General features: G+C 47.2%; 1 protein-coding gene across 1 annotated transcript; it reads right to left on the reverse strand.

The window, feature by feature from the left end:
* Positions 1-1,391: 1,391 nt before the first annotated feature.
* On the reverse strand, positions 1,392-81,675 carry LOC147662306 (uncharacterized; the record flags this gene model as incomplete). Its single annotated transcript, XM_086951078.1, has 2 exons — positions 80,729-81,675; positions 1,392-1,481 (listed from the first exon to the last, which is right to left on the reverse strand). Coding segments are annotated over exons 1-2 (832 nt in total), but the record flags the coding sequence as incomplete, so codon positions are not given.
* Positions 81,676-144,179: the final 62,504 nt, after the last annotated feature.

Genomic DNA, 144,179 nt, shown 5'->3' on the forward strand with positions numbered 1-144,179 from the left:
GAGTTCTGGCACTGGCTCGATATGTATGAGTGTGACCGCACCTGCCACCTCTAGCACTCGCTCTGTGTGTTTCTGACAGCGCCTAACAGTTCTGGCACTGGCTCTATGTGTGTGTGTGAGAGACAGCACCTGACACATCTGGCACTGGCTCTATGTGTGTGTGTGTGTGTTTGATAGCCCCTGACACCTCTGGAACTGTCTACAGGTCTGTAAGTCTGACAGCACCTGACACCTCTGGCACAGATCATACATGTGCATGACAGAGCCTGACACCTCTGGCACTGGCTCTACTTGTGTGTGTGTGTGACAGCCCCTCACACCTCCGGTACTGGCTCGAAATGTGTGTGTGTGATAGACCTACACCTCTGGCACTGGCTCTACATGTGTGAGTGTGACAGCACCTGACACCTCTGGCACTGGCTCTGTGTGTGTGTAACAGCACCATACACCTCTAGCACTGACTCTGTGTGTGTGTGTGTGTGTGTGAGAGAGACAGCACCTGTAAATGTAAATGTATTGCGATTTATATAGCGCACGTATCACCCGAAGGCATCAAGGCGCTTGCCTTGGGAACCCGTCCTGGTATTCCCCTGTGAGATAACCCCAGCAGTGTATCCACAAGGTGAAAGCCAGGCATCCCGCCGCGAGGGGCCGTAGTGGAGATTAAGCAAGCTATTGCCCAGAGTCGCAGAGTGTGAACCCATGAGTCGAGTAGGCACCGGAACGAGAATTATCAAGTCCGTGGAATTTTTGAGCCCAAGACCCGCCGAGACGGGGAATTGAACCCTGGTCCAGGACCGATCTCAGCTTCCAGGTCTGCCGCCTCTAACCCCTGAGCCACACTTCTCCACCTGCCACCTTCTGAACTGGCTCTATGTGTGTGACAGCCCCTGATACCTCTGGCAGTGGCTCTATATGTGTGTGACAGCATCTGACACCTCTAGCACTGGCTCTGTGTGAGTGTGACAGCACCTGACACCTCTGGAACTGGCTCTATAAGTGTGACAGGACCTGCCACCGCTAGCACGGGCGCTGTGTGTGTGTGACAGCACCTGACACATCTGGCACTGACTCTATGTGAAACAGCACCTGACACCTCTGCCATCTGCTCTACGTGTGTGTGTGTGTGTGTGTGACAGTACCTGATGCCTGTGACACTGACTCTACATGTGTGTGTGTGAGACAGCACATGATACCTCTAGCACTGGCCTCAACGTGTGTGCTGGATTGCACCTAACACCGCTGGCACTGACTCTACATGTGTGTGGCAGCACCTGACACCTCTGGCACTGGCTCTGTGTGTGTGTGTGTGTGTGACAGCACCTGACTCCTCTGACACTGGGCCTAAGTGCATTCTCTGACACAGTGCATTTTATGAGTAGGATACTTACCAGTCAGAGCACATATGGTCAGCACCAGCAGCAGTGAAAAGCCACAGGCAACACAGAGCAGCACCAGCAGCTTTCCGGAGGATAAAGTCACTATGAGAGAGGACACAGAACAAGAGATTAGCAAATTTAATCTTCACAAGGTGCAGTGATAGAAGCAGCATAGAGGGCAGGAATAGGGCTTAGTTTTATATATCCCTTTTTTTAGAGAGCATGAAAGGAATCCAGCCTGAGACCTGTAGTGTCTAAAATCACAGATGACTCAGAGTAGTCCAAGCTTTTTGCCTCCAGGGAGAAGGGCACCCCATATCCTCAGTAACACAAACACAGGTAGGAGAAGTTTACAGGAAGGGCGGGGGAAAGGGGAGAGACAGGAAGGGGAGCTCTACAGAAGAGTGGGGCATGTACAGGGTTAGCTGTGTATCCTCTACTCAGAAAGACGGAAACCTGCCTTAGAGCTGCTTGCATTACCTGATATCACTAAGCACACGCTGGACTCCTAGAGACTAGACACCTCAGCAAGGGCCATTACACCTTATGGCAAAATAAAGAGGTTTGGAAGATCCTATAGGGTCACAGGTCTTAAGTGAGACAAAAGTGACATGTAAATCTCCACTACAAACTGCCTTTTACACAGAGATCACTCATCTGACATCTGTCTTGTTTTTGCATCTTTGATTACCTTCTGGGGAGGTGGGCTGTGGTCCAGATGGGCTGATGGTTAAGACTTTGGAGAATTTTGGGAGAAGAAGGAAATGCTAGTTGCTTCCTATTGTCCTACTGTTTAAAATCATTCCCCTATTTTGGCCCTCCTTTCTCCCCCTTTTCTTTTCCCTCCTTGGTTTGTGTCTTTCCTTTCACTCTCACCATTTTTGCTCTTCATCTTTTCTCTATATTCCCTCCATGCATGTTTGTCAATTCACCAAAATGTCTGGGGTAGTGGAAGTAACATCACAAGCAGGTGGACCTTAATAACATCACAGGCATTTAAATCCTATGACCTATTACCCTAACTCTTCACAGCTAGTGATGTCACATGATATTTACTCTGAATGACATTATATTGCCAAAGTCTTATAGTAACAGCATGAATAATATACCACAGCAGATCAGTGTATGATTGAAATATCACTTCTATTAAGGTGCTGCATGACCTTTGAAAGTGAAGGTGATAATGCTTTCCCTGAATTGTAGTAAATGAGCGAAGCGAGGGAGCCAGACCTCTTATGGTGACTGCAGGGGATTTTATGGCAAGACAGGAGGCTAGCATTATGCATTAACTTTGATTTACTACTTCCAAGCAGCAAACTCTTCAAAGGTCTAGAACACACAGTCCATAAAACACAGCAACATTCCATCTTCTCCCTCTTTAGTTTGCTGCTTCTGAGCAGATAAGTATACTTATTTTCTATGTCTTGTATGAGCAGTGCTTAATTTGAGCCTGTTGTTTCCGGGGCTCAGCATCTGCACGTTAATGTCATCACCGGCGCTTGTGACAGTATGCCACAAGGTGGCGCTGTCTAGCTAATTTAGAGATGAACACAGCAACAGTTAATTATTTATTCAATATACATTAAAAATGACAATTGCATGCTGCCCAAGCCATCCTTATAGCTTTGAGTGCCTGTAATTGCCCGAATTGTCACACATGTAGGAGTGTGATGGTTAGTAGTTGCATTATTATTATCACTGGCCCAATGGCAGAGGCAATATGTGGTGCAAGTTGCAGTCGCCTCTTGGCAAGAGCCCTGGCCCTTATTTATTTTTTTACAAATTCAGCACTGCGTATGAGTGATATAGAATGTGGTTTGACGACAGTGTAATTACAAAATATGGATTCTATGGTTGTGCATGTTGTTTGTACTAATGAAGGGAATGGTATGAGGAATTAGTGACTTCCATTTTTTCAGTTTTTGATTGTTTTTTTTCTAGGTAGGGTGTTAAGATGAGTTTTCTTCATAAGAGTAAAACAGAGGAACATAGTCATTCAATATAAAAAGAAATCCATACCAGTAAGATCATGCAGTAAAGATCGCAGGTAAATGGATCAATTTTGAGGCAGTTTTTTTTAAACGCGTGTCGTACATTGCCTCAGATCGTATTTAAAATAAGGGCAATTGTTTTTCAAGTAGGCTTCAAATGGAAGCTGAAAGCGGGAAGCCATCTTTGAAAAGGGTTTGCACTGCATTAGCAGTATTTTCATGAGGAATTTGTACTTGTTACGCTCGTGCATTACAGGAAAGCACCTTAGATTGTGAAATCGCGATCAGGATGGCCATTACCCTCAATACCGAACATGCTTCAGTGCCTGTTCTGAATATGATGAGGAGGGCAAGAAAGTTGACAGTTTTTTATGTCAACAAAAATAGGAAATTTGAGCCAGTATAACTTAACCATTTTTGGGGCAATTGAATTTAGTCTGGATATCCAAGAAGTAGGGAAATTGTAAAGCAGAAAATTAGGGGACTCTGTGCTGGAAAAAATGAAATCTATATTTAAAATCAAGAACTGAAGAGTTATAGGGAATGAAGATTAAGTGCTTTAATCATTCTAGGAGAAGGATTTAATGAGTAAGGGTACGGAGGTATGTGTCTTAAGAAAAAGTGACACGTTAGTGGAGGAGGAGGCTGAAATTCAGAAATGTTAGGGAATGGAGGTATAAGCGATTTTTATAGAAAAAGGTGTCCTTAGTGGCACGGCAAGAAGGCAGGATATCCCTGTAAAATCCTGGAACATACCAATATTAATGGGAGATCAACAGAATGGGATGAATATATTTTTGATTTGGAAGCCAATAATATATCGGGAAATTAGTTTGGAGATTTAGATGATACTGCAATCGATTACGCCTATATTCTCTATGCAGGGATTCCAGCTTGCCACCTTCAACGGCTGCAGCTGGTGCAGAATCAGGCCGCCCGCCTGATCTTCCACCAGCCTAAGCACCAACATGTCACTCCCCTCCTTCGCAGCCTACATTGGCTCCCGGTATCCAAACGCTGCACCTTTAAACTGGCATGTACCACCTTTAAAGCCCTATCTGATGCAGCGCCCGTTTTCATTTCTTCGGCTCTGACCCGTCACATCCCTACGAGAGCCCTTCGCTCAGCCTCATCAAACCTCCTTGTGGTGCCCAGATTTAAAAGGAAAAAGCACGGTGGTCTGAGCTTCTCCGTCCTGGCCCCCTCCACTTGGTACTCCCTTTCCTTTTCCCTTCGTCTCTGTCCAAAGTTCGATTGTTTTCGCAGACTTTTAAAAACTCTGCTCTTCCAAGCTGCATTTGACTAAACCTCCTGCTTTCGGTCCACCCCATTTGTCTATCAGCGCCAAGAAACCAATGGTGATAGAGCGCGTTACAAATGTTTTTAATAATAATAATAATAATAATGCAATAGATTGAGGAATCTCAGTCAAGGACTCGTTAGGAGAAAAACTATTTGACCCCAAAAAGTTAGAAATCTGAGAAGTTCAGATTCGTGTCCAATGAAACATGTGGCAGATTATAAAAAGTGTAGAATAAGAAGGGGGTTTGAGGGGCAGCCGAGCATCGCAAGGTCTGCCCCCCAGGCAGATTGGGAGGGGTGGGGGCAAGATGGCAGCATCCATTTTGTGGTTTTGTGCTGCCTTGGGAGTAGTCCAAAGGCAGCCCAATTTAAAGTAGTAGCCGAAAGGTAGTTTAGGTGTTAGGTTCTGGTGACCTGGTGGCTGGGAGCGCAGTAGTGCAGGCTTTGTCAGGCTTTCTGTCACTTTTTGTAGGCTTTGGAGTGATGGCTGCAGAGAAATATAGAGTTTCGGAGGCCATCCGCCTGCTGAGTGAGGCAGGGCAGATGGACCTACTGGTGGGCCCCCAGGGGGGGCATGCCCCGTGAGGAGCACGTCAGCGGGGGTGGCGGCGGCTGTGTTGGCCTGCTCGCTGCCCAGGAAGAGTGCCCGGGTTCAGGTGAGGGGGCATAGCCACGCGGAGGCGAGGAGCACTGCCCTGGAAGTGGGGGATGACGTCTCGGGGAGGGTGGCATCGACGCGGGAGGAAGTCACGCCGGGGGAGTGCCTGGGGCGTCTCTCAACTGGCATCGCTCGTGGTAAATGACCGCCCGCACTTCAGAGGCGGTCACGAGGGTGCCGGCGTCAGGGCCTGGGGCCGGCGGGGAGCAGTTGTTGGTAGGCCGGGGGAGCGTGGGAGGCTCACGGCATGCGGGCGGAGGTATGCAGCAGGGAGGCGCGAGGAGTGCTTCCCCATCCTTTGTGCTGAGGGTGGTTGGGACACGTGGGGTGGAAGGCAGAAAGGCGGCCGGTATGCGCCGAGGGGGCGGGGAGTGGTGTCCCCCCCCTGAGCGCTCAGTGAGCAGGCAGGAGAGTGGGGTGTCGGTCTGGTGTCGGGCGGGGCATTTCGGGGGGGAGGGGGGAGCTGCCAGCAGTCCCTTGGGAGGGAAGGAAGCTGGGAAGAGGGGTAGAAGGGGGCAGAAGGAGAGCCCTTTCCCGCCAGGCAGGGTGGTAAGCAGGGTGTGTGGGCTGTGCGGGAGGAGACAGGTGGGACAGGCAGCTGGGTCCCAAGGCCATAGCTGGATGGGGGGGGCGTTTAAGGGGGTCTCCTTGCCTGAGGTGGCTGTGCAGGGGCGAGGGAATGGGGGAGATGGTACGGAAGGGGTGGGGGGTTGTGGCGGCTGGAGGATTTGGGAGACTGGTCTCCCCTGCTTCTTTCAGAAGGGAGTATCAGGGATTGGGATGGCCTGGACGTTTTTGACTCCTGGGCAGAAGAGGTCAGGGAGGCACAGGGGCTGCAGCAGGGGTGCGGGGGTTGGAGTTCCTGGAGACGGGGGGTAGGGGTGAGGAAAAGGGGGTCGCGCAGGGGGGTTTAAGTGTAGAGGGTTGGGGGATGGGGGCTACTTCTGACGAGGGTGGGGCGGGAGTCAGGGGTTGGCCTGGAGTGATGTCGAGGAGGAGGGGGAGATGGGGGGAGGACTTGGGGGCTGTTGGAAGAAGGTGGGTGCCAGAGGTGCAGGGGTCAGGGTGGCGGCAGGGGGGGCAGGTGGGGTACTGAATGAGGGACCCAGCACACCACACAGGGTTCCTGACTTAGCAGGGCTAGGGACGGCACCGCCAGCGCCAAGGCGAAGGGAAGGTAAAGCCTCCTGCGGAGAGCCCCGTACCAGCTGGGGATCCCATCGTGGCCGGCAGACGAAGGCCCGAGCCCCACACCCTCAAGGCTGCAGCGGCTTGAGGAGCAGTGTCGGAGGAGGAGCGATCCCGCGTTTTTTAATCCGTCTGGCAGGGGGCAGTCGGCGCGGCCAACAGGAAGGGGTTATAGGTCTAGTGATGTACAGTTAGTTTAAGATGACGACAGCTTGGAGGAAGGAGAGCAGAGGGATGGTGAGGGCGGAGGGGGCCGAATAAGGATGTTGGTAGTGTATTTCAGATGGCCAGCGGGAAACAACGGCACGTACATTGCATTGGGAGCCGAGAACAGCGCCCTTGGATCGGCGCAGGGAAGATTGGCGTGTGGCCTCCTTGATGTCAGTTAGGCGAGCAGCGGCGGTGCGTTTGGTATCAATGGGAGTGGGAGGGTAGGGGGGAGAAGGGGGCGAATGGCTGCGAAAGGGGAAGTATGTGTCCGACAAAGGGGTGTGGCCAGATGAGGCATTGGCAGGGCTTTTGGGGAAGGAGCAGGGGGACGATAAGACGACGGGCCTGCTGTCTGGGGTTGATGAAACTAAAGGGGGTGTGGCTGCCGGGACCGTGAGCGGGGCTGGCGTGGCAGGGGTGGGCACAACGGGGGAGGATGTGGTGAAGCCGGAAAGTAAGGAGCTAAAAATAAAGCGGCTGCCGTACATGGTGTGACAAAGCCATTGGGCACCCATTTGATGTTGGCTACGAAGGAGCACATTTGGAAGGAGGAGTATGTAGAGATACTGGCACTCCTTCACCGGGAGGTGCGGGAGAAGGAGGGTTCAAAAGAGGAGGAGTATGAACTCCAGAAGAGGCTGAAGGTGCCTCTTATGATAGAAAATTGGACGGCAGCATTTTTAATATTCGCTAGCGTCTATTGCGAAAAGTTCCTGGAGCGGCGGTGTCCTTGCTAAAATACATGAACGTCATTCAGAAGGCCCAGATCATGGGTGGTGCTTATGCCTGGGCTCAGTACAATGAAGAGTTCTGGGCACGAATGGCTTGGGACCCGGAGGTGAAATGGGGGAGCTGGACACTGATTTACTGCCTATAATATACCAGCCCTTTCAGGGCCGCCCCACCCGTGGAGGGGTGGGGGCAGGGGCCAAGACCCAGTCCAGCTCCTCAGTAGCATCTTGGGACTACAACAAAAGGGCGTGCACAGGGGATCGTTGCCGCTTCCGCCATGAGTGTTCTGGTTGCGGGAAATATGGACATCCCCAGTTCAAGTGCTGGGGAGCATCGGGTCAGCCAAAAGGGGGACAACAGGGCCAGGCAGGAGGAGTACGGATGGGGACACAGCAGCCAGCGGGGGTTGGTAGAGGTGATAAGGGACCTGGGCCCAAGGGCTCATACTCCAGTTAAGGTGGATCGTTTGGTGGCTGCTCTGCAGGACTACCCGGATGTGGGGGCCACCACACGGTTGCAGTCAGGGTTTCAGGAGGGGTTTCGGTTGGGTTACGAGGGCCTGAGGCTGCAGAGGTGGGCAGATAACTTGAAGTCTGCCACGGAGCACCCAGAGGTGTGCAAGGTCCGCATGGCAGGACCCTTTAATGATTGTCCTTTGTTGGATCTAATTGTGTCTCCCATTAGGGTCGTGCCAAAAAAGGAGAAGGAGCAGTTTCGACTCATTCAACATTTGTCGTGGCCCGAAGGTGGCTCTGTAATTGACAACATTGATGAGTGGGAGACCACAGTGTCTTATTCATCCGTTGATGCGGCCATGTCCTTGGTGGTGACGGCGGGCGCAACGGCACCGATGGCGAAGTGTGACATCAAGTTGGCTTTCCTGCTGCTCCCAGTCCATCCAGACGATTGGGGCCTACTGGGGATACAGTTTGACGGCCGCTGGTACATGGACAAATCTTTTCAGATGGGCTGCTCGATGTCTTGCGCACTTTTTGAGTGCTTCAGTATGTTCTTACAATGGTTGTTCACGGAACGGACGGGTCACCAAGGAGTAACGCACTACCTGGATGACTTCTTTTTAGTCGGCACCCCAGGCTCCACGGACTGCCAGGTGGCACTGGACAGGTTTCAGGAGCTCATGGGGGAGTTGGGAGTGCCATTGGCACCTGAGAAGACAGTGGGGCCGTGCAGGGCGTTGTCATTTTTGGGGATTGTGATGGATTCGGTGGTATTGGAGGCCCGTTTACCAGCGGAGAAGTAGCAGCACATGGTGGAGCTGCTGGAGGCGATGTTGGCACGACCCAAGGTTACGGTTTTGGAAAGTCAGGTGCTATTGGGCCACCTCAATTTTGCTTGCAGGGTAGTGCATGTGGGGAGGACTTTTTGTAGGAGGTTGGGCAGGGTCTTGGCATGGCGGCAGCCTCCGCATCATCACATACGGCTGGCCGCTGGGGTGCGGAAGGACTTGTGGATGTGACATTTCTTCTTGCAGAATTTCAACGGGATCCCCATGCAGAGAGGGGAGGACCTGGACTGGGAAGCCCAAATCTTTTCCGATCAGGCAGAAAGTGACTGGTTTGGGCTTTTCTGGCTGGGGAAGTGGTGTGCAGAGAAGTGGCCCCTGGAATGGGCGGGGGGTCGGAGCATAGCGTTCCTTGAGCTCTTCCCATTGGCGGTGGCAGTCTCGCTGTGAGCGGAAATGCTGGCCCATAGACGAGTAACTTTTCATGTGGACAACATGGCGGTGGTGGAGGTGGTTAATCAGCAGTCGGCCAGGGATGCGCAGGTGCTGAAGCTATTGGGTGTGTTTGTGCTGGGCTACTTGCGCTATGATATTGCTTTTTGTGTGGTGCATGTGCCTGGGGTCGACAATGACATAGCGTATGCTTTGTCTCGTTCGCAGTGGGGGAAATTCCATGGGTTAGCCAAGGACGCTGATCGGGACCCCGACCCGCATCCCGCCGCAGCCTTGGTACGTAGGCAACACATGATGTTGCAGCTGGTTTTAGGGTCCTTGGCAGATTTGACGAAGGTGACGTACGTGACAGCGTGGGAGGATTTCTTGGCACCCGGGGAGAGGGAGACAGGAGGACGTGATACAGTGTATCCTGCATTTAATTGACAAGAGGCCCACGTGGGTTACGATAATGGGGAAACTGGTGGGGATTGCTTTTATGGGTAAACTCCTGTGGGGTTAGGCGCCCTCTGCAGGGGAGCTCAGCTCTCATATGCTGGAGGGCTGGGCCCGAGAGTGTGGGGGAGGGTGCCGGGTCCGTCAGCCACTGACGCTGGAAGTGCTGGAACGGGTTATGGGGGCGTTGCCCGGGGTGTGCACCGATAGAGGGGAAGTTTGGCTGTTTGCCACATTGATGTCTTGGATGTTTGTGGGGGCTTTTTGGGTGTCTGAATTGTTGGGAGCCAGGGGCATGCTGGGGTCTTGTGGTCAGAGGTTTCTTTCATGGGGACCGAAGTGTGGCTGTGGCTGCAGAAGGCTAAAACGGATCAGAGGGGAGTGGGTCGTTGGGTCCCGTAAGGTAGGGGTTGAGGCTCAGGGCTGTGGCGCAGACAGGCGGGGCAGTTTTTAAGCATGCGGACGGGCGGCAGGCTCACAGCTGCTGGCGATATTGAGCAAGGCATTACATCGGCTGGGTTTGCACAGGAGTCGCTTTGGCACCCATTCATTCCAGATCGGCGCGGCATCAGAGGCGCACAGACGGGGTTTGGGGGCGAGGGGACATCATGCTCTTGTGTAGGTGGTCGTCTGATTGCTACCGGCGCTACGTGCATTGCGTCTCAAGCCAATGATCGCGTGCTTTGGGTGTGTTGCTCCATGTTCGGTGGCGGGTCCCCTCGCCAGAGATATGGCAGTAAGGATTGTGGGCCATTTATTTGTTAGGAGGGCCCAGGCGCAAGCACGGTCCAGTTATTTGGTGAAAATTTTTTCGGTTCATACCTACTGTTTTTAATGTATGTTGGAAAGGGAAACGGGGCATGCTTTGGCGAGAATTGATGGCAACTCTGAACGGAATGCTGGTGGCGGGCAGGTGTCCTGATGTTTTGGTACTTCATTTAGGGGAAAACGACATGTTGCGTGAGACGGGTTGGTATTGATGTGGGCCATGAAGCAGGACTTGGAGGAGATCAAGAGGCAGTGGTCTGGTTCCACGGTAGTCTGGACTGGGTTTCTGCCGCACCGAGAGTGGAGAGGTGCAGTAAATCCTAGGGCAATTGATAAGGCCAGAAAGAAGGTTAATGTCGAAATGGTTCGGTTTTGTAGGCATCTGGGCTTCTCGAGGATATGGCATAGGGACATACGGTATGATGCACCAGAGTTGTTTAGAGGCGATGGGGTCCACTTGTCGCACCTTGGCATGGATCTTTACTTGTTGAAGTTGCGGGAGGTGCTGTCCAGAATGTTGGGAGTTCATTAGAGAGTGAAGGGCGTTTGAGAATTTGAGGAGCAGTGAGTGGGGGCAGGAAAAGGAGGTATAGTCACCTACCCTCCCGCTTTTCCCGGGTGGCGAAGTTGTTTTGGAAGTTGGCCAAGTTTGGCTGGAGTTTGGTAGTTTAGCGTTAAGTTTGGGGAGTTGGTGAAGAGGAGCGGGGAAAGGTTAAGCATGTTGGATGTTTACATTGTAGTTCGTTAGTTACAGTTGCAGGAAGTCAGTTAGGATTGTAGGTTTTTGGGAGGTTAGGAATTTTAAATGTTATGTGATAAGATTGTGTATTATTTAATGTATTGAAATTTATGTATTGTATGTTGCAGGGTGAGGTTTTTTTATCATGTGGGGATCATAGGGGTGGGGGGAGAAAAAGGCAAGGGGACAGGTAACTCATTGTTTAGAGAGGTTTTAGTTTTGTATGGCCAGTTTAAATAAAATTGTGATGTGCACCTGTTTCAATAAAGCGTCCTTTTGCACACACAAATGGTTGTCGGTGTGGCTTGCCCCCTCATCCCTCCCAAGGAGGGTTTGGGGGGCAGCCGAGCATCGCAAGGTCTCCCCCCGGGCAGATTGGGAAGAGGTGGGGACGAGATGGCAGCAGCCATTTTGTGGTTTTGGGCTGCCTTGGGAGTAGCCCAAAGGTAGCCAAATTTAAAGTAATAGCCCAAAGGTAGTTTAGGTCCCACAGCGCTTGCCTTGCCACCATTTTAGGTTCTGGTGACCTGGTGGCTGGGAGCGCAGTAGAGCAGGCTTTTTTGTCCTTGCCCACTCTCCCTGGGCTGTGGGGTTTTTTTTGGAGATCGTTAGGGCAGGTGTTTGTTTTAGGCCTGGTTTGGAACAGGTGCATAGGGGCTAAATGATTGTAATTCTGTCGCTTGGAACAAGTGCTGGTGGAGTTGTTTTGGAAGTTGGCCAAGTTTGGCTGGAGTTTGGTAGTTTAGCGTTAAGTTTGGGGAGTTGGTGAACAGGAGCGGGGAAAGGTTAAGCAGGTTGGATGGTTACATTGGAGTACGTTAGTTACAGTTGCAGGAAGACAGTTAGGATTGTACGTTTTTGGGTGGTTAGGAATTTTAAATGTTGTGTGATAAGATTGTGTATTATTTAATGTATTGAAATGTATGTATTGTATATTGCAGTTTTTTTTAATATCATGTGGGCATTGTAGGGGTGGAGGGAGGAAAAGGCAAGGGGTTAGGTAACTCAATGTTTAGAGAGGTTTTATTTTTGTAAGGCAAAGTGCAAGTTTAAATAAAATTGTGAGGTGCACCTGTTTCGATAAAGCAGCCTTTTACGCACACAAATGGTTGTCGGTGTGGCTTACCCCCTCATCCCTCCCAAGGTGTCTGGAGAGAGAGGAGAGAAATGCAATGAGGGTAGAATGTGCAAGACCTGTAATTGGAGAAATGAGATCACAACTCCAAATCTAGACCCATCATTAATAACATATATGTTTAAACTTGGGAGGGATCCACAAAAAGGCTTGGAATGGGCATTAAAGCAACACAAGGATAGATCATTGGTAGGAAACTGGAGGGAAATAGAGAGGGGGAGATGGAACATATACATTCTTTGGAGATGACTTCAGGTCTTTTTGTTCCACACAGTTTCAACAACAGGTTGCAGAAAAGTTCCATCTTAATTTAAATGGTAAATGTGACAGCAGTGACTTACATATACAAGTTGGGAGGAAGCAGATCATCGAAACTGTCAGAGATAGCGAAGGAGCAATGAGAGTTTTGTCAGGAGAACAAAATTATTGTGTTAGCCCATTACTTACAGCGGAAAGAGAATTTAATGGTGGATTGGAATTCTCGCAATTTGTGAGATTGGATGTTGAAGAGAGATACTTTTCAAAGAATAGAGTTGTGTCTAAGACCAATAGAAGTGGATTTATTTGATTCCTGTTTAATATTTCAAAAGGAGAAATATTTCAGCTAGTGTCCAGATTCAGGGGCAATGGAAGTTGATGCAATCACGCAGAGTTGGGTGGATCTGAAAGGTTATTCTTTCCCAGGGGTTGCCATGATACAGTGTTATTCCTTTTATTCGCTTTTGGCGGACATCTTTGGTTGGGGAAGAGGGTGCACGCGCTAGTCCTCTCTCTAGGAGGCGACTAGGGCTTAAAAGCTGCCATGTTCACGCGCAGCGGAGACGCGCAGCGGGGATGCCGGAATATCGCCGGAGTTTCGCCAGAGTCAAGCCCGTCTGTGCCCGTCCGGGCCCAGACGGGCCCCGGGCACACCACTCTGCTCAATCCATCTAGACATCTGGCCCCTCCTCTCAGGTATTCACGAGACTCTCTGCTCTCGCTTCGCGCGACTAAACTTCCTAGTTGCCATTATAATTGGGTTGAGGGTACTGCCTTTAAACACTGTCTCGGGTGTCCTGTGTCTAATAACTGTGTGGCTTTAAACACACTCACTATGGCTCTGCTGAATTGCAGATCATTGCCCTGTCACGCAATAGAAATACACTCCCTCCTTTTGGACCACTGTCTGGATGTGTTATTCCTAACGGAAACGTGGTTGACCGCCTGTTCAGGTCCCGATATTGTCCATGCTCTCCCACCGGGTTACCTCATTTTCCATCTGGATAGGCCGGATGGGAGAGGAGGTGGAGTGGCCATCGTTTATAGAGACACTTTCGTGTGCAAAGCTGCAGACTGCGGTATTACCAACACTGAAAGTTGTCATTTCTCCCTTGGCATATCTTCCTCCGTTTCCATCTCCGGCCTCCTTTTATATCGCCCTCCTGCTGCGCTGGGGAATTTTGTGGACTCTATTATTGAGGCCATCATTCCATTAGCCGCTGCCTCATGCAACTTTGTACTTCTGGGGGACTTTAATCTTCACTTTGATGACCCCAATGACGTGGTGGCAAGAGATTTATTGAGCTCATTTGATGCTCTCGATCTTCACCTCGCTCATCTGGGAGCCACTCATAACAGAGGTCATCAGCTTGACGCTGTTTTTGCTAATACTGCCAACCTGCAAGCCCTCCAGATGTTGGCCCTTCCCTGGACGATCACCACCTTATTCCTTTCAGCTGGTTGTTGAAGAACCGGGGAGATCCCGTGCCTAGACAATACACTATGGAACGTCTCTGGTCGAAGCTGCCGGTTGAAAGTTGGGTTGAAGAGCTAGCGATAACTCGCCCTGACCCGGTAGATGACCCCAATATTGCTGATCAACATCTAGCTAATTGGCTCACTAACTCTCTGGATCGACTGATTCCTAAAAAAAGGAGGCTTATCAGGGAGAGAAGAACTGCTTCTGCCCCCTGGTATACTCCGGAACTCAGGAGTTGCAGAACTTCTTGCAAAAGGCTTGAACGTGCCTGGAGGAGAGAGCAGACGGAAGAAAGCCGGGCTAATTATAAAAGAGAGATGAGAAAATACAAAAGTGCACTGAAAGATGTCAAAAAGATTTTCTTTAGTGATAAGATTGAGAGGGCAAGTAACTCTCCAAGAGAATCCTTTAAAATTTTTAAAGAACTCCTCAAAGCCCCAGTCCCGCCAGTCGTGCACGTCAATCCTAAAGATAAATGTGAAGAACTGGCTAGTTTCTTCCATTCTAAAATAGAGACAATCCTATCCTCTCTGCCCGCTATGCCTCAAATCTCTGAGCCGGCTACTGGTCCTATAAGCTGCCCGACCGAACTTGTCTCTTTTGGCCCCTTCTCGGAGGAGGAGGTTACAAAGGTCTTGGTGGAGATGAAGAGTGGATCTCCGAGTGACCCAGTGCCTATGAAACATCTTAAACTTGTGGCTAATACTCTGTCAGCTCCTCTTACTGACCTTGTCAACATCTCTCTCTCTCATGGTATAGTCCCTCAGAGATGGAAAAAGGCAGTAGTAAAAGCCCTATTAAAAAAACCAGGCTTGGATCCCGCCAATCTGACCAACTTCAGGCCTATCTCGCTTCTGCCAGGGTTTTCTAAAATCGCAGAGAAGCTGGTTAACCGTCAGCTCTCTCACTATCTTGAGTCCAACCACCTGTTGGGAGACTCCCAGACTGGTTTCCGTCCCGGCCAAGGAACGGACACAGCCCTGCTGGCGGTAGTGGAGGAAGCAAGGAGCACTCTTGATGCTGGAGGATCAGTGGCAGTGATCCTCCTGGACTTGAGTGCTGCCTTTGACACCGTGAGTCATCAGGTGCTCCTCCAACGCCTGTCAGAGGTAGGTGTCTCAGGGACGGCCCTGAAATGGTTGGGATCTTTTCTCTCCAACCGTTTCTACCAAGTCTGGGAAGGGGCAGAACAGTCTTCCCTATTCCCTCTTCAATGTGGAGTCCCTCAGGGCTCATCGTTGAGCCCTACTTTGTTCAATGCATACATGACTCCACTTGAAAGAGTGGTAGCCCCCTCGGGGCTGAAGATCATCAGCTATGCTGATGATACTCAGCTGGTGGTGGGCCTCACTCAGCTGGCGGAACAACCCAACTTGTTGCATGACTGCCTGGCTAATGTCTATCAATGGATGTCCAACTCAGCTCTGAAGCTCAATGGAGGAAAAACTGAGCTGATGCTCTTGGGCAACACCAGTCCCTCCATCATTACCAGCTGTTGGCCCCGGTCTCTTGGCGACCCTCCATCTCCCAAGAAGGAGATCAAGTCCTTGGGAGTATGGTTGGAGGAAGATCTGTCCTTTAGGACCCACGCCAGAAAGACCGCGGGGGTTTGCTTCGGTCTACTGAAGTCAGCCCGAAAGGTTCTCCCACTGCTTCCGGATCCAGCTAAGAAGCTTTTGATGCGTGGCTTAATCCTTTCTAGGCTTGACTTTGGTAATGCCCTGTTTCTTGGTGCCCCTGAAGCCACCTTTAAAACCCTCCAACAGGTGCAAAATGCAGCTTCCAGAGTTTTGATGGAGATCCCTAGAAGGCAGTCTGCTGCCCCGGCCCTGAAAGCACTTCACTGGCTCCCTGTTAAGGAGCGGGTGAAATTCAAGGCGTTGTGTACGGCCCATAAAATTCTCCATGGCAAAGGCCCCCCCATCCTTTTTAATATGGCCCGTCCTTATAAACCTCCCCGCCTTTTGCGCTCAGACCAGCAACATCTTTTGCAATCTGCGAGAGTCAGGAGAGCTCGGACTGGGGGCAGGCGCTTCTCGGTACAGGTGGCATCTCTGTGGAACTCTCTGCCCCTTAAGATTCGCTCAGAGCACAAGATCCTAGTATTTAGGAAACTTCTTAAAACCTACTTGTTTCCACAGTAGTGAGTTATCGAGTTCCTCCTTCTTTGGTCTGTTGCGCCGGGATGCCCCCGGGTAAGCTGAGCGCATTACAAATTTCCTATAATAATAATAATAATTCCAGGTGAGGAGACAAAAGTATCAGTGACACCCTTTTAGGTAATACATGTTTAGTTCCCGTCAGTGATGGAGATAGTTGTAGAAGTCCCCCTTTTGATTCAGTCATGCGAAGGAATGTCGATAGGCTTTGAAAGAGAAGATAATCCTCTGGTAATTTTATTTTATTTTTATTTGATAGAGGTTTATATAGCGTGAACTTGACCAGAGTTGGGTATCAGAGCGCATTACATAACACCAGTTGCATTACATGAGGACACGTTCATTTTTGTTAGGCATGGGGAGATTAAGTGATTTGCCCAGAATCACAGGATGTTCAGTGTCATTGCCGAGACTCAAACGTAGTTTCCCAGATTCAAAGGCGACAGTCCTATCTGTTAGGCCAACTCCTCTTCCCAATTCCTCTCTGTTAAAATCAAGTTTGCTCAACCTTCTACTATAGGAGATATCAGGAGTGCAAGACGATTTGAAGGCCTTGAAGAAATTCTTAATGAGTCATGGGCAACAGTAACTAAGAAGATATATAAGAGAGTATGGAATGTCTGGGTTCATTGGTGCATGGAAAGGGATTTGGATCCCATGGAGGCTGATGAGGTAGAAGTTGCACATTTTTTGGCAGGGTTACTTTCAAAGGGTTTGTTGTACAGGACTGTTATCCGTTACAGGTCAGCTGTGGCAGCAGGTCATTCGCTGGTGCATGACTTGTAATTGGGAAAAGTCCTTTGATTTGCCCTGTAGTAAAAATAATTCATCTAAAAAATCCACCTAGGTTTCATTATGAGAGTGTTGGGGATTTTAATCTGGTTTTAAGGATGTTTGGGTCATTGAATTGATATTTAGCTTTAAGGGAACTAATGTGGAAATTAGCAACTTTGCGTTTCGAAAAATATATATTTATTTTCATTTTATTAATCAATAGAGCAGGATATACACGTCAGCCAATAATTTGCGTATGAAGTATCCAGCACATACAATGAGAATAATCAGACAAAAAGCATTACCATCTATCTTGTAACAACTTGTGCAAGAAATTATTAGTAACCCCTAGTCCCCCTTACTCCACCTCACCTGAGCTTCTATGGTAGGTACCTTATCGTTAATTCCTCATTGTTCCTGATAACTGAGTCTTTTGGGTCATGGTAGAATACAATAGCACAGCATCTGACAAGCAGCAACAATCTCCTATAGCACCCTATGACATTCGTACACTTTCCCAACACTGCAGTGGTGTATCTTTCCCTTGTGTATGTGCATTTGAGAACAGGCCTGAGTCATCTCTGCCCAGGCTGTCAGGGCCTTCAGTGCTTTGATATCTCTTCTCATTCTCCTGATACGTACTTCTTGCACCTCAGCCCATTCTAACATATCTTCCTCCCAAGCTTCCCTTGTTTGCAACTTCACTTTATTTAGTTTCTTTTAGGATAGTGGCTGATGCCTGTTCCACCTCCCACTGCGAGGCCTTGGCATCCTTTTTTCTAGAGAAAGTCCAGACTATCTATCAGGCTTTCCCTAGTATTGGACCATCTCCAGGAGCCCCAGATTGCACTCAAGGCCATACCATTCTGCACTCTCTTCCCCCATTACTTCCTGAGGGGTTCAACAAACTGGCCCAGCAAATCAAGTCCGGCTCTCCTTCGGATCCGTTAAGACCTGCCCTTCTCAGAGACCAGTCTTTTCTGGGACGCTCTACGATGTGCTCCCTGATCAACCTTTCACTGACCTCGGGCACAGTTCCAGCCAAATGGAAGCAGGCGGTGGTTTCTCCAATCCTGAAGAAGCCTTCGTTGGACCCATTAAAACCGGAGAACTACCGTCCTATTTCATTGCTCCCCTGGCCGGCGAAAGTCGCGGAGGCACACGTCAATCTGGCCCTTTCAGACCATCTTACTCGGGCCAATGTCCTGGACCCCACGCAGAACGGTTTCCGTGCAGGTCACAGCACGGAGACAGCCCTTCTCGACATGGTGGAGCATTTGCGTGCGGTGTTGGATGCAGGTAAGACGGCGGCGCTTATACTATTAGATCTTAGCGCCGCCTTTGACACGGTCTCTCACCGTATTCTTCTGCATCGCCTGGAGGAGATTGGCATCGGTGGGCTCGCTCTGCAGTGGTTCCGCTCCTTTCTCGACAATCGCTCTTTTTGCGTGGCCATTCCTCCTCACCAGTCCAAATTCCATCCTCTGGCCATGGGGGTTCCGCAGGGATCCTCACTGAGTCCCACGTTATTCAATCTTTACATGAGACCTCTGGCTGATGTTGTCAAGCAGTGGGGCATGACTATGGTCTCATATGCTGACGACACTCAGCTAGCAGTTACTATCAGCGGGGATGCGGAGCAGGATGCCCCTAGGTTTCAGAGTGGGCTGAGGGCGGTGGCGGATTGGATGAATGCCAACTGTCTCCAACTTAATGCAAAAAAGACTGAAATCATGATTGTCAGTAAGAAAGCGGAACTCTGGGGGGACAAGTGGTGGCCTCCGGAACTTGGGCCGTCCCCGTCTCCGGTCACGGAATTAAGAAACCTTGGAGTTTGGCTGGACCCCACCTTCAGCTTTGTTGGCCATACAAAGAGAACTGCGGCCTGCTGTTTTGGTGTTCTTCGGGGCTTAAGACCGGTCCTCAAATTTTTTGATGCCTTGACCAGGCAGTTGGTGATTCAGGCGACGGTGATCTCCCGGCTTGATTACGCCAGCTCTCTTCTGATGGGGGCCAACTAGGCAGAAATCACTCGCCTGCAGCGTGTTCAAAACGCTACAGCCAGAGCGGTAGTTGGCCTGCCCAGGATTTGCTCCGTTTCTAACACTCTACGATCCTTGCACTGGCTGCCGGTCAAAATGAGAATTCATTTTAAGGTCTTCTGTCTGGCCTTTAAAATCTTGAAAGGTTCTGCTCCCCAGATCCTTACCAATCTCTTGTCCCTCTACACTCCGACCCGCTCTCTTAGATCCTTTGGCCAAGCTCTCGCTGTGGTCCCCCGGTTTAAGCTTAGCCGAGCTGGGGGCCGATCTTTTCGAGTGAGAGCGGCGGCTATTTGGAACTCTCTCCCTGTAGAGATCCGTCTGTTGGAGGATCTCTTGTTGTTCCGTAATACCATTACAACTTTCTTATTTTAATGTTGTCCTGTAGCTGTGCCCCTTTCTCAATTCTCTGCATTAGTGGTGCTGTGTTCTACCTTGTCGTGCGCCGGGACGCTTCTTTGCTGGAGCATCTGTGCGCATTATAAATGTCCATAGAATAGCATAGCATGTTCAAGCTTTGGATACCACAAGTAGGTTTTATCAGCCAACTGAACTGTGGTGGTGAATGAAGAATATTTCAGAATCAATATTCTTTCCAAGATTTAAGAGTCAACTTAAAATATTATGTGATGGATTGTTTGAAAGAGTATGCGTTTTGAGTACAAGTATTCAGGAGCAATGTGTAAATTAATTATTACTATCATATGTTAAACCTTTTAGGGAAGTGCCTGTATCTACTATTGTAAGACGTGGGAAAGAGGTCACAAAGGAGTCTGGTGTGAACATTTATCTGTTTAAGTCACATTCTATGAGAAAGTCAATGGCTTCTAGAGTTTTTACAGCAGAAGCATGCTTGGAGGCTGTGTTCAAAATGGCTTATTGGTCAAATGCTGAAGTCTAATGAAAATTGTATTTTTTCAGATTATATATTTTTGAACTTTAAACATGCATAATGCTACCTTCCTAGCTTGCGATAAAATGTCGATTCCCATAGCTTTAGTGGATGGAAAATTGTGATTTTATTAAAGAAAAGCCACATAGCATTATCCCAACTTCCCTACCCAGAAATAGAAATAATGAGGAAAAGTTTGAAAGGAAGTGGATGATATTGGTAAACAAGGTAAAACTGTTGTGATTTAACCCCTTAAGTGCTGCCTCGGTGCATTGGCCGACGGCAGCACTACCTCCCCAGTGCTGCGCACGACCATTGGACGTCCATTCAGCACTAGTTCCAATGGACAGCGCAGCACTGGGGAGGAATGTTTAATAGCATCTATGAGGTTAAGTTGAGATTAAGTTTTAATATTGTAAACATGTAAATATCTTAAACCGATGGTGATGTTGTATTAGGAAGATACATATTTATGTTTATAGAAGTAAGATATGTTACTGAATTTGTTTTGTTTCAGATGCATAAGGAACAATTTTGGAAGCTGAGGAAAACTGGGTAACTGAGGACAGCGCCAAAAGAGGGAGAACATGGAATGTTGCTGGGGTTTATGGACTGTGTGTTCTAGTCTTATTCTGAGTCAAGTAATGTTCTACTTTGGATCTTTGAAGAGTTTGCTTCTTGGAAGTAGTAAATAAAAGTTAATGAATAATACACGCCAACTCACAATTCTCCAACCACTACAGTTAAGAGAATTGACATTCTCCTAGTTACATTTTGAAACCAAATTGGGTCACCTTTTTCTCATTAGTGCCAGGACAAGCAATTAGGCATGGGTGGCATTCATATGCCATGGGTGACTGATGCCAAAAATTGCAGATAAAATGCAATTGCGAGAATTTGCCACTAACACACTCTATTTTCCATGGTTAACTCAGAGAATAATTACCTTGAGTATGTTATGTTTGCCTCCCTTCCATTTGCCACAGCTGTCCTCCCTTATAACAAGAACTACTTCCAATGAACTACCAACATTTTCCATGGGTGCTCCATATGCCAAGAATGACCTCTAATTTGCCAGAACCTGTATTTTGGCATGGGTGCCTATTATGCCATGAATTACCTTCAGTATGCTAATACCGGTATTTTGTCACAGGGGTGTACCATGCTCAGAGGTGCCTCCAGTAAGCCAGAGCCAGTATTTTTCCGCTAGTGTCTCTAGAGCCAAGAATTACCTTCCGTGTCCCAGGGCCACTGGCAGACTCAGAAGCAAAACAACACATTCTGTCATTCACTTAAATTCATTCACTCACACTCCCTTAGTAATTTGCATTCACTCATTCACTCCACTCACTCTTTAGCACACACCTTTAGTCATTCTTACTCTCACTTACACTTTCTCAATCCCTCACACCTACTTGTACTAACTCTCACTCATTTTTACTCCATAAATGCCAATATTTTCAAACTGAGAAGTGGGAGATTTTAAAAAAAGTAAAAAAGTAATTGGATGAATCTTTCTTTGCCATTGGCTTGTATTGAAGCAGAATCAATTTTAGGCACAATACAGCTAAAATCAAGCCAGTTGTTGCTTCAAAAATCTCGACTCTCCTGACTGAATCAGGTCTATTGGCTGTAATGTCAGCCATTCACTTTCACTCCTGCTCACCGGAGATTGGTTTTTTGTATCACTTTTCAACTAACTGCATAATTCACTTGGGGTATCATGAGATGGTAATTGCTCTTGAGAATATTTAGATATTGTGTTTTAATTGTAATTCATGAATATTTGTGATATGTTAATTTTGTTTTATCTCAGTGTTAGAAAGTGCCCTTTTTGTTATGGTAACCCCCTACATGTTTCTGTAGATGTTGTCTTTTTGGTCTACAAGAACTCTGGTACCAGTGCTTTCGACCTTCAAACTGTAACTGTGAATTGTTACACCCATTTGGCAATCACTAATCACTCCTTACTAGTCCCCCGTTCTACTCTCATACCTTTTACACATTGTATGTTTACATTGATGTCACTCAGTTATGTAAACACGTTTGAACCAAAGTTAAAGAGAGCTTCTAAGTTTATCCATGGAAATGGAATGGAAATGGAGGTAAATTAATAGAGCGCGAATTGCTACCCGGGGGCGTCCAAGCGCTAGGAACCAACAGAGGTGGCCTGGTAGAGTAGTTAAATAGAGAATTACTGAGGAGGGTTGAATAGGAATGTCTTTAACTGCTTGCGGAGTGAAGAAAGGTTGGGGTTGGCTCTAAGATGAAGGGGGAGAGTGTTCCAGGTCTTGGAGGCATTGTAGCTGAACGTCCTGCCGCCAGACCCAGTCTTTTTTATTCTTGGGGACGTGGCCATAAAGGCCTGGCTTGAGCGGAGGTTTCTGCTGGGTTGGTAGTGGGTGACTAAGTCACGGGTCATCATAGGACCTGTGTCCCCGAAGGCCTGATGGGCGATGCACATGGCCTTGAAGAGGATTCTCTGACGCACTGGCAACCAATGAAGGCTGACCAGGCCAGCCTTTACTGATTGCCTGCGAGGAAACTGGAGCAGTGTGCGAGCCGCACAGTTCTGCACTGTCTGAAGTCTGCGTAAGGTGTAATCTGGTAAGACAGATGGTGCAGACGTTTGGTCAAGAGCATGTCCAATGGAAAAACTTGCTGCTTACTGATACTTGAAAAGTTGTTGTATTCGCTATCATCTGTGATGAAATGATTACCCCTCATGCACGTCCTCCTCATCACAGTAATAACAGTATAAGGATGTACCAAGTATATAAATAAAAAAAATGCACAGACAAGATGTTGTTGAAAAACTTTTATTACAATCAACAATTACGTCATTGCTGATTGCAAAAATATTATTATTATTATTTAAAATTTTATATAGCGCGCAGTTACCCTTGGGCATCCCAGCGCTTATCCAGACACTATCAGATAATAAAAACGGCCAGTTTGATGCACTCAAGCAGGAAACAGAAAGGTTTTAAGACATTTGCAAAACCGCAATGTACAGGTCTGAGCGCGTAATTTTAAAGGGAGCGAGTTCCACAACTTCCCCGTGTTAAAAGAGAATTTTCTCCCGCCCGTGCTGGCCCTTTTAACTCTGGGGACTAAAAGAAGATGTTTGTGGTCAGAGCGCAGCGTTCTGCTCGCTTTGTATGGGACCGCTAAATTCTTTGGAATAGGGGGACCTTTCTCCAGAAGAATTTTATGGGCTGTACAGAGTGCCTTAAATATAACTCTCTCCCGCACTGGGAGCCAGTGCAGCGCCTTTAAAGCAGGTCTCGCTGATTGTGTCTGGGAATGTCCATAAGCAGCCTTGCCGCCGCATTTTGGACCTGCTGGAGTTTCTTAAAAGTGGATTCAGGGGCGCCCAGAAAAATGGCATTGCTGTAATCCAATTGGGATGTTATCAGGCCCTGAATCAGCAGCTTCCTAGATGTTACAGGTAAAAGAGGGAAAATGTTACAGGCAGACCGTAGTAGGGCGAAACACACTCCTGCAGTTTTCTTCGCTTGGGTCCGAAATGACAAGTCTTGCTCTAACCAGACTCCCAAGCTCTTAATCACCTCTTTGGGGTCTGGGAGGTCTCGCATACAGCTCGGCCAGCTGGTCACAGGGAGAAAAGGAGTTTTACTCCCTAGCAGCATTATTTCCGTCTTCGAGCCGTTCAGCTTAAGGGCTGATTCTTCCATCCATTAAAACCATTAAATTAAAATCCATTTTACCTGAACTGGGCAGCTCAAGTATTATTAGCTGATACAAAGGAAATTGATAGAGAACTACAGGACCTAAACTCCATCGCGTGGACCATGGGTATAGACTAATCCTTCTCACTCCAATGAAGATGGAAAATTCGGGTCAGAGGCTGAGAGGACGTGAATATCTGGGGGCAGGCATACATTTATACCTTTTGTGCTTGGTGTGCATCACAAAATTGATGCAAACCTTCACAAACGTTTTGTTGGTTTTGATTATCAGCGCAAAACTTATTTTGCTCTAGAAAGTTGCCCAAAAGTAACCCAAAGTGGCACAAAACACTGGTTTTCTGTACTCTGAGTAAGAGGGGTGTTATATGGGTGGTACATAAGGTGCACAGTCTAAATATGGAGTTTGAAATATTGACCTACAAAAGTATTGTGTTGGAAATATCAAAGGTACATATTATCGAGGTCAAGAATATCGACCCTAAGGTAAGTAATATGGATTTTTTTTATATTGATGTAAGTGTGGTAAATATTTGATTTACCGTCTTAATTTCTATGCAGGTAAGTACTTAATTCAATAATAACTCAATCGGAAAGAAAAAAGGCAGAGTCCGTGGTGTTAGAGTTCTTAGGGGTTTTATTCCTTAAAAAGGAATCGTTCTAGAACTGGATATCATGTTCCTGCAACCACGAGGGTTCAGGAAGGGATAGAGCAGCATTTTATTGACAATACATAGCTTATATACTTAAGTTACATTATAGAAACCAATACAGTAGGCGTAACAGCTGGGAGAAACAAGATAACAGCATCCACGTGTTAGTAATACGTAATCAGAAGGCGTGAACTAGGCGTGAACTAGAGGTGTGTGCTAGAAACGTCACAGATAGGTGTCATAAGTGGGTGGCAACAAAGCAGAATCTTGTAATGTCAGCAGAAATCTGAGGCCTGGATGCGCGCGCAGCTGCATGACGTGTGATTGACGTGGAAACTGGAGGGTGCAGGGGACTTGACATTTACACTGGCGGAAAGAGACAGAAGTCTGGCATGTCAGATCAACTCGTACTTCTATCATATCTGATATCTGATGTTTGGGAACCATATTATCTGAACGGAAAAGGTCTCTGGGGCAGAAGCTATTCTATACTGACTGTGAGTGCGTGTATAAGCGCCTAAGTGTCTGCATGAGAAGCGTGGGGGCATGGGCCTTCCATGGGAGCATGGTAACAGAGGCTATGAATTACTTGCACGGAGACAGTGAGGCCGGGCCCTTCTGCTCTGCAGCTGGGGGGATGTTTACTTAAACTAGTAGGCAGGAATGTATTTTCGCGGAGCGGAACAGATAATTCGAAGGTTGAAGTCAGTCTTGGCAGGCAGCAGGCTGAGCTAAGCGCGGTGGGCCGCGCTGGAAGTAAGTCAGAGGTCACGAGTACAGAGAAAGCCTGGGCTGAGGCTTTCAGAGTCAGAAGCCAGGAAAAAGGCTCGATGGCAGAATTCAGGGCCTACTTTGCCAGAGCTGAAAAACGTGTAAAGTACACCACAAAAAGACGTTGGCATAGCATACTTAGGAACGGACTATTCAACCCATTCAGGGTGGGTCTGAAAGAGGACATGTTAACGTTGGACGCAAATGTATTTGCGTCTTCATAGCTGGCACAGGAGGGAAGTTACATGCACTTTAAGCTGGTACATGGAGACGGTGGGGTACACGATAGGGAACACAACTTGACCAAAAATTTATATTTCCTCATAAGTAATATCGAAGTTACTAATATCGATATTTGTACTATTGTTATGTATTTTATTACGTATGTGTAGTATTTTACTTGTTTTAAATTATATGTGTATTATTTTTATATATTAATAATGTTTTTTTTAAGTAAATTTTATGTTTTAATACCGGAACGGGTTGTGGGTTTATAGGGGAATAATATACTAAATTAATTATTACTTTTTAGGAATTATAAATTAATTGTAATGATTTTTTGTGTTTATTTCTGTTGCGAGTTGTGGGTTTATAGGGGAATTGTTCGGGAAGTAATTTAATTGTAATTAATTAATGATTTATTTGTATTTATTGGAAAGGATAAATATTTTATTTTCAGTTAATTATTAATTGGCAATTAATTATTTTAATTGATAATAATTTTTTTTAATTGGTAATTATTGTTTTCAATTGGCAAATACTTGTTTTAATTGGTAATTCATTTTTTATTTGGTAATTCATTTTGTTAATTGGCAATTAATATTTTTAATTGGTAATTATTTTTTAATAATTGGAAATAATTTTTAATTAATTGGAAATAATTTTTAATTAGTTGGTAATCAATGTTTCATAAAAAGTATTATTTGGTATGAAAAATATTTTTATTGTTTAATATTTTTTAATTGTGAATACATTTTAAATAATTAAAAAAATTGTAATGAAAAATATGATTGTGTTCAATATTTATTATTTGGTGACTAATATTTTTTAATTATTATTTATTGGTATTTATTGTTAATTTATTGTTAATTAATTATTCAATTGTAAATATGTTTGTAATAATTATTAATGGGAATTTGAAAATGATGTAGAGGTATTAAAAATGTAATTGTTTATTATTTTAAATACAATTTTTTTTCATAAGTATGTTATATTTAATTTGTACGCTATCCAACGTTTTCCCTACTGTTTCACTCTCTAGAGTTGGAATAGTAATTCTAACCCTTACGCTATCCAAAGCTTTCCCTACTGTAGCACCATTTGGAGTTGTAATAGTAATTTTTAACCCCACGCAATCCAACGCTATCCCTACTGTAGCACCCTCTGGAGTTGGAACAGTCATTTTTACCCCTACGCTATCCAACGCTTTCCCTACTGTTGGCCCATCTGTAGTTGTAATAGTAATTTTTACCTATTTGCTATCCAACGCTTTCCCTACTGTTGCATTTTCTGAAGTTGGAATTTTAAGTGTTACGCTATTCAATGTTATCAGTACTGTAGTTTTTTGGGGACTTTGAATAGTAGTTTTATTTATTTCGCTATTTAATACTTGTGTCATTATTTTTGATAATGTAGTATATTATTATTTTTAAAAATATTGACAGTATATTTCATTTTTGTAATTTATTAAATTTATTAAATGTAATTATTTACTTTTTATTCATGTTCTTGTTTTATGTGTGTAGATGTATTTGTAATTTATGATTCTTTTTAATAATGTATAATTTATAAAAATAAATATTATAATTATTATTAGGTAAGTATATATTATATATTTTATGTCTATGTTTAATTAATGTTATATTATTGTATATGTATTATTCATTAATGTTAAAAATTATTAAATATTTTTAACTAGGTTTATTTGTTTTATAAGTATTATTGACTTTATTTTACACTTTTTTTATTTTAAAAAAACTGAATTTTGAATTACGATATTTTTGCTTCGATATTTTTGCTTCGATATTTTTGTATTTCTCATGTTGTAGATAGGCTGTCGATATTCTTGCTTCCGATATTCCAACGTTAATTTTTCTGTAGGTCTGAGGAGCTACGTCAGCAAGCAAGATGGCTGCTTACGCTCCCGGCTTCGCCGACCTCCGTAACCCGCCACGATATCCTGTACATTATCCTGACTTTACGCCTGCCTAGTCTCTGTGTGCATGGACTGTTCCGCACTCCGATGGTGAAATCCGGAAACTTTTATCGGCTTGTTTGACGAAGTTCCATCGAGTTGAAGTTTGCGGCCTACTCCAGCGGTGAAGCCGGGGCCTGGAGTACTTTCACAGCCAGGCTGTAGTGCAACAACATCGGCCAGGGAATTGGGATGGGTCCGGTCGACCGGAGGGGAGGCTTTAATTCAGCCTGAAATTGGCAGCGATCGTTTTCATTGCTCAGCATCGACCGAGGGGTGAGTCAGCTTGCTGCCGTCTGCGGGTGGGGGCCCCCGTCCCGCGGACCCGGTTAGCACCCGCCGGGGCTCGGTGGTTCGGGGTCTCTGGCCTACGGCCTTAAGTGGGTTGTCCGTGGCTGCGGACAAAGACTGGTCACCCTTCGTATTTGCACGTTCGTGGTCCTGTCTGTCCCCCCCCCGAGGATGCCAGATTCACCCGGGGAGGAGATTGTGACTGATATCGGGCATGAGAATATGGATCGAACAGTGCATGAGCCATCGCTGAGGTCAATTCTGGCGGAACTTTGGCCATTTCGCTCACATGTGGATACTCCGTTGAGCAAATTGGACACGCACCTATCTGAGATGCTCCTGGTGGAACCGGGCCCAGCCTTATTGTTGGAACAGGAATCTACAGCCATTCATACCGCGGCCATTTTGACTCCGTGCGAGAACCCCGTGAGGAACCAGGTATTGGAACCATCGGATGGTGGCCTGGAAGACGGTGTTCCTGAGGATGTCATGGTGTTGCTGAACCTTCCATCACCACCGGCTTTGGAGATAACGTCAGGCGTTCCCCTCCCGGAGACTTTTGTTTGTGACTTTCCATTCATTTTATGGTCATTTGCTCCTTTTCTGGTGACGCTACGACTCCTGTGCAAGACACATTGGGACTGTTCAACTAGGAGGGAGAGTTCGTCTGCGTCTACAGTTCCTGTGGATTCACTGCCTGCCGGTAGCCATGGGCTGCTTTCTGATGACTTTCTTCTTCTTTATTGCTTCTTTGTGTGCCTTTGGGTCTCGCTGGGGGGGGGGTTCGTGTTCTTGTTTGGAAGGGCCAAGGTTAAGATCCACTGGGTCGGGAAGGGTTGGCGTGGCTTTCATAAGTGTTGGACCTGCAACTGTTTGCTCTAAGAGGCTGGGCGGTGTCCCACGGTACCCTCCAATTTTTCTATATTGTTGTCTTAAACTTGTCTTTTAGTGATAGGGGGGTGGCTGTTTCTGGCGGGGGGTCTAAAGGGGCTGGGAACCCACATGGATATGCCCTCCTCCGTTCTTTCTCCTACCTTTGGGGTTTTAGTTATTATGGGCGACAGACACGCTGCTAGTGGGGTCAGGCTGTAGCCATTTGCAGGGGTGCAGGGTGGGGTCTGGAGTTTTTTTTTTTATTTTGCCTTTTTTATTTTCTATGGCCTTTCTTTCTTTCTCTATTTTTCTTAAAGGATCAGAATAGCTACAAATCATTTGTATTCCTATTGTGTGCTTGAATTTCATGTTTATGCTCTTATGATATCCTTATTTCTGGGCGGGCAGGCTCTGAGTATTGGCTCAACATGGAATGTATATAGTGTGTACTTCTGTACCGATCTATATGCTCTGGCGCCAATTCTCCATTATAGTGGTTATTACATGCATATCCTGTTTCTTGCCCTGACCCCTGCATTCTGTTTGATTGTATGGCACCTGATCCTCTCTTATAAAATATCAAATGAAACCTCTGTCTCATCCTGGAACCCAGTTATGCATTCTAATACAAGTTTTTATCCTGAATCGCTGCCGGACCTCTGGGTTGTCGGCTGATGAGCTGTGTCATTCTGTGATATTGGAGATTTTACTTTGTCTAGCGGATGGCCCCCGCGGTTGTAGGCCCATACTTGTATTTTTACTAAATGCCACAATAAAGGTTTTTCAAAAAATAATAATAATAATAATAATTTTCTGTAGGTCGATATTTTTCCCGGCGATATTGTGTCAGTGATACGGTACATAAACCTTTCCCATGTAACCACTCATGCTTTTTGATGCAAAACCAGATCTAATAACAATAGTAAATAGGGTTTAGCAATAAAAAATACCACAAATTGAAGCAGTCAATAAAAGGAGAAATAGTTTTATTTCTCCTTTCTTTTCTGACTTTGCATGTGTGCTGCACAATACAGACTACATGCAAAGTAGGAAACGTTTTACAGTTTGTCTAGTCATAGTTTGTATTGAAACAGGGGAATGTAGAGGAGGTTTCTTTTTTCTGAACCGCCTAAAGAGATCAACCAAGAATGGAGTAATCTTAGTGCAGTCTTAATCAGCCTTTAGGGCTTAAATATTTGCTCATTAAGCGGCTAGTGTGGCTGGAGCCAACTCTTTTTGGAAGCCTTCCTGCAAATCTCAAAAATTTGGAACTGGTCAACTGACAAAGTAGAAAGCCCTTTTGACATGCACCACTCATGAAAGATAGTCAGTACTTTTTTATAGGAAGCTATTGTTGTGGGTTTTTCTTGAATATTGTATTTTCATTGTAACCATCTTGTAACTATTGATCTCTTCAAGTCATACCCAGTGAGCAACACGGCCATCAACCTGAGCTGTTGAAGTTGTCTGATTTGTAATTGAGAGAACTGAAGAGGAGTAGACAGTAAGGGGAGAGATTAATGAAATTTCCTTAGGAAGTAAGAAGGGAAAACATTGAGGAGATGGGTCTGATGAACAAAATATTAGGAGCATTGTGTTGAGTGTTGTCGCACACATGTCCATCCAAGGGATCCCAAAGATTACATATATGCAGTTGAATTACTTGATTGACGGATGGAAATTCACAGAAGATGGGAGGTTAGGAATGAGCTGTCCAACCGTTAATTCAAGTGCCCTTGGATATAGACTGCTTCCAATGATAGATGATGAGTTTCTGCCCAAGTGAGGAACTAACCCGCTAGCAGATTCTATGCTTTGTTCCTTGTACCGCCTTGGCGATTGAGATAGCACTTGGTAAACTTGCTGTATGTTTTCACCAAAACATTCTGCCCCTCTAACTGAGTGGCAAAGGAGTGAAACACTTTCTCTACCTCAGCCATCTCTCCAACTGAGACAAGAACCCATCTTTTCTAATCCCCCAGAGGGGTTCTCCAGACCCTCATACAGGCTTTTGTTGTTAGTCAGTGGGGAGCAGGATACCGAAAAATAATTCCCTTTCATGAGTTGTTCAATCAAGGCTTCATAGTTTCTTGTGATTGGGGACCAACAATTGAGAATGTGATTCACTAAGGGGTTGAGGTAAAATCAAGCCCATGGAACCACAGCGCTCATATATGCCATCAGTCACTGCACTCTCAACTAAGTATGTGCTGTTGCCATAGGCTGAGACAGGAGTCTAATGAATGTCTGTTGAATGGACATAATCCTTTGAGGAGGAAGGAACATGACCTAAATGACTTGTGAAGTAGACTCTTAAGAAATGTTTTTCCATGATTGTTGAAGATCATACTTCTAAAAATTCACATAGAATTCCAGATCTCGAAGGACCTTCAGTACCAGCTGCACATCTTCTTGAGCCTTTAAGAAGAGGAATCAGACAACAAGCTGTAATCATGATATGGAAAAATATAGATGCCAAAAAGTCTCAAAGAAGCAGCAACTGGGGCAAGTACCTTGGTGAAAAGCTTGGGAAAAGTTGCAAGAGCAAGCAGAAGGGCTTGAAACTGGACGTGTTGGTCCTCCAGCACAAAATGAATGTACCAATGGCCTATAGTATGCGATTCTTTTTACTGTGTTCAATGATACAATGAATATTTACCGAATTGGCTTCAAAATAATTTAAATGTTGCAAAAGGTGGCACAATCAAGGATAAAAAGATTTGGGAACAAATAGTTAAGTGCGAGATGGATTACAAAACACTCATGTGACACACACTGAGTCATCAAAGTGATGGCGTTCATGTTTCAGGGAATTCATTGGCTGACAAAGTCGCAACTGGGTCTGTACAACCGGCTTCCGTAGCAGTAATCACTTGTTCAAAAATGAGAATAGACAGCAAGATACTATTGGCTATCAATGCTTTAAGCAAAGGCAGCCGTGCAGCGTAACCTAAGAAATTTCCACTCAAATACTCGTATGTAATTGATCGCTCGAATCCCTGGAGTGGGGGATAGTGTAATGTACAACATGGAACGTAGAGAAGCTTTGATTTATGAAGCACAACTGGGAGAGGGTTTCTCACATCAGATGATCTCTAAAACAATATTAACATTAAAAGAGAGGTACTGGTGGCCCGGAATGAATACACTGATTCACATCTTTATCAATAACTGCATAGACTGCAATGGAGATCCCAGTACAGAACGCCACCAGAGACCTGATTACGACATAGCCAGCCCAGTACAGACACCATTCTTAGACAGCATTAAACTATCTACGCGTAGGCGTCCTTTTGGACAAATCCAATCCCATAAACACTAAGTCAAGGTTCCTGTGGATGTGGCCTCTTCACTGAGTTGACGCTCAAACGGTTATAAAAAATGTGAGAGTCTTTATTGGCACATACGCAATAGGCACACTACACTCTGACCAGGGCCCTGCTGTTAGCTCTCAAGCTTACAAAGAAGCCATTGCCAGTTTGGGCGTTGCATTGCGGTACTCTTCTCCATTCCAGCCTGAGGGAAATTCGGTTGTGGAAAGGAAAAACCGGGACATAAAGCAGTCTATAACAGCTAGAGTATTAGGTTCAAGTGGGTCAAACATCTTTATGGGGTCCAGCGCCCATTAAACAATTTACCAATATGTTCTCTAGGGGCTGCCACCCCATATGAGGTCTTGTTTGGGACAAGAATGTGGGTCCCAGATCTCAAATGTAAAGACAGAGATCGTTTGGCTGTTTTACAGGACTTAAATTACCTAAGATCGAAACAAAGCAATGTGTTCCTAAAGCCAACCACCACTTTGGAAAATTCAGCCGTCCACGCAAGGCCTGTCTGGATCCCAAAGCTTGGGGATCACGTCACAGAAAAGATCGCGGACAAGAAGGAATTTGGGCCTCCTTATAGACAACCAGTACCTGCCCTAGCCATCCACAGATCAAGAACAGTACTTCAGCCGCCCCTTGCTGGGAAAAAGGAGAAAAGATTTGTGTCCATCGACCTCATCAAACCACACTATGTGGCCAATACCAAGCAGTAGGCCATGTGGACTCCGACCAAGTAGCAGACGCTCTCCTCTAACTGCTATCCAAGAGGTTAAAACTGAAAGATTCATCACCATTGAGAATTAAACAGTGAGAAATGAAGGACTAAGCAACAATGCTATGGAACTTATTCCTCTTGAAACCCAAATATCAGTTTGTCCTGATACAACGGTCTACACCAATGTAACAGATGATCAACTGGAGCCAGCGATTTCAATGAATCCTGATGCAATTCCAACCATTGACAGAACTGCCTCTGGCTATTTCATTAACTTTGATTTGTTTTCTGAGGATCCAAGCAAACATGAAACTATACCAGCAAAAAGAACTTTCAAAGAACAAGCACAAGACTTTTTTCATCGAATGAAAAAAACTTATCTGGTTTCACCATGGATTGAACTATGGATTGTTTCTGGAATCTTGTTCTTGCTAATTTGGCTAACTTTAGTAATGATCTGAGCATGCTGAAAAAAGGAAAATATATTCACTTGGACACTGCAAGTAAAAATGTGAACTTACTTTTGAAACCACACAAATCCTCCCATTGTGAAGCAAGTCTTGTCAGCAGTGAACATCACAGCCGTCCTTATACAAGATGGTATAGTTTGGGACAGAACTAAATATGATATATTCGGCCCGTCAGAACTTTTGAAGATACCACGCTCATTTAAAATAGGTACCTCCAGTACCTATTCTGATGATTGGGACTTTGAGACTGTTATTAACATGATGTCTGATCTCAAAATGTCTGCAGCATTCTCGAAAATTGAATACTTAGAGAGTTCAACAGACTATGAACAGCTTTATTGCTACAGCCACTATGGTCATCCTTTCTTGCATAAATCTGCAACACCTAGATCTGTATTTATGTATAACCAATAGGAACATTGTTCTATACCACCAAGGGTAGCTCAAAAACGTTTGCAATTAAGTTTCCATATTTTTCAGGGTACAGTACAACCAGTTCAAAAACATTTTACATAAAAAATTTGACCAAAACAGGAACAAAATATATGTTACCCAATACAAAAGAGATTTATTCTGACGCCTTTATTGCCCAACTGTCAAGACGGTGTTTTGACTTTTGGAAAGACACAATTGACAAAAAATCTGTCCGGGGTACAAAAGATTGGCAAGTGCTGGGGATAGAAGCTTTGTTTAGAGCATGTATCATCCCACAGGAAATAATGTTTTTGAATGACACTGTCCAACAAATGTCTTGCCTTGGATTAGCCAAGATCAAAGACATTAACACTTCATCCAAACCTACACCTGGAAATGATACTACTACACTTAGAAAGGTCGACGTGCATACAATATTACAAAACAATAGATCAGATTCCAAATGGGAAAAATGGTTGTTCTAGCCCTCAGACACAAACATCTGTCAAGAAAGATTCCTGAACAGAATACAGGGTTTTACAATCAATAGGCCAGACTCACGTTAAGTTCAAAGACAGCTTCTAGGGGTAGTAAAAACATACAGTGTAGGAAGATTATGCCTTGATTGGCTACAGAAATCTACACTAGAGGATGTGAAACAACACTTATCTTTACTTAAAGAAGGCGCAGACTTAAGGGATTTCTTGCTAGGCCCAAGAACACCGTGCCAAAAACGTTTGATTAATTCGGATATCTATGCTGCTTATAATGAAATATGGAAGGTTACCCAAGAAGACGTCGCAGAAAGAAAACGAGAAATTGATCATATTAATTTAGAGAAATCTCTTGCTGTGGGTGACAATGGGTTAACGACTCTGTCATCCAGGATATATTCATTGGGCAACATTGTATCCTCTGTCATAGACATTATGGAACACGATTTGGTCATGCTGCGACAAGGCCAGTCTCAATTACGTTCTATTCTGTTATTAGGCTGGACACTACAAAACTTGCGTGCAAGTTATGTGCCTTGGTGTTTCATCAACACGTCGTCTCTGTTTTCAGAATACAATCGCACTGATAAACAGATCAATTTGGCACAAAGGGGAGCAAAATATACAGTGCTGAGCATTGAAAAACTGGAAAAACTGCCATTTACGGTAGCAGAAAAAACAGCTACATCCATGGCAAAATAACTCTGCAGGCAAATATGAAAGGTTGGGTAAAGAATACATTAATACATCCTGGGATTTACCTTACACACACTGATGTTGGAGTGGGGGCCTGAAGTGTTTCTTAGGGGTACCAACTGTAAAAATGCACTGAGCAGTTCTCTCTTATGTCAGGGTATTTTTTTTTGTCCTCATTAACCACCATGGTTTCAAAGGTCGACAACCAAATTAGAAAGAACGTCATGCTGCCTCAGTTGCAAAACTGGCAGGGCTCCTATTTACGAGTTAATCCGACACCCAACAGCAACAACACTTTTTATGGGGGTCAACACCTGGGAAACTTAGACAAGGAGTAAGACCGAATATGCCCGTTACTTCCATTACATGCCACAATTCCAACAGGAAAAAGGCTTACCAGGAAAAATTAAACCATGATTGCATAATCATTGGAGCAGGGGGAAAAAAAAAACCCCGGTACCGTCAATGGACCCAGTTTAGCAAACGCCAAAAAGATCTCTTGTCTTGGTTTCCGGCCCTAGCAAGGTCTAAACTTGATATTTGCAGAACTGAGGCTTACCAATTATTAAGAGAAGGAGGAGTAGAATCCTTCCATCTTCTGCAAATTTCCCTTCTTGCCAATAAGATGGAATAAAACAAGAGGGTATTGGCTGTACTCCGGCATGATCTAAAACACCAAAAATGATAAGGCGAAGGTCGACTGATACTTGAAAGCCGAGTGAGGACGTTAGTGTATTGCCTATTGAGTCCCAGAATGGAGCCAGATGAGGACAGTCGAAGAACATATGCACATCTGGAGCTGCTTCTAGGCCACACCGGGCGCATGTCATAGGGCCCGCCGAGGAGAATTTTGACAGCCTTTGTGGGGAATAGTATGCCCTATGTATGGTGAAGAGGTGATTTCGGCGAAGCCAAGCCGGTTTAACAATGTCCCACAGATCCTTGCAGGATGTCAACCAAAGATCTTGCACATTTTGGCAAAGAAATGCAGTGCCCCACAGGGACTCAGGTAGTTGGAAATCACTGTCAATTTCTTCAAGGATTAGATTGTACCATAGAGGGATCTCCTTCTTAGCAGCGGGTTTATCCAAAATCAGGGACTCAAGTTGGCTCTACCCCCTAATGGTGAACTACTTCCCCGGGGAGGACTGAGAGGCGTGTGATTGAGCCCAACTAACTATTTGTATGTACCTAAATCTTGAAAGGTTAGGCCCAACTTTGTTTATTAAACATTCCCACGGGAGCAAGCACCTTTCCACAAACAGATCTCCCCAAACCTCAATACCTGCGTCCCTCAATGGAACTGCTAGACTGTCACCCAGCCAACCTGGGCTCTCGGGAAGACCCCAAAGGGGAGACCTGCTAGAAAAGTAACCCAGCTTTATTGATGTCCTCAACCTGGCCCAAGTTTTTGCCATACCCTGCAGCACCTTCAACTTGATCTTTTTAAAGAACTTGGGGTCACCAAATTTAAATAAGAAGCCTGATTGACAAACGTCTTCCCCTTTTAACAAAGCTAAAAACATGCTACCGATGCCCACATCTGTGGGCATCTTTAATAGCATTCGGGCACGGGAAAGTTGGAACGCCCATGCATGGATCTGCAGATGCGGAGTTGATAAGCCGCCTTTTTCCCTACGACGCCCAAGATTCTTCATGCGATCCTTGTACCTCGTTTATTCCAAATAAAAGAAGAGATATCTCCCTGTAATTTAGTTAATAGAGAAGCATCAAAATGAAGAGGTATTGTATTAAACAAAAACAAAATCTTGGGCAAAATAATCATTTTCACCAAATTGACTCTACCTAAGAGAGATAATGGGAGATGTGACCAACATCGCATTAATTTACGGCAATCTTTAGCCACAGCAGCAAAGTTAGTTGCAACAATCTGATTTATATCTTTGAGAATACTGAGACCTAGATATCGGAGACTTTGACTGGGCTTCAAATTTATCTTGCTAGCATCATCATTCCAAACCATCATTTCAGTCTTCGAGGCATTCACCTCGTATCCTGAAATTCCACCGAACTCCAAAGCCAGCTTAATAACTGCTGGAAACGCAGTGCGGATTTCAGATGAAAAAATCAGAATATCGTCCGCATATAGGGCCACCCTCGTTTCCCAACCCCTATAGATGAAGGACTTGATGTTGATATCCTCTCTTAATTTTTGAGCAAAGGGTTCTATATAGATATCGAATAGGAGAGGGGAAAGAGGGCAGCCCTGTTTTGTCCACCTTGTGATCATAAAAGGGTCCAACAAATCTCCATTCACCAGAGCACAAGCAGTGGGGCGCTGATATAGGAGACTGACTGCACTGCAAAAGCCATCCCCAATATAAAATGTTGCCAACGCCTCCGACAGGTATAACCAGTTTACCCTGTCGAAGGCTTTGGTGGCATCCAACATAAGGACAGCTAGAGATATGGAATCAGTGGTTGCCATGTCAATTGCCACTATCAAGTCATATGTCAACTCATAAAGTTGTCGACCCTTAACAAACCCTTTCTGGTTCAGAAGTAAAATGTCGGGCGCAACCAGACCCAACCTCTTTGCTAAAATAGCAGCAAAGATTTTATAGTCTGCATTTACTATCCAGATTGGCCTATATGACCCAGAATTAGGAGCCGGCTTCCCAGGCTTCAAAATAACAGTGATTGATGCATTATCCCAAGTATCCGGAGGTGATAACCCTTCTTGTAGTATTTGGTTGAATAAAATAGTAAGAAAAGGAGTTATTTCTTTTTCCAGGGCTTTGTATATTTCAGCTGGTTAGCCATCTGGACCTGCTGCCTTACCCCCTTTACTGCCCTGAATGCAACCCTAACCTCCTCCTCGGAGATAGCACTATCGAGAAAGGTATGTTGTTCTGGGGAAAGAAGAGGTAAAGAGATCTCACTCAGCCAACTCTTGATACGCTCTGGAGCAATCTTTTTGTCTTCCTAATATATAGACTCGAAATTTTCCCTAAATGCTGTTCTGATTTCTATGTCAGAAGAAAAAGTCCCAGCGCTTGTCATAACAGACTCAACGTTGTTACAGCCTGATCGGTTTTAGACTTCCAGGCCAATAATTTACCAGCCCCTTCGCCATACTGGAAATGAGCTATTTTGCTAAACTCCCATTTCTGTACAATTCTCTGATTTAAGACAGAACCAAGCTGTCCTTTTAAAGAAAGTAACTTATTATGTAATGATGATAAAATAGATTCGGAAGCAGCGATATTCAGCATTCATATCAGCTTGGGTTTTGAGTATATCAGCTTCTATGGAGGCAAGTTCCTGTTTATACTGCTTCCTTCTGAAAGTGACCTTATTTGTGATAAGACCTCTCAAACAGGCCTTAAAGGCATCCCATACTACACCGAGGTAGCTGACCCCATATTGACTTGCATATAGTACTGGGCTTCATTTTTAATGAAGGAGATATCCTCAGATGATGAGAGTAGAGAACGATCAAAGGACCAAGATCTGGAAGAGGTTTTAGTGACTCAGGTAAGTTCCAAAAATACTGATGAATGATCTGAGAGATGAGAAAGAAAGTAACAAACACTCTTAACGGAGTCCACTAACTTGTGACTGATTAAAAAAAATCTATTCTTGATTGGTGGTGATCCTCATCAAGCAAAAAAGATTTAGATTATGGAGGAGTCAGAGGCCCCGTTTTTGGTTTCGACCCATTCTTCTCTCGGGGGGGGGGGGGGGGGAGCGGTTTAACTTGTTTTCCGGGGCCCCCTTTTGTCCATATCTAAGCACATGATTGTCGGGGGAGCTAGTCATTATGACTACTCTGTTCAAGACTCTGCTTGAAATCAATGTTGTCTTTGCATAATTATTGGACCCCCTATCGGTTGCCGAATTGTATGTTTTCCAAGTACTCCAAAACTTGTTTTTCTTGCTCTGCCTCCCTTGTTTATCCAGTTTATATACCCTTAAACTTGAGAAGGATATTTTCTTGGCCCTTGGACATTGTGATATTATGCAGGGTATTTCTGGCCCCAAATATAATTAAGTCAATGCTTACCGCGATGTGTTGTTTTTAGTACCTCAGAAAGAGTCTTACCGATCTGATCCCAGTAATCCTCCAACATCACGCACTCTTTGAACATATGTAAGTCATCCACTTTCTCTGTTCCACACTTCGGACACTTCTTTACTGTACTGTTTTTAAATTTTGACAGCTTTTTTGGGGTCCAATACGCTCTGTGTATTGTGAACAAGTGTTTTTTTTTTAAGTGGAGCAGATTTTACAACTCTGCTAGCAATGATGTTCGAGGATTCCCAAAAGTTTGCAATGTCGGGGTCTGGCATTGATTTTTCCCAGATTTCTTGAGGTACTTTGTAATCTTCCTCGCCTGATCTTATCAGAGCCCAATACCAGTAAGATATCTCTTTTTTAAATGGTTCTGTGTTCAAGAGCTTTTGTTCGATGATTTCATCTCCTTGTCTCCTTCTTTTACTCCTTTAAGCCAACTGCTTAATTGATAGTATTTAAATCTAGATAGTTTCCCCTGGGTTTCTCTATCTAAGATCCCCCAGTCAATGATCTTGTTGCCTTTTATCAATTGGCCCCTTAGGTTTATGTTGGCTTCCTCTAGAGGGTTTATTAAGCTGTCTTTTAAATATTCCGGTGTGCCTGGGGATTCCAAGATTGGGGAAGATTTAGTATAATAAGGTATTGCCAGGGTATTTCTTATATCGTACCAGGTTCTTGCTGCTGATCTTATCATTTTTAGTTTGATTTTTTTAAAGTATTTGGGATGACCAAATTTGTATAGGTAGTGATCTTTTCCAGATCCGATTAAAACTCTCCAGTGCATAGGCCACTTTTCACTTTTGTCTAGCAGGATCCTTATATCTTTGAACTGGAAGGCTTTATAGTACTCCAATATGTCAGGGCTGGCTATGCCACCTTGCATCTTACTTCTTCTCAATTTTTTCCAGCTAATCCTTACTCCTTTTGAGGTCCATATAAAACCAGATATCTCCCCTTGCAACTTCTTGATCTCTACCTCTAGGGGGAGTGAGTTAAACAGATAAGTACATTTCGCAAATACTGTCATTTTTATTAGGTTGGACTTACCTAGGAAAGAGAGATTAAGGCCCAACCAAGCCTTTAGGAGAATGTTTATGTCCTTGTGTATTCTCTTGAAGTTTAAACTAGCTATTCCTTCAATGTTTTTGATATACTCAATTCCCAGATACTTTATTTTGTTCTTTACAAGAGGGTTCCCAGACTCGCCATTCCACTCCATTATTTCAGATTTTAATTGATTTACCTGGTAGCCAGAGACCGCCCCATATTTACTTATGATATTTTCTATCTTTGGGAGGGAGGTGGTTAGGTTTCCTGGAAATATCATTAGGTCATCTGCAAATAATGCAACTCTCTTCTCCCATCCTTGATATGTGAAAGGGATAATCTCTTCATTACTTCTTAAGAGACAAGCTAGGGGTTCTATGTAAAAATTAAATAATAGGGGGGACAAGGGACAACCCTGTCTGGTTCCTCTTTTTATTTGGAAGCTTTCTGTAAGTGCCTCATTTACCAATATTCTAGCTGATGGATTTTTATAGAAGTTCTTCACCGCATTTTCAAAGTTATTCCCTATATCAAACTTAGCCAGAGTGGCACTCAGGAATGGTCAACTGACCCGGTCAAAAGCTTTGGCAGCATCAAATGTTATGACTGCCAAAGGAATATTATGTTGGGTCGCGATGTCTATAGTAGCTATAAATTCATGAGATAGTTCAGATATTTGTCTGCCCTTGATAAATCCCTTTTGGTTTGAATGGATTAGGGACCCTGCCACTGCCCCTAGTCTTTTTGCCAAAATCTGTTTATAGATCTTGTAGTTACAGTTCAGGAGTGAAATGGGTCTATATGACTCACATTTGGTTGGGTCTTTTCCTGGTTTTAATAGAATGCTGACTGTAGCTTCATTCCATGATTTAGGGAGATCTTCATTTTTGACAAAAATTTCGTTAATGAGATCTGTGAGTGGAGTCAAGACACTATCTTGGAGAGTCAGATGAAATTCATTTGGCATGGAGTCATGGCCTGCGTCCTTCCCCCTTTTCAAGGATTTTATTGCATCTAGGACCTCCTTCTCAGTTATTCTTTGGTTCAGACCTGTCTTGTGTTCCTGGGAGGTTTTAGGAGTCTCTATTTTATCAAGCAGGCACAGTGCTTGTGCGTCGGAACAGGTGGATTCTTCCGTATACAGCTTTGAAAAAAATTCTGCGAATACTTTCTTTACTTCATGGTTTTCTGAGACTTGTCCCTGATGGCCTTCCTTTTGTATTTTGTTTACCCGGATTCTGGTTCGCTCCGTTTTTGCCTTCCAAGCGAGAATCTTTCCACATCTTTCGCCGTATTCATAGTGCGAGAATTTGCTGGCCTCCCATCTTTCTCTAAATATGTTTCCAGGTAATCATTCATTTCCATCTTCTTGGTTTTTATTTTTTCTCCTATTTCTTCGCTCTCTTGAGTAGTCCTGGCCATTTTCATTTCTACATTGAGCCTTTTCAGATCATTTTCAATATTTTTTAAGAAAGTTTTTCTCTCCTTATTTTTATGGGCCATTATACTCGTAATTGTCCCCCTTATATATGCTTTATATGCGTCCCACATCATTTGTTTTGTAGTCCCTTCTTTGTTTAGAACGAAGAACTGCTGAGTTTCTTCCGTTAGGTTAGCCACAAAGGATTCATCTAGTAGAATATTCTTATCCACTGTCTACCTTTGTGGAGTGGGTAATTCATGTAAAATCAGATTTAATTTTACCGTGGAGTGATCTGAGATATGTTCAGGAATGTGTTCCACATTTATTGTAAGTTCAACAATGCCACTGCTTATTAGAAAAAAGTCGATTCTGGAGTCGTGTCCAAGCCTTTTGTTTTTAAACATGAATTTGTGCTGTTTATTCCCTTTTTCTTTCCAGATATCTACAATCCCAAGGTCCCTCATACAGATTCCGATCCACTCCCTCATTTTTGGAGCTGATGGTAGTTTTCCTATCGGGTGTCTATCTTCTTTTGGGTTTAATAAGATATTGAAATCGCCTCCCATTATTATGGGTGAATCAACTAACAGTAGATGGGAATACAGGTTTTGAAGCAGTTCAGGGTCGTCCAGATTAGGCCCATAGTAGCCCATCACCGTGTATGAGTTGTTATGGATTTTTCCCCTTACGAATACCCATCTTCCCTTCTTATCTACTTCTGATCTCTCAATCACTGCTTTGAGGGATTTCTTGAATATGATCGCCATAATTTTTTTTTCGAATTTTCTTGGTGAGAAGATCTGTGGTGTCCCCCCCCCCCCCCTGGAGAAGCCTCCCTCTTCTTTCTTCCTCTGGCCATGATAGCCCAATTTTGAGCTCCCTGTCTTGTAATGTTAGTTTAGTGCTCCTTGTATTTCCACCTTTATAAAACTGCTGAAGGTTATCAGCCCTTTATTTTTTGCATGTGAGCTTTGTTATAGATGAGGGTGTGTATGGGCACGGTCTTCCTGCTGGGTCTTGATTTGCTCCAGGAGTTTTTCCACTTCCTTTGGGTCTCTTATATTAAACATTTTATTGCTCCACATGATCCTTAGAGAGGCTGGGAAACGCATTTGGACACTTGTGCCTAGTGACCTTAGCTGTGGCATAAATTGACCCAACTCCCACTGCCTATCCTGGGTAGTTCTAGAAATATCTGATCTAATCTTGCAGGTCCACCCATCTTTGGATTCAGTATTTTTCTGGGATTTTTCCTTTCGTTGCCTTTCCTGAATGGGTCACGATGTATCCTTTGGATATCTTTGGCAAGATTTGATGATTTGGTCCAGGGGATTAGTTCTCCCAGGAGCTGGATTGTAAATCCCTTTATATCCTCCCCTTCCAAGCCTTCCGGAATATTTAAAATTGTAAGATTATTTCTTCTAGCGTGGTTCTCCAGGGACTCCATTCTCTCACTGATCTCTGCCTCTCTGGTTTTGAGTTTGTTTATTTCTTTCAGATTCGCCTCTGTTTTTCTATTCAGGGCTACTATCTTTAATCTCTATGTGGGTGACCCTTTTTAATCAGCGTGTTAATTTTTTTTATCTAACATTTCACACGTCTCCTGGCTCTTGGTCTGGTTCCTTTCAGATGTCACAAATTTGTCTCTTAGTTCTTTCATCATCTCTCCCATCTCTCCCAAGATTTTCTCTGCTTGAGATCCTCCTGTGTCATCGGTATAAGACCTGTTTATGTGAATTGACTCTGGTCCTAGTACTGCTTTAGAGGACGATGCTAGACCTTGAGATGCTAGACCGTGAGACACTCTTGGGTGGTTTGCCACTTCCGAGGGTTCACCACCACCCTCTGTAACTTGGGATTCTAGAGTTTCGAGAGCTTGATATTGGTTACTCATTGGTATTCCATAACCTCCTTTTTTTAATTTCCCTGCCATATTTGAACCCTTTTGTAGAACAGCTGATATTTCAGGTTCTCTAGTTCTCTCTTCGCTGGTGCTCTTCTTCTCCTGTACCTTGAAAAAAGAAAGGAGTGATGGGGTGATATTTTGAGCACTTGTACTTCCTGGCTTTGTTAGACTAAGCCTGGTGGCCCGTGATAGGGGTGCGGCACACTTCTTGCTTCTCTTTTTGAACTCTCTCGGGTGGCGTAGGTCTTGCCTTTTCCTGTATCTTTGTCTTGGTCTTGTTCCTTATCTTTATCCTTTTCACCGTCTCTGGCTAGGTTTGCAAGAGTATTTATAACTTGTGTGCTTTTTAATCCCCTGGTTTCCTTGGGTTCCTGATGGCTGTTTTTCAGACTTCTCAAACTGTACCCCCCCAGTGGGTCTCCCTTCTCTCAGACACTTCTTTTCTGTGAGAGGCACTTTGGATCTATCCAATTTTACCAGGATAGGCGCTTCCTTCCCCACTCCGTCACCTTCAGTACTCCCTGCTGCAGTCCTTAGATCACCCACAGAGCACCCAGCTTCCCGACTTGAAGTATAAGTATAAGTATACGAGCAAATAGAGGTAGCAGTTACCGGGGGTCTCAGTGGATTTCCCGCTTTACTCCGCCTTTTCTCCCCTTCAATGCTCCTAGTTCTTGCCAGCACAATGCTTTGATTATTGGGAAAGCGGGCTCTCTTTTCTGTTTTTAAGTCCGGTGTTATTCCCCCTCTGGATGCAACACGATGGGCAGCTTTTGTGTTTTTTCTGTGGGCTCGAGCTGCTTCTGCCCATACCACCAGCGAGCTCCTCTTTGCTCCAAGGGGCTCCGCTGGATTCTGGCGCTCTGGTGTCTTCAGCGCACCTCCCGCGCGCTCCTCCTCCCACTGTGGCGCTGTGGAGCATTCCCTCTGTAGCTCCGCTCTACCCGCCACCCCCACCTCTATCCTTCGTCAGACTTGAGCAGCAGCGGCAACACCAGCCTCCTGGGCTTCTCCCGCCGCCTCCTCCACCTTTGTTCCGGGCAGCAAGGGACAACAGCGAGCACTCAAGCACGGAACCTCAAACCCGCGAGTAATGACACCCTCTCGAGGATGGCCGCCTCCTAGACCTCCAGGGGCTCTTCTCTACTCCCGGCCAGCCGACCTGCCAAGTTTTACTATGACTCGTCCTCCAGTGCAGGGAGTGCCGATTCTCCGATGCTCTCTCCTCAGTCCCGGAATCCCGCAGTCCACTAGGACAGCTCTTCTATGATCCTCAGCTCAACACCCTCAGTAAGATTAAATTATGCTACATATTCTTTTACATATTCTTTTACTTTGCCTGCATTATGGTGGGAAGTTTCCATATTCAAGGCTCCATGACAGGGAGCTCGCGACTGAGCGTCTTAGTCTTAGTCAGCCGCCATCTTCTTCCCTCCTGGTGGTGATACTTGTAATTATGAAAAGAAACTCCTCGTTGTTGTCCTGACCTGATACTCCAGATATCTACATAACCATATTGCTTCAAGCGATTCAACAAGAAAGCTCTAGATTTTGAAAGGGCCCACCGTCTACTGCTAGGGGTCTTGTCTAACAAGGGGTCCAATACTATATTAAAATCCCCCGCCAAAATTGTTGGTTCCAGAAAAGACAGAAGTTGTGAGAATAGAGCTTCCAGGACCGTAGGATCGTCCTGGTTAGGCCCATAATACCCAACCAATATAATTTAGGCCCCGCAATATCTACTGTGGTGATGACCCATCTGCCACCTGGGTCAACCATCTGCGAAACTACTCTAGTTCTAACTGATTTTTTAAGAATGATAGTCACTCCCTTAATATTCATCCTTTGTGAACTAGATATTGACACATCCATCCACCTATTTTTCTTCACCAGTGCAAGTATCTCTGTCTCGATTAAATGTGTCTCCTGAAGTATAATGACCTGCGCATCTGAATCACGCAGATATTGCATGATCTTATTCGCTCTGGGTCTAGTGCGCAGGCCATTAACATTCCAGGAGAGAATCTTGAGACTACTCATAAGGTACCATACCACCTGATTTCATTGAATTCAAAAAGAAAAGGTTAACAATGATCCTCAATTTCTGCAAGACTAGCACTTTTTGACAATATAAAATTGCTATTAAAACTAAATGAAACCAAACGGAAAATGAGGAAAGTTTTAATTTTTCTACCCACACCCCCCCTAGTGCCCTAGTGCCCTGGGTTACCCCCCCCCCCCCCCCCCCCATGAGAAACCCTTGATCTATCTAACCGGAACAAGTCCAGTAGATAGTAACCCAACCCGAGCTCCTACATAGTGACCACATCTGATTTATAAAAAAAAAAAAAAAAAGTGGGGGCGTGGCTAGCGGCCGAACATGGCGGCAGCATAGAGGACTAGCTCCGACAGAGAAGCGGCCTCTCAGACTATCCGTACCATAATCCGTGAATGAATCAGACCTCAGACGGGGGCTCCGGACGCCCAGGACCGGGCGGGGCTGGCGGCAAGTACCCGGACGAAAATCGGAGGCCGGACAGTGGAGTTACCATCGAGTGTCGGAGTGACCGAAACACAGGCCTGAATCCGGGGAAACCAGTGGCGAGTGAAGCCGACCGGAAGTGCGACCTGACCGGCGACGACGGACCGGAAGTGGTCGGAACTGGAGAGGAAGCCCGCGAAGCAAACAACGAATTGGAACTCTCATCCTTGGAAGCGGCGTTGGCTCGAACAGAAGGCTGTACGCTGCTGGAGAGGCGGAGGGACTATCCGAGACTGATGTCGCAGCAGTGACCCTGAGACACCGGGACGATATTGGGCGACCGGAAAGGACGGATCGCCCGACAAGGCAAGAATACTGTGGCTGCAACTCTGTTACCATCGGGGGTGCGCTGGATGCGACCCCCATCTACAGTAGATTGCTTTCCTTGATCGGACTACAGGCCGCATCGTATCCTTGGCCGCTCGCTTTCCTCCCGATCCCCTCTTCCCGAAGGCCTGAGCTCCATCATGGCGGGAAAGGGCTCTAAAGGCGGCACGACCCAAACACGTATCGAACGATACACTAATGATAAAACGGCGTCCCCTCCCGCAGACGGACGGCACGCCTCCACGAAAACGGTGGACAACGTGGGGACAAGAAAGGCGACCCTAGATGATGTGATGAGAGCACTCACGCAGGTCCAGACAACGGTGGGCTCCATCTCGACCGAAATAACTCTCATTCGAGCAGATCTCCACAAAATGGCCGAAAAAGTGGAGTCACTGGAGCTGGTCACAAAATCGCTGGTAGAGGACGTGTCGGAACTCCAGATGGCAATGGAGGCAGTCATCGCAGAGAATAAACTATTAAAGGACAAGCTGGATGACCAGGAAGGGCGCTCCAGGAGAAATAATATACGAATTCTTGGAGTTCCGGAGTCAGAAGGCACTAGAGCAACTGATCTCTATGTGGAGGACCTCATCAAATCGCACCTCCAACCCAAAGGACTATCGGCGTTCTTCTCAGTCGAAAGGGCGCACAGAGTCCTGGGAGGACAGCCTAAACCGGGGGCATCCCCTGGACCGATCCTGGCGAAACTGTTCAACTTTTGTGATAGGGATGCCCTCCTCCAAGCAGCGCGGGTTTCCCCACCCGTAAAGATTCAGAACTCCACATTGGCATTCTTCCCGGACTATACAGCAGAGGTGGCCAGGAAGCGAAAAACGTTTCTGGAAATAAAGAAGGAACTCAGTGGAGAGAGATCCAATACTCCATGATATTCCCGGCTAAACTACGGGTGGTAGTGGAAAACCGGACATGGTTTTTTGATAATCCAGAGACTGCCCGGGACTGGCTGGATGGCTGGCTCCCTGCCTCTCAATCCCGCCGCCCGGGACGAACTAAAAATGGCCAACAACTGAAGGATTACGACAACGTCGGAGAGGCGGACCTAGACAACGACAGGAGCTCGCCGATGAGAGACAATGCTGATGCAGACCAGGAGGTGGATATTTAACGGCCCGGCAGGTACGAGAAATTCTTGATATGGGACTGCCGCCGGGACTGCCATGGACACTGGGATGAAGGCCTCTGCAGAGGGTATGAGGAGCCGCTGTTTCCGGAGTATTCCTCACCCCCAACGAGCAAGTAACCTTGTGTTTCTTTCTGGGTGGGTTCAAGCACTCTGCTAAATTGGGGTGGTGGGCAGTTTTGAGTCCGTGTGGCAGGGAAGCAGGGAGGGCGGGAGTTCGGGGCATGAGGGGGTTAATAAGGTTTGAGGGTTTACATTGTTTGACTCTACTGTTTACACTGACAATCACTATAGTCACATTATGCCGGATTTCACACACCGGGCAGACCGGTACTGATCTGAGGACACTAGACCCGTTACAGCATACGAATGTGGGCGCCCATGGGGATGGGTTTCTACCGGACAGATTACTGCCTCGTCCTATGGGGTCTGTGTTTAGGTTTACAATTTTATGATGGCAGGATCGCCACAGCCCAGTAACGTGATGGATGGTCCAGATGTGGGGCCTGTGCCGCCGTTACAAATAATGTCGTGGAATGTCAGGGGTCTGGGAGACAAGGTAAAGAGAGGGTTAGTTCTCCAGTGTATTAGAAGATTAAATTGCGACCTGGTCCTTCTTCAAGAGACACATTTAGTGGGTGCAGCTAGCAAGGCTTTAGATAGGCGAGGATACCGCATGGTAACACATTCAGACTTCACTTCGGGGTCCCGGGGGACAGGCATCTTAGTGAAGAAGGCATCACGATTCATTCAACAGACTACTAAGATTGATGGTCATGGCCGCTTTGCTGCAGTCTGTGGGCAGTGGGAGGGGATATCCGTTAATGTGGTATCTGTGCACATCCCACCAGCACTACATGCATCGGCACTTCCGGAAATGGGAAAGTTCCTTCTGGAGCTCCTGGACGGAGACCTAGTGGTGGGAGGAAACTTCAACGCAATGGCTCATGTCACACAAGATAGGTTCCCAACCCGGGCGAATTCACCAGGCCCGACCAGATTCAGTGAGTTCATGGAGGCACAGGAATTGGTTGACATATGGTGGCACTTACACCCCGAGGATCGGCAATACTCTTATTATTCGGCCACACACGATTACCTGTCCCGTATTGATTATTTTCTTACACTGGGGGGTGGCCGACTCACGATCACTGATGTACAGATAAGACCCCGGGGTATATCAGATCATTCCCCCTTGACCATGACCATGTCCTGTACAGGTATAGCACGTAGGAGAATCTACCCAATCTACCCTGTATATCTCAAAATTCCTCACGTCCGTAAAGACTTAAAAAAGGCGACTAAACACTACTTTAATGAAAATGCGGGCTCAGTGTCCTCCCCAACGACCCTGTGGGAAGCATATAAGACAGTGCTGAGAGGGCAGGCGATTGCGACGATCACGAGACATAAACGGACACAGAAACAAGACCTGCTAGCACTAGAACTAAAATTGGAACAAGCTAATGCGGCCCATATGGCACTCCCATCGGAGGACACACGCCACTCACTCTACCTCTGTCAACAGCAACATGACGATCTTCTCAGACGACGAACAATAGAAAATATTGAGACGACTGCGCATAGGGTTTATGATATAGGCGACAAAGCCAACAAGCTATTGGCCTGGCTAGATAAAAAAAGTGAAGGCAACAGACACATTTTACAACTGCAGGATCTGGAAGGGACATATCATACACGCCTCTCTGAGATCATAGACATTTTAGCTGACCACTTCCAAGCAGTCTGTACTCCAGGAGAGGTGGTCACGGCTGAGGCGGCAGTGTCGGCGCTTCAAGATATGCAGATCGAAACTCTATCACCGGAGGCAGTGCCCGAACTGGAGGCAGACCTAACGGAGGAGGAGCTCCGAACGGCAATTGGTGCGCTGCACACGGGTAAGGCGCTGGGCCCTAACGGGATTCCGATTGAGTGGTTCCAAACAGTATCGGACACCCTGAGCTCACCACTGTTAGCCATGTTCGCAGAGTGTCGAGAAATGGGGGTTCTGCCCTTGAATCAACGAATGGCGACTATAGTGGCCATCCCAAAACCAGGTAAATCGCCCACAGACTGTGCGTCGTATCGCCCAATCTCGCTGCTCAACGCAGAAGCAAAAATTCTGGCAAAACTGATTGCGAATAGACTGACCCCGCACTTAAAACACCTGATCCACCCGGACCAGTCAGGCTTCATGCCACATCAAAGCACAGCATTAAACCTCCGGCGTGTGCATGGGGCACTGGCACGAGCCCATTTGCTACGGGAGCCGGCAGCCATTCTGTCACTAGATGCCAGAATGGCTTTTGATATGGTGGAGTGGCAATATTTATTCGCAGTCCTGGCCCATATGGGTTTTGGCCCCAAATTTCTCTCCTGGATTAAACTCTTATACGCAAACCCGGTTGCACATATAGCAGCCAATGGCCACATCTCCCGAGCAATCCCTCTGGCCAGAGGGACGCGTCAGGGCTGTCCATTATCCCCTCTACTGTTTGCACTGGTGTTAGAACCGCTCGCTACTGTTATTAGGACTACACCACTGTTGAAAGGACTAACGTGGGGTGACACCTGGGAAGATAGAATATCCTTATATGCTGTTGAGATGCTCATTTATTTATCTAACCCAGAGGGGGGCATCCCGATACTGTTGGCAATCTGTGATAGGCATGGTCTGACCTCCGGATACACTATCAACTGGACAAAGTCAGACCTCTACGTGCTGAAAGGTCCGGTGCCGCTCCTCCCCGACAATTGCCCGTTGGTGATAGCCGATACATCATTTAAATATCTGGGCATACACGTAACTGGTGACGCGGGTGTGTTTTACGATCAGAAATTGGCACCCCCGCGCACACGACTGAAGGCGGATGTACGTCACTGGAATGCCCTGCCCCTCACTCTGCTGGGGCGCGCGGCATTGTTTAAGATGATGGCACTCCCGCGCCTCTTCTATGTGCTAGAGAACAACCCGGATCTGATCTCGCCTTCCTATTTCCGAAAAGTGACGGCAGTAATGACCGATCTATTATGGGGAGAACGTCTGCCCAGAATAGCGCATATTAAACTCAATCGTGGGTGGTATGACGGAGGGATAGCTTTGCCGAACATGCAGCTTTACTATTGGGCGTCACAGCTCAAAGTCATTATTCAATGGATCCACGCCCCACATGATGACCCGGCATATCTAGCAGATAGAGCGCAATTGGGAACACATAGTTTACTGGCCCCACTGTATAATCCAAGCCTACTGAAGCGATTGCTCGGTCCCACCAAACACACAGTAACAATATGGTATAGGGCGCTGACACGGCTTAAATGGAGGGGAGTCATAACCAAGCTTACTCCACTATGGGACACTAAACAGCTAGGCTGTCTTAGATCCAGTAAAGGTTTTACCCAATGGGATACTATTGGAATCTCGACTGTGGGGGACCTATGGACCACTACTAGGATGATCCCTTTCCCACACCTGCAGCAACAATATGCATTAGGCCCCACTGAAACTTATAGATACATACAAATTAGACACGCACTAATGGCAGTAATTGAGCCAGGGTCCACTGTTCCAGAGTCCTCACCTTTGGAAGACCGACTTCTCACAGACTTTATGCAAACACGAGCTACCTCGCTTACATACCGCAAGTTACTGAACAATCTCCCGGATCCCTTACAATGGTTGAAAGAGAAGTGGGAAGCTGAGCTAGGTGCAATGGACGAGACAGATTGGAATGCCGCGCTAGCATCACCAAGGGAGGCGGGGGTTTCAGCCCGGTTTAGGCTCATACAACTTAAAATACTGCATAGAGTATATTACACCAGGACCTCTCTGCACAAAATGCACAGGTGGAAACCCCGTATTGTCTCAGGTGGTGTGGGGAGGAAGGGGCACTACTGCACACGCTTTGGGAATGTCCGCCCATCTCGAGTTATTGGCAGCAGGTCATGCGCACCATTTCCCAGACTCTTGACACTTCCTTGACACCGGAACCACGTATGTGCTTGCTGAATGTGTGGGAGGGGACTGACCTGACACACCGGCAACAACAATGGGTTACTATTGGGACTATGGTGGCCAAACGCGACACTGCACAGAGATGGGGAGTGGCAGAAACACCTACTCTAGCACTGTGGTGTAGGACGATGGATAGATTTATGCTAACCGAATGCACAGTGTATAAAATGAGAGCCAACCCCCACAGGTGGAACAAGGTTTGGGAAGCATGGAACAGATATAGGGGGGATTTGTGTGAGCCACTGCCGGAAGAAGAGGACGACAGCTCAGAAGATGATGATGAGTTGGATGAATGAGACAGGGAGAAATGTGTAGATGAGTGCAGTAGGATGGGAATCGACTGATGGGGGCTTCACTTAGTTTGGTGCTCAGAGAGGGAGAGGTAGTAGCCTGGGAACCTGGAACCGGCAAACAACACTGAACTCAACTGTAATGATTCACCGTGACTATACATTATGCAGGAGTCTATTATTTTTGTTCTTGTTAAATTTAAAACAAAAAATAACATAAAAGTAAGATGACATGTATTCTATCACTATATCCTTATTGCATTTTGCACTATACCAAACATTTGCTGCCGGACCGGAAGGTTGTCGGCTGAATAGCTGTGTAACAGTACAGAAATGTGATTGAATGTGAAACGATTTCCTGTGATGCGATGTACTGACATTGTAATGATGGCAAACTTCAATAAAATCTTACACCAAAAAAAAAAAAGTGATAAGAGAAGGGTAGTATAGAGGCAGTAGAGGGCGAAGAAGGAAGAGTAAGGAAGAGCAAGAGACTCCCCCATAGTAATCTTTGAAAGCGCCTTCTATTCTGACTATACTCCGACTATACTCCACCTACCCCTACTATCCACCCTAACAAATAAAGAATAATAACTAATATTTTCACCCTTTTTTTCTTTTTTTTTCCATTCTTCTTATTTATTGTTTTCCGTTTTGTTTTACTTTATGATAGACTTTCCAATCTAACTTCATGAATTGCAAAAGGAAAAGAGCTTATGCGCTTATAAGCCTATGTTTATTTTAACCAGAGGGTCCTTTATCCTTCCCCAGGGTCAGCAATAGCTCATCTGCCACCTGAACGTAACGAATATTTAAAATCTTATTTTTGTACATTATTTTCAGCATGGCAGGAAAACCTAGTTGAACTGTTGCACCCAAATTCCTAAATGCATCCATCCTCCTGCCGAACTCCCACTGCTTCTCCAAAGTGGCCCTTGATCGATCAGACCTTATTTGGAAACTAAACACTTTCCCCGGATGGATGTGTTCCTTAAGAGAGTATGTATAAAAATTCAAGAGAATTTTTCTTGGTTTAGACGTTTGAGGGTTCCGCCTAAAAGGGACTCTGTGGATCCGCTGAATATCCGCAGACAACTCTTCCATAGATTGGTCCAAGCACATTGCCTCTTTTGAGAGGGAAATTACAAAATGTTTAATGTCTGAGCCCTCACTGCCCTCTGGGACATTACGGATGCGTATATTACTGCGCCTGGCGTTATTCTCCAGCGTCTCCATCCTCTCAGCCAGAGTAAGGGCTTCCTTTTTAAGCTTTATTATGTCTTCTTTGGCGTGATCCAAGTATATAGATAACTCAGACACTGTATCCTCCAGGGCTTCTGTTCTTGAGGTTAAACCGTCGATCTTATTATCCAGTGATTCGCAAAAGTTTCTGATCTCTCTCTGATTGGCCGTAGACTCCTCAAATCCTTTTTTATTTCCGAAGAGAGAGTGGCAAACATCAATTGCAAGGAAGCTACCGTAACACAGGTGAAGGCAATATCACTGCCCTCTACGCCGGTAATAGGGGAGATGATGATAGCCCCTTGCTCAGTTTCAACGTGCGCCTCCTGTGCCCCTTGCAACGCTTGTACCTCTTGCACTACTTCCTTCTGATCATTGAACTCTACCTCAGCATCAGCAACAGCGTCAGCATAAGCGTCACCCCTAGTAGAAACACCCACCTCATTGCCACTGGGCTCACCAGATGGAGAAGTGGATAATGTAGGTAATGAAGACTGAGGGGTTGCCCGTGAAGCTAGGTGCTGGTGGGTCTTATCCAAGGTGGGAGTTAAGGATGCTTCTCTTCATTCCGCCACAGCGGGGTCTACCCGTACTGCTTCCATAGATTGAGTTACTGGCAAGCTAGAAGGTAGCGAGAGGGGGATATCTAGTTGAGCAAGTGCGATGGGAGAATTCATGTGGCCCAATATGGGAGGGGTGCGCTCTTCAGTAAGATTCAATACCTGTGGCACAACCTTGAAGTATGAGAATAGCGAGGGCGTAATTTTTTAACCTGGGTTAAGCACTGATTTAAGCTTTTTCACAGCCTTGTTACTTTAATTAATTAATTAATTGCGTGTTTGTATAGCGCTAGAATCACTCCCGGGGGAGTATCTCCGCGCTTCGACCGCTGCGAAACCCTTCCTGGCTTCCCTGAGAGATGGTCCCTTAACGGGTATCTCCAGGGTGAGACCAGGCATCCCCGGCGGTCTGGTGGGGCCGTTAGTGAAGATGAGGCAAGCTAGTGCCCAAAGTTGCCGAGTGTGATCGCTGATCAGAGTGGGCACCGAGGCGAGAGAATTATCGAGTCCGCTGACCCTGGTCCAGAAACCTGCCACGCCGGGAATCGAACCCTGGTCCCGGGCCGTCCTCTGCTCTCGGGTCTGCCGCCTCTAACCAGTGAGCCACACTACTTCACTATTTCCCTTTGCCCGTTTTGTTTTAACCTCTGTGGATAAAAATGACGAGGGTTTTGGCAGGTTTTTTCCTTTATTTAAGGAAGCCTCCGGGATCACAATACTGTGGAGATAGGGGCAGTAACCCCAACTGAGGCTTTTTTCCTTTATTTAAGGAAGCCTCCGGGATCACAATACTGTGGAGATAGGGGCAGTAACCCCAACTGAGGCTATGTTCAAGTTGTGTGGTTTCACTGCACCTCTTACTTCTTTCTTTTTGTTTCCGCGCTTACCTTTGCGTTGAGATGCCTGGCCAGACGTGAATGCAGTACTCGGTATAGATAGGTCTGACAGCAATGCTGGGGTCGCACTCACCGCACTCTCCCCCACTACACATGCACCTGTGCCTCACCAGCACTTACCGCTATCTTACCCCCCTTCCCCGATGCCACTGCCACAGCAGTCGCTGCCACGGCCTCCGACGCCTCCGTAGCAGCTGACTCACCCACACCGTCCCGGCGAGCAGAGGAACCAGCACAGGAGACCCACGAAAGACTCCGGAGCTTTCTGTCGCGCCGGAGCTCCAGGGCGGCCAAGGACTACAGCCACAGAACCAGCGGGGCTGATGGCGATGTCGGGGGACTGGCTGCCGAGCGCAGACGTTGCACCTCGACCAAAGGAAAACACATGAAGAGTGAGAGTGGAGAAAGACGGCCGTCCTGATGTGAAAAGGTCGACAGACCGCTGAACGCGAAGCCAAATTACAGGTTTTCTTTCTTCTAAAAATTTTTCATAATGTTCATAGTTCTGGTGAACCTTCCTTCCTTACTCTGATCACAGAAAAACGTTTTCTAAAGCATTTTCTGCACAATGATGCGGCCTCTAGCAGGAGCTCGGAACGGAGCACCATGACACCCTAACCTGCTGCCGCCATGTTTCTCCCCGAGTTATTAATTTACACAGGGCCTGTAATGGTTCTACTGCAAATTTGTCCTGCCACCAGCAAGGTTTAACGGCCGCTGTGATTAATCCAACATTTGGCCTACTTTCGAATGGAAGTTACCTCAAGTTGAATAAGCACAGCTGTTGTGGCATGTTGCCAGGCATCCCATATCTACTAACTGTTACTTCCAGGGTCACTTGCTGTATGTAAGGTTTGTTTCCCCAAATAGACACAGTCAGGGAGTCTCCTTTATGGCCTTCACTGAACATCTCTTCTATACGAATTGATATTTTAAGCAGAATGACAAATAAAAAAGAGGATAGAAATAAGTAACAGTAAAATTTGTGTTTAGGCAGTGCCTCCCCCCTAACTCAGAGTACAGATCAGTCTCTTGAGGGAGATGACCTTAATCCTGAAGAAGGAACTGTCCCAAATCAGGTTGAGGTCTTGGCGACAGGGGGCCCTTCCAGGGCAGAGCTGAGCCAGAAGCCGCTGAGCGGCCCTTCTCATGAACCGCTCAGACAGCAAGCTGCTGCTGAGGCTGCTGGGAATGCTAGTGGTACCCATAGGATCTATTGGGATGATCGACTCCTGTATTCAGAGAGTAGAGACCCAAAGCCTGGTGCAGCCAGGAGGTTGGTTAGACCACTGAGGTTTAGGGGCTTCCTATTAACACTAACCTATGATATTCCCTTAGCAGGTCACCGGGCCAAAACAAGACTTGGGACAGGATTGTCCCTCACTTTCATTGGCCCCACATGTCTGAAGGCACCAAGGAGTTTTGTTGCTACTGTGTCACCTGTCAGGCCAGTGGTAAGGCAGGTGTTAGTACAAAGGCCCCCCTGATACCACTACCTGTGGTGGGAGTTTCCTTTGAAAGAGTGGGTATTGATATAGTTGGTCCCATGAATACTCAGACAGCATTTGGGCACAGGTTTATACTCGTGGTGGTGGACCATGCCACCAGGGACTCAGAAGCCATTCCATTTAGGACCACCACAGCTCCTGTGGTGGCAGGGGCCCTGTTGGAAGTGTTCCCAAGTGTGGGCATTCCTAAGGAGGTAGTTTCAGACAGAGGAATTAACTTCATGTCTAGTTACTTGACTGCAAGGTGGAAGGAGGCTGGAGTCTAAGCATGGGCGGAAAATCCGTTACGCTCGCGGATTTTCGGGAAATCCGCAATCCGCGAGATTTGCGAATTTCCCGCAAAATCCGCAAATTCGCACGCAGCGGATTTTTTTGGCGGCGCGCGGCGTTGGTGATACAATTTTTGCGGCGCGCGGCGTTTATCATCGTTTGCCGAGTTGTTTTTTTCGATAGTTTGCGAGTGCTGCGCCATTTTGGATCTTGCTGTGTGATCCCGCGGGAATTGGCGAGCGCGATTACGTCATCGCGGCTTGCCAGCGATAGTTTGTCAACGCGAGTACGGCGAGATCACGTCTCGCGGTACTTCGCAATTGCGAGATTTGAGATGCGGCGAGCGAAAATATAAATTTGCAATTCTGCACAAGAAATCCACCAGCAAGCAGCATAAACCTTCTAGAAATGATGATTTTTATCTGAATACCTCCTTAGTTTGACATTTGCCTGCACTTTTTTAGCGAGGAGTCCATTTTGGGGAGGGGGGCAGGGGGGTGGGAGGAAGGAAGTGCCCCACAGTCTTCAACTTCCTGTTCCTGTTCAGCAGGCTCCTCCCAGTGCTTTGTCCATCTCCTGGTCACTTTTCATTTGGGTCTGGAGCTGGAAGCATTACTTTTTGTGGATGCTGCTGGATATTTGGATTTGAGGCCTTTTTGACTTTCTTTGGATCACTGTTGGATTAGAAATTTTACAAGTAAGTTTGTTTGGGGCATTACAGTTGCTGCAATTAAAATTTTGGAATTTTTGATTTTTGGGCTGTTTTGGGGCCTTTTGCCCAGGGGTACTCAGTGGTGGGTGGACTAAGTCTTTCTGTGGGGTGTCTTGAATTTAAACATCATGGAGGGGCTGGATGGCTTGGGATTGTGCTTATTTTTCAGTGATTTTCGTTTTTTTGGGCTGTACTTGTGGCCTTTTCACCAGGGGTAGTGAGTGTTGCATGGGCCTAGTCTTTCTGTGGGGTGTCTTGAATTTAAACATCATGGAGGGCATGGATGGAATGGGATTGTGCTGATTTTTCTGTGTTTTTCGATTTTTGACCTGTTGTTGGGGCCTTGACCAGGGGTAGTGAGTGGTGCATGGGCCTAGTCTTTCTGTGGGCTGTCTTGAACTTTAACATCATGGAGGGCATGGATGGAATGGGATTGTGCTGATTTTGCAGTGTTTTTCGATTTTTGGGGGTGTTCATGGGGAGGGACATGCCATGTGGCTGGTGGCCATTTTGAGTGCAGCTACAGGCACTGGCCATGTGCTAGCAGGCAAGTGGCCATTTTGAATGCAGGCTTTGTTGTTAGGCCTCCAACCATTTTGCCTACTTTTCAACCTTTATTTATGCCCAGGGGTAGGGAGTCTTGCATGGGCCTAGTCTTTCTGTGGGTTGTCTTGAATTTAAACATCATGGAGGCCATGGATGGAATGGGATTGTGCTGATTTTGCAGTGTTTTTCGATTTTTGGGGGTGTTCATGGGGAGGGACATGCCATGTGGCTGGTGGCCATTTTGAGTGCAGCTACAGGCACGGGCCATGTGCTGGCACTGGCAGGCAAGTGGCCATTTTGAATGCAGGCTTTGTTGTTAGGCCTCCAACCATTTTGCCTACTTTTCAACCTTTATTTATGCCCAGGGGTAGTGAGTCTTGCATGGGCCTAGTCTTTCTGTGGGTTGTCTTGAATTTAAACATCATGGAGGCCATGGATGGAATGGGATTGTGCAGATTTTTCAGTGATTTTCGTTTTTTGGGCCTGTACTTGTGGCCTTTTCACCAGGGGTATTTGAGTCTAGCATGGGCCTAGTCTTTCTGTGGGCTGTCTTGAACTTAAACATCATGGAGGGCATGGATGGAATGGGATTGTGCTGATTTTTCTGTGTTTTTCGATTTTTGACCTGTTGTTGGGGCATTGACCAGGGGTAGTGAGTGGTGCATGGGCCTAGTCTTTCTGTGGGGTGTCTTGAATTTAAACATCATGGAGGGCATGGATGGAATGGGATTGTGCTGATTTTGCAGTGTTTTTCGATTTTTGGGGGTGTTCATGGGGACAGGCCATGTGGGTGGGGGCCATTTTGAGTGCTGGTACAGGCAGGCCCTGGCCATGTGCTAGGAGGCAAGTGGCCATTTTGAATGCAGGCTTTGTTGTTAGGCCTCCAACCATTTTGCCTACTTTTCAACCTTTATTTATGCCCAGGGGTAGTGAGTCTTGCATGGGCCTAGTCTTTCTGTGGGTTGTCTTGAATTTAAACATTATGGAGGGCATGGATGGATTGGGATTGTGCTGATTTTGCAGTGTTTTTCGATTTTTTTGTGCTCTATAACTGAACTGATGTTCCTCTGTCTTCCATTTTTTTTAGGTGCACAAGACTCAAGAGAACCACCAGTGCCAGGAAGAAGTCCTGCAGCGGTGTGTGTGTGCAGCATAACGTCACGCGACGTCACGTCTGGCCTCAGACAACTCTACAATTCGTGCAACTGCGGCCTGCTGTCTGACCTGCTCTGAAGAAGATGGCCCCGCCCCCAAAGAAAGTTCTCCGTAGCTCCTCTAGCAAGAAAGTTGCTAGTAAGGAGCAGAAGAAGCAAGTTACCAAGGAGGCTGGTGTGCCACCCGCCACGTTTTTTGGGAGCAAAAAAAAAAGTACGCCTGCAGCAGCAGGATCTGCTGGGGACCAAGCTGGGAGCAGCACCCCTGCTCCATTGGGTTCAGTGCCTCCACCACCACGCCAACTTAAGTCAAAGCCCTTGAGTGCTTCAGAGGCAGTCAGTGTACTTCTCCAATCACCATCGACCAGTGATGTTGGCTCATCGCAAGAAAGTAGCAGCAATGTCCCTGAATCAACACAGGTTGTTGTAACTCATCTGACAAGTGTTGAACAACCACAGCCGCAACAACAACACCATGTGCAAGTACACGCCCAAGTACATGTGGAAGGAGAGGCAGCAAAAGGAGATGCGCAAGCAAAGGTGCATGGAGGTTCACAAGTGCCCACAATAGTTGTTCCTCCCGAAGTAGGGGCACATCAGGAAATCGACAATGAAGCCGAGGTATCATTGGAAGCCACTCCTCCTGATGATCATTCATTGTCTTCCACATCCCTAGCAAGGAAAAGATCAAGGGGGGTGTCTACATCTTCTTCAAGCCCACCTCGTTCTGATGCAAGTGATCTGTCTTGGGAACCACAACTGCGGTCTGACAGTGAGGCACACCATGATCTGACACCGGTACCTAAGCGTAAAAGGAAGGTCGTCCAAAAACTCAAACCTATGGAGTGTGATGAGGCTCAACAAGAAGTGACAGATACTGCTGGTGATGAAGCCTCTCACGATGACGACGAGCCAGTCATCACAAAGGTCACTGCAGCCCCACCGGGCATGCAGCAAAGAGACATTTTGACCCTATCCCGAGAAGCTGCTGAGCGTTATGATGATGTCGGCGAGGAGGCAATGGAAATGGAATCATTAGATTTGGAGTTAAGTAGTACACCAAAACCTACCGCTTCCATATTTCTTCCTCGCAAGAAGGTACCCACCTCGTCCTCGACCTCAATTCGTGGTGGTGAAAGTGCAAAACGTACTGAAGTTCGGCAATCCACATCCTCCACTTCATCTGGCATTAGCAGCAGGACCACCACCACCAGTATCGCTGCCTCCTCCGGCCCCCGAAGACATTTCAAGTCTCCAGTTTGGGACTTCTTAAGTGTTTGCCCAAAAAAGGAAAACGTAGCCATTTGTAGCCTTTGTAAGCTTCGATTTAGTCGTGGTAAGCTTGGTTCTAACTATGGTACCGGAGGCCAGAGAGGTCATCTTGAGAGAGCGCACCCTGTCCAATGGTTTCCGCACCTAGAGGCGGTCAAGAAAGCCGGAATTGCACGTAATGAAAACGTTGATTTTTCATCTGCTGATGACGAGGAGGTAGAAGACGATTCAAACACTTCACTTACACCCAGTTCCCATGTCAGCAGCACACCCCATGGGAGCCACACTAAGAGTGTGGGAGAGAGTGAGACATCAATGCGGAAAAGTTCATCAGCGAGCGTAACTGGGTCGAAGAGATCATCATCATCCCGTAAATCCTTGGTCCAGGGCAACATTAAAAAGATGTTGTTTACAGAAGCGCAATATGAACGCAACCACCCAATGACCCGTCTGTATAACACTAAGCTGGCTAAAATGCTAGCTCTGGACCTTCTCCCTTTTTCTTTTGTAGAAGGGGTTGGTTTTCTAGAATTAGTGACAGCGCTCTGCCCTAAATGGAAGGTTCCTAGCCGGTTCTATTTTGCCCGAGTTGCGGTTCCAGCACTACATGAAGATGTTCTGAAGGTGATTGGGGCAGCTTTGCAGAAGAGTGCTGTTCACACTATACATCTGACAACAGACATGTGGACCAGTGGCGCAGGCGCTGATTACATGTGCATCACTGCACACTGGGTCTCTTTTTCAGGGGCTAAAGCAAAGCTAAACGCAGGTGTTGACACGAACATTGTTTTTAAAGGTGCTCGGAAACATGCAACACTAGCCATGTTTGGTTTGGAGAAACGTCACACAGCAGAAAACATTTTGGATGTCTTTAACACAAAGGTCCTTAACTGGCTGTCCCCACTAAAACTCAAGGTTGGTTATGTTTCCACGGACAATGGCGCCAATATAGTTAAGGCCATGAGGGACGGTTACTATTTCAGAGTGCCGTGTTTGGCGCACTGTATAAAGTAACCTGGTTGTCCAAAAATTCTTGGGTAATGAAGGCAGTGCAGCGTACAGTGTATTGGACACCTGCCGAAAAATGTGCAAGCATTTCAGCCATTCTTTTAAGGCCCGGAAGCAGCTGAGGAGCCTGCTATATCAACATCAAATGCCAGTGAAAGCACTCATCCAGGAGGTGGTAACACGTTGGAACTCAACCTTCTACATGCTTGAGCGTCTGTATGAGCAGTATACGGAACTCGATCAATATTTCCTTAAAGAGGGTGCAGAGGAGCTGAGGATGGGTGGGCCGCAATGGAACATAGTTGAAAGCCTGACACGCATGCTTCGTCCTTTTGAGTTCTTCACGCATGCAGTCATCAAGGAGGACTCTAATTTGGGAAAAGCTATCCCATTGTTGTACATGCTGGAGGACCAACTGAAGGAGGTGTGTTCTGTGTTTGGAAAAGATAAAAACCAAGACTCTTTGCTTCTGGCTGAGCAATTATTAGAGCTCCTACAAGGTGATGAACGTCTTAAAAAGATCCACTCGGAACAGCATTACATTTGTGCTACTATTCTGGATCCACGCTACAAAAAGGCGCTGGCAGGCCAAGCATTCTTTCCTTTTGATGATGAACATGTTCCAAAGTACAAACGTTGGCTAGCCTTGTCAGCCAAGAAGTTTGAAACAGAACGGCTGGAAATTGAAGGAAATGGCAGTACATCAGCAGGCCATCCCCAGTCAAAACAATCCACTTCTGCACCTGTGGCTGTGGCACAAGTGACCTCTCAGCCGTTAAAGACACCGGCAACCGGATCATCTGCACGAAAGACAACAGAAACATTGGAGGCTGAAGAGGATTGGCTAGCTCTGCGTGGGTTTGGTTCTCAAAATGTCAGAGGCACAGTAAGAGCTAAGCAAAGTGGAGGAACCTTGGATGAGGACCTTGAGTCGATGGTGAAGGACTATCTGAATGACTCAACTGAGGTCTATGTTAATTCTGACCCATTGGCGTATTGGCATGGGAAAAAAGAATTGTGGCCACAGCTCACCAACCTGGCTTTAAACTACTTGTCTTGCCCACTCGCAAGTGTGTCTTCTGAACGGGTTTTCAGTGCGGCTGGTGGGATTGTAACTCCCAAACGGAGCCGCCTCTCGCCCAAAAATGTGGAGAGGTTAACAATGATCAAGATGAATCAGCACCTCATACCACCAGATTTCAGAGTACGAGAGAGCGTGCCGGATGAAGAGGAGGTGGGCAGCAACATAGATGAGGGAATTTCTACTCTGTCAGGTGACACTGAGCTCACCCTGCCTGAATTCGCAGAGTATGAGGACGAAGCCTTATTCTTATTCCTGGACCGTGATACCGAGCCCTGAAAATGAGACAACGAATCAATAACTTTCTTTTTCATCCTTATTCACTTTTATTCCTTTGTGTCTGTCTTTCTTTGTTGTGCACAGTTAATATAATTCAAACTTTAATCAGATAATCACAAAAACAAGCCCATCAGCAGAACTGTCTTCACTTGTTTGCTAATTGATTTGAAGGTGCCGCAGTCTGCATTCCTCAGGTTCACAAGTTCAGAAGAACATGCTCCTCTATCCTCCTCCTCCAGACTCCTATTTCCATCAAAGCAGAGGGCTGGTTTACGCCCAATGAAGAAAGACTCAGCACTTGTGGGGGTGTTGTTCTACCTCTTTGCAGGTGAGTTGACGGGTCTGGGGCCATTGCTGGGAAGCACTAAAAGTGGTTTGGACCAAATCCGAGGCGGAAAATTTTTTGTGTTTTTGATGACTTGCTTGCCTTTGAGGTGCTCTTAGGGGGGGTTCCGTCTGTTTGTGGGTGAGTTTCGTGGTCTGGGAGCATTGCTGGGACACTCTAATCTTGATTGCATTTGCTTTTCAGGAAATCCGTCGTGCCAACCCCGACTTATGGCCTAGCTACGCAGCGCGTTTGGACCGAAGGCCCAGAAATATTGCAAGTATGAGATTTTGCTTTTGGCCTGTTTGGGGGTGTTATGCTTCTTGGCGGGTGGGTTGCCGGGTCTTGGGGCATTCCTGGGAAGGTCTAATACCGGGTAGAAGTGGTTGGGACAAAATCCAGGCCGATTTTTTTTTGGGCTATTTCTGACATTTTGCTCTATGTAGCGTTTTCGGGGGCCTGTTTGGGGGGCTTCCTGGTGTTTGTGGGTGAGTTTCGTGGTCTGGGAGCACTGCTGGGACACTCTAATCTTGATTGCATTTGCTTTTTAGGAAATCCGTCGTGGCAACCCCGACTTATGGCCTAGCTACGCAGCGCGTTTGGACCGAAGGCCCAGAAATATTGCAAGTATGAGATTTTGCTTTTGGCCTGTTTGGGGGTGTTATGCTTCTTGGCGGGTGGGTTGCCGGGTCTTGGGGCATTCCTGGGAAGGTCTAATACCGGGTAGAAGTGGTTGGGACAAAATCCAGGCCGATTTTTTTTTTGGCTATTTCTGACATTTTGCTCTATGTAGCGTTTTCGGGGGCCTGTTTGGGGGGGCTTCCTGGTGTTTGTGGGTGAGTTTCGTGGTCAAGGAGCACTGCTGGCTATATATACTTTACTTTGCAAGAGGTTTGAAGCAAATCCATGGTGGCAGAGGGGACTTAGGGCCTAGCTGCAGAGCGCGCGCGGAGTGATTTGGGAAATTTGTGAAAAATTGACTAAGTCCCCATTTTTGTACTTTTGCTCTTTGGCTGTTTGGGGGTCTTCTACTCGTTTTCTCCTGGGTTGACGGCTCTGGGGCCATTGCTGGGAAGCTCTAATACCGGATAAAAGTGTTTTGGACCAAATCCCAGGCGGAATTTTTTTTGTGTTTTTGATGACTTGCTTGCCTTTGAGGTGCTCTTAGGGGGGGTTCCGTCTGTTTGTGGGTGAGTTTCGTGGTCTGGGAGCATTGCTGGGACACTCTAATCTTGATTGCATTTGCTTTTCAGGAAATCCGTCGTGCCAACCCCGACTTATGGCCTAGCTACGCAGCGCGTTTGGACCGAAGGCCCAGAAATATTGCAAGTATGAGATTTTGCTTTTGGCCTGTTTGGGGGTGTTATGCTTCTTGGCGGGTGGGTTGCCGGGTCTTGGGGCATTCCTGGGAAGGTCTAATACCGGGTAGAAGTGGTTGGGACAAAATCCAGGCCGATTTTTTTTTTGGCTATTTCTGACATTTTGCTCTATGTAGCGTTTTCGGGGGCCTGTTTGGGGGGCTTCCTGGTGTTTGTGGGTGAGTTTCGTGGTCTGGGAGCACTGCTGGCTATATATACTTTACTTTGCAAGAGGTTTGAAGCAAATCCATGGTGGCAGAGGGGACTTAGGGCCTAGCTGCAGAGCGCGCGCTTAGTGATTTGGGAAGTTTGTGAAAAATTGACTAAGTCCCCATTTTTGTACTTTTGCTCTTTGGCTGTTTGGGGGTCTTCTACTCGTTTTCTCCTGGGTTGACGGCTCTGGGGCCATTGCTGGGAAGCTCTAATACCGGATAAAAGTGTTTTGGACCAAATCCCAGGCGGAATTTTTTTTGTGTTTTTGATGACTTGCTTGCCTTTGAGGTGCTCTTAGGGGGGGTTCCGTCTGTTTGTGGGTGAGTTTCGTGGTCTGGGAGCATTGCTGGGACACTCTAATCTTGATTGCATTTGCTTTTCAGGAAATCCGTCGTGCCAACCCCGACTTATGGCCTAGCTACGCAGCGCGTTTGGACCGAAGGCCCAGAAATATTGCAAGTATGAGATTTTGCTTTTGGCCTGTTTGGGGGTGTTATGCTTCTTGGCGGGTGGGTTGCCGGGTCTTGGGGCATTCCTGGGAAGGTCTAATACCAGGTAGAAGTGGTTGGGACAAAATCCGCGCGGAAAAGCCTTTAGTTTTGGCACTTTTTGTAACTTAGGGTTCGTTAGGGTTAGCCCTAGCAGCAGGATTGCATGTGTTTCGGGGTGTTCTAGATTTTTCCAACTGAGTTCTGGGGTCTTAGAGCACTCGTGAGAATGTGTAATTTTGGTTGCAAGTCATTTGAAGAAAGTCCATGGTGGGAAAGGGGGGATTTGGCATAGTTAAAGAAAGCCTTTGCCACTATTCTTAACTTAGGGTTCGTTAGGGTTAGCAGTATTTCTATTGCATGTGTTTGAGTGGGGGGGATTTCGAGTCTTGGAGCGATGCTGGCTATGGCTACTTTTGCTTGGTTGCTTGCAAGTGGTTTGAATGCAATCCACGGTGGGTAATGGGTAATTAGGAAGGGGGTACTTCGGCCTACTTTTACTTTCAAAGTAAGTTTTGTCACCAGTTTTCTGCTAGGCCTCGTTTTTTGAGATTTGATTGGGGGTCTTCTACATTTTTGCGACTGGCTTTAGTAAGGGTCTGGGTGGGAGCACTGCTAGGAAGATCTGATTTTGTTCTAAAACACAGTTTACAGTACACCTAGCTTGAGGGGCAAGATCAGCTACATTAATTTGCCCATACTTATTTATCCTTCAAAAGGTGACTCAGAGTACGCACTTTAAAAAATATTGTACTGTCTACTAGGAAAATCAAATTGTGACATTTTGCACTCCACAGCCTACATACCTTATATTTATTTATCAGTGGTGTTGTAATATTATATCACTTCCTGTTTTTCGTTGAATAATTACAGGCCGGGTTTCAGTCTCTGCAATGGGGAAAAAAGGATGGAGTCAGGCTTCACAGTAGCGAGCCACAATTCAGCATCAGGCAGGCAGTGGACAGGGTGTCTTCTGGTGACCAACATCGATGGACGAAGCGTCGGCTGCAATGGAGGAGTGCCGCTAATAGGAGGATTTTTTTTCTGCAGGCAACTTACTTACCACTTCCAACAGGACCACTACCACCACATAGATACAGTATCCCTTGCCTTTTTCTCTGACTGTGACTGCATTTCTTGGCTCTCTCTCGGCTTCTAAATTGATCCCTTAACACACCACTTAGTCCACTCCACTATCACATCTGCACCACACATAGTCATTTGTAAGTGCTCCTACGTAATTCGCAAGTCGCAGCACGCCCCAGGCCGTAGAGGACTGGGATGGCCCCAATGATGAAGCATGTCACCAAGGGGCAACCCTGGTGAGTGAGGGGACACCTAGAAAAAAAGCAATTTCTCCTTTTCTATCTACTATACCTTCCAGACCAACCCCACTGAGTGTTGTTGTGAATGGATTTATAGTGACCAGCAAGGCTCTCGGGTATCTGGCTACAGAGACCTTATGTTGAATATCGTTATCAATAATTTACACATAGGCCCTTTACTGTTGCATTCTTTCTTCCACAGTTGTCGAATGTACTACTTACTTTTCACTGACATGCATGCAGTAGTGCATGCACTTTCAAAGATTGATGGATAGGTTTGTACCCAAAGAATTGTTTATGTTCAATTGTTTGTCTATGCTGTGTTTTTTTTTACAGGGTGTCTTCTGGTGACCAACATCGATGGACGAAGCGTCGGCTGCAATGGAGGAGTGCCGCTAATAGGAGGATTTTTTTTCTGCAGGCAACTTACTTACCACTTCCAACAGGACCACTACAACCACATAGATACAGTATCCCTTGCCTTTTTCTCTGACTGTGACTGCATTTCTTGTCTCTCTCTCGGCTTCTAAATTGATCCCTTAACACATCACTTAGTCCACTCCACTATCACATCTGCACCACACATAGTCATTTGTAAGTGCTCCTACGTAATTCGCAAGTCGCAGCACGCCCCAGGCCGTAGAGGACTGGGATGGCCCCAATGATGAAGCATGTCACCAAGGGGCAACCCTGGTGAGTGAGGGGACACCTAGAAAAAAAGCAATTTCTCCTTTTATATCTACTATACCTTCTGTCAGGTTACGCAGCCCCTAAGCGCCTACCGTACTATGAAACTACATTTCCCATGAGTAGGCGGGAGACTTGCAGGAAGTTTATCTGGGGAACAGACGCGCTTCCTGTTGCGCGTTATTCTGGTTTCTGTTCTGCACCGGCATGAGAGCGGACGCTCTGCATGCTTTTCTATTGTGTCTCCTGTAGACTATCACCTTCCCCCCCCCCCCCCGAGGCTCAGTGGGGAGCGCTTCCGTGTTCTGTCCTTGGCGGTAGACGGACTTCACGCGTCTTCAGGTAAAGCCGCTCTAAACTCTTCGGCCGCCCGTGCGGTCAGCTGATTACTGCCTGAACGGATTGTTAAGGGAGGTTCTGTGACTGTTTTCTAACAGAATTCTACCTTTGCTGAATTCCTGTTTGGTTGAATTGTGTGTGGCGGAGCACAGTGGCGGTCTATACCACGTGTTACCGTTCACATCGGGGATCGTTTTTGTACTATTAAAACGGAGCGCGGTAGTAAGGACAACTACGCGTCTCCGTTGTATAACTGTGTATTTCAAAGGACCTCCATAACTGGGCATGTAGTGAGGTAACTACAGGCTACCCCAGTTCTCTTTGTGTAGTGCACCGTGGGGTGTGTTGTTGGCAGAATTCAGTGGTGGTCGCAACTACGTTTTTCTGTTTGACCTTCACCAAAGATTCTCTACTGGGTCATTACTTAGAGAGCGCAGTGTTGTAGTTCTTGCTTCCTACACACTACCGTTTCCCTCTTCCTTTTTGTTGGACCATACATCTTTGCTTTGACTATTTGGAACCCCCTTTGTACATTGAGTCCTCTACCATGTTTGTGGTATGTTGTGAGTAGTGGGTTTGATGTCTTAGTATAACGCGAGTGTGTTTGGTGCGACAGGAGTGTGTTCGTTAACTATATGTTTATGTGTTTCTTAGACCTTCCTCACAGATTGTGGCAGAAGGGCTATAGTATTTCCTATCCAAGGCCATGTTTTCTTGGTGCTCAGGTACTTGTCTACTTCCTTGGTTATTTAGTGAGACTATATGAGAGTAGCCTTGTATGTTAGGACAGCACTTCACTGATGCCTGTCTTGTCTTCTGTTACAGGTATCCTTTCCCTGCTGACCCTACCTTTACCCATCCCACATTTTTTATTTTAGTTTGTTATTTTTCTCCCCCGCCTAATGGCTCGAACACCCTGTGTTTACACTTCTGGGTGTTGGTGACATTTGGAGGTGGAACCATATTTGCATCGACTGGATCACGGGGAGTAAACCTGACACCTTCCAGACCAACCCCATTGAGTGTTGTTGTGAATGGATTTATAGTGACCAGCAAGGCTCTCGGGTATCTGGCTACAGAGACCTTATGTTGAATATCGTTATCAATAATTCCACACAGGCCCTGTACTGTCGCATTCTTTCTTTCCACAGTTGTCGAATGTACTACTTACTTTTCACTGACATGCATGCAGTAGTGCATGCACTTTCAAAGATTGATGGATAGGTTTGTACCCAAAGATTTGTTTATGTTCACAATTGTTTGTCTATGCTGTGCTATTTTTTCTTGTCTCCCAAAACCTTTCCCAAAAACCCCCGTACCCATCCATTTTTCAAACCCTAACCCTCTTCCCCCGGGCTGTGTGGTTTTGATTGATGTGTGACTAAATTATTATTACAGCAATAAATCCACACACTTGCTGGGGAGGATAAGGTGATAGCAACAGGCTGGTGAAGAAATCCGAGGATATATTCTTACTCTGCTTGACAAAGAACCATTGCTAATGTGAAAGAACTTCAACCGAATTAGTAGTTATACTTTACCATTTGTTAGGCTACAATGTGGCACTGTTCTACTGTACTTCTGTCACCTGCTATATTCTCAGTTGTACCGTTGAATTGCTCAGGAGGACAAACCAGATTTAATTTTCTTTTTTTTCATAGGCATGCAACTCACTGTGTCACACCGCTAGTACCACCGCTATGAGGAAATTTTATCCGACCAAGATTGCCAACCTTATTCGGTGTTTCCCGTGGAGCCAGCCCTGGGTCTAGCCCTACTTTCAATCACAAATTACAGGTAAGATAAGCGTTTGGTGGTTTGGGGGTATAATGGAGTATTAGTACGAGAGACGAGAGACTGAAGGTAGTACTACTAAAGTCCTAGGACTCTTGGATTCACTTCACTTAGTCTGTGAGAGGCACTTAGTGTTGAAAACATTTGGGCATTTACACTTAAAGGAAGAAAATGGAACTAAACTTTCAGGAAAACAGTCAACGTTAAACCCCCACCCACCAGGCAAGCAGTAAAAAACAGGTATGCTCAGATAAAGTTTGAAAAAGTATATTTATATCCCTAACAAAATAATCTCCCGCAAGACCCTCCCTAACCCCAACGATTGTCCTTCAAAAGTCCCCAAAAACCCAACTCCCAATTCCCACCCCCCAAAAGTCTCTAAAAAAGGGGCAAGGGACACTATGGGTGGATGCTGTTAACTTTTTGGGCCAGGGCATCATGCTCCTCGCGGAGCAAGGCGAGCTCCTGCTGAAGGCGGGACACCATCAGGGTAGTGCGGCGCAGGCGTGCCTTCACTGCCTTGCAGGTGCAATGCCTGTGAGAGGCAGCTGTTGGCCTTGCTGCTCGGCGGTGGCGTTTGCCTTTGGCAGCCCGGCTCAGTCTGGGTGGGCCACTGTGCTGGGTGGCAGCCCGTGGGGCTACGGAGGCCGATGCAGACGACGTTGTTGTTGTTGTCGACTGCACACTTTCCTCGTCCTCCAGGGCCACCAGCCGCCGATATTCCGCAACAGTGGCCTCGATCCTCCGTTGCCGGGCCGCTCTAGCCAGCTCCTTCCTCCTTGTTCGTTTGGAAGGAGCATCTATATGAAGAAAGAAAGACATAGTCTGTAACCAATGCTCTTTAAGATTAACTCAATCATTCAGCAGAAATTTGTGTTGCAGTACAACTAGCAACTTGCAAGCGCATTACATAACTTTTGAGGCCAGTATCTATCTAACCTCACACTTCTTCATCCTTGCTCTAACATTAGTGGGAGTTTAAGGAACAAATTCTACGAGCACTGTGGACTTCCATTGGAGTCGACTATGAAAGTACACCAGTCTTATTCTTCTTCTTATCTCTTGTTTTGGAAAATTGGTACGTTATTTTCTGCAAGCCGGCATAATGCCAGCGCAGTAAACTTGCACCCGAGAAAAAGAGACGCACGCCATGAGGAGTGACCTAGACTTGCGTTGCGTTACTGTACCCGTCCAGTACATGCAGGTGGTGAAGCTCTTACTTTTCTATTACGGGTGGCACTCAGAATACTCTGTTACAACTCAAGGGCTACTGCTTAATTAATTTAACTTTCACCCTACAGTGGAAATGAGTACTAGAAATGGAAAATTGAAGAAGATAAATAATCTGATTATCTATCACTTCACATGGGATGTTTTTGCTTATATATGGGATGACTTTAGGTGCTTTGCTTTTTATTGAGTGACCAGTGATACATCCACACATGAATGACTGAGTACTACTAAACTTATTAAGAGAGGTAGGGAGTGGCCACCGTAATAACCGGATCTATGCAGTGCTTGCAATACAAACTACTGCTACTATTTATGGTAGTATTTGGACAAAATTAAAAGTTCTTTTCCTTGCCTTTCCTACACTGGAACGGACGTGCGGGTGCAGTGTTACATGCTCTTCAAAGTTACACTTAGTTCATCCACTGACCGTCTACTCTCTCTAGATCATGGGTACTCACAAACTTTCTCTCAGGGGCTACATTTACAGTGTAGTTTGGGGCCGAGGGCCGCACTGGTGGGGGCGGAGTCAGAGGGGGCGGGGCTAAAGCAAAACGATAACTTGTGACCATGAGGTTGCACACAGGTCCCTGCAGCAGATGCCCTCATCCACTGAGCCACCAGACCCAGCATTTACATACATCTCTCTCCCTCCTGCTCTCCCTCCTGCCCTCCCTCCATCTCTCTCTCCCTCCTGCCCTCCCTCTCCCTCCACCTCTGTCATCTCACTGTGTGTGTGTCTATCTGTGTCAGCCTTCAGCCCGGGTTGAGACCGCTTCCTCAACGCGCACACACAGACAACAACACCAAAGTACTTAACAGGTCTTTAAAAGACCATTAACATATTATTGAGGCTTTGTTTGTTATAGCGCCCCTGCTTCTCCACCCTGACAATCACTGCTTGCCCGGCCCCACAGAGCAGAGGCTTTGTTCTATTTCACCTCTTTGTGGCCTTGCATCTCCACTCTGCTCTGTGGGGGCCGGGGGAGCAGTGATTGTCAGAGTGGAGATGCAGGGGCGCTAACAGGTGAAATACAAAAAAGCCTCTGCTCTGTGGGGGCCGGGGGAGAAGTGATTGTCTGCAAGGTCTGCGCACCGCCAAGGAAGGCTTGCCGGGCCACCACCGGCCCGCGGGCCGTACTATGAGTACCCCTGCTCTAGATACACATATGCTATCTAAGAGTCAGATAGTAGCATGATCCAGGTATATGGACACATACAGTTTCTGTGTCACCCACCCAGGCTGTTGTCCTTCCACCCATCATTGCTTCATCATTCACCCAGCCATGCATCTCATATTCTTGCCTTCCCAGCTAGTCTTCAATCTCAATAAGTAAGGAATATATAAGAGCTTACCTCTGGCCGCCACCACCACCGTCTCAACTCTCACAGCCGCCGCCTCCTCCCCTGAAGAATCGCCCTCCGCCTCTGTGTCGAGCACCACCACCTCCACACTGGCCCCGCCACCAGATGTTCCACCTACAAAGTACATTTAAGAATGTTAGAATAAAGCACTCACTAGTCTTTGGTCTAGGAATGAAGACATGTGAAAACAATGTAATTTGTGACTGTCTACGTTAAAGTTAAAAAAAATGTCCCTTTTTCCAGGGAAGGTTGTCTTGCTGCACTTTTTGGCACAACTGATGAAGGCTGTTTTTTTAACACGCACCATTTTTCTCCACACAGACAGAAGATGGACTTCTAACAACAAGATCAAGTTGAAACCAGGTGAGAGCTCGGCTCGACCACAAGAAATGTCTTCAATTAATCGTCAGCACTAACCACTTTTCCATTATCAGTTAAACGTTTAGTTTTATTATGACTTCATTTTAATAAATGTGTTTACTTTTAATAAAGCTTTTAAACTTAAATACAATCTGTGTTTTTTGGTCTAGACTAGAGTGACTGAGCGAAAGGTTTTGCAATTTTTGCAAGCATGAGTCCAGATAGAACACTTCAAAAGACATTATGGACAATCCCAGAGGACTGCACTAAGTTGATAGAGCTATTGCTGACTAGAATCATGGGAGTTTCGCCAACCGTGCAATCTTAGTTAGCTACACAGACAGACTAATAAGAATAATCTAGTAATACCACAGGGAGTCATAGTAAAGGCAGGATAAGAATTTAGATACAGTCTACAAGAAGAGCAAAGACAATTTTGAAAAAAGTCAAATGAGGAACGCTAGGAAAAATAGGTACTAGTCTAAAATGAAAACTTACTGGGGCCAGCAGAGGAGCCCTCGCCTGCCCGATCCTGGCCCTGTTGAACAGCATCCGCCGCCTGCTGCTCCTGTGTCCTCCTCTCGCCCCTGGGGGGAGCTGACGTACAACATGAAAGAAAGAACAGAAAACATGGATGATTGTTGCTTGTCAATGTCAACCAAATCAAACATTTCAAAAGAACAATAACAAAATATTTCCGCGAAATTATATTGATTATGGTTAGTTTTCATTTATTTGCGGACCTGTGACTTCGAAAGTCACGTAACTCACTAAACAAAGTACTGAAACGTTCACCTAGGACTGGCAGGCAGCAGTCCGCAGGCAAGACGCAAAGTGACAGACAAACTCCATTGTGATTTCAGTCAGATCAGTGACAACACTAACAGTTGCCTGCTACATTACCAGTCATTTAAATAGTCAAACTATCAATCCACCGCCACTATTTTTCTTATTGTCAGGGGTACAAAGGAAGGGGCAGATTTAAGCCCTTGCGGCTCTTTTGCGCCGTTCTTGCGTGACTTTTGTGACGCAGCAGCTAAACAAAAAAGGGCGCCATGGTGCGGCGTATAATATTATAACAACGTGACGCATTTGGGAGATGCATCCCGTTATAAAGCCCTGCGCCATCAGGGGGCGTTCCGGCGCAAGGGAGGGCATTCCTGCGCTGGAACACATCCTAATAGTGGCTGAGGGAAATCTACAAAATTTCAATCAGTCACCTTTAGGACAATGATGCGTCACACAAACCCTGCACCTGCTTGAAGCAGACGTACGGCTTGACCCAGCATTGGGGAGATAGGGTACCCCAGAGCATTGATGGAGCTGCGCCATCGTTGCGACGCAACTCCAGCAGTAAATCTTCGGTGACGTTTTGGGCCCATGGTGCGCCGCATTGCAAATACGGCGCACCATGTTTGGTGGTGGTAGCGGGCCGCACAATTAATGGCGCATCCCTGCTACTTTGCAGGGATGCGACGGTAATTGCAATTCTGCCCCTTAGGGGCATACTTACTTACGCGTTCTGGCGCATCTCCAGAGATGCGCCAGATCAAATGCGTCACGCAAAACTACCCTTGCAACACGGCAGATGTGCCTCATTTACAATGCGGCGCGCCCTGGCGCAAGGGTAGGCACTTGCGTGACGCATCTCGTCACGTAAGAGCGGCGCATCGCTGGAGTCACGTCTCCAATGCAATGCAACTCCAGTAATGCTCAGGGCCACCCAATACTTAACATGCTGTGTCAGTCCTTTCGCCTGCTTCGAGCAGACATAAGGAATTGAATTGACGTAGCAGAAGTGCCTGCGTTAAATCTTGTAGATTTCACGCAGGCAATTTTGCGAGGCGCACAGCCGCTGGACCGCCCACCCTGCGTACTAGGAACGCACCCATTGTGGTGCAGACCCATGGCTTTATAACGTGACGCATCTCCCTAGATGCATCATGCTGTAAATGACTCGCAGGGATGCGGCACGTTTACGCCGCTGTTGCGTCACGCAAGGCAACGTAAACGTGGCGCAAGGGGCTTGTAAATGTAATCTGCCCCCTAGTGTCTAGCATTACGCAGTTCTGTAAAGTACACTCATACATAATAGTTACTCAGGCCAATGAGACCACGAAATAGAAAACAAATAAGCATAGTAGCAACGCCACTGAGAAGGAGAGCAGTGCACCTGAAATGCACAGAAGATTTTGAAATATAATTTAACTACAATGTAATCGTCATCAGCGGCATTATTGGCTTGCTCCATGTAAAAAACAAATATTTGCAATACAACAACACAGAGCAGGAGAAAACATCATAGTAGTGAGTGATTAAATGGCTACTACTACTCACCAAGCCCGGGGATCTCCAAGCCGAGCTGGTCCAGCAGGTCGCGCTCGCGGTCCAGGAGGTCCGTCCAGCGATGGGTTACCTGGCTGTAGGTGCGCTGGACCCCGTAGAGGTGGGATATGGCCCAGCACACCTTCTCCCACCGCTTCCGGCGCTCCCGCATGTTGTAGCCGCCGGCCGCGATCCTGCCGCCTTCCGCGATGGTCCTGGGCAGGCGGCGCTGGACGAAGTAGACCAGCGCGCCCACTTCCTCCGGGCTGAATATCTCCCGTTGCGTCACCTGCTCCCCCCTCAATCTCCCGCATGCTGTCCTGGCACTGGGTCCAGCACTACTCCCCGCCGCCGCTGCGGCCCTCAAGTGCCTGGGCAGCTTCACGGCGCCTGGCTTGACCATGGTCTGGGCAGGTAAGGTAGGAAGAAGTAGAAAATTAAGAAAGAATAGGATAGGGAAGAAGAAAAGAAAAGAGTTTAAAAAAGTAGTTTAAAAGTAAAGAAAAATAGCAGAAAAGACAAAAATATACAGCTAGGAAAAGAGAGGGATAGATAAGAAGCAAAATCGTAAAAAAAAAACTGAAAACAAGCAAAGGATGGCAAAGATACCAAGAGGATTAAACACCATGCCCAGACACAGGAAATGAATGAAAAACAAGATGGCCGGCGCCCGTTCACGAGCGCGAAAGTAAGTTCGCGCGAGATTTTCCTCGCGATCTCGTGCGAACCTCTAGATTTCCCGCGCGATCTTGTGCGAACCTCTACTCGCAATGCGCTTACTGCGCGAGATTATACATAGCGGGCGGAAACGGAAATACGTCACGCAAACAAAATGGCCGCGCCCGTACTCGACCTTGGGGTAAATTCGCGTGTTGCGCTGCAAGCGGCTCGCGAATACTGCAAAAAAACTCGCGAAACAACAAGCCGCAAAAAAATAAAATGCTCATTCGCACGAATTGGCGGCTTCCGCGGTCGGTTTCGCACGACGCCGCGCCCCGCGAATAGCGCGAAAAAAACCGAAAAACGATTTCAGCAAAAGCAAAAGCAATGAGCAGGTGCAAAAGGTCAACCTCATGATTTGTAACGATTCTTTGTAGTGCTTCCTGAGGGGGCCCTCCAGAATTCGGTTGCCTGCTTGCAACTATTGTGTGACCCTGCTCTGACCTTAACTGTATGCCACAAAGGTCCTGATTTACAGCTAAAGGAGCAGACAAGCAGGTGCCAGGCTGGAACTTGAAATTCTTTCAGTGACACATTAATTAGACCCTAATTCATTATTGTCAGTTGGGGCAGGGCAGGTGTTGTTAATAAACTAACCCCTAATTAATTCATGTCAGTTCAAGCAGGGCAGGTGGGCTTGCTTTTCCCCCCCATCTTCTACAGTGATGATGAACCAGAGGGTGGCATTGATGTAACAGAGGGTGGCATGGGTCAAAGAGAGGGTGCCAGTGGTAAAACAGAGGGTGCTGGGAGGCTGTGATGATGAACCAGACGTAGAAACAACATAGTCGCGACCGTTGCGAGCCGACAAGTAAGTTCGCAATTGCGAACTAGTACCAAATCCTCGCGAACTGGCAGAAACAATTGCGAACACACAAAAAAAAAAATCCGCAAATTCGCGGGAATTCGCGGATTTTGCGGATTGCGAGTTCGCAAATCCGCAAAATTCGCGAACGCGAGATCCGCAAAATTCGCCCATACTTACTGGAGTCAATTACAAACTCACCACACCCTATCACCCACAATGCAACAGTTTAGTTGAGAAATTTAACAAAACCTTAAAGGGCATGATTAAAGGTCTCCCAGAAAAGCTTAGGCGCAAATGGTACATACTTTTGCCCTGCCTTTTATTTGCCAACAGGGAGTTTCCTCAAAAGGGGGTTGGTTACAGCCCTTTTGAACTTTTGTTTGGACATCCTGTTAGGGGTCCATTGTGTCTGGTGAAGGAGGGATGGGAGTTACCTCTCAACCCCCCCTAAACAGGACATAGTGGACTATGTACCTGGTCTCTGCTCCAGGATGGCAGAGTATATGAAAAAGGCAACTAAAAACCTTAAGGTTAACCAGGAATTGTAAAAAGCCTGGCATGACCAAAAGTCTGAGCTGACTGTTTTCCATCCAGGGCAGAAAGTGTGGGTGTTGGAGCCAGTGGCCCCTGCACCCCTCCAGGACAAGTAGTGCGGCCCCTATACAATTGTTGAACAGAAGGGAGAGGTTACCTAATTGGTAGACCTGGGAACTCCCAGGAGCCCCCATAGGGTGCTTCATGACAACAAACTGAAACCATATGTTGACAGGGCAGACATGGGCTTACTCATGGCTACTGATAGGGACAGGAGGAAGAGAGTGATCCACTCCCTAACCTGCTCTCACAGAACCCTGATGATGAGCCAGTGGATGGTGTAGCCTTGGCAAGCAGCCTCACTGCCCAGCAGCAAGCTGATTGAAGACAAGTGCTCAATCAGTACAGACATATGTTCACTCTGACTCCAAGTCAGACTACCTGGTGCACTCATGAAGTGGACACTGGGGACAGTCTGCCTGTTAAAAATAAGACTTACAGGCAACCTGATCATGTCTGGGACTGTATCAGGACTGAAGTCCAGAAGATGTTGGATTTGGGAGTTATTGAACCCTCAGATAGCCCTTGGGCTAGTCCAGTGGCCTTTTACCTAAACCTCATACCCAGGGTGGTAAGAGAGAGATGAGGTTTTTTGCAGACTAAAGGGGTCTCAATGCAGTCACTTTGGCCTCAGCCAAGTTTCTGAGCACATTTGATCTGACAGCTGGCTACTGGCAGATCAGACTAGCTGATGATGCAAAGCCAAAGACAACATCTTCTACCCCTAGTGGGCACTATCAATTTGTGGTGATCGCGTTTTGTTTGAAGAATGCATCTGCCACTTTTCAAAGGTTGGTGAACAAAGTCCTGACAGGACTGGAAGACTGTAGTGCAGCATATCTAGATGATATTGCTGTCTTTAGCTCCTCCTGGGAGGATCACCTGAGAAATATTTTGGAGGCCCTGCAGAAAGCAGGCCTAACTAACAGGGCTACTAAGTGCCAGATTGGGCAGAGTTAGGTGTTGTACCTGGGCCACCTTGTGAGTGGAGGTCAGGTTCAACCATTACAGAGCAAAATCCAGACCATAGTGGACTGGGTTGCTCCAACCACCCAGACTCAGGCCAGAGCTTTCTTGGGCCTGACTGGGTATTACAGAAGATTTGTCAAGGGATATGATCCATTTTGACACCCCATAATGACTTAACCTTTTCGCGGCGCGCGAATTCCGCCACGTTGCGGGTGGGGCTAGGGGGTGGGCGTGGCGCTCCCTTACTTATGACGGCTCCACGCTGTCATGAGTCACTTGTGACGTGTGCTCATAACGGCATGGAGACGCATGATCCCGCCCACTCACTAACTTGCCCGCACAGGCGGGTAATTAGTGCCGCGAGGGCAGAGCGGTAGTTGCATGATGTCTCCACGCCATCATGAGCACATGCCTCCCGTGGCTCATGACGGCGTGGAGCCGTCATCAGCACGGAAGTGGTTAACTTAAAAAAGATTGCCTAATGAAGTTCAGTGGACATTCAGATGTCAAAAGGCATTTGATGACCTGAAGCAGGCCATGTGCACTGCTCCCAATCTGCAAAGTCCTAACTACTCCAGAGAGTTAATTGTCCAAACAGATGCATCTGAGTTGGGGGTAGAGGATGTGCTGTCACATTTAAATGATGAAGATCGGGACCAGCCAGTAGCTTTTCTTAGCAGATGGCTGACCCCTAGAGAGAAACGTTGGTCAACTATTGAGAGGGAGGCCTCTGCTGTGGTTTGGGCTCTGACGAACCTGAGGCCATACTTGTTTGGCACTCACTTCACTGTTCAGACTGACATAAGCACCTCTTACGGCTAAAACAGATGAAGGGTGAAAACCCCAACATTTTTCAGCTGGTCCATTTTCCTACAGGGGTTGGACTATACAGTGGAACATAAACCTGGGAGTAACCATGCCAATGCAGATGTTTCCACTTACAACATGAAGACTCAACTGATCAAGGTTAGTTTAATGTTCCTGCGTTTGGGGGTTGGGGGTTGTGTAGGACAGAAAGATCTGCTTGTATGGTTACCCCCACTTTCTGCTGATGTTTCACTGTTTTTCGACTTTAGTAAGGCTGGGGCCCTGCTATCCAGGACCCCAGCCTAGCTTCTTCCTTTGTAAATTGATTCAATGTCCTATAGGTACAATCCAGGTTGGTTACTGGGGTACCCCTGTGAGTCCCTAGTATATTGTACACTAGGTACTAAGGGCATAGGCACCCCAAAGACCTACCAGGGGCTGCAGCATGTATTGTGCCACCCCTGGGAAGCCTTCCAAAATGACACCACAGGACTGCTAGTGCAGCCTGGGCAAGGCGGTGCATGCACCCCTTACTTAGATATAGGTTACCTATATCTACCTTAAATCACTACACATATAAATCAGTCACCCCTATGGCAGGCCATATCAATCTTAATGCAGGGTGCTGGGTTTTGTGTGAGAGAGTGTCCTTGCATGAGCAGGGCCCCTCTGCAGCCTTCGGAATCTATTCTCTGGGGTTGTTCTGTGATGCAGCCAAACCATATACTCTTAAGTGTATTATATCCTCGCAGTAAATGCTAACTTTGGAATGGTTGCACAGAAACATGTTGTATTTAGTGTCAAACACTTTGGAATCATACCCCTTGCAAGTCCTGGCGGCGGGGGTATGATTCCACCCTTCTAGAGGGAGAGACATGTATACACCGGTATCGCGGTAACAGTTTTAAAGAGCCCTGGCATCACAAAATGGATGCTGCAGCCACAGACACGAGTCTGGCCTCCTGCTGCAGGACAATTGGTTTCCTGTCAAAGGCAGATGTGACCATCCCCCAGACAGGCTTTAGTGTATTGGGGCTGGGTGTGTGCACTCCAAGAGTGCTTTGAAGTCTGCACTGCGGGCACATTTGGTGTCCCTGTGCATAGTCCAGTACAAACCGGTTGTAGGTGCTACCAGACCCTGCTCTGGCGTGAAACTGGACATTGGAAATGGGTGTAGCCACACCTCTTTCCAGGCCCTCCCATAGGGGGTCCCCAGATTATGTCCAACCCCTTCCTTGGGTATGAGAAAGGAACCCCTGGCAACAGGTCTTTAGATTATACCTGGATGAAACTCTGCTACAGAAATCCTGGAACTTCGACGTTCTATGAGACTAGATGACTGAAGAATCTCCCTTGGAGTGAAAGAGGTACTCCCATGCTTGGCAGGCACCAATGAAGCCTTTGCTGGTCTGCATCTCCGAAGCACCCGCCGATCTCCGAAGTAATTTCAACCCAGGAGGTGGATTTCCAGACTTCTCCAAGACCGACCTAAGTTCCCAGCAAATCTGAGACCTGCACCCCTCATGAGTACCGTGCAACGGGAACTCCCGGAAAGCTTGCACATTTGTACATTTGCAAGTGCACAAGCTTCTCGCCATTCCTTGAGGCTGTGCTTTGGGTTACTTGTAGTCCAACCACTATATAATAGGGGGTCCCCAGAGTTGATAGAGGATGAGCAATCGGGGAAAGTCAAGGTAGTCAATGGAATCATTTTAAAGAGGAAGCAGATAGGCTGGGGACCTGATTGGAAGTTTCCTAGCCAAACCATTTCAAAAACCATCAAAACAACAGGAAAAAAGTAGGGGCAACCATGTTTTCAGATTCCAGCTTCCTGCACTCAGCACCAGAAAAGCATCACTCAACGTCACAACAGCATCACTCAGCCCCACTTCAGCGTTACTCAGCATAACAGCATCTCTCCGCAGCACCACAAGATCACTCAGTGCCAACACAGGATCACTCAGCGCCAACAAAGACCCACTCAGCGCAACCACAGCCTTAATCAGTGTCACCACAGCATCACTCAGCACACCACAGCATCACTCATCACCACAGCATCATTGAGTGCAACCACAGCATCACTCTGCGCCATCACAGCATCACTGAGTGCCACCACAGCTTCACTAAGCACCATCACAGCATCACTCAGCACCTATACAGCATCACTCAGGGTCACCACTGCATCACTGGGTGTCACCACAGTATCAGTCGGCGCCACCTCAGCATCACTATGCAACACAACAGCATCACTCAGGGCCACCTCAATGCCGGAAAGCATCACTCATGGGCACCACAGCATCACCCAGAGTTACCACAGCATCACTCAGAGCCACGTCAATGCCAGAAAGCATCACTCAGTGATACTACAGCATGCCTTTGCACCACCACAGCATCACTGAGCGCAACCACAGCATCACTCAGGAACACCACAGCATCACTCTGCAGCACCACAGCATCACTCAGTGCCACCTCAATGCCAGAAAGCATAACTCACTTCCACCTTAGCACCACCTCTGCACCCCCTGAGCACCAGTGCAGCACCACCACTTTGGCATCCCTCTGCACCACATTAGTATCACTCAGCATCGCCTTTACAGTAGTACATCACCACCTCAGCATCGCTCAGAAAGACCTGAGTATTATTCAGTATCACCTGAGCATCACCTCTGCACCAGTCAGCACCACCACCAACACCACCAGTACCACCTCAGCATCACTCAGCTCCACCTCAGCCCACTCTCGGAATCTGGCATCTGTTGATTCTCTCTTAGCGTCTGGCCGCTGCTAGTGTTATAACAGGTACTAGTTCCAACCTTCACCCTCAAATTGTTTATGCCCCCTCACAAAAAGCTATAACCAACAACCATTGGAAAAGGCTGAAACAAGTTGCTAGCGTTGCAAGGACAAAAGAAACTGAGGACATTTTTTTTTTGTTGCAAATACTGTTTCTAATATGGTCGTTCAGTTGTACATAAAGCCTTTTTGGTCATATATAAGGTAGCAAAAATGCTTCTAAAACTTTTTTATTATAACTTTTCAGCCTGATGCACAGCCAGTCACACTTCTCTACAGCACAACTTAAAGACATTGGCAAAATAATGAGCCCTGGCTAAACACTTATAAGGCCCCAAAGGCGAGACCTACTGGCTATGCCAAGGCCAGGCAGGAAAAATAGTGGTCGAGAGGCAAGCCCAACCCTACCACTGCCTGAAAGTTCTGCCACCGGCCCTCAGCCTTGAAAGTGAGAAACTGCCATTCCGCCTTTCACTGCCGCGCTCCACCTCACCCCCCTTAGGTGTCATTGCACCTTCTTACCTGTAGGTGGCAGGCGTTTCCTCTTCCAGCTCTCCTCCTCTCCGGGGGGTGTCTGTGTGGACCCCTCGGGTCCTCTCCTCCGTACCAGGCTCGTCTGCTCTGTCCCAGCCCCCTCCCTCAGGGCCTCTCTCTTGCCCTGGCTCTCCCTCCCCAGCAGCATCCCACCCCCTGACTCCGCATCTTCTCCTCCTCTGTCTGTGTCTGTGTGAAGCCCCCTTGAGCCCCTCCTGTATCCATAACCCGGCAGGAGCCCCTCCCCACTCTCAGCCTCAGCCCCCTCTGTCGGGTCCTCTCTCTTGCCCTGGCTCTTCCTCCCTCGCAGCATCTCACCTCCTGACTCCGCATCTTCTCCTCGCTCTGAGTTTTGACAAAGCCCCAGCCCCGAGTCTCTCCTGTCTCCCTGACCCAGCAGGACCCCCTCCCCTCTCTGCCCCTCTGAGCCAGGCCCATCCACAGCCCCCGGCCTCGGTCCTGAGCTCTCCTGACCCCCAGAGTCTGGCAGGGAATTTGTTGAAGAGGAGCTGCTGCCATCGTCAGAAACCCCCGAGTCCGTGCACTTAGTCACCTCTAAAGGACCCTCTGTTCTGAGGCTGGAGTATTTGTAAGGGGGGGTCCCTGTCTCCAATTCTGTATCACACACAGGACGGGTGAACCCTCCCCCCTGACACTGCGGCTTCTCTCCGGCAGGCCTGGGGCCCTGGGGTGCCCCCTTCTCCAGGTCCGGCTCCGTCCCTCGACTCATCGCTGTTTTCGCACCCGTGAACCTCTCGGCCTCGGCCAGGGTCCGGAGCTCATGGTCTCTGGGAGAAGGGAAAGCGCCTGATCTCTGTGCTGCTGAGAAACGCCTCTGTCCTAACACCGGAGCTGTGTGCAGAACAAGCAACCCCTGCCCTCAGGTACGAGGAGCCGCACCTGCACCTGTCAGTCTACTGACACCGGAGGTGTGTGCAAAAGAACCACTCTCTGATCTTCACGGCCCTCAGGTTTGAAGAACCGCACCCGCACCTGTCAAGAACCGCCCCTGTACCCTCAGGGCCCTCAGGTACTAGGAGCCACACCCGTACCTGTCAGTCTACTGTCACCAGAGGTGTGTGCAAAAGAACCAACACTCTCTGATCTTCACGGCCCTCAGGTTTGAGGAACCGCCCCCGCACCTGTCAAGAACCGCCCCTGTGTCAGGGCCCTCCAGGCCCGGTTCTAGAGGGTGGGCCGGGCCCACCCATAACCCTTGGCCTTGGCAGTGACGTAAGCAAGGCCAGCAGAATATGGCCACTGCAAGTTAAAACGTTCTTCGAACGTTATCTTTCTTTAGGAGTTGCGTGATTGGGCCTGGGCTTGCACCCCCAATCACGCATCTCCTATTAGGCAGGTGGGTTGTGTCCCCGCCGACTCGTGCAGGTACATTAGGGGCACTGCGAAGGGGACAAAGCCTTTCGTTGGAACTGGATTTGCGGATAATTAATTCTTTTCTGCTGGTAAAGATGTGTTTGTTATGCCGTTTCGTTTTCCTGACCTTCCTGACCCCTTGTGCTGTTCGTTTACCCGATCCGGCTGTGACAGAGTTCATAAGGAGCAGGTAAGAGAATGTGTGGCTATTGTGTTTTTTTTTTTTATCTGTGAGAAAGACATACTTAGAACGCCGTGTTTATTTCATTTTCATTTACATCGTGTGTTTAAATCGTTGGTATCATTCATGAGTGTTTCTTCAAGGATGCACGACAACTAAATGTCCAAATAACCTTGGGGATTGTTGATCTTGCTGGAGAGCGTTCTTTTTTTTGGTTTGTAGTATTTAAATGCAATAGAACTGTAGTTAACGTGGATAACTCAGAGGGTTACTGCCTTTGTCACAGAGATCCTTTGATACATAGGACAGTGTGATCAAAGACGTGTATACAAACCAGAATGGTATAATTAGATTTTTTTTGTATTGCTAGTTATTTCGAATTTTCCCAGTATTTCATTATTCTAATGTTGCAATACAGAGTTTGGGCAGATATAATTTCTAATCAGTACAGCCAACCACTGGGGTATGCTTTAAATCCTGTGTTTGTGGTTCTCCAGACCCAACCCTCTTAATACACATTGCCACCAGCAGCATGGATGAGATGTGATTCCTACACATGGTAATCTTCATTAGCTTATGTGACATTCCCTATAGGCTGATTTGGATACTTTTATGAATCATTGTGTCTGCATAATGTGTGTGTGATGTACAGTACTGTGATACCCTACACTACGAGTAGCGCTATACAAGAAATAAAATGCATATGAGAGAGGGGCTATGGAGTGATGATGGGCTCTGTTGGAGGGAGGTAATGAGGGAATCCGAGGGGGCATCATGAGGGGTGGAGATACGGAGAGATGGAAGGCACTGGTGGAGGTTGTTTGTGAGGGAGTCTGATGAGGAGGTCATGGGGGAGGGGCTTTGGAGTGATGAGAGGCACTGGTGGAGGGTGGTAGGAAGGGAGTCTGAGGAGGAGATCATGAGGGGGTGTTGCTTGGAGTGATGATGGGCACTGGTGGAGGGTGGTAGGGAGGGAGTCTGAGGAGGAGGGCATGAGGGGCAATGGTGGAGGGTGGTAGGGAGGGAGTCTGAGAAGGCGGTCATGAGGGGATTGCTTTGGAGTGATGGGCACTGGAGGAGTGTGGTAGGTAGGGAGTCTGAGGAGGAGGTCATGAGGCAGAGGGGCTTTGGAGTGATGAGGGGCACTGGTGAAGGGTGGTAGGGAGGGAGTCTGAGGAGGAGGTAATGGGGAGGGGCTATGGAGTGCTGAGGGGCACTGGTGGAGGGTAGTAGGGAGGGAGTCTGAGGAGGAGGTCATGAGGGGAAGAGGCTACGGAGAGATGAAGGCCAGTGTTGGAGGATGGCAATGAGGGAATCCGAGGAGGGGGAGGTCATGGGGAGGAGCTACGGAGAGATGAGGGGCACTGGTGGAGGGTGGTAGTGGGGGAGTCTGGGAGGAGGTCATGAGGGGCACTGGTGGAGGGTGGTAGTGGGGGAGTCTGAGGAGGTGGTCATGAGGGGGGTTGCTTTGGAGTGATGGGCACTGGTGGAGGGTGGTAGGGAGGGAGTCTGAGGAGGAGGTCATGAGGCAGAGGGGCTTTGGAGTGATGAGGGGCACTGGTGAAGGGTGGTAGGGAGGAAGTCTGAGGAGGAGGTAATGGGGAGGGGCTATGGAGCGCTGAGGGGCACTGGTGGAGGGTGGTAGGGAGGGAGTCTGAGGAGGAAGTCATGAGGGGAAGAAGCTACGGAGAGATGAAGGCCAGTGTTGGAGGATGGCAATGAGGGAATCCGAGGAGGGGGAGGTCATGGGGAAGAGCTAGGGAGTGATGAGGGGCACTGGTGGAGGGTGGTAGTGGGGGAGTCTGGGAGGAGGGTGGCAATGAGGGAATCCGATGAGGTCATGGGGGAGGTGCTTTGGAGCGATGAGGGACACTGGTGGAGGGTGGCAGTGAGGGACTCAAGAGGAGGTCATTGGGGGGAGGGGTTATGGAGCGATGAGGGGCACTGGTGGAGGGTATTTGTGTGGGAGTCTGAGGAGGTGGTCATGGGGAGGGGCTTTGGAGTGATGAGGGACACTGGTGGGGGGCAGGTAGGGAGGGAGTCTGATGAGGAGGTCATGACTGAAAGGGGCTAAGGAGAGATGAAGTGCACTGTTGGAGGGTGGTAGTAAAGTTGTCTATCGAGTAAGAGGTCAGTGGTGGGACACCAATAAATACTTTTGCACCGGCGCTATAATAGACCCTGTAATGTTTTTGCTTATTTAATTAGCAGTTGGGTCATTAGGGCCACTGTGTAACATAGTTTAAAGTGTGTGCTAATTATATTTACTCTTATATTCAGGGTTTTCAGTTTGAAGGTGATTTTACAAATCTTTTTAGTGGGATTAAGAATGAAACCAGGTGGTGCCTGATATGGGGCTGGGGACCAAGGTTAGCTGTGAGTTAAGGTGCACGGTAGAGAGATTGTAGAAAATTGATGATCAGGCCTGGAAGGGAGTGTACTGCAGAGTCTGGGGTCAGATGGAGGTAATAATGAAGAGAGATTCTCTCTGAAGGCTGGCAACGAGGCAGGCTGAGTAGTGTTACTTGCCTGATACTCCCACCTCAGAAACCTCCTCTGCCCATCAAAAGGACCTTACGTGGGATCAAAACACTTTTTGAGAGTGTTAACGATTAAAAAGAGATTTGGAAAATAATGGAGGGCCCTGAATCTCCTGTTATCCCCTTCTATCACCCGCAGGAGTACAGTTTTTTTTATTTGTAGGCTACCTCCAAAAGCGACACATTGAGCCCGCAGTGGCCCACCCAAATGCGCCCTTGGCCCACCCAAACAAAAATTCCTGAAGCCGGGCCTGGGGCCCTCAGGTACGAGGAGCCGCACCCGCACCTGTCAGTCTAATGACACCGGAGGCGTGTGCAGAAGAACCGCCCCCTGTCCCTCAGGTATAGAAGGAGCACACTAGCTCACTTCATTATCTCACTTGTTCCTCTCATTGATAGCAAGAAACAGTAACACGAGCTATGAGGGAGTGAAGGGAGCTGTGAGGACATGACGAAAAGTGTGTGTGTGTGTCTGTGGGAGTGATGGGAACCCTGCTTTTTAGGTCTAATCCTACCAGACATGCAACTGCCTGTTTGCTAAAGTCATCTTTGGAACATTCTGGAATCTTCCCTGAAATGCATTCTTCCCATCACTTACCACAGATTTTATAGTTTGCAGCTCGCATGTGCTTGCTTTCTGTTTGCTGGCTTTATTTGTTTGAGGCTGTCCAGCATGTCTTTGTCCCTCCTTTGGTGCACAGTTTTTTTTCCCTAATGTGCAGCACAGCCTGTTCACTAATTCTCCTTGTATTCTTCCACAAGTGCTCACTTTCTGTAAGCAAGACTTTGAATGTTGTCTTTTATTGTCACATTTCTTGAGCGTTCCAAGACAGAGGACACATGTCAGGCTCTGTCTTCCAGGATGCAAAAACAATTGATGGACAGAATGCAGAACAATGTCATACATTCACCCCAGTTCAGAGATCCGGGCCTTAATCCATCGTTTTGTTGCTCACCATGCCATTCCAGTTTGGGCCCAGCCATATGCAAATCAGTCTTGACCCTGGGCCCAATGGGAACAGTCCAGCCCGAACGGACAGGCCAGGTCCTCCCTGGACTGGAAACAAACATCCTAGGACCGGTTTTGTGCTTTCAGCCCTCGTCTGACCCTCGCTCGGGGTGACAAATGCAAAAAGAACAACCGATAGACACAATGCAGAAGAATGTCATACATTCACCTCAGTACAACGAGCTGGGCCTAAATCCATCTTTTTTTTTTCTCACCATGCCATTCCAGTTTGGACCCAGCCATATGCAAATCAGTCTTGACCCTTTGCCTCATGGAACAGTCCACCCTGAACTGCCAAGCCAGGTCCTCCCTGGACTGGAAACAAGCATCCTAGGACCGGTTTCTGGCTTTCAGCCCTCATCACCAGGATAGCTTGATTCCAGTGGCATGGAGAGCACAGGACATACGTCTAGGCAATACCATCCCATTCGGGGTGACAAATGCAAAAAGAACAATTGATGGACAGAAAGCAAAACAATTTCATACATTCAGTGCTTTAAATGGGCCGATACTCACCGTTACTGAGTACCGGCACTTCTTCATTTTCTCCCCTTGAGTACCGGCACTTTTTTCTAGAAGAAAGAGAATACCAGTACTCATGGGGATCTGGCTTTAACCGAGGCACCGCGCTCCCTTTATCCCTCAGGTTATACTACGGCAGCACCTTTCAAGCACTGCACGGAATCAATCAATGGAGCTTGTCACCAGGACCCAGCGTGAGCTGCTTTGTAAATCAGAGCAGGGGTGTGTCTGCGGAGTCATTTGCTTATCCAAAGATCTTTCACAGTGGGCACAAAGAGGGGGCTGTACATTCTAATGAGTGGCGGTGGGAGGCACTATTCAGGACATAACAAAAGAACGTATGGGAAGGCTTTCACAGTCGCCACGCATCTGAATTGCTTTCTTGCACACTTCCACTTCTACACTCGCTGATTCCTATTTCATCGACCTTGGACAGACCTTAAGACCAATCAAAAATGTAGACATTTGCACCTGGTTCCCCAGTACAGACGTTGTCAGCTCTGGCCCTAACTCCGGTTTACAAATGTTCCAGGAGTTTTTATAAAGCGCAGACTTTACCTGAAGGTGTCAGAGCGCTTCACAATAGGAACAGTAATGATACATGAGGAGAAAATTACAAGTGAACAAATTACAAAAGCAAACGTTAAGTTACATCATGAGGCAAAAGTGAGCAAACAGAATACAAGAGGTAGCAAACGATACATTAAAGGAGGAAAAAGTGATGTGTGCAGGTTACAAAAGCATACAAAGTACAAGTAGAGGTATAATACTGCAATAAATGGCAGACACTCGAGCACAAGAACAAACGTTACTTGAGGCAATGGTGCCACTTGCGCAAGTATATAAAGCAAACAAAATGTAAGAGGTAGCAAACAGTATGTTACAAGAGAAAAGTGACGTGTGCATGTTACAAAAGAGTACCAGTACTGGACAGATGGCTCAGTGGGCTGTAGGCCGCCGGTTCGATTTAAGGCAGGCTGAAGCAGCATGTAATCCTTAGGCGGTTGATAAAATGCATGCAGATTTTGTGCATACAACCTTGGCACGGTCAAAAAGCGAACACCGCCCCTTGTTCCCCCTTAGCCCCGCCCTAAACTCCGCCCACTGCTCCTTTTGGTGAATACCTGCACTTATTTTTTTCCATTGAAAGCACTGCATACATTCACCCCAGTACAGAGATCTGGGCCTACATCCATCATTTATTTTGCTCACCATGCCGTTCCAGTTTGCACCCAGCCATATGCAAATCAGTCTTGACCCTGTGCCCAATGGTAGTTTGGTCAAGACTGATTTGCATATGGTTAGGTCTAAACTGGGGAGGTGTGGTGAACAAAAGCATGATGGATTAAACCCAGATCCTTGTGACTCACCTCAACTCTATGCCACTCCCCTCTACAACTCTGTACTCCACTTTACAACCCTGCACTCACTCTACCCCACTCCTGGCACAGCTTGTATGCCACTCATCGTCTGTTGCCTGCCACTCACCTCCTGCCACTGTCTACTACCCGTTCAACCAGCCCTTCCAGCAGATGCTAGTGTGGTGGTCCAAGGCTAGGCACCTCCGTACCCACCTTCTCTCTGCCAGGCATTTACATTGCTTGGCCCATCATCCTGTTCTGCACTTTGTTCCTGCTGCAGCAGGCTCCCAAGTTCTGGCAGGAATGGGCACTAAGAGGACAATCCAGCTGAGTTGCATCTGTGGAGTGGTGTGGCAGCTGTGCTACTGCTGCGGCCGCAGTGCGGCAAAGATGGTCAGACTAAGTTCTGGTGCGGCTCTCTCGATGAGTTACTCCACCCCATCACATACCACCTCCCCATCTCTTACATCAGTGTTCGTCTGACAACTCACGTTTGCTGCTGAGGGGCCCTGTGGCTGTTTGCTTTTTGTCCTTCAAAATATTCATCTGCTTAACCACCTGCAGCTTGAGTGTACTAGTCTCGCAACAGCAGCATGCCTAGAAAGAAACTACATAGTTTCTGCAAGACTGTAGCTGAGGGGCCAGCAGAGGGGAAGGACTCTCCCACATTTACAATCAATGCGGATGGCGAGGGCTGCAGGAAACAACAAATGGCCTCTCTCCACCTCTGCAAGCATGCCCAGTGCCCCAACGCCCCTCACGACAACCCTACTGGACTTCTCACCCATTACTTTCAAGCTTCACATGCAGCATCATGTGAAAAAGGGCAGGGATACAACATAGCAGCTTGAACAACCCCCTGGCCTCGGACTCCTATGGAATGGCTACTGAGAGCCGCAGGACTCGGTCCTGCCCAAAGCAGAATGGGGGCCTGGTTTGCGTTGACCACCCAATCCAGTCCCCCCTTAGACCCACGGCGGCACCAAGAATTGAGAAGGGCCAGGCAATGTACAAAATGAAATGGCAAATATCTTACCCTAAGATTCACAACACAGACGCACCAGCAGGTATGAAAATGTAACAAGCCCAAATACATCCTAATCGTCTCACCTCAGATCGTTCAATCCGATCCAGACAGCCTAAACCCAAACTGTGCAACAGAGTCCAATTATGATCTTGGTAATCTCTCAGAAACATTCTACCACAACAGAGAATCACAAATTGAAAAAATGTTGACACTCAACCCAAGCATTCAACACAACAAGGCATGAACTCCCTGAGCCTCCCCAATCCGCTGACCTGCTATTGTCCTCTATTACTTCCGCCACACATTTTTTCTAGATTATTGTTGTGTATGTGTGGGTGTGTGTATAGTCCTAAGTAGGGCTGACACTTTTGTCTGGTTGCGCCGAGTTGAAAAACACTTTGAACCCCCCATAATCAGCACTACTGACAGATTAGAGAGTCTGTTTATGGACAGTAGGGCATTAGAGACAATAAACATCTAAATATATAAATAGTATCGGATGTTGTCCGCAATTCTACGATCTGAGAATTTGAGCGGAAGAGGATTTCATGTCCGTTAGATAATTACTAACTATAGTCCTGGGTACTGGGAACTCTTTTTGGATTAGCTCTATTAGTGCCCCCCAATATGCAATGGCCAGCACACTGTTATGGCAGTCATCCAAAATGGAGCTTCAAATCGACCTTTTACAGTCACTGGCCCTCCGCCTGGTAATTTTCAGTCCCAAGCTGGATTCCATTGATGCCAAAATGCAAATTGGGGTGGAAGGAGGCCTGTGCCCGTGTGCCCCCATCATTGGCAAACTGGGCTCACTCCTGGTGATTCTTTCGGGGCTGGTCGCCACCATTAGCAGTATGACCTGAACATCTACACCCAATATGAACACCACAGAAAACCCTGAATGCATGGAAGAGAAACACTGATGAGGGTAGGGGGAACCTAACCAGAAGGCCCTCATAAAGGAACAATCTCCTAACATTGACAGCAGTACACATAACATCGCTCTGCAAGTTGAAGGTTGAATCCCCTCCAACCCAGTTCACCCAGCCACTGTCCAAGAGAGCAAAGGAAAACATTTAGGGAACAGCTAAACAAAAGCACCTCACCGAAAAAAGTAGCCCTAATTCAAAATGCCTGCAAACCTCCTAAATATTTCTCAGAAATCAAAGCTGTCCATCTGAATCCAATATTTGGCCCCAAGGAAGGGCTGGGCGAACAACTGTGGAGCCATCCCACAAAGATTAATCCATAAGGTAACCATCTATTCTTTGTTAACCAAGGTAAGCGTGGACACAAGCACACAAGTCAAATTAAACAAAGAGCCATGCACACAAACTCCTGGGTTCAAAGGAAGCGATACCAGTAAGATGCTTTCATATTCAAACAGTGTTGGAGCTGGCTCTTTCTGGTTGGCTAACGCGATGTCCCCAGTCAGGCAGATCCTACCAATTCCATCAAGGGCGCGTGATTGCACTCACTGTATAACGTGTGCTCACCCATGGGTAGCTTGGCACTGAGCAGTCAGGTTTACTACAGAGGCAATGTGTAAAGCAAAGTCATAGCAGTCGATCGCGAGAAATACACTAGGCATCACAAGAGACTTCACACAGTATGTATGTAAAAACATTTGTATTCAACACACATCAATCATTATAACATGAACATCATGTACTTTGGGCATAAAACACATTTGGAAATATTGCTAGTAGTACTTGGCCCACTCGTATAGTTATGATATCAATAGCATGAACATTAAGAACAATTCCTAATCTAAGTGCCCCCCCAAAAGAGAGAGCACACTTATGCGGTGTGACACACTGTCCACCCCATGCCCACCATAGAAATTCTGATAATACAATCCCACACAGTTATAGGGTACACTCCGGGTCCCCGATATCAAAGTTATGTACAGACACGAAACTAGAACACTTTTTAGCAGCATCAAGGGCCAGAGCCACATGAGTAATCCCACTGTCAAATTGATTCTGCTTTTGGCATGGAATCAATGTATAAATCGGGACCGAGGGCCAGTCACATGAGTCACAGGTGGTCCACAGACTATGACTCCCACTCTCAAGCACTCTGCACCGCAACACAGTGCGACCGGTGTCAGTCCAGTCTGTACAGAATGCTCTTGCAGACATACGCACTCAGCACCCTAAGGTGGTGCTACTGGTACTCAGCAGATCAATGGATAACACCTTGCTTCCCTCCACGTTCTAGTTCACACCGATTGTCCTATACCCCCGGATGGAAGATAATCAGCCCCTCTTCCCAGATACTAGGCCGCAGGAGGCCAAAGTTCCACTTAGTCTGGTTCATCTGGAAGCAGGCAGAGATATGTAGCATGTTTTAATTAGGCGGTAGATGTAAACAAAGGAAGTTTAGCAGCCACTCAGGAAGTTCACCACTGGTCTCAAAGCACAATGGATGCATGCAGTCTCTTGACCTGCTTCTAAACTGTCTCGAAGCGACCATTCAACCTAGTCAATCTCTCTCGTTACTACATGGTGCCAAGATGTCTTTGGGAGGGACCAGGTGTAGAGAGGACAGTAGGTCCAGCACAATATTCCTGCTTCTCTTAACAAGGGTCTTATTTGCTGCTTTCTCTAGGCAGATAATTATGGTCTTTGATGATACATTTCCATTTTCTTCCTTAAAAAAAAGACAAAAACACCAAAAAGATAAAAGTTACATACTGCTCAATAATTGATAACAGTGATTCATCAGTATATTTTCTAAACCTTTAAACTTTTTTCACCCATTGTCACATATTTACCTGTAATGAACCAGTAACTGATTATTCCTTTATCCTGAAAAATTCCCCACCCTCACCCAGTGCAATATTTTATCACAAATAGAACATCCGACCTCATAATACTTTATAAAGTAACACAATCCTCTTGAGACACCTTTGCTAGCACTCACCATACCTTTTCACTGAATAAAAAGCATTATCACCACTCAAACATTTAATAGGGCTAAAGTATATGTACAAAAGGTTCATAATACCAGTATAACTTGTATTTTTACATTCTTTGTTTTGTAATTTTAGAAACACTGCTTCCTTTACTTACAAATACACAGAGTTTGTACATCTATTTTTTTTAACTGAATCTGCAAACCTTGCTTACATCTCTCTACATTCTAAACTGTATCCATCAAAACCTATATTAACCCCTTCCACGCTGATGACGAGCCGGGCTCGTCATGGCGTAGCCGCCTCGCACGCTGATGACGAGCCCAACTCGTCACGTAAAGTGCGTTTTTAAAAATCTCAGCTTGCGAGCGGAATTCCGCTAGCTCGCATGAGGTTAAAACATCTACACCTTCCCAAACAATGTTTCACTTTGTAAACATAGTTTAGAATAAGTGTACCTGCAGGAAGTATATCTGCATGAATCCTTAAGCATATAATAATAAATAAAGAAGTCCAGATGTGTAGATGAAGTTGAGGCTCTATTGCAGAAGAAGTGTACTCTTCAAGTGCCAGTTACAGAATGACACAAACCGGTAATCCACATCTCTGTAATATCCCCTACATTTTCCAATACAAACATTCCTTCCCATGAGAACAGGCCATCATGGAGATATTGTCAGATGACCATGAGCGCGACCCGCATGTCACGTGCAGGCTCACGAGAACACGCAAGCTGAATAAAGCTCATGTGCACTCAACACACCTTACACCTTTAAACAAAACATTTTTTTATAAAAAAAATTATTTTAAAAAACCAAGAAGAAGTACAAGTAAACTGACTACTAATATACAATCTAAGACATGACTTAATCTTGGACTCACACAGGAGAACGACCAGAGCGAATACACTTTGGAGGATCACCAATCTCTCAAATGGAACATGTGTCTAAAGCATTGGTGCAGTCTTGTTCTTTAAAGTCAAGAAACACATTGCTCCCATGATCATTATTAATGATCCTTCCTCCCTTAAACAAAGAAATCCTGTTGAGATTCCAAACACTTCCTCCATCCACTCTCACAGCATTTTTATAAACTTCAATAACTTTTTTGGGGAGATGACCATATTGGATAACCTGTGCCAACACTATTTTTACTTTTGATTCGCACTAAGGATCCAATCTCAACAACCTGTTTGCTAGCCCGACCTTGCTTCTTAGTCATATTTAGTTTAATCTTTTCTTTATATTCCTCAACTCTGCACCGGACCTTTTTATAGTCAATGTCAGGAATGTTACTTAATTTACTTTGCTTTGCCTTCAACCACAAAGGAACAGGCTTGGTACTGGGCTTCCGCTCCCTCAACAACTCAAAGGGACTGACTAATGTCACTGAATTAGGAAAAGTTCTGTATGCTAATAGCATGGATTGTAAAGCATTCCTCCAATTTAATCAACCTTTTACTGATAACTGAATAGCCTGCTTTATGACACGGTTAAATCCTTTAACTTGACCATTTGCTTCTGGGTGGAAAACTACAATTTTCCTATGCATAATTCCACATTTCTGAGAAAAAAACATCTTTTTACAAACAAACTGAGGACCATTATCAGTGACAATTTCTTGGGGAATACCTTCCCTATGAAAGACTTCATCCAAAAATGCAATCACTTTTTCTGAAGTGACATCTTTTACCATCTTGACCTTAGGCCACTTAGAAAAATGATCAATCAAAACAATTCTAAAAGCTTCTTGTCTAGGCAAAACAGAAAACGGTCCTATATCTAAACCCAATATATGCCAGAGACCATCTGGAAATTCTACAGGATGTGGCTCAGGACGTAGAGCAACTGCTGACTTGTCACTGGAAGCACATTCGGAACAATTTCTCACCAGATGTTCTACAGATAAATCAATGGCCACCAAAAAGTTTCTCTGACACGTCTCCTTGTACATGATATTCCCAAGTGAACTTCATGTTATAAAACAACAATGTTTTTCCTCAAATTGCAAGGATGGTCAAATGTGTCACCTCTTAAAACAATACCATTTTCAATGGCCAATTCCTCTTCAACTTTGAAATATCTTGTCAACTCACCAGTCAACTTCCTTTCTAAAGGCAACCCTTCAATTCCTTATCTTTACTCATTTCACTTAACCATAAATCTTCTTGGACAATAGTTTGTGCACAACAAAGTAAATTAACGTCGTGCATGGTGAAGGCTACTTCACCAATTTTCATTCTCCATTTTCTCAGTGTCAGGTGTGGAGGGACGAAACCTAGACATGCAGTCAGCATGTCCATTAGATTTACCTTGAACATATTCCACTGGAACTGAAAACTCTGCAGCCTAGACACTAATCTAGCCAATCTTGCAGACATAGTGCGACCACCACCATGTGCCATCATAAACATGAGGGGATTATGGTCAGTTTTTATAATAAATGTTGTGCCACATATAAATGTTCTAACATTTTTGGCACCCCATACACAAGCTAACAGTTCCCTCTCTATCACAGAGTAATGTTTCACTGAATCACGTAAAGCTCTTAACGCATACGCTACAATCCATCCTGTGCACCATTTCTTTGCATCAACACACCACCTAAATCGGAACTGCTGGCATACACCATAATTATGCATTTTTTCCACTTACAAATGGCTTTAGACATGGTGCATTTCCAATAAAGCTCTTCAAAGTAGTAAAAGCTGCAGACATTACATTTGTCCATTCAAACTTTGCATTTTTTTTTTAGGAGACACCTAAATGGGTCAACTTTAGATGTATAATTGGCAATAAATTTCACAAAGAACTCAGTGAGACTGAGAAAAGCTACTAACTGTTCCTTGGTTCAGCATTAGTAATATTCTCAACATGGTTACGTTTGGGTTTGGTACCGACAACCCTGATAGTGTGTCCTAAATATTCTACCTGAGGTGCTTTAAATCTGCATTTATCTGCACAAAGAGTGAGACCTTTGCTTGACAATGCAGAAGGTACATTGTTTTTCATTGTAAATATGCTCCTCAGCATTTTTACCATATACAAGAATATCATCTTGGAAGGCTATTGCACCAGCTAGACCTTCAAGGGTTTCTTTCATTAACCTTTGTAAAACTGAGGGGGCACTGGCAAAGCCAAATGACATGCAGCAGTATCTGTACAAATACTCAGGAGTTATGAATGTGGTAAGATTTTTTGATTCATCATCCAAAACCACCTGATGATAGGCACTGGCCAAATCAATACAAGAAAAAACTTGTGCACCAGCTAACCTAGAAACCATTTCATGTAGATTGGGTAGAGGATGGGCATCTACCCAAAAGGCATTATTCAGACTGCGTAAATCCACACATAATCTGAGCTCCCCTGTGGGTTTAACCAAAATAACAATCGTAGAAACCCATGGAGATGATTCAATTGGTTCAATTATTCTTTTAGTGCACAAATCTTTTAAAATACCTTTAAGCTTGGATCTGTAGGATAAGGATAAGGGAACATTTTTTACCCTGTGACGAATTGGAATAGAATTGTCACTAAGCCTAATATTAATTCCGCATGTGGCTCATCGCCTGTGATTGCTTTGCATCATTCAGTTTGTGTATCAAATGGGCAGTCAAGGGGTGTCAAGGTCTGAGAACGCAGTATACTTCTTGGGTGATTTTCTATTCCTGGGCCCACATTCTTTGGAGTGCAGCAGGAGTTTTATGTCACTATGTAGGGCACTGGGTGTTCCGTTTGTAAATGACAAAAGACTGAGGGCCCAACCACGAGGTTGCTTTCTGCTGTATAAAAATCGATTTCCTCAATGGTACTTGTACTGTGTCAGAGGGTAAGGTGCACCTCTTCCAGGAAGCCTCAGATTCATGTCTGCGTGCCAGCAAGTTTCCTTACACTAACTCCAAGTCTTGCTGGGCCATTTGAATTTTGCACTAAGGGTTATCCATGTGGCTCACACTTTTTCTAAGAACATTGCAAGGCCAATGTCAGGTCTTAAGGGGAAACACCATCACATTAGGCCATCCGGCATCTAAGCCTGTGACTGTTCTTTGGGCAGCCTATTCAGCGGCCTCATTACCTAGCTCTACTGATGAAGAATATTGATCCAGAAACACGAGTCAATGCTCTTGTCTAGAGATGCCTGGAGACAACAAGTACCTACTTACACCAAATCTGGTGAAATACTTACAAACCTTTTCTTTTCCATGTGCGAAGACAAACGAACTGCATGACCCAGTATGCACAGGGGCAATCCAGCTGAGAGGTGGAGCAGAGTGCGCCCAATCCTGTTTCCTGTTTAAGGGCTCCCCGTGAGCCTCCCTAACTGACGAGCTAGTGGTGCTGCACCAGCGCCCGGTAGGCATCTAAGCCTGTGACTGTTCGTTGAGCAGCCTATTCAGCGGCCTCATTACCTATCTCTACTGATGAAGGATATTGATCCAGAAACACGAGTCGATGCTCGTGTCTAGAGATGCCTGGAGACAACAAGTACCTACTTACACCAAACCTGGTGAAATACTTACAAACCTTTTCTTTTCCATGTGCGAAGACAAACGAAACTCATGCCCCAGTATGCACAGGGGCAAGCCAGCTGAGAGGTGGAGCAGAGTGCGCCCAATCCTCTTTTCTATCATTCAGTTTGTGTATCAAATGGGCAGTCAAGGGGTGTCAAGGTCTGAGAACGCAGTATACTTATTGGGTGATTTTCTATTCCTGGGCCCACATTCTTTGGAGTGCAGCAGGCGTTTTACGTCATTATGTAGGGCACTGGGTGTTCCGTTTGTAAATGACAAAAGAATGAGAGCCCAACCACGAGGTTGCTTTCTGCTGTATAGAAATCGATTTCCTCAATGGTACTTGTATTGTGTCAGAGGATAAGGTGCACCTCTTCCAGGAGGCATCAGATTCATGTCTGCGTGCCAGCAAGTTTCCTTACACTAACTCCAAGTCTTGCTGGGCCATTTGAATTTTGCACTAAGGGTTATCCCTGTGGGTCACACCTTTTCTAAGAACATTGCAAGGCCAATGTCAGATCTTAAGGGGAAACACCATCACATTAGGCCATCCGGAGAAGTGAAAGAGAAATTGTTGGTATGGGTGCAATTTATGAAGGATTACAACTGATTTGGCCTCAGTCATGCACCTCTAATGATGATTTGACTTCATTTACTGACGTTGCACACAGAGCAGGTTATCGGGACATATTTGCGGGAGAACGGTCCATGGAACATTGGCTGGCATGAAAGTGGCCTCACAAAAAAAAATAACATTCATTGAGGTCTTCCCTGTTGTAGTCACATTGAGGTTGAGGGGTCACCAGTGTCAGGCGCAGAAGATGAACATGTGGTCAGACAGCATGTCAGCCATGATGGCGTTCATCAGATTGTGCAATGCCCTTTTGGGTGGAGGCTGATAAAAGCTTTGGTGCTGTGATGTGTTCTGAACCATATCCAAATATAGTAAAGCATGTCCCTGGGTTGGTAACACTGTTACCAATGGTTTGTCTTGTTTCAAGATGGCAGAGCTGAGGGAATAACACCCAAGAGCAGAGCAGGTGACGATCCCTGCCCTGCAGGACTGATGGAGTTTTGGTGCCCCCTTCTTCTGGAGTTGATTACCTCTGCCATCGCCCCAAGAGGGTGTACAAAAGAGCACTGCTGACCTTTCTTGTTGGTTTTAGGGAATGGAAAAAGGGTGTCACCATTCACGGTGGGCAAGGACTTCAGGTTTATCCAGGGGCAGAGAAAGGAAGGAAAGTCTCCAGGGCAGTGAGGGGTAAATTAAGCCTGATCAGCTTCATTGCAAACATCTGAGGTCTCCAGGATCCATGGCAGTGCATTGAAGTCATTGGCAGGTTGGCCGGGCGGCTGGAAGTATTGCCATTAGTTTGTGGCTCACAATAGGAACCCCTCCTCCATAGCTTGGCCTCTATCTATGCCTTCTTTGAAGCCTTCAGAGAATCTGAGGGGTTAGCTGCCTCAGAGAGGGATCAAATCCAGCAATCAAAGATGTTGATGTAGTCCTTCTGGATCAGGAGTTAAACTAGGAAGATCCAAAACTGATGTACGCTTTATGTTTCAGCGGGTGCTCAGTGATGCTGGCCAAGACCTTCTCGCTACTTCAATCGCAGATAGCTCATCCTATCTATTTGATGGATAGTAAGGGGGCTGTGCTCACTTTTTTCAATTTATCATTCGGTGCAAAAAAGCATTCCGGAAATTGAGTAACTTATGCATTAATTTAAATGAGTGCAGCAACATCAGCAACCAAATTGCTTTGGTTCAGCCCAGGTACGGGTACAACGTTTGCCCGCATTTCTCTTACAACTCCTGGGCCCCCCAATGTTTGTGCTGGGTGTCTCTGCGGATGTGCAAGGCTCTCCCTGGGGCACGGTATGTGATAGGTGTCCATATTTCCACAGTGACAGCAGCAAGTGTTCTGAGTCTAAATTACAAATTTCACTAAAGTTCTTGACTTTGATCAAAGCAGTGATGATGCCCCACCATGTGCCAGAACCAGCATTAATTGGTAAATACCAGTGCATCCAGGTAACTATAATCTTGTTTGTATATGTTTAGGTTGTTATAAAAGCACGTCTTCACAAGTAAAGTGTTTTACTCATTGATGTATATTGTGTGCTGTGGTGGGACTGAGGATTATAAGAGTAACAGCTGAGCAACTTAATGGATAGAGGTGGTTGACTAGAAGTCCTTAAGTATTTTATTAGCTTTTGGAAATACATTTGGCTGGCAGCTTTCAAGTATAAAGTACTAGCAGTCACTGCTAAATGGAAATGCCTCCAAACGTGTTCTTAGTATGGTGGCCTTGAGTGCCTCTGTACATGTTTGCCAATAATCCCGGTCACTTATCTTGAAACCACTGCCCTATTCTGCGGTAGGAAAAAGCAACGTCAATGTCAGAGGAACAGCCCAATAGACGAAGATATTTGGCAAAATGTGCAAGCATACTTTTGCTATTTTAATCATTTGTGGTTGTTTTCCATGGACTGAATAGATTTGCCTAAGTAGGTTTGTAATAATAAGTTAAAATTCGAAATTTCACTAAAGTTCTTGATTTTTATTGAAGCAAGTTATGTCACCCTACTATATATAGGACCTATAATTCATTGGTATGTACAAGTGCCTTCAAATAAATAATTTTGGCTGTGTATTTTTAGGTAGGTGTAAACTTTTAGGGGGATATTGACAAGAACGTGTGATAATTATCGCAAAATGAGCTTAACGCAACTCTTCACATTGCAGTCTGTCCCAGGAAAATAACGCTGTGTTAATGTTGTATTCCCAACACGGCGGTACCATGCGATAGTCTTAAGATAACGCATCAAATGTCCGCGATAAAGTCACCGGGACGGTGATGAAAAAAGCAAACCTCAACGTGAAAAAAGTTGTGATGGGCCCAACTGCGATAAAAAAAGCAGCAACAATCTTCCCCAGGCCTGCAATTCACACACGTCAGGTGGGAAAAATCACTATAAAAGTAAACAAAAAAATAAAATAAACACAAGCCAAAAAACAGCAAAGCACAATGGAGGTAAAGGAGCAAGTACAGAGGAGAACCAGAACCCACAAGCCCCCTGAAGGACCTGCCTGGGACCTCGGGGTCAAGGAAGGACAAGGACAAGCAGAGTAGGAATCAACCAATTAATCAATCCCTCATTTGTAAAGCGCACTACATACCCGCGAGGGTCTCAAGGTGCTGGGTGGGGGGGCCTACTGATCGAACAGCCAGGTCTTGAGTATCCTCCTGAAGGTCAGCAGGTCTTAGGTCTGTCGTAGGCTCAGTGGGAGGGTGTTCCATGTCTTGGTGGCGAGGTGGGAGAAGGATCTCCCATCGGTGTTTGTTCTTCGGATGCGCGGGACGGTGGCGAGTGAGAGGTCGGTGGAGTGGAGCTGGCGGTTGGGGATTTAGAAGGAGAGCCGTCTGTTGAGGTAGGCTTGGCCGGTCTTGTGGAGTGCCTTGTGTGCGTGGGTGAGGAGCTTGAAGGATATCCTCTTGTTAATGGGGAGCCAGTGCAGGTTTCTCAGGTGGGGGTGATGTGGCCGTGGCGTGGTAAGTCGAGGATCAGTCGTGCCGAGGCGTTTTGGATGCATTGTAGTCGTTTGATGAGTTTGGTCGGGGCTACCGCGTAGAGCGCGTTTCCGTAGTCAAGTCTGATGCTAACGAGGGCCTGGGTGACTGTCATTCTTGTATCTGTCAGGATCCATCTATGGATCTTGCCGAGCACGGCGTTGACTTGCTTTGTCATTGAGAGCGTTGAGTCGAGGATGATTCCCAGGTTGCATGCATGGTCGGTGGGTGTCGGGGCTGCCCCCAGTGCCGTCGGCCACTAGGAGTCGTCCTAGGCTGAAGGGTTGGAGCCGAGGATGCAGACCTCTGTCTTGCCCAAGTTCACCTTCAGACGGCTGGTCTTCATCCAGTCGGCGACGGCCTTCATTCCTTCATGGAGGTTGGCTTTGGCGGTGATGGGGTCCTTGGTGAGGGAGAGAATCAGCTGAGTGTCGTCGGCATAGAAGATTAAGTTGAGGTCGTGCTGTTGGGCTACCTGTGCGAGCAGGGCCATGTAAATGTTGAACAGCGTTGGGCTGAGGGTGGATCCCTGGGGTACACCGCAGATGATCTTTGAGGCTTTGGAATGGAATGGGGAAGGCCGATGCTCTGGGTTCTGCCGGAGAGGAAGGAGGTGGTCCAATCCAGAGCCTTGTCTCAGATCCCTGCAGCGTGGAGACATGCGCGTAGTGTGCGGTGGCAGACGGTGTCGAAGGTGGCAGAGAGGTCTATGAGGATGAGTGCTGCGGTCTTGCGGTTGTCCAGCAAAGTCCTGATGTTGTCGGTGGTGGCGATGAGGGCATTCTCGGTGCTGTGGTTGCTGCAGAACCCTGACTGGGAAGGGTCCAGAATTTTGTTTTCTTTGAGGTATCGGGTTAGCTGTCTGTTGACGATTTTCTCGATGACCTTGGCCGGGAAGGGGAGCAGAGAGATGGGCCAGAAGTTCTTGAGGTCTCTTGGGTCTGCCTTAGGTTTTTTGAGTAGGGCCTTGATCTCGGCGTGTTTCTAGATCTCTGGGAATGTCTTGGTCCAGAGGTAGAGATTGATGACATTGCGCAGGTGGGGTGCGATGGAGCTGCTTGCTCTGTTGAAGACGTGGTGCAGGAATGGGTCTGACGGAGAGCCGGAGTGGATTGTACGCATGGTCTTGATGGTGTCATCGATGCTCACGCTGGCCGAGGCTAGCAGGGGATCATGGTTGATGGTGTGCGGAGGGCCCTTTGTGTTGCTGTCTGTTGGGGCTTTCTGGCTGTTGAAGCTGTTGTGGATGTCTGCTATCTTGCTGTGGAAGAAGGTGGCGAGGGAATTGCACAGGGCTTGCGGCGGCAGGATGTCGTTGGTGTTGGAGCTGGGGTTGAAGAGTTCTTTCACGATGATGAAGAGCTCCTTGCTATTGTGTGCATTGTTGTTGAGGTGGTCTTTGAAGGAGGTCCTCTTGGCCGCCCTGATGAGGTGGTGGTGGTTGCGGCTGGCGCCCTTGTGTGCTACGTGGCTGTCTGCAGTTTGTTCACTTTGCCATTTCTTCTCTAGGTTCCGGCAGGCTTGCTTGGAGGCTAGGAGTTCTGGGGTGAACCAGCTGGCCCTCTTGCTGGTGTCTCTGTGAGGGGGTTTCTTCAGCGTGGCGAGGGTGTTGGCGGAGTCCTCGATCCAGCGTCTGAGGCTGTGGGCAGCCTCATTGGAGTTGGAGGGTTTGGTGGGTGGGCTGAGAGCGAGATTTGCGTGTATTTGGTCTTCTGTTATTTTTCTCCAGCAGCAGCGGGGGATCTGTTGGGTGCAGTGGGTTTCTGGAAGGCGAAGTGGATGCACCGGTGGTCGGTCCAGAGGAGTTCAGTGGTGTGGCAGACAGAGACGTGGTCGAGCGTGTGGCCGGTGGAGTGGGTGGGCGTTGTGATGAGTTGCTTCAATCTGAGGTTGGCGAGGTTATCGATCTGAGTTGCGGAGTTGTTGTCGTTGTTGTTCTCAAGGTAAAAGTTCAGGTCTCTGAGGAGGATGTAGTCGGTGGAGATCAGGGCATGCGTGCTGATCAAGTCGGCGATGGAGTTGCGCCGAACTGGGGGCGGGGTCCGGGTGGGGGGCAGTAGATGAGGGTGTCTCTGAGGGTGGAGTTAGGGTCTCTGTGGATCTGGGAATGCATGTGTTGGGCGATGCTGAGCGCGTCATCGGTGCTACCCGAGACCCTGATGCTGTTCTTGTGGATGATGGCGATTCCTCTTCCGACTCCGTTGGTGCTGTCTCTGCAAGTGATCTTGTAGCCAACTGGGATGGCTATGGCGATGTTGGATGTGGAGGAGTCAGTAAACCAGGTCTCTGTCAGGAAGGCGACGTCCGGGGATGTTGTGTCAAGCAGGTCCCAGAGCTCGGCGCATGCTTCCATGCGGAGCGGGTGTTCTGTAGTATGCATCAGAGGTGGTTGGGGTCTTTCTTGGCGGATGGTTCGTCGGCTCTGAGGCTGGTGTAGCTGCAGTTCTGGCACGTGAAGGGGCCATTGTGCGTTTCGGGGTAGGCCTTGTGGTGTGCCTCCGTCCAGAGTTAAGAGCGTGCAGAGTGCTGGCATCGTAGTGGCAGCGGTCGTCGTTGCGGGTGCAGGGGCCAGGGGTTCTGGCGCTGGGCACGGTCTAGGTATGGACGGGTGCAGACGGGCTTGCCTTAGGTGCGCCAGCGGAGCAGTCATGCAGAGGCCGGCATATATGGGGAGGTGGGAGGGAGGAGCAGCTGGGAGGTGGGGGCAGCAAATGGGCAGTCGGCAGTCAGGGGGGCCACAGGGGGTGCAGCGGCGAGGGCAGTGAGGGACAATGAAGGTCATAGAAGGAAAAAGAGCACAAAATTAAGGGAAAGACGAGTGGCACAGAAGGCATAAGGGCACAAAAAACGAGTGGAACAGAAGGTAAAAGGGGCACAGAAACGAGGGAAAAATGAGTGGCACAGAGGGCAGAAGGGCACAAAAAAACGAGTAGAACAGAGGGCAGAAGGGCACAAAAAACGAGAGGAACAGAAGGCAAAAGGGACAGAAAAACAAGGGAAAAATGAGTGGCACAGAGGGCAGAAGGGCACTAAAAAAACGAGTGGAACAGAGGGCAGAAGTGCACGAAAAACGAGTGGAACAGAAGGCAGAAGGGGCACAAAAATGAGGGGAAAATGAGTGGCACAGAAGGCAGATGGGCACGAAAACTGAGTGGAACAGAAGGCAAACTCGGCGCAAAAACGAGGGAAAAGCAAGTGGCACAGAAGGCAGACGGGCACAAAAAACGAGTGGAATAGAAGGCAAAAGGGGCACAAAAACGAAGAAAATAAACAAGTTGCACAGAAGGCAAAATGGGCACAGAAATACCGTAAAAACAAGTGGTACAGAGACAGAATACAGAAATACAGGGGCAGCTAAGAACAGAAGGCAGAATGGGCAGAGAGGCACAAGGGCAGCGAGGGGAACAGAAGGGAAAACCGGGCAGAGACACGTGGGCAGTGAGGGGTATAGAAGGAAAGACCAGGTAGAGAGAGCATGGGGACAGTAAGGGGAACAGAGGGAAGAAAAAGGGGCACTGAGCACGTACAGACAGTGGGAGAAGACAGACAACAGAAGTCACAGACACAACAATGAAAATACAGGCAATAAAAGTGTTAGAATAACTGTGACACAGGTAGTGAAGAAGAAGCAGTTTATTCGTCTGGCCTCAAGCACCGACAGCCCACACATGGTTGTTCTAAGGTGAGCTTCTCACCAACAATCCACAGCGGGCAAGTCCACCTTGTGGGAAGGGAGAGGGGAGGAGGGAGCGTACCACTGTACATATACACTAGGTATAAAACATGTTTAACAGATTATAACACATCTACCTCCGTGAGGAGAGGAAAAACAATGTCACCAAGCAACAATTACTACATTGCAGGAAAGACAATACCAGCATAATACAGGCTATTTTACAAAGTCCTCTTGCCAGCGTGGCGGGCGGCGTGTTCTCGTTTCCCTAGGTAATTGGTAATTGGATAACCGATTCTCATGGTATACATCATTGCCAGGTACAGGAACACACACATTAAGGCAGCAACTGACGTTGTCCATGCTCCATGTGCTGCCGTCTCCCAATACAACACGTGGGCAGTGAGGGGTATAGAATTATTGTTCACCCGCTGGATTCTCGATGGTTTAGAAAAAGAGGAATATCTCGCACATCCAAAACATGGTCTTTTAACCACAACCCATTGCCCCACATAGAATTTCCTGTTGGAGGTTCCCCATTTCTGGTCATATCTCGCTTTATAACCGGCTTAATGGTGGACCACCCTTTCCTTGATTGATTCTCTATCAACCCACACTGGACTACCACCATAAAGCCAATTAGGGGTGAGTTTAGAGCATGGATTCCTCCCTCTAAGTGATACAAATGGAGAGACACCAGTCACAGCATTGGGAGAGGAGTGATATGTCCAAACAACAAGAGAGTGAGGGATTTAGAGGTCACTCTTCTACCCCTATCAATGATCTTATAACAACTAAAGAGTGACTAACAGTCAAAATAATGTGTGAAATTAGAAATTTAAGAAAACACTAAGAAAAGTACCGAGACCGGGAAAGAAAGACAAATCTATTGGTAAGAGGGAAGACTCTATCTGTAAAAAGAACCCTCACTCACCCTAGTGGTGACTTGCTTCATCATAGGGTTCCCACGAGGGAGACCGAATGTCCCCCCCGTGTGCTTCAACGCCTGAAATTGCAGCGGAGCAGGTTATTTGTGAAACAGACAATGTGTGCTCAGTCATGTGTGTGCTAATTTAAAAGATCCCAGCAGTACCTCTAAACAACTTTATTCGTAGGTCAGCTGGTCACATTAAAAACAAGTGAGGACCATATAATGATTTTCTTGGAAACCACTGTGTCCTAAAAAAAGGTCAAAATGTTTCTGCTGTTAAATGCCATATTCGGCTCAGCTTTCGTCAGGACCATCAAGTAAAATCCACGGGCGGTCCGTGCTCGCTAAGGCACGTCCAAACCCTGAGGATATGTATGTGAAAAAGATTTTTAAGAAAAAACTTCTTTAGGAAGTTTCTGTAACAAACTCACGGTTTTGCACCATCTCAAAATGCTCCTAGAGAATCACCAGGAGTCCAATACTATACAGGGAATCGAGTATGCCCCATAGATTAGCAGCAGGGCACAATTTTCACGCAGCGTGTCATTAAATACGCTGCGACTTGCCGCCGTCCACCTAATCCGGTAACTGCTGCTATCCGAAGATGAGAATGTTGTCATTGCTTTGGATGTAAACTGGACACCATTGTCCGTGACGAGGGTACTGGGTATTCCTTCTTTAGAGAATACATCCTCCAGAAACTCAATCAAGGCCGATGTGGTTATGGAGGACACTAATTTAGTAGAGATCCAATGAGAATGATAATCAATAAGTACAAACATAAATCTTTGTGAGAGGTTCAGCAAGTTCAGGGGACCTATAATATCAAGGCCAAGCTTATCCCACGGTTCGGACGGAACAGACACTGGTATGAGGGTGCCTTTTGTACAACCTTGAATTCGTCAGACATTCCACAGGTTACACAATCTTTTACAGAACTTTCCACCAAGTAATCCATTTTAGGGAACCAATAATGTTGCCTAATTTACTCTTGGTCATACTTCTCCCAGGGTGACCTTCATGGGCAATAGCTATGAAACGTTCTTTATTCATGCTATCTGGGGAAATAATTCTGGTACCTCTGTATACTTGGCCCCCTATGATGGATAATTCATCCCTCACAACCCAGAATGGTTTAAGCACCTCAGATAGATCATTGTGAGATTTGGGTCATCCTTTCTCAATTACATTTTTTAAGTCCTTTAACACTGTATCTCTGTGACCTCTTCTCCCACTCATTCTTGTTGATGGCAGGACACTCAATTGACAAAATGACTTCTTCAGGTAGACTACACTGGGCATCCTCAGCAGTAGTTGGTAATCTTGACATACAGTCAGCTACAGTGTTTTTTATACCAGCAACATAGCACATAGAAAAATTATATGCTTGTAGTGCTAAAATCCACTTTGAGATCCGTGGGGTGGCTTTTTGTTGAAGACAATGGTATCAGGGGTTTATGGTTGGTCCGAAGGGTTAAGGGAATTCCCCACAGATAAAATATAAAGTGGTTTATCGCCCAGTAGCACGCTAAGGCTTCCCTTTCAATAGTGGAATAATTAGATTCTGGTTCCTTCAGGGCTCTGGATGCAAATACAATTATTCTCTCACTCCCATCCACCATTTGAGTGAGAGAAGCACCCAGACCCTTTGTGCTGGCATCTGTGGTTAAAGTTGTTTTAGCATTGGGGTCAAACATACCTAGCGTAGGGGCCTTTGAAATGGCAAGTTTAATGTGTTGGAAATCTTGTTGACACTTGGAATTCCAAACAAAGGGACAACCCTTTTTTAATAGTTCTCTCATGGAACTTGTGTGATCAGCGAAGTTTTCTATAAATTTTGCCATGTATTCCACTAGGCCCAAAAAGGATCTGAGCTCATCTTTATCAGATGGGGCGGGAGCTCGCATCACTGAATCCACAAAGCTAGTTTTAGGTTTGATTCCTTCTTCCGATATGGTGTGTCCCAAATAAGTTACAGATCTGACACCTATCTTGCACTTGTCTTTTTGAGTAGTAAAACCTGCTTTACTCAGCTTACAGAGTACCGCTCTAAGAACATTGTTGTGTTCCGATTCTGAATCACCATAAATCAAGATGTCATCTTGGAAACACAACACCTTTCCTAGCCCCTCAAGAATATGCTGCTTTATCCGTTGGAAAACGGCAGCAGCGGATGCCAGTCCAAATGGCATCCTGTTAAAACGGTAAGCCTCAAAAGGTGTTATAAATGAAGTTAGATGTTTGGACTCTGGTTGAAGGGCAACCTGATGATATGCGGCAGAGAGGTCCAGGACACTAAAGTATTTAGCCCCTTGAATGACACTGAGCATTTCATTTATCTTGGGCAGGGGATGTCTTTCCACCCAGATGTTGGCATTCAGGTCCCTGAGATCCACACATAAACAAATGCCTTTCCCTCCACTTTTGGATGCAACAACAATGGGGACAAGCCACTCCAAATTTCAATTTCCTCAATCACCCCATTAGATTCCAATTTCCTTAATTATTCTTTGAGGTAATCTCTTACCATCAAGGGTACTGATCTAGCGTTGTGCACTGAGGGTTTGTATTGGTTTTTTAACTTGATTTTATGGAGGAAACCCTTCACTAAACCCAAATCATTGGAAAATACTTCGGGGAATTCCTCACACACATCTGCTCCTATGCTAGGTCTTTCCACCAAATACACTGGCTCCGGTGCATTGGGATCCAATTTAATGCCCAAATCTTTCTGGTGTTTCCACCCCAAAAACTTGACCCTTGTTTGGTTATGTAAACCTTCCCGACCGTGACCCTGTCTTTGAAGTTGATTTGCATAATTAACTTTATAGCCAATGGTATGGTGTCACGGTTGTACCCCCCCGGGTTAATGTCAGGTGGTAATAACTCATATTCCTTGTCCCCAGAGTTGGTTTTGAGTGTGGCTTCACTTAGGAGAGTATACGGGGAACAAGAGTCAGCAAAAACATTATACGGTACATTATCAAGATAAATCATGCATTCTGGGTAATTATTACAAGAACCATTTTGAAGTTCATCTACCTGAAACACAATATCTCCACTAGGCACATTTTCATCTTGAATCACATGAGTTATATCTTTCTTCATTTCATGACACACCTTGGAAAAATGGCCACGCCTGTGACACTTCCTGCAAGTAACATTTCTTGCTGGGCACTTTATATTATTAGTCAAATGGTTTGGATTCCCACACCGGAAACATTTAAACGTAGGAGCCTCAGAATTAGTTTTGTACTTTCTACTAGCGAACTTTTTGTCAACACTTTCAGTACTTCCTTATCATTCACCTGTTTCACTTCAACAGTATCCTTCATCTCACACATGCAGAAGGCTGAGTGCTCTATACTCTTAGCTATGTTGACAGCTTGTTTTAAATCAGGGGCATCAGCCAACAATTTCTCTTGGATTTTTTTATCTGATGTACACCTCACTAATTGATCTCTAATTAGAGAGTCAGTTAGTGTACCAAAATCACACATGGATGATAAACCTCTCAATACAGCTATGTAATTAGCCACTCTCTCATTTTTCCCTTGAGCTCTAGAAAAAAATGTATGGCGTTCAAGAACCACAATAATTTTTTTCCCAAATTGGGCCTCTAGTTTTTTTAAAGCAGTTTGATACACATCATGTGGAGGATCACCATGAGCATCGTCACTTTCATTACCAACTTCAATTACAGTGTCAGGTAAATTATCATAAATTTCTCTAGCATGTTTTCCTAAATTATGTAATAAAATGTGCAGTTTGCGCACTGATGAGAATCTATCCCCTCCAATAGCAATTAAGTATGGCTCAAAAATGTTTACCCAGTTTTTCCAAGGAGTGAGGGGTTCACCTTCTTCACTTAAAAAAGGTGGAGGTTGTGACATTGCAAATAATGCCATAACTAAGTAAGGAAAGTACAGATGGAGATAACAGCTGGAGAAAGGAGGAAATAAAGAAGAGACCGTAGGAAAGAAAGAAAAGATGTGGATGGTAAGGTAATATGGAGGTACAGAGTTGTAAAACACACTGCCAAATGTAAATGTAATTCCGATAATACACTACAGTATGGAGCAGGAGGACAGGAAATGTGGAGAAAATACACGGAAGATGAAGCTGTGCCTGTCAGCGGTACAATGAATATGTTCAATTCTGCACCACACCATGCAGTACTTAATTGGATGGTTAGTTAGTACATGGCTGTGCCTGTCAGCGGTGAAGAAGACAGGCTGTAAAGCTGTGCCTGTCAGCGGTACAATGAATATGATCAATTCTGCTCCACACTATGCAGTACTTATCTGGATGGACAGTTAGTACATAGCTGTGCCTGTCAGCAATGAAGAAAACAGGCTGTAAACGCTGTGGAGACCGTTGCCAAAACTGTGATTGACGACAGACTACCCTTATCTGGTCACTGAAGACTTAAGGGAATCAAAGGATGGCCAGTTCCTATGCGAAATCCTTGGAATGATGGATAACATGCATTTGACCATCAGAGGGCGCCTGATGCCAAGTAAAGATGTTCTACGCAATTCTAATCATCAGTGCGGGAACAGCTGACTGGAATTTACTGCCTAACAGGAACCTCTGTGAGGAGACTGATGCGACACACTTGCACCCGCCGTCACAGCACCCGCTCAGGCGCCACGTTAACGTGCCATGCCAATGCACATTTCAACGACGAGAGCAAGATTATTTCATCTACTGTATTTTAAGCACCACCACAGCCTTCAGCGTGCCTACTCTGCCACCCCTTTCACAACACCGCCTTTGAAATCGAATATGTCACTTTTTGTGAACGTAGTTTTTCAGTGAACGAAGAAGTAGACAATTAAAAGCGCATGCGATGTATCACCCTGAACGCTGTTCCACAATAGTCACTGTTCATCAGATGAAGCGCCACGTTACTCAATGAAGGGCAGTGAACGAGGTTTCATAAATGACTCAAAGGGCAACCGGAAAATATGCGGAGCTTGTAATCAACTAAGCACTTCCGCAATGCCCCACTGACAGACGCCTCAGCTCAACACATTTGTCACCGTGTGCCAAGCGACACTCCGTACTAACCCCCCCCCTCAGTCACTGACCTAGAGAGGCAAAAGCAATTCCTAACCCAGGGTGACAATAGTTCATAAATGAAATGATTATCCAATCTTGATCACCCCTGCGGGTAGAGACTGACACTCCAACGCTAGAGGTCGTAGCACAGAACTCTGGGTTACAAGGTGACAGTACACGAGCGCACTTCGCAGCGGGCAGACTCACGTTACTCTTCAAATGTTGGCATCAGGAACCTCACTGGCCAGTGCAGAAGAAACAGGGGGAGGACCAGGAGCTGCCCGTAGCGCAGCCACATCGCCAATTTGTTAGAATAACTTTGACACAGGTAGTGAAGAAGAAGCAGTTTATTTGTCTGGCCTCAAGCACCGACAGCCCACACATCAACGTTCTAAGGTGAGCTTCTCACCAACATTCCTCAGCTGGCAAGTCCACCTTGTGGGAAGGGAGAGGAGAGGAGGGAGCGTACCACTGTACATATACACTAGGAGTAAAACATGTTTAACAGATTATAACAAAAAGCAATGAAGCGGAGGATGAACAAACCTACCTACGGCCTTCCACTGACCACCAGGTATGATGCACAGGTGGTAGCCTGCGGGTGGAGTAGGGCCTCGAACTTACTCAGGAGTGGCAGCTGGGGCAGGGAGACAGAGGCGGTGCTGTGCGGAGGGGGAGCGACCTACCTGGTGGGGTCAAGGAAAAAACGGTTCAGTCCTCAGGAAAACAAGATCCTGACAACGGAGTTGATAGAACACCATCGACAACTGTTTGTCACCTCTACTCTGTCATTGGCAACAAAAAATTGAATATGGCAGTCCATCGTGGACAAGGTGAATGCAGTCAAAAGGTGCTGGATTTATGTGAAGCGCAAAACCAAGCACAAACTCGCCAACAACAGGAAGGCAGCAATGCAGACTGGAGGTGGGAGTCCAGCGCCACAGGAGGAGCTGGATGAGATGGAGGAAACGGTGTCCACAGTCATCAGTGGGAAGACGGTGTCAGGATTTGGGGGACCGGACACTGCTCAACATGACCCGACACAACAGCACCAGGGTGAGTAACGACCATGGTCTGTGGGGACCGGGGGAGATGGGCACAATGGCACACATGCACAATTAAGTAGAGCACATCTGCGGACAAACCATGCTTCAGACCCCTAACTCCCACCTAGAGACCAATGTACCCAAGTCTGTAAAATCACAGCACTGTATAAGCACAGAAGTCAAAGGCACACCACATGAAAGGGGGAAGGGGCAGCAAAATCAGACCTGCAGGGGCGACTCACCCAAAATGCCGCTCAAACACATAACAGGCAGAGCACATCAACATTGACAACAATATGGTACAAACCGCAACACGCACACAATAAAACAGAGGACACAACAGGTGCCGCTTGTGTGTAGAAACTGGCCAATCACATTTACCATTGCAGGGAAATGTGAGATGATGATGTACAAGTACAAACACACATCCGTGATGGTGTGGAAATGTCCACTGCCCAGCTTCAAATAGGCAGCTCCTCCCAAATAGTTACAATGTACCCTGTCATGCAGTCTGAATATAAACATGTACGATGCGGCAACATACATGTGAACACAATGTTAAAACGCATCTCCCCTTCACATTGCAGACGGAAATCCAACGCCTCCTACAGAGCAGTCCGAACCTCTCTCCTCTGATGACGAAGAGGACCACCACACCTTAGACCCCGAAGCCCACCAGCAGCTCATGGATAGCCTCTGCAGCCCACCTCCAGAAGCAGGGCAGTCCAGCCGCTACAAGGAGACCCAACCCCTGCACAGACCACACAGCAAGCAGCACCCACCACCACGGCTGCCTCCCAGGACCCCTACGAAGACCACATGGCCTTCCAACACCATGTGTTGGGGTGCTAGGATCAGCTGGCTGAACAGGTGCAGGTGGGGTTTGACTGCATGGCAGCCAAACCAGATGCCATACGTGGGTGTCTAATTCCCATCAGAGACCACTCACAGTCCCTAACAGACACCCACAGTCCGCTCCATGCCCTCCAACGAACCATTGCTGACATTGCTGGAGTCCTGACTCTGAGACAAGAACAGCTGTCTAGTCAGAGTTTCTCCAGCGATGTCACCTGGGAGTTGGGACACATGAAGAGGTTAATGGAGCTCATGGAGTGGACGCAGGCGGAAAGAGTGGTTGCCACGGCTGCACACCAGCGAGTGGCAGCTGGGTTCTGCAATGACCTAAAGAACCTCCTCATGGCATTGCTGGCACTGGGCCCGGAGCTGATGAATGCTGCTACTACCACTATATCCACATCTCCGCCCTCAAAGTGTCAGTACCACACAGTGTGGCAGATATTCCACCTCCGGCCCCTGAGGTATCACTGTCACAGAGTGCTTGAGACAGAACACCACCGCCCACACATGAGGCACATGAAACAGCAGAGGACGAAGATGCGGATGAATCTGACTTCCTGTCAGAAGAAGAAACTGTAGCATTCATCTCTGCCATATGGACAGTCTCTGCTTGGTTCTGCCCTCTGCATGATCACCTTCCACTGTCTCCCGATACACTATGCAACACTCACCTTGGACCTCGACATGGACTGCCATATTCTGATTGGTCACCAATGACAAAGCATTCCAACTGCGGACTGAGCTCTTCCCCTTCCGTTGAACTTGTCATTCCGTGAAGAACTCTGGCTGGCCCTCCACGGTGCAACAATGTAAAGTGGGGTCTGCATGACCCTGTACTGCTACAGCTACAACACTCCACTGAATGTGCTTTCGACATTTATATTCACACAGATGTGTCAAGTCTATGATCTTTCAAGTGTAGAAATATCGATGAATGTAGGTTCAGTGACTCCTCCTTACGTCCATGTTGCTCATGTTGTGGGGCTTGGGTCACAGCGTGGCGCCTTGCCGTTTGCAGTCTGGGTGGCACAGGCACCACAACAGGGACACACGCATCAGTTACTTCCTTGTCCAGCCCAAGACGGAACCACGCCCAGAGCCCCTGGATCATTGTTCACACCCTTACACTGGACTGGCATACGCCAGGCCAGCCCACTCAGCCCACTCTCTCTCTTTCACTCTCTCTCCCTCTCTTTTTCTCACACTCTCCCTCTCTCTCTTTCTCTCTCTCACTCTCTCTCCTTCTCTTTCTCTCTCTCTCACTTTCTTACTCTCTCTGTCTTTTGGTGAGCCCATGACGCACATTTTTATCTTGAATTTTGTCTTGGAGGCTGTGACTTACAGATTCCCCAGAGATAACCCGCCATGGCTCCTCCAAATAGCTGTTTTGAGTTTAATTTGAATAAAATGTTTTGTTGGGTGATTCAAAGATGACTGAGGGATTCGCCTTTTTCTGACCTCACACGCATGTTGAGTGTTGTACTTGTGCGACATCAGGCGAATTGATTTGTTCATGATTTCGTAAAGTGGATGTCACATATCTTTGTTGGGGGGAGTGGGTCCGGGGGGATGGGGGGGTTGCTGGCCTTGGGTGGTGGGGATTGGTGTTGAGTCCCTCTTGAGTGTCCGAGCTGCATGATCGTTGGCTCCACGGCATCCGTTGCCCTTCAGGTGTGGCTCTGGGCTGGGCTCTCTTTTCTGGTGCATGTTGTCGTCCGACTTCACATCAGGTCAGAGCAGGTGTTAAATTCCTGCTGCTATTGTGCCTTATCGCCTGTTTTGTCATCTTCTCGCTGATCTTGCTGGTCATTTAGAATGTTGGGAAGTGGTGTGTTCACTGCTTTTTGCACGGGAAAACCTACTTTGCATCTCATTATCATTAGTTGAAGGGTAATCTGTGGCGATGTGATATGGGCTGTTAGCACTGGCTTGAGAATGAGGCGATACATTTATCGCCAATTTGACTGTGATAAAGAGCAGATAACTTGGCGATAAGTCCTTGAGAATATGCTCCTGTTAGACCTGGCACCTTGGCGTGAGTCTCCCTTCCACTTTTTGCTGATGTGCCTCAGATGTTTTGCTGGTGTTCGCTGCTCAGGGCACTGCACCACGGCCAATCTGTGCCGCAGTGCGATTGCTCCCAATGTAAAGTGTATACGTGTAATTGATTTCCATGATTGGCTTATTGGATTTACCTTCAGTCCCCAGTAAAGTACACGAGGAGTGCCAGGGCTTGTAAATACCGATACGGCTCGTGGGCCTGAAGCGTGGATTGCGCCACCCACAGAATCCACCTTTTAAAATATGTCTAAGGTCTGCCATTGCAGAACCTGTGTGCAGTCAGATACTGTCATGCTGGCTGGGTAAGTGCACACACTTACCAGCCACTAACACTTTCCTTTACTTCCTATCAGTCACCCCTATGGTAGGCCCATGGGCAGGGTGCATTGTAAGCATAAGGTAGGACAAGCCCTGATGTGCGTGGCATGTCCTAATAATGAATTACAGCCATTCACGTTTATCACTATTGCAAGGCTACCTGTTCTCGTAGGCCAGACTGGGCTGCTGGATTATTACACTCTATAATCTCAGTAGACTCAGGGAACATGGTAGGAAGTCAAGTTTAGTATGCCTGAACTCAGAATAATAAAATACTTCTTTTAGTAAAGTTTATTTTAATATCCTGTGTTTGCAAATGCTACTTTTAGAAAGCGAGCATTTGCTGGCCTAACCATCTTGGCCCGCCTCTGCTCGACAGGGCTGGGGGAAGACAGGTGGTGAATAGGAAGATTACACCAGGATGGGGGGGGGGGAGTACTCCTTGACTCTGAATAGGCCTGTGCTCCGCCCCTTGGGGAGCGGCTGACGACTCTGCCCTACACCTTGTAAGAAGAGAGGGGAAGATCTTCAACAGAATACTCCTGAACTGTACTTGTCGTCACAATGCTGGCTCCACCTCCTGCGGAGCGTCTGCGGGGCCTGCCCTGCTCACTGAAAGGAAAACCCAGACTTCGCAAAACAAAGTACTCAAGAGCTGAGATGGACTATGCAAAGGCCCGCCTGGCCGGAAAAGACAAAAGAAACAGTGTATAAAAAGAGGAGTTCCGCTCCAACCAAATCAGATAATGTTTTGACCACGACAAACCTCTGGCTGACTAGAAGGACCAAGAGAAACTGAAGGAAGGAAACCTGCAGTGGTGCCTTGCTGAGAACGGAGAGGACAAGACCAGAGAGGACTTTGAAGACTTGTGCCCGAAACGATCTCTAAGGGCTAGATCTCGAGCTTGCCCCCTTAACTGAACTCCAGGACCAGTGGGTTCAATTCTGCCTGTGCCCATCTGCTGCTGGGCCCTTAAGTTCTTTTCCCTCGCCGGAGTTGTGACTCGGGTGCCTTCACCCTCCTAAGGTCGTGACAGCTCGAAGCCTGGTCGCCCCGCCGCAGAGAGCCCCGCTTAAGCTTGAGTCGCTCTCCGCATCAGTGCCGGGCTGCCCGCTCTCCTGACACCTCGCCTGCTACGGAGTGCGTTGTGTGCCTCTCACCTTCCCCCTCTTGAATCTGTACGGAGTGCATCTGATAGCCCAGGACGGCCCGTATGTCGCTACGTACCCGACTGTCTTGCTTTGCCCTCCTGCGTACCAAGGCCCGTGCCGCACCTCAAGAAGGCCTTCTGTACGTTGGTACCGGAGTCCCGGTGCTGCACCTGTCTGCCCGAGAAAGCGACGACCTACACAGATCCACAGGTACGAACCGGCATACTAAGAAGAAGTACGTCCCGCAGGCCTGAACGGCAGCTCGCCCCGTGAGTTGCTCCATACCCCGGATCGCCATGACCTTCCACCGTCCCGCTCACCCGCCTCGCACCTCGAGGGGGCTTCGAGCAGGATAAATCCCTGGAGAATGGCCGGCCTCGTCCCGAGTCTGCCCTCACCTGAGGTCGTGCCTGAAACGCCTCATGGACCCGCCCCAAGGTACATTTGAACTCGATCCCGAGTTCACATCGGATCCAGGGTCCGCAACATTTGTTTTCCCTGTCGTCCATCAGTCACCAACGGGTTGCTTCACCAGCACGAAGTGTGCATCGACCCACAGCGTACCTTGCTGAAAAGAACACTAGGAACTATTGCCTATTTAAATCTGGTGGCCTAAATCGCAAAACGTTATACATGGTCTTGTGATAATTCTGCAACTAAGTATTTTTATATAAAGTCTACGTATTTTTGATACAACCTTACGACTGGTGTCCGTTTGTGGTGAGTCATTATATTTACTGTATGTAATCATAAATGCTTAACTAACTATCACCCTGAAGATTAGCCCTGTCTGCTCGCACCACACTACCTAGAGGGTGAGCAAGGGTTATTTCAAAGGAGTAGTTCTCTTACCCACACTAGAGGAGAGGGTCCCTGTTTGTCACAAGTGCATTCCTGTGCCAACCAGAGACCCCCGAGTCTAAAATTGGAGACAGCGGTGAGGATTTTGAATTTGCATTTGTGATTTATGTACAGTGAATTATTGATCACCACATAGTGAGAGCAGACCTATAACGAAGCCACAGATTTATTGTCTTTTAATTCTTGTCGAGAGATCTCGTATCGTCGAATCATGCCTGGGTCACTCCCCATGAGAGCAGCCTCTGTCATCTCTGGACTAGATGATGTTGATTGGGAAAGGCTTGAATACTACAAAGTGGAGCAGCTAAAAGGTTTCTACCTGAAGTTCTGAGTCGCCCAAACAGGGTGCAAAAGTAAAGCCCAAATCATCACGGCACTGAGAGCCTGGAAAGAATCGAGGGAACCAGAGAATCAGCTGGTGGTGGATCCACCAGATAGCGTTGTCGAGGTGCACGGAGTCCAGTCGTCAGAGGAGCTGGCAGACAGGGCTGCAACCAGAGCGCATGAAGTAGAGATGGCAAGATTGAATGGACAGATGGAAATGGAAAAGCAAAGATTGGCAATGGAGGAAAAGAAACTCCAGTTGGATCATGATATGAGAATCAAAGAATTGGAGCTGAAAGCAAAATGTTTGGACACAGCTCCTGGAGTCAGCGCAACGCCAGTGCAGGTAGAGTCAAGGTGTACATGCCGAAAGATGTAGTGAAGGAGTACTTCAAGGAGGATGACATAGGGCAGTGGTTCCGGGCATACAAGGTAGCCATGTCCTCCCACCGGGTCCCTGAAAGAGATTGGGGAGCGGGGTTGTGGGTGAAGTTCCTTAGCTAGGGACGGGACACCCTGTTAGATTTGCCCTCTGAAGTATACAAATCCTACACCCACATGAGAGGCCTTAAGGACCAGGTTTGGGTTAACTCCTGAGATGTACCGACAGAGATTCATGGGGTGTACTAAGATTCCTGGGAGTACGTATGTGGAGTATGTGACCTTTTTCTGCAGAGCACTAGATGGTTGGGTAAAGGGTAGCAAGGTGAATGATTTTCAAGGGCTTCTTGATTTAATGGCATGGGAGCACTTGTCCAGTAATTGTTTTCCTGAACTACGCCAGCACCTGATTGATAGCAAGCTGTCCAACCCGAGGAAGCTTGCTGAGGAGGCAGATCACTGGCTCAGCACCAGGGTCCACAATAGTCCAGTGGGAGTCTCAGGCAAAGGTGGGCAGGGTCCCCAGCAGAAGAGTGGGGGGGACAAGGGAAAACAGAAAGGGTTCCAACGAGGCCCCCAAAGTAATCCCCAACGGACCCAGCAGAAGGGTTCTCAGCCTCCCCACCCCTGAAGCAGAACGGGGCCCGACAGGTAAACCTGTTCAAAGAAGGCCCATCACCTGTTACAGGTGTGGCTACCAGGGTCACATTGCCACTGATCCTAAGTGCCGTCTATTTGGAAAACCCGCACCCACTGGTGCTCCACCCCGGCAACTGGCTAGTGTTAACTTAGGGGAGGAGGTAGCAGTCCAATGGGGTGGGGATCCCATTTAGATGACCCTAGTCTCACTCGGAGACAGGGAGATGGTCCCTTAGAACTACTTACCCTCTAACACTAAAAAATATGGGCAAGTAGTGACCGTCAATGGAAAGAAGGTTGAAGCTCTGAGAGATACAGGAGCAGTGTGACTGCAGTCCGTCAGCACCTGGTGTCTCAAGAGCAGGTTGTACCCCATGCCTGCTGTAGGGTTGTCAATGCTGACAACTCTGAGAGTCATTGTCCAATGGCTCAGGATCATTTTGAGTGGGGGGGGTCCTCTGGTACTCTGCAGGTCGCTGTGAGAAATGCCATGCCTGTAGAATGTTTGCTAGGGAACGATTTGGAGGAACTCCCCATGGGAAAAGGTGAAGATAACAACCCATCTGTGGATGGTGGGTTTACCCGACTGGGCGTGCGTGCCCACCTGGTCAATGGCAGCCAGTAGGGGTGTTGAAGAGGTCCTGGAGCCTGAAGGAGAGGCCCAGGAACCGGCCTTAGAGAGAAGGCGCATGGGGCGCGGACAGCCGGTCCCCGAAGTTCCCATGGCCCAGGAGGAGGCAGACCCCGAAGGGGATGCCCTAGAGCCTACCGGGGAACGGATCGCTGAACTGGGAGACCTGCCTGAGCTGACCCATTGGCAGCAAGAAGGAGGTCCCTCCAGGGAGGAGTTCTGCAAGGAGCAGAAAGAATGCCCTTCTCTCGTGGGTATGCGGCAGCAGGCTGCAGTTCAGGCCAATGGTAGTCAGTCCGGAAAACACTTTGTTTACTGGGAGAACAACCTCCTGTATTCAGAGCCTAAGGTTGCTGAACCTGGGTCAGCCTGTGTGCTTGTGGTACACCAGAAGTTCAGAGCCTTCCTACTGGGACTGGCTCACGATGTACCGCTAGCAGGACATTTGGGGATGGACAAGACCTATGACAGGCTTGTCACCCACTTTTATTGGCCCCAAATGCACAGGAGCTCAGACGCTCACTGTAGAACGTATCAGACTTGCCAGGCAAGTGGTAAGAGTGGAGGGAAGAACAAGGCTGCCCTCCAGCCATTCCCCGTCGTCAGTACCCCATTCCAGCGAGTGGGAATTGACATTGTTGAGCCTCTGGACCCCAAGACAGTCATGGGCAACAGGTTCATCCTGGTCTTGGTGGACCATGCCACCTGGTACCCTGAAGCCATCCCTCTGGGAACAGTGACGGCCCAAGTGGTGGGCAAGCGCTGATGGGAATTTTCTCCCGACTGGGATTCCCTCTAGAGGTGGTGTCTGACAGGGGAACCAATTAAGCATGGGCGGAAAATCCGTTACGCTCGCGGATTTTGCGATTTTCAGTAAATTCGCAATCCGCGAGATCCTCGAATTTCCCGCAAAATCCGCAAATTCGCACGCAGCGGATTTTTTTTCTTGGTGATACAATTTTGCTGCGTGCGGTTTAAGTTCGCAATTGCGAACTGGTACAAAACCCTCGCGAACTGACAGAAATCCTTGCTAACTGGCAGAAATCCTTGCGAACACAAAAAAAGCATTCAGCAGGTTCAAAAGTTCAAACTCATCATTAGTAACCATTCCCTGTAGTGCTTCCTGACAAGGGCCCCTCCAGAGTTCAGTTGCTAGTTGCAACAATTATATGACCCTGCTGTGACCCTCACAGCAGGCTCATAGAATAGGCCACAAAGGTCCTGGAAAATAAAATTGCACTGCAACAGAAAGCAAATTACAGATAAGGAAGCAGGTGCCGGACTGGAATTTTAAAACAGTGACACATTAATAAATCAACCCCAAATTAATTCATGTCAGTTGAAGCAGGCAGGTGTGCTTGCTTTTCCCCCCCATAATCTACAGTGATGATGAACCAGAGGGTGGCATTGATGTACCAGAGGATGGCATGGGTGAAACAGAGGGTGGCAGGGGTGAAACAGAGGGTTCTGGGAACCTGTGATCATGAACCAGACGTAGAAACAACATAATCGTGACCGTTGCGAGCCGACATGTAAGTTCGCAATTGCGAACTGGTACAAAACTATTGCGAACTGGCAGAAATCCTTGCGAACTGGCAGAATTCCTTGCGAACACAAAAAAAACATTCAGCAGGTTCAAAAGTTCAAACTCATCATTAGTAACCATTCCCTGTAGTGCTTCCTGACAAAGGCCCCTCCAGAGTTCAGTTGCTAGTTGCAACAATTATATGACCCTGCTCTGACCCTCACAGCAGGCTCATAGAATAGCTACAAGTAGGCCACAAAGGTCCTGGAAAAAAAATTGCACTGCAACAGAAAGCAAATTACAGATAAGGAAGCAGGTGCCAGACTGGAATTTTAAAATAGTGACACATTAATAAATCAACCCCAAATTAATTCATGTCAGTTGAAGCTGGCAGGTGTGCTTGCTTTTTCCCCCCATAATCTACAGTGATGATGAACCAGAGGGTGGCATTCATGTACCAGAGGATGGCATGGGTGAAACAGAGGGTGGAAGGGGTGAAACAGAGGGTTCTGGAAACCTGTGATGATGAACCAGACGTAGAAACAACATAATCGTGACCGTTGCGAGCCGACATGTAAGTTCGCAATTGCGAACTGGTACAAAACCCTCACCAACTGGCAGAAATCCTTGCGAACTGGCAGAAATACTTGCAAACACAAAAAAAAATCCGCAAATTCGCGAGAATTCGCGGATTTTGCGAATTGCGAGTTCGCAAATTTGCAAAATTCGCGAACGCCAGATTTGCAAAATTCGCCCATGCTTAGAACCAATTTCATTTCCAAGTACATGAAATCCCTTTGGCAAGAGTGTGGGGTAACCTACAATTTCACCACCCCTTACCATCCCCAAGGAAATGGGTTGGTTGAGAGAAAGGCATGATTATGGGTCTGGAAGAACCTATGAGGCGTAAGTGGGATGTCCTCTTGCCGTGCCTTCTCTTCGCATACCACGAGGTACCCCAGAAGTCTCTAGGGTTCAGCCCCATTGAGCTTCTGTATGGTCACCCCGTGAGAGGACCTTTGAGTCTGGTAAAGGAAGGCTGGAAGCAATCTCCCAGGAAACCTCCCCAGAATGTATACAGTTACATGCTGGCCTTCAGAAACTAGACCAGGCGATTCAGGCAACTTGCTGAGGCAAATCTGGAAGCCAGCCAGGAAGAGATGAAGCGGTTGTACGACCGGAATGCCACTCTGGTAGAGCTTCAGCCTGGACAAAAGGTGTGGGTCTTGGCCCCAGTGGGCCTTGTGCACTTCAGGATACGTGGACAGGTCCATTTGAGGTTGTGGAGCGCAAGAGTCCTGTCACCTACTTGGTGGACTTGCAGTCTCCCAGGAACCCTTTGAGGGTCCTACATGTTAACCGCCTAAAGTCCCACTTGGAGAGTTCCGAAGTGGGCATGCTCTTGGCAACTGATGATGGGATGGAGGAGGAGACCAAGCCTCTTCCTGACCTCTAGGTAGCCTCAGAGCGAGATGGGTCAGTGGAAGGAGTTAACCTCTCACCCACACTGAGGCCCGAACAACAGGATGACTGCCGCCAGCTGCTGGGGCAGTTTCCAGATCTTTTCTCCCTGGTTCCTGGTTTCACAAATTAGTGCGTCCATGATTTGGATACAGAAGACAGCTTACCGATTAAGCATAAGGCTTACCGAGTAACTGACAGGGTCAGGGCCTGCATCAAAGAGGAGGTCTCAAAGATGCTTGTTCTTGGGGTGGTTGAGTCCTCCAGCAGTTCTTGTTCCAGCCCAGTGGTCTTGGTCCCAACGGCTGCAGCGCCGGTAGCCACACCTGAACTCCGGTTCTGTGTGGACTACTGAGGACTCAATTCAGTAACCAAGGCTGACGCGCACGCCATCCCCAGAGTTGATGAGCTCATTGATCGGTAAGGAGCTGCTCAGTTCCTCAGCACGTTTAATTTGACGTCTGGGTACTGGCAGATCGCCTTGACTGATGGGGCCAAAGAGAGATCAGCATCCTCCACGCCAGATGGGCATTTCCAGTTCCGGGTTAGGCCATTTGGAATGAAGAATGCCCCTGCCACCTTCCAGAGATTGGTCAACTAGGTGTTGGCTGGGCTGGAAGAGTTCAGTGCCGCCTACCTGGATGACATTGCAGTGATCAGTAGTACCTGGAAAGAACACTTGCGACACCTCTGGGAAGTGTTGACAGCACTGCATAAGGCAGTTCTCACGATCAAGGAAAGCAAGTGTCAGATCGGGCTCATGGTGTACTTGGGACACCAATTAGGGAGCGGCAAGGTGGCGCCCCTACAACCCAAGATCAAAACAATCCTGGCTTGGGAGCCCTCCAAGACCCAAACGGAGGTGAGGGCCTTCCTAGGACTCACTGGGTACTACAAGAGGTTTGTCAAGGGGTATGGCAGCATTGTTGCCCCTTGACAGAGCTGACTTCGAAGAAGCAGCCCCGGAAAGTGATCTGGACTGACGCCTGTTAGGAAGCATTTGACACCCTGAAGACGGCCATGTGCACGGCGCCCGTGCTCCTGGCTCCTGATTTCTCCAAAGAGTTCTTAGTGCAAACAGATGCTTCAGAGCATGGCATAGGGGCTGTTCTCTCACAGATGACTGAGGAGGGCTGGGACCAACCGTAGCCTTCATCAGTAGGAGGTTACTTCCACGTGAACAAAAGTGGAGTGCAATCGAGCGAGAAGCATTTGCTGTGGTCTGGGCACTGAAGAAGCTAAGACCCTACTTGTTTGGGTCTTACTTCCGTGTTCAGACCGACCACAGGCCCCTCAGATGGTTGATGCAAATGAGGGGTGAGAATCCCAAGCTGTTGAGGTGGTCCATTTCCCTACAGGGTATGGACTTGACGGTGAAACACCGCCCTGGCGCAGATCACGCCAATGCTGACGGTCTGTCCAGGTTTTTCCGCCTTAGTGAGGAGGATCTCCCTGGGGTAAGGTAGTTCTCCCCACATTTCAGCTGGAGGGGACACGTGTTAGACCTGGAACCTTGGCGTGAGTCTCCCTTCCACTTTTTGCTGATGTGCCTCAGATGTTTTACTGGTGTTTGCTGCTCAGGACACTGCGCCACAGTCAATCCGTGCCGCAGTGTGAGTGCTCCCAATGTAAAGTGTATAAGTGTAATTGATTTCCATGATTGGCTTATTGGATTTACTGTCAGTCCCCAGTAAAGTGCACCAGGAGTGCCAGGGCTTGTAAATACTGATACAGCTCGTGGGCCTGCAGCGCTGGTTGCGCCACCCACAGAAGCCGCCTTGTAAAATATGTCTAAGGTCTGCCATTGCAGAACCTGCGTGCAGTCTGGTACTGTCATGCTGGCTGGGTAAGTGCACACACTTACCAGCCTCTAACCCTTTCCTTTACTTCATATCAGTCACTCCTTTGGTAGACCCACGGGCAGGGTGTATTGTAAGCATAAGGAAGGACAAGCCCAGATGTGCGTGGCATGTCCTAATAGTGAATTATAGCCATTCTCGTTTTTCACTAATGCAAGGCACCCTGTTCTCGTAGGCTAGATTGGGCTGCTGGATTATTACACTCTATAATCCAGTAGACTCAGGGAACATGGTAGGAAGTCAAGTTTAGTATGCCTGAACTCAGAATAATAAAATACTTCTTTTAGTAAAGTTTATTTTAATATCCTGTGTTTGCAAACGCTACTTTTAGAAAGATAGCATTTGCTTGCCTAACCATCTTGGCCCGCCTCTGCTGGTATGTGTTTGCTGTCTGGGTTGTGTGAGTGACAGGGCTGGGGGAAGACAGGTGGTGAATAGGGAGATTACACCAGGATGGGGGGAAGTTTGCCCCTTGACTCTGAATAGGCCTGTGCTCTGCCACCTCAATGCCGGCTCTGCCCCCTGGGAAGCGGCTGACGACTCTGCCCTACACCTTGTAAGAAGAGAGGGATAGATCGTTAACAGAGTACTCCTGGACTGTACTTGTCGTCACAATGCTGGCTCCACCTCCTGCGGAGCGTCTGCGGGGCCTGCCCTGCTCACTAAAAGGAAAACCAAGACTTTGCAAAACAAAGTACTCAAGAGATGAGATGGACTACGCAAAGGCCCCCCTGGCCGGGAAAGACAAAAGAAACAGTGTATAAAAAGAGGAGCTCCGCTCCTACCAAATAAGATCCTGTTTTAACCACGACGAACCTCTGCCTGACTAGAAGGACCAAGAGAAGCTGAAGGAAGGATACCTGCAGTTGTGCCTTGCTGAGAACGGAGAGGAAAAGAGCAGAAAGGACTTTGAAGACTTGTGCCTGAAACGATCTCCAAGGGCTTGATCTCGAGCTTGCCCCGTGAACTGAACCCCAGGACCAGTGGGTTCAATTCTGCCTGTGCCTGTCTGCTGCTGGGCCCTTAAGTTCTTTTCCCTCGCCGGAGATGTGACTCGGGTGCCTTCGCCCTCCTAAGGTCGTGACAGCTCGGAGCCTGGACGCCCCGCCGCAGAGAGCCCCGCTCAAGCTTTAGTCGCTTTCCGCATCAGTGCCGGGCCGCCCTCTCTCCTGACACCTCACCTGCTACGGAGCGCGTTGTGCACCTCTCACCTTCTCCCGCCCGAATCTGCACGGAGCGCATTTGATAGCCCCGGACGGTCCGTACGTCGATACGTACCCGACTGTCTCGCTTTGCCCTCCTGCATACCAAGGCCCATGCCGCACCTCAAGAAGGCCTTCCGTACGTTGGTACCGGAGGCCTGTGCTGCACCTGTCTGACCGAGAACGGGACGACCCACACAGATCCATAGGTACGACCCGGTGTACTAAGAAGAAGTACGTCCCGCAGGCCTGAACAGCGCCTCGCCCTGTGAGTTGCTCCAAACCCTGGATTGCCATATCCCTCCACCATCCCGCTCACCCGCCTCGCACCTCGAGGGGGCTTCGAGACCGATAAATCCCCGGAGAACCGCCGGCCTGGTCCCGAGTCTGCCCTCAACTGAGGCCACGCCTGAAACGCCTCAGACATCCGCCCCAAGGTACACTTGAACTCGATCCCGAGTTCACATCGGATCCAGGGTCAGCAACGTTTGTTTTCCCTGTCGTCCATCAGTCACCAATGGGTTGCTTCACCAGCGCGAAGTGCGCATCGACCCACAGCGTACCTTGCTGAAAAGAACACTAAGAACTATTGCCTATTTAAATCTGGTGGCCTAAATCGCTAAACGTTATACATGGTCTTGTGATAATTCTGCAACTAAGTATTTTTACATAAAGTCTACGTATTTTTGATACAACCTTACAACGGGTGTCCATTTGCGGTGGGTCATTATATTTACTATATGTGATCATAAATGCTTAACTAACTATCGCCCTGAAGATTAGCCTTGTCTGCTTGCGCCACACTACCTAGAGGGTGAGCAAGGGTTATGTCTAAGGAGTAGTTATCTTACCCTGACTAGAGGAGAGGGTCCCTGTTTGTCACAAGTGCATACCTGTGTCAACCAGAGACCCCCGAGTCTAACAGCTCCTTAGAAGGGATAGTGTATAACTAGCCATTCGCCTAGCAGAAGTTCCATGAGTAGGCATTAGAGGTTTCTATTAAGTCAGATATATGTGGTTTATATTAAGCATGGGCATAAAATCCGTTCCGCTTGCGGATTTTGCGGATTTTCGGTAAATTCGCAATCCGCGAGATTTGCGTATTTCCCGCAAAATCCGCAAATTCGCACGCAGCGGACTTTTTTTTTCTTGGTGATACAATTTTGCGGCGCGCGGTGTTTACTTACCGTCATTCATCGTTTGCCGAGTTATTTTTCTTGATATTTTGCGAGTGCTGTGCCATTTTGGATCTTGCTGCGGGATCCCGCGGGAATTTGGCAAGCACGATTACGTAATCGCGGCTTGCCAACATGTACAGCGAGAGTTTGTCAACGCGAGTACGCCGTGATCACGTATCGCAGTACTTCGCAATTGCGAGCTTGGAGATGCGGCGAGCAGCAATAATCTCGCACTCGCGAAAATACAAAATTTGCAATTCTGCACAAGAAATCCATCAGCAAGCAGCATAAACCTTCTGGAAATGATGATTTTTATCTGAATAACTCCTCAGGTTGACATTTGCCTGCACCTTTTTTGCGAGGAGTCCATTTTGGGGAGGGGGGGTGGGAGGAAGGAAGTGCCCCACAGTCTTCAACTTCCTGTTCCCGTCCAGCAGGCTCCTCCCAGTGCTTTGTCCATCTCCTGGTCACTTTTCATTTGGATCTGGAGCTGGAAGGATTACTTTTTGTGGATGCTGCTGGATATTTGGATTTGAGGCCTTTTTGACTTTCTTTGTATCACTTTTGGATTAGAAATTTCACAAGTAAGTTTGTTTGGGGCATTACAGTTGCTGCAACTACAATTTTGGAATTTTCGATTTTTGGGCTGTTTGGGGGCCTTTTGCCCAGGGGTACTCAGTGGTGGGTGGACTGAGTCTTTCTGTGGGGTGTCTTGAATTTAAACATCATGGAGGGCATGGATGGAATGGGATTGTGCTGATTTTTCAGTGATTTTTGTTTTTTTGGGCTGTACTTGTGGCCTTCTCACCAGGGGTAGTGAGTCTTGCATCGGACTAGTCTTTCTGTGGGGTGTCTTGAACCTAAACATCATGGAGGGCATTGATGGAATGGGATTGTGCTGATTTTTCTGTGTTTTTCGATTTTTGGGGGTGTTCATGGGGAGGGACAGGCTATGTGGCTGGGGGCCATTTTGAGTGCTGCTACAGGCCCTGGCCATGTGCTGGGAGGCAAGTGGCCATTTTGAATGCAGGCAGTGTTGTTAGGCCTGCAACCATTTTGCCTAGTTTTCAACCTTTATGCCCAGGGGTAGTGAGTCTTGCATGGGCCTAGTCTTTCTGTGGGGTGTCTTGAATTTAAACATCATGGAGGGCATGGATGGAATGGGATTGTGCTGATTTTTCAGTGATTTTCGAATTTTTGGGGGTGTTCATGGGGAGGGACAGGCCATGTGGCTGGGGGCCATTTTGAGTGCTGCTACAGGCCCTGGCCATGTGCTGGGAGGCAAGTGGCCATTTTGAATGCAGGCAGGGTTGTTAGGCCTGCAACCATTTTGCCTAGTTTTCAACTTTTATGCCCAGGGGTAGTGAGTCTTGCATAGGCCTAGTCTTTCTGTGGGGTGTCTTGAATTTAAACATCATGGAGGGCATGGATGGAATGGGTTTTTGCTGATTTTTCAGTGATTTTCGATTTTTGAGGGTTTTCATGGGGAGGGACAGGCCATGTGGTTGTGGGCCATTTTGAGTGATGCTACAGGCCCTGGCCATGTGCTGGGATGCAAGTGGCCATTTTGAATGCAGGCAGTGTTGTTAGGCCTGCAACCATTTTGCCTAGTTTTCAACCTTTATGCCCAGGGGTAGTGAGTCTTGCATGGGCCTAGTCTTTCTGTGGGGTGTCTTGAATTTAAACATCATGGAGGTCATGGATGGAATGGGATTGTGCTGATTTTTCAGTGATTTTCGATTTTTGGGAGTGTTCATGGGGAGGGACAGGCCATGTGGCTGGGGGGCCATTTTGAGTGCTGCTACAGGCCCTGGCCATGTACTGGGAGGCAAGTGGCCATTTTGAATGCAGGCAGTGTTGTTAGCCCTGCAACCATTTTGCCTAGTTTTCAACCTTTATGCCCAGGGGTAGTGAGTCTTGCATGGGCCTAGTCTTTCCGTGGGGTGTCTTGAATTTAAACATCATGGAGGGCATGGATGGAATGGGATTGCGCTGATTTTTCTGTGTTTTTCGATTTTTGGGGGTGTTCATGGGGAGGGACAGGCCATGTGGCTGGGGGCCATTTTGAGTGCTGCTACAGGCCCTGGCCATGTGCTGGGAGGCAAGTGGCCATTTTGAATGCAGGCAGTGTTGTTAGGCCTGCAACCATTTTGCCTAGTTTTCAACCTTTATGCCCAGGGGTAGTGAGTCTTGCATGGGCCTAGTCTTTCTGTGGGGTGTCTTGAATTTAAACATCATGGAGGGCATGGATGGAATGGGATTGTGCTGATTTTTCAGTGATTTTCGAATTTTTGGGGGTGTTCATGGGGAGGGAAAGGCCATGTGGCTGGGGGCCATTTTGAGTGCTGCTACAGGCCCTGGCCATGTGCTGGGAGGCAAGTGGCCATTTTGAATGCAGGCAGGGTTGTTAGGCCTGCAACCATTTTGCATAGTTTTCAACTTTTATGCCCAGGGGTAGTGAGTCTTGCATGGGCCTAGTCTTTCTGTGGGGTGTCTTGAATTTAAACATCATGGAGGGCATGGATGGAATGGGATTGTGCTGATTTTTCAGTGATTTTCGATTTTTGGGGGTGTTCATGGGGAGGGACAGGCCATGTGGCTTTGGGCCATTTTGAGTGCTGCCACAGGCCCTGGCCATGTGCTGGGAGGCAAGTGGCCATTTTGAATGCAGGCAGTGTTGTTAGGCCTGCAACCATTTTGCCTAGTTTTCAACCTTTATGCCCAGGGGTAGTGAGTCTTGCATGGGCCTAGTCTTTCTGTGGGGTGTCTTGAATTTAAACATCATGGAGGGCATGGATGGAATGGGATTGTGCTGATTTTTCAGTGATTTTCGATTTTTGGGGGTGTTCATGGGGAGGGACAGGCCATGTGGCTGGGGGCCATTTTGAGTGCTGCTACAGGCCCTGGCCATGTGCTGGGAGGCAAGTGGCCATTTTGAATGCAGGCAGTGTTGTTAGGCCTGCAACCATTTTGCCTGGTTTTCAACCTTTATGCCCAGGGGTAGTGAGTCTTGCATGGGCCTAGTCTTTCTGGGGGGTGTCTTGAATTTAAACATCATGGAGGGCATGGATGGAATGGGATTGTGCTGATTTTTCAGTGATTTTCGATTTTTTGGGCTGTACTTGTGGCCTTTTCACCAGGGGTAGTGAGTCTTGCATGGGCCTAGTCTTTCTGTGGGGTATCTTGAATTTAAACATCATGGAGGGGCTGGACGGCTTGGGATTGTGCTGATTTTTCAGTGATTTTCTTTTTTTTGGCCTGTTGTTGTGGCTTTTTCACCTGGGGTAGTGACTAGTGAGTGTTGCATTGGCCTAGTCTTTCTGTGGGGTTTCTTGAATGTAAGCATCATGGAGGGCATGGGATTGTGCTGATTTTTCTGTTTTTTTTCGATTTTTTGGGGGGTGTATAACTGAACTGATGTTCCTCTGTCTTCCATTGCTTTTAGGTGCACAAGACTCAAGAGAACCACCAGTGGCAGGAAGAAGTCCTGCAGCGGTGTGTGTGCAGCATAACGTCACGTGACATCACGTCTGGCCTCAGACAACTCTGCAACTCGTGCAACTGCGGCCTGCTGTTCTGACCTGCTCTGAAGAAGATGGCCCCAAAAAAAGGTCTCTGTAGCTCCTCTAGCAAGAAAGTTGCTAGTAAGGAGCAGAAGAAGCAAGTTACCAAGGAGGCTGGTGTGCCGGCCGCCGCGTCTTTTTGGGAGTAAAAAAAAAGTACACCTGCAGCAGCAGCGGGATCTGCTGGGGACCAAGCTGGGAGCAGCACCCCCGCTCCATTGGGCTCAGTGCCTCCACCACCACGCCAACTTAAGTCAAAGCCCTTGAGTGCTTCAGAGGCAGTCAGTGTACTTCTACAATCACCATCGACCAGTGATGTTGGCTCATCGCAAGAAAGTAGCAGCAATGTCCCTGAATCAACACAGGTCGTTGTAACTCATCTGACAAGTGTTGAACAACCACAGCCGCAACAACAACAACATGTGCAAGTACAAGCCCAAGTACATGTGGAAGGAGAGGCAGCGCAAGGAGATGCGCAAGCAGAGGTGCATGGAGGGTCACAAGTGCCCACAATAGTTGTTCCTCCCGAAGTAGGGGCACATCAGGAAATTGACAATCAGACCGAGGTATCATTTGAGGAAGCCACTCCTCCTGATGATCATTCATTGTCTTCCATATCCCTAGCAAGGAAAAGATCAAGGGGGGTGTCTACATCTTCTTCAAGCCCACCTCCTTCTGATGATCTGGATGACGACTGGGAACCACCACAGCCGCCTGAGAGTGAGGCACACCATGATCTGACAAAGATACCTAAGCGTAAAAGGAAGGTCGTCGAAAAACTCATAGCTATGGAGTGTGATGAGGCTCAACAAGAAGTGACGGATACTGCTGCTGATGAAGTCTCTCACGACGACGAGCCAGTCATCACAAAGGTCACTGCAGCCCCAGCGGGCATGCAGCAAAGAGACATTTTGACCCTATCCCGAGAAGCTGCTGAGCGTGATGATGATGTCGACGAGGAGGCAATGGAAGAAACACCACAATCATTGGAGTTAACTAGTTCGCCAACACCTACCGCTTCCATATTTCTTAGTCGCCAGAAGGGACCTCCATCCACCTCAACCTCAATTAGTGGTGGTGAAAGTGCAAAATGTACTGAAGTTCGGCAATCCACATCCTCCACTTCATCTGGCATTAGCAGCAGGACCACCACCACCAGTATCGCCGCCTCCTCCGGCCCCCAAAGACATTTCAAGTCTGCAGTTTGGGAATTCTTTAGTGTTTGCCCAAAAAATGAAAACGTAGCCATTTGTAGCATGTGTAAGCTTCGAGTTAGTCGTGGTAAGTTTGGTTCCAACTATGGTACCGGAGGCCAGAGAGGTCATCTTGAAAGAAAGCACACTGTCAAATGGTTTGCGCACCTACAGGCGATCAAGGAAGCCCGAATTGCACGTAATGCTGTTTCATCTGATGATGACGAGGAGGAAGAAGACGTGTCGAACCCTTCACTTACACCCAGTACCCCTGTCAGCAGCACACCCCATGTGAGCCACACTAAGAGTGTGGGAGAGAGTGATACACCAATGCGAAAAAGTTCATCAGCGAGCGTAACTGGGTCGAAGATATCATCATCATCATCCCGTAAATCCTTGGTCCAGGGCAACATTAAAAAGATGTTGTTTACAGAAGCGCAATATGAACGCAACCACCCACTGACGCGTCTGTATAACACTAAGCTGGCTAAAATGCTAGCTCTGGACCTTCTCCCTTTTTCTTTTGTAGAAGGGGTTGGTTTTCTAGAATTAGTGGCAGCGCTCTGCCCTAAATGGAAGGTTCCTAGCCGGTTCTATTTTGCCCGAGTTGCGGTTCCAGCACTACATGAAGATGTTCTGGAGGTGACTGGGGCAGCTTTGCAGAAGAGTGCTGTTCACAGTATACGTCTGACAACAGACATGTGGACCAGTGGCGCAGGCGCTGATTACATGTGCATCACTGCACACTGGGTCTCTTTTTCAGGGGTTAAAGCAAAGCTAAACGCAGGTGTTGACGCGGACAAAGTTTTTAAAGCTGCTCGGAAACATGCAACACTAGCCATGTTTGGTTTGGAGAAACGTCACACAGCAGAAAACATTTTGGATGTGTTTAACACAAAGGTCCTTGACTGGCTGTCCCCAAAAAAACGCCAGGTTGGTTATGTTTCCACGGATAATGGCTCCAATGTAGTTAAGGCCATGCAGCTGGGTGACTATTTCAGAGTGCCGTGTTTGGCGCACTGTATAAACCTGGTTGTCAAAAAATTCTTGAGTGACAAAGGCAGTGCAGCGTACAGGGTAGTGGACACCTGCCGAAAAATGTGCAAACATTTCAGCCATTCTTTTAAGGCCCGGAAGCATCTGAGGAGCCTGCTATATGAACATCAAATGCCAGTGAAAGCACTCATCCAGGAGGTGGCAACACGTTGGAACTCAACCTTCTACATGCTTGAGCGTCTGTATGAGCAGTATACGGTACTCGATCACTATTTCTTAACACAGGGTACAGCTCAGAAGGAGGACCTGAGGATGGGTGCGGCGCAATGGGACATATTTAAAAGCCTGACACGCATGCTTCGTCCTTTTGAGTTCTTCACGCGTGCAGTCAGCAAGGAGGACTGTAATTTGGGAAAAGCTATCCCATTGTTGTACATGCTGGAGCACCAACTGAAAGAGGTGTGTTCTGTGTTTCAAAAAGATGAAGAAAACCAAGACCCTTTTGTTCTGGCGGAAAATTTTTAGAGCACCTACAAGGTGATGAACGTCTTAAAATGATCCACTCAAACCAGCATTACATTTGTGCTACTATTCTGGATCCACGCTACAAAAATGCGCTGGCAGGCCAAGCATTCTTTCCTTTTGCTGATGAAGATGTTACAAAGTACAAACAGTGGCTAGCCTCCTCAGCCAAGAGGTTTGAAAGAGAACAGCAGCAAATTGAAGGAAAAGGCAGTACATCCGCATCAGCAGGCCATCCCCAGTCACAACAAACCACTTCTGCACCTGTGGCAGCTGCACAAGTGACCTCTCAGCCGTTAAAGAGACCGGCAACCGGATCATCTGCACCACCAGACACAACAGTAACATTGGAGGCTGAAGAGGATTGGCTAGCTCGGCTTGGGTTTGGTTCTCAAAAGGTCACAGCAACAGCTAAGCAAAGTGGAGGAACCTTGGATGAGGCCATTGAGTCGATGGTGAAGGACTATCTGAATGACTCAACAGAGGTCTATGTTAATGCTGACCCATTGGCGTATTGGCATGGGAAAAAAGAATTGTGGCCACAGCTCTCCAACCTGGCTTTAAACTACTTGTCTTGCCCACTCGCAAGCGTGTCTTCTGAACGTGTTTTCAGTGCTGCTGGTGGCATTGTAACTTCCAAACGGAGCCGCCTCTCGCCCAAAAATGTGGAGAGGTTAACAATGATCAAGATGAATCAGCACCTCATACCACCAGATTACAGAGTACGAGAAAGCACGCCGGATGAAGACGAGGTGGACAGCAACATAGATGAGGGAATTTCTTCTCTGTCAGGTGACACTGAGCTCACCCTGCCTGAATTCGCAGAGTATGATGACGAAGCCTTATTCTTATTCGTGGACCGTGACACCGAGCCCTGAAAATGAGACAATGAATCAATAACTTTCTTTTTCGTCCTTATTCACTTTTATTCCTGTGTGTCTGTCTTTCTTTGTTGCACACGGTTAATATAATTCAAACTTTAATCACCTAATCACAAAAACAAGCCCATCAGCAGAACTGTCTTCACTTGTTTGCTTATTGATTTGAAGGTGCCGCAGTCTGCATTCCTCAAGTTCACAAGTTCAGAAGAAAATGCTCCTCTATCCTCCTCCTCCAGACTCCTATTTCCATTAAAGCAGAGGGCTGGTTTACGCCCAATGATCAGCACTTGTGAGGGTGTTGTTCTACCCCTTTGCAGGTGAGTTGACTGCTCTGGGGCCATTGCTGGGAAGCTCTAATACCGGATAAAAGTGGTTTGGACCAAATCCGATGTGGACATTTTTTTGTGTTTTTGCTGACATGCTTGCCTTTGAGGTGCTCTTAGGGAGGTTCCGGCTGTTTGTGGGTGAGTTTCGGGGTCTGGGAGCACTGCTGGGACACTCTAATCTTGATTGCATTTGCTTTTCAGGAAATCCGTGGTGGTAAACTGGACTTATGGCCTAGCTACACAGCGCGTTTGGACCGAAGGCCGAGAAATATTGTAAGTATGGGAGTTTGCTTTTGGCCTGTTTGGGGGTGTTATGCTTTTTGGCGGGTGGGTTGGCGGGTCTTGGGGCATTCCTGGCAAGGTCTAATACAGGATAGAAGTGGTTGGGACAAAATCCACGCCGATTTTTTTTTGACTATTTCTGACATTTTGCTCAATGTAGCGTTTTCGGGGGCCTGTTTGGGGGGCTTCCTGGTGTTTGTGGGTGGGGTTTTGGGGTCTGGGAGCACTGCTGGGACACTCTAATCTTGATTGCATGTGTTTTTCAGGAAATCCGTGGTGGTAAACTGGACTTATGGCCTAGCTACACAGCGCGTTTGGACCGAATGCCGAGAACTATTGTAAGTATGAGAGTTTGCTTTTGGCCTGTTTGGGGGTGTTATGCTTTTTGACGGGTGGGTTGGCGGGTCTTGGGGGCATTCCTGGGAAGGTCTAATACCGGATAGAAGTGGTTGGGACAAAATCCACGCCGATTTTGTTTTGGCTATTTCTGACATTTTGCTCAATGCAACGTTTTCAGGGGCCTGTTTGGGGGGCTTCCTGGTGTTTGTGGGTGGGTTTCGGGGTCTGGGAGCACTGCTGGGACACTCTAATCTTGATTGCATGTGCTTTTCAGGAAATCCGTGGTGGTAAACCAGACTTATGGCCTAGCTACACAGCGCGTTTGTACCGTAGGCCGAGAAATATTGTAAGTATGAGAGTTTGCTTTTGGCCTGTTTGGGGGTGTTATGCTTTTTGGCGGGTGGGTTGGCGGGTCTTGGGGCATTCCTGGGAAGGTCTAATACCGGATAGAAGTGGTTGGGACAAAATCCACGCCGATTTTTTTTGGCTATGTCTGACATTTTGCTCAATGTAGCATTTTCAGGGGCCTGTTTGGGGGGCTTCCTTGTGTTTGTGGGTGGGTTTCGGGGTCTGGAGCACTGCTGGGACACTCTAATCTTGATTGCATGTGCTTTTCAGGAAATCCGTGGTGGTAAACCGGACTTATGGCCTAGCTACACAGCGCGTTTGGACCGAAGGCCGAGAAATATTGTAAGTATGAGAGTTTGCTTTTTGCCTGTTTGGGGGTATTATGCTTTTTGGCGGGTGGGTTGGCGGGTCTTGGGGCATTCCTGGGAAGGTCTAATACCGGATAGAAGTGGTTGGAACAAAATCCACGCCGATTTTTTTTTTGGGTTATTTCTGACATTTTGCTCAATGTAGCGTTTTCAGGGGCCTGTTCGGGGGGCTTCCTGGTGTTTGTGGGTGGGTTTCGGGGTCAGAGAGCACTGCTGGCTATGAATATTTTACTTTGCAAGAGGTTTGAAGCAAATCCATGGTGGCAGAGGGGAGTTAGGGCCTAGCTGCAGAGCGCGCGCGGAGTGATTTGGGAAATTTGCAAAAAAATGACTGTCCCCATTTTTGTACTTTTGCTCTTTGGCTGTTTGGGGGTCTTCTACTCGTTTTCTCCTGGGTTGACGGCTCCGGGGCCATTGCTGGGAAGCTCTAATACCGGATAAAAGTGTTTTGGACCAAATCCCAGGCGGAAATTTTTGGGTGTTTTTGCTGACTTGCTTGCCTTTGAGGTGCTCTTTGGGGGGGTTCTGGCTGTTTGTGGGTGAGTTTCGGGGTCTGTGAGCATTGCTGGGACACTCTAATCTTGATTGCATTTGCTTTTCAGGAAATCCGTGGTGGTAAACCGGACTTATGGCCTAGCTACACAGCGCGTTTGGACCGAAGGCCGAGAAATATTATAAGTATGAGATTTTGCTTTTGGCCTGTTTGGGGGTGTTATGCTTTTTGGCGGGTGGGTTGGCGAGTCTTGGGGCATTTCTGGGAAGGTCTAATACCGGGTAGAAGTGGTTGGGACAAAATCCATGCGGAAAAGCCTTTTGGCACTTTTTGTAACTTAGGGTTCGTTAGGGTTAGTCCTAGCAGCAGGATTGCATGTGTTTCGGGGTGTTCTAGATTTTTGCAACTGAGTTCTGGGGTCTTAGAGCACTCGTGAGAATGTGTAATTTTGGTTGCAAGTCATTTGAAGAAAATCCATGGTGGGAAAGGGGGGATTTGGCATAGTTAAAGAAAGCCTTTGCCACCATTCTTAACTTAGGGTTCGTTAGGGTTAGCAGTATTTCTATTGCATGTGTTTGGGTGGGGGGGTTTTCGACTCTTGGAGCGATGCTGGCTATGGATACTTTTGCTTGGTTGCTTGCAAGTGGTTTGAATACAATCCACGGTGGGTAAGGGGGTATTTGGGCCTACTTTTACTTTCTAAGTACGTTTTGTCACCAGTTTTCTGCTAGGCCTCGTTTTTTGAGATTTGATTGGGGGTCTTCTACATTTTTGCGACTGGCTTTAGTAAGGGTCTGGGTGGGAGCACTGCTGGGAAGGTCTAATTTTGTTCTAAAACACAGTTTACAGTACCCCTAGCTTGAGGGGAAAGATCCGCTACATTAATTTGCCCATACTTAGTTATCCTTCAAAAGGTGACTTAGACAGAGTACGCACTTTCAAAAATATTGTACTGTCTACTAGGAAAATCAACGTGTGACTTTTTGCACTCCACAGCCTACATACCTTATATTTATTTATCAGTGGTGTTGTAATATTATATCACTTCCTGTTTTTCGTTGAATAATTACAGGCCGGGTTTCAGTCTGTGCAATGGGGAAAAAAGGATGGAGTCAGGCTTCACCTTAGCGAGCCGCAATTCAGCATCCGCCAGGCAGGCAGTGGACAGGGTGTCTTCTGGTCACCAACATTGATGGACGAAGCGTCAGATGGAATGGAGGAGTGCCGCTAATAAGAGGAATTTATTTCTGCATGCAACTTACTTACCAATTTCAACAGGACAACTACAACAACATACAGATACAGTATCTATTGTTTCTTTCCATGACTGTGACTGCATTTCTTGGATCTCTCTCTGCTTCTAAATTGATCCCTTAACACATCACTTAGTCCACTCCACTATCACATCTGCACCACACATAGTCATTTGTAAGTGCTCCTACGTAATTCTCAAGTCGCAGCACGCCCCAGCCCGTAGAGGACTGGGATGGCCCCAATGATGAAGCATGTCACCAAGGGGCAACCCTGGTGAGTGAGGGGACACCTAGAAAAAGAGCAATTTCTCCTTTTCTATTCCCATTGAGTGTTGTGAATGGATTTATAGTGACCAGCAAGGCTCTCAGGTATCTGGCAACAGAGACCTTATGTTGAATATAGTTGTCAATATTTCCACACATGCCCGGTACTGTCGCATTCTTTCTTCCACAGTTGTCGAAAGTACTACTTACTTTTCACTGACATGCATGCAGTAGTGCATGCACTTTCAAAGATTGATGGATAGGTTTGTACCCAAAGATTTGTTTATGTTCACAATTGTTTGTCCATGCTGTGCTATTTTTTCTTGTCTCCCAAAACCTTTCCCAAAAATACCCGTACCCATCCATTTTTCAAACCCTAACCCTCTTCCCCCGGGCTGTGTGGTTTTGATTGATGTGTGACTAAATTACAGCAATAAATCCACACACTTGCTGGGGAGGATAAGGTGATAGCAACAGGCTGGTGAAGAAATCCGAGGATATATTCTTACTCTGCTTGACAAAGACCCATGGCTAATGTCAAAGAACTTCAACTGAATTAGTAGTTATACTTTAGTTATACTTTACCATTTGTTAGGCTACAATGTGGCACTGTTCTAGTGTACTGTCACCTGCTATATTCTCTATTGTACCGTTGTATTGCTCAGGAGGACAAACCAGATTTCATTTTCTTTTTTTTCATGGGCATGCAACTGCCACTGTGTCACACCACTAGTACCACCGCTATGAGGAAATTTTATCCGCCCAGGATTGCCAACCTTATTCGCTGTTTCCCGTGGAGCCAGCCCTGGGTCTAGCCCTACTTTCAAACCCAAATTACAGGTAAGATAAGCGTTTGGTGGGAGGGAGTATAATGGAGTATTAGGAGAGACGAGAGACTGACGGTCGTACTACTAAAGTCCTAGGACTCTTGAATTCACTTCACTTACTCTGTGAGAGGCACTTAGTGTTGAAAACATTTGGGCATTTACACTTAAAGGAAGAAAATGGAACTAAACTTTCAGGAAAACAAAGTTACTGTTAAACCCCCACCCACCAGGCAAGCAGTAAAAAACAGGTATGCTCAGATAAAGTTTGAAAAAGTATATTTATATCCCTAACAAAATAATCTCCCGCAAGACCCTCCCTAACCCCAACGGTTGTCCTTTAAAAGTCCCAAACCCAACTCCCAATTCCCACCCCCCAAAAGTCTCTAAAAAAGGGGCAAGGGACACTATGGGTGGATGCTGTTTACTTTTTGGGCCAGGGCATCATACTCCTGGCGGAGCAAGGCGTGCTCTACGCGGAGCCCCTCCAACACGTTTGTAAAGTGGTGGAGCTCCTGCTGAAGGCGGGACACCCTCAGGGTACTGCGGCGCAGGCGTGCCTTGCAGTTGCAATGGCTGTGAGAGGCAGCTGTTGTCCTTGCTGCTCGGCGTCGGCGGTTGGCTTTGGCAGCCCGGCTGAGTCTGGCTGGAGCACTGTGCTGGGTGGCAGCCCATGGGGGCATGGAGGCCGATGCAGACGACGTTTTTGTCGTGGTCGACTGCACACTTTCGTCGTCCTCCAGGGCCACCAGCCGCCGATATTCTGCAACAGTGGCATCGATCCTCCGTTGCCGGGCCACTATAGCCAGCTCCTTCCTCCTTGTTGGTTTGGAAGGAGGATCTATATGAAGAAAGAAAGACATAGTCTGTAACCAATGCTCTTTAAGATTAACTCAATCATTCAGCAGAAATTTGTGTTGCAGTACAACTAGCAACTTGCAAGCGCATTACATAACTTTTGAGGCCAGTATCTATCTAACCTCACACTTCTTCATCCTTGCTCTAACATTAGTGGGAGTTTAAGGAACAAATTCTACGAGCACTTTGGACTTCCATTGGAGTCGACTATGAAAGTACACCAGTCTTATTCTTCTTCTTGTCTCTTGTTTAGGAAAATTGGTACGTTATCTTCTGCAAGCCGGCATAATGCCAGCGCAGTGAACTTGCACCCGAGAAAAAGAGACGCACGCCATGATGAGTGACCTAGACTTGCGTTACTGTACCGGTCCAGTACATGCAGGTGGTGAAGCTCTTACTTTTCTATTACAGGTGGCACTGAGAATACTCTGTTACAAGGGCTACTGCTTAATTAATTTAACTTTCACCCTACAGTGCAAATGAGTACTAGAAATGGAAAAATGAAGAAGATAAATAATCTGATTATCTATCACTTCACATGGGATGTTTTTGCTTACATATGCGATGACTTTAGGTGCTTTGCTTTTTATTGAGTGACCAGTGATATATCCACACATGAATGACTGAGTACTATTAAACTTATTAAGAGAGGTAGGGAGTGGCCACCGTAATAACCGGATCTATGCTGTGCTTGCAATACCAACTACTGCTACTATTGATGGTAGTATTTGGAAAAAATTACAACTTCTTTTCCTTGCCTTTCCTACACTGGAACGGACGTGCGGGTGCAGTGTTACATGCTCTTCAAAGTTACACTTAGTTCATCCACTGACCGTCTACTCTCTCTAGATCATGGGTACTCACAAACTTTCTCTCAGGGGCTAAATTTACAGTGTAGTTTGTGGCCGAGGGCCGCACTGGTGGGGGCGGAGTCAGAGGGGGCGGGGCTAAAGCAAAACGAAAACTTGTGACCATGAGGTTGCACACAGGTCCCTGCAGCAGATGCCTTCATCCAGTGAGCCACCAGACCCAGCATTTACATACATCTCTCTCCCTCCTGCCCTCCCTCTCCATCTCTCTCTCCCTTCTGCCCTCCCTCTCCCTCCCCCTCTGTCATCTCACTGTGTGTGTGTCTGTCTGTGTCAGCCTTCAGCCCGGGCTGAGACAGCTTCCTCAACGCGCACACACAGACAGCCACACCAGAGTACTTAACAGGTCTTTAAAAGACCATTAACATATTATTGAGGCTTTGTTTGTTGTAGCGCCCCTGCATCTCCACCCTGACAATCACTGCTTGCCCGGCCCCACAGAGCAGAGGCTTTGTTCTATTTCACCTCTTAGTGGCCCTGCATCTCCACTCTGCTCTGTGGGGGCCGGGGGAGCAGTGATTGTCTGCAAGGTCTGCGCACCGCCAAGGAAGGCTTGCCGGGCCGCCACTGGCCCGCAGGCCGTACTACGAGTTCCCCTGCTCTAGATACACATATGCTATCTAAGAGTCAGATAGTAGCATGATCCAGGTATATGGACACAAACAGTTTCTGTGTCACCCACCCAGGCTGTTGTCCTTCCACCAATCATTGCTTCATGATTCACCCAGCCATGCATCTCATATTCTTTCCTTCTCAGCCACGTTTTCAATCTCAATAAGTAAGGAATGTATAAGAGCTTACCTCTGCCCGCCACCACCACCGTTTCAACTCTCACAGCCGGCACTGGAACCGCCGCCTCCTCCCCTGAAGAATTGCCCTCCGCCTCTGTGTCGAGCACCACCACCTCCGCGTTGGCCCCGCCACCAGATGTTCCACCTACAAAGTACATTTAAGAATGTTAGAATAAACCACTCACTAGTATTTGGTCTAGGAATGAAGACATGTGAAAACAATGTAATTTGTGACTGTGTACTCTAAAGTAAAAAAGAATGTCCCTTTTTCCAGGGAAGGGTGTTGTCTTGCTGCACTTTTTGGCACAACTGATGAAGGCTGGCTTTTTAACACGCACCATTTTTCTCCACACAGACAGAAGATGGACTTCTAACAACAAGATCAAGTTGAAACAAGGTGAGAGCTCGGCTCGACCACAAGAAATGTCTTCCATTAATCGTCAGCACTAACCACTTTTCCATTCTCAGTTAAACGTTTAGTTTTTTTATTATGACTTCATTTTAATAAATGTGTTTACTTTTAATAAAGCTTTTAAACTTAAATAGACTCTGTGTTTTTTGGTCCAGACTAGAGTGACTGAGCGAAAGGTTTTGCAATTTTTGCAAGCATGAGTCCACGCCTCTGACACTTCTTGACTCTGACTCTGTACTCTTGAGCTACGTTGGATAATCATCATTGGGGATCAATCATCGATGAATTCGGGAGGTAAATGACTGTGCCACACTATGTAGTCAGTCAGTAAGGACATTGGGGGTTCAAAGTCTGTTATCACACAGGTATGTGGAAACTCTAACAGCGCCTATTATAATTGATAAGCAATGCACTATTTATTGTCCATAGTTGTTTCTGCAGAAGAATTGTCCCCGCAACAGTAGTGGTATGGATTGTCCTCCTATCCAAACCAAAAGGTAGTATCTTATTCTTTCTTGGTGGTCATTCACATTTTATAGTTGGGAATTTCCATTCCAAAGCAGATAGAACACTTCAAAAGACATTATGGACAATCCCAGAGGACTGCACTAAGTTGATAGAGCTATTGCTGACTAGAATGGGAGTTTCGCCAACCATGCAATCTTAGTTAGCTACACAGACAGACTAATAAGAATAATCTAGTAATACCACAGGGAGTCATAGTAGAGGCAGGATAAGAATTTAGATACAGTCTACAAGAAGATCAAAGACAATTTTGAAAAAATCAAATGAGGAACGCTAGGAAAAATAGGTACTAGTCTAAAATGAAAACTTACTGGGGCCAGCAAAGGAGCCCTCGCCTGCCTGATCCTGGCCCTGTTCAACAGCATCCGCCGCCTGCTGCTCCTGTGTCCCCTGGCCCCTGGGGGGAGCTGACGTACAACATCAAAGAAAGAACAGAAAACATGGATGATTGTTGCTTGTCAATGTCAACCAAATCAAACATTTCAAAACAACAATAACAAAATATTTCCGCGAAATTATATTGATTAGGGTTAGTTTTCATTGATTTGCGGACCTGCGACTTCGAAAGTCACGTAACTCACTAAACAAAGTACTGAAAGGTTCACCTAGGACTGGCAGGCAGCAGTCCGCAGGCAAGACGCAAAGTGACAGACAAACTCCATTGTGATTTCAGTCAGATCAGTGACAACACTAACAGTTGCCTGCTACATAACCAGTCATTTAAATAGTCAAACTATCAATCCACCGCCACTATTTTTCTTATTGTCAGGGGTACAAAGGAAGGGGCAGATTTAAGCCCCTTGCGGCTCTTTTGCTCCGTTCTTGCGTGACTTTTGTGACGCAGCAGCTAAACAAAAGAGGCGCCATGGTGCGGCGTATAATATTATAACAACGTGACGCATTTGGGAGATGCATCCCGTTATAAAGCCCTGCGCCATCAGGGGGCGTTCCGGCGCAAGGGAGGGCATTCCTGCGCTGGAACACATCCTAAAAGTGGCTGAGGGAAATCTACACAATTTCAATCAGTCACCTTTAGGACAATGATGGGTCACACAAACCCTGCACCTGCTTGAAGCAGACGTACGGCTTGACCCAGCATTGGGGAGATAGGGTACCCCAGAGCATTGCTGGAGCTGCGCCATCGTTGCGACGCAACTCCAGCAGTAAAGCTTCGGTGATGTTTTGGGCCCATGGTGCGCCGCATTGCAAATACGGCGCACCATGTTTGGTGGTGGTAGCGGGCCACACAATTACTGGCGCATCCCTGCTACTTTGCAGGGATGTGACGGTAATTGCAATTCTGCCCCTTAGGGGCATACTTACTAACGCGTTCTGGTGCATCTCCAGAGATGCGCCAGATCAAATGCGTCACGCATAACTACCCTTGCGACACGGCAGATGCGCCTCATTTACAATGCGGCGCACCCTGGCGCAAGGGTAGGCACTTGCGTGACGCATCTCATCACATAAGAGCGGCGCATCGCTGGAGTCACGTCGCCAACGCAATGCAACTCCAGTAATGCTCAGGGCCACACAATACTTAACATGCTGTGTCGGTCCTTATGCCTGCTTCAAGCAGGCATAAGGAATTGAATTGACGTAGCAGTGTCGCAGAAGTGCCTGCGTTAAATCTTCTAGATTTCACGCAGGCACTTTTGCGAGGCGCACAGCCGCCGGACCGCCCACCCGGCGTACTAGGAACGCACCCATTGTGGCGCAGGCCCATGGCTTTATAACGTGACACATCTCCCTAGATGCGTCACGCTGTAAATGACTCGCAGGGATGCGCCACGTTTACGCCGCTGTTGCGTCACGCAAGACAACGTAAACGTGGCGCAAGGGGCTTGTAAATGTAATCTGCCCCCTAGTGTCTAGCATTACGCAGTTCTGTAAAGTACACTCATACATAATAGTTACTCAGGCCAATGAGACCACAAAATAGAAAACAAATAGGCATAGTAGCAACGCCACTGAGAAGGAGAGAAGTGCGCCTGAAATGCACAGAAGATTTTGAAATATAATTTAACTACAATGTAATCGTCAGCAGCATTATTGGCTTGCTCCATGTAAAAAACAAATATTTGCAATACAACAACACAGAGCAGGAGAAAACATAGTAGTGAGTGATGAAATAGCTACTACTACTCACCAAGCCCGGGGATCTCCAAGCCGAGCTGGTCCAGCAGGTCGCGCTCCAGGTCCAGGAGGTCCGTCCAGCGGTGGGTGACCTGGCTGTAGGTGCGCTGGACCCCGGAGAGTTGGGACATGGCCCAGCACACCTTCTGCCACCGCTTCCGGCGCTCCCGGATGTTGTAGCCGCCGGCCGCGATCCTGCCGCCTCCCGCGATCGTCCTGGGCAGGCGGCGCTGGACGAAGTAGACCAGCCCGCCCACTTCCTCCGGGCTGAAGATCTCCCGTCGAGTCACCTGCTCCCCCCTCAATCGCCCGCATGCTGTTCTGGCACGGGGTCCAGGACTCCTCCTCCCCGCCTCCGCTGTGGCCCTCAAGTGCCTGGGCACTTTCACGTCGCCTGGCTTCACCATGGTCTGGACAGGTAAGGTAGGAAGTAGAAAATTAAGAAAGAATAGGATAGGGAAGAAGAAAAGAAAAGAGTTTTAAAAAGTAGTTTAAAAGTAAACAAAAATAGCAGAAAAGACAAAAATATACAGCTAGGAAAAGAGAGGGATAGATAAGAAGCAAAATCGTTAGAAAAAAAACTTAAAACAAGCAAAGGATGGCAAAGATAGCAAGAGGATAAACACCATGCCCAGACACAGGAAATGAATGAAAAACAAGATGGCCGCCCGTCCACGAGCACGAAAGTAAGTTCGCACGCGATTTTCCTCACGATCTCGTGCGAACTTGTACTCGCAATGCGCTTACTTCGCGAGATTATACATAGCATCCGGAAACAGAAATACATCACGCAAACAAAATGGCCGCGCCCATACTCGACCTTGGGGTAAAGTCGCGTGTTGCGCTGCAAGCGGCTCACGAATACTGCAAAAAAACTCGCGAAATAACACGCCGCAAAAAAAATATAAAGCTCATTCGCACGAATTGGCGGCTTCCGCGGTCGGTTTCGCACGACGCCGAGCCTCGCAAATAGCGCGAAATTACCGAAAAACGATTTTTGCAAAAGCAAAACAAATGACCAGGTGCAAAAGGTCAATCTCATGATTTGTAACGATTCCCTGTTGTGCTTACTGAGGGGGCCCTCCAGAATCCGGTTGCCTGCTTGCAACTATTGTTGTGTGACCCTGCTCTGACCTTAACTGTATGCCACAAAGGTCCTGATTTACAGCTAAGGGAGCAGACAAGCAGGTGCCAGGCTGGAACTTCAAATTCAGTGACACATTAATTAGCCCCTAATTCATTATTGTCAGTTGGGGCAGGGCAGGTGTTGTTAATAAACTAACCACAAATTAATTCATGTCAGTTGAAGCAGGGCAGGTGTGCCTGCTTTTCCCCCCCATCTTCTACAGTGATGATGAACCAGAGGGTGGCATTGATGTAACAGAGGGTGGCATGGGTCAAAGAGAGGGTGGCAGTGGTGAAACAGAGGGTGCTGGGAGGCTGTGATGATGAACCAGACGTAGAAACAACATAGTTGAGACCGTTGCGAGCCGACAAGTAGTACCAAATCCTCGCGAACTGGCAGAAACACTTGCGAACACAAAAAAAATCTGCAAATTTGCGGGAATTCGCGGATTTTGCGGATTGCGAGTTTGCAAATTCACTAAATTCGTAAACGCCAGATTCACAAAATTCGCCCATGCTTAGTTTATATGTTCATCACAAATCTGAGGCGGTGGTGACTACAACCAATGAAGTTGCTTATACACTTGGTTAAACCCTTTATCTACTCGAGTGACTTATTTTCTGCATGATAAATGAATATATCAAAGTGGGATTATAATGAGGTATCTACATTGCAATGTACAGTAAATGTCTGTGGAGTTCTGGAGATAGTTAATGAAACTCTACCATGCATAGGGGCTAGCAGTAAAAGGTTCTACTCTGGGAGAACAATTTTTAGGTGTATTTACACATGTGCAAGGAAAAAATGCAGTCCTTGAATGTTCAATTATCCATTGCCTGGGGTGGGCCTGTCCATTGACTATACTTTGTGTTGTGTCAGGATGGT

Source organism: Lissotriton vulgaris, unplaced genomic scaffold (assembly GCF_964263255.1).
Source record: "Lissotriton vulgaris unplaced genomic scaffold, aLisVul1.2 SCAFFOLD_2516, whole genome shotgun sequence".
Taxonomy (NCBI): domain Eukaryota; kingdom Metazoa; phylum Chordata; class Amphibia; order Caudata; family Salamandridae; genus Lissotriton; species Lissotriton vulgaris.